We start from the raw sequence: 144,179 nt of genomic DNA, 5'->3' as shown, positions 1-144,179 counted from the left end.
AGGTTTCCATTTGGTTACAGTGGCTTGCCACACACTTTCATCTAGGAATTTTTTAAAAATCCTCATTCTGGCTTTCCACTATGCATAGTTAGAGCCATTAAAAAGTGGTGGCTTGGTAATAGACAAACTATCAAAATTTGACATGATAGAGCTCTAAATCTTTAAACTCAAGGAACTTAATTAAAAAAAAAAATGAGCAACTTAGCTCTGATACCACTTGAAAAGGAGAGCTTAACCAGTCCTAAAGGGGGGGTGAATAGGACTATGTCAAATAATAAAATAAAGTGCAGAAATAATAAATAAATCAGATGTCTCAATTGCACTAGTATTGAAATGTTGATTTAAACTGGTTCATAGGATAGCCTTCACCCAAATAAATTTAGGTAGGACAACCTTAGCCAACTATAAACATAAACACCCATTTAAACTATAGTTTGAAAGTACCTAAACCTAAGGTCTTTCTAGGGGTCATAATACCTTAAATGACTGAACTTTGAAGTAGATTAGATGCTTGAACTTTATGGAGGTTGATCTTCTACTAGATTCTTCATTAGAGCTTGAATTTCTTGATGGAGCTTGATCTTCTACTAGAACTTTAGCATAACTTGAACTTTCCATCTTGATCTAAGTAGAACTTGAGCTTTTCATCTTAATCTTCTACTTGACTTGAACTTTAGTAGAGCTTGAACTTTTCATCTTGATCTTCTACTTAACTTGAACTTTAATAGAGCTTGAACTTTCCATCTTAATCCATATTCGAAGGCCACTTCATAAGCTATTTTATCTAAACAAAATTTGACAAACAAGGTGTACACATTATAACACTTACACCATTATTGCAAATGTCGCCTCAAATTTTGAGCAAATTGAGGGGTGACAACTGTCAACCGAGTAGTCATGCATTTGCTTGGGCGAACCCCTTAATGCCACGTGGAGAGGTGTGACTGTTGAGGTGTCACCTCAGAATCCTGGATCGGGATGTGGCGTTGTACGGGGATAGCTGCAGTAGGCGAGGAGTCTATAAATACTTAGAGTCCACCTCTATTTTTGCTCATTTGCTCTCTGAGATGTCCAAGCTCTGTTGACCTATTACTGCTCTTCCTTCCATCGTCTTCCCAATCTCTAGCTTCTTCTTACCCTTGAATTCCTCATGTCGTAACACCACCAGTACTCCCCTTAGTTCTTCTCTCTTTTTCCTTCTACTCTCTTTCCTTTTGTCTCCTCCTCCTCAATGTCTTTTAAGGAGGATTCAGATATGGCCATTGTGTCCGACTGTGTCTCAGATGAGTCAGAAGGTACCACGTCTGATTTTAGGTCCTCACCATCTATTGAGTTTAGTCCTCGAGGGCCCCGTTTGAGATGGATCCGAGCGTTGAGGAGCCTGCCTCTATCTCTGGTGAACTGGTCCTTACTACTGACACGTTTGTGTCATGGTTGACTTTATCCAATCTGAAATCCCTTAAGTTGGTTTATGGTATTTGTTAATGCAGAGATCTGGTTAACCCTCCTTAGACCTTCGAATACCCGTGCATAGAGAAGATAAAGGAGACCCTGGCTGCAACAGGGGACCCTCTAATGCCTAAGTCAGGTAGGGAATCTAGGTCTGGTGGAGAGTAAGGTTTTTAGGCTTAGATTGTGCATACCTCTCACCATTAGGGATGCTCTATTTATAGTTGGGAGAGGACGATGGTGTAGATTATAATCTTCCTACTTAGTAGGAACGTATTATAGAAGGATTCGTGTCCCGAACATTTCGTGGATATCTTCTGAGATCTTCAGCTCAAATCACAAATAGATCTCTCTGATAATATTTGAGTGGTCAAAATTAGAAGAACATGTAGTAGAAGACCAAGGCTGAGTAGGACATCCAAGGTGGCCTGTGTAGCCATCTTGAGGAGTAGTTCACTGACCGGGACTCTCTGACGAGCTGTGGTCGGGCTTTCCCTTAACATTAAGTGAATTGCCAACCTACGAGCTAACGTCGTATTCAAGTATAGAGACCGAGCTCTCTTCTTTATTAAGACACAAGATGAAATATGAGATGACCATCCTCTTCATTTTGTCATTTAGTCCTAGGGCTCTTCCGCAAGCCTTTCGAACAGGGCGTGCTCGACCTCACACAGGATCTTGCCTCGGAGGCTCTTTCAAAAGATTTAAATGTCGACTTAGTCACGGACACGGTCTTGGTGGAGCTCGACATCATACAATCGAAACATAAGTGTCACTCTCTAGCTGTTTAGGATCTCCTTGGTAATGACTGGCACTGGTTGACCATACGACCCGTTATGGACATCTGAGCCGACTCCGTACATCTGTCCAGCTTATTTTCGCCCATAACAGTAGCCCCCTACTTCTGAGTTGACTGTAGTGAGCTCAGGAAGTAAGGCGGTGTAGTGAGGTCGGACGTGCAGGTAGTCGAGTTGGTTCACCATTAATGCGAAGATAGGTTGCAGGCATGGAGATCAAGGTAGATTTACAATGATGGTATGACACGCTTGAGAGGCGTGCGCTGGCAAGGCAACTTTTCGCTTCTCGACTGATGGGGCATGGACGTATGGCACCGCCTGAGAAGTTGGGTTGTTAGGCGAATGAGAATTCTCCATGTGGCTACGGGCATGTGTCGAGGAGCTCCTTCGGCTGCAACATTTAATGCACATAATCATCTCCTACAGCCGAGCTTCCTATATAAAGGGGAGGAACCCTAACATTCCAGCCATTTTCTATTGTTGCCTCTCTTCGAGCTCCCAGACTTAGCGATTTTCGATAAGTCAGAAATCTTCCCCTCCAGTGCTTTTTTGCTTCTTCTCTCTTTCCATTTCATGTCTTTCAACCTGGAATGTCCGATATTTCGGATGAAGGGCTCGAGCTCTACTCGTTCCAGGGAGACTCCAACCCAGAGAGTGTAGATTCCAAGTTAAGGGCTCCCTCTGACCCTCCGTCTCCGGTATCTTTGGGCCACGGCCAGGCAATGGAGTCTGTTTCGTCTGAGAAGGTGGCTGCTCAGACTCGGCTGAGAAGCCAGTCGATGATGGTCCTGTTGGGTCGATATTAACGGAGGCTGATTTGGCCCGAATAAATCTAAGTACCAGATTCTAGACTTAGTGGGACTTGGAGTTTTCGATCTTGGTGAGGTTCCTGGTGACCCACTCGAAGGTGAGGTGGACATCTACCAGGTTGCCTTGCAGTGTGGGCTCCACCTGCCTTTCCATCGAATCGTGTGAGAGGCCACTTCTCGCCTGAGGCTGGCCCCTAGCCAGATCATCCTGAATGCCTGGAGGGCGTTGCTGGGGACTTATATCCTTTGATTTTAGCTCAGGAACCAGAAGCTAATGGTCAACGAGTTCATGTACTTGTATCAGCACAAGGCCTATCCAAAGGAGCTGAGCTAGTACTACTTGTCAGCATGGGCGAAGAAGGGCAAGGCCCTCATTGCTGGCAACCCAACTTTTGACAAAAAAGGAAGATCAAGTGGTTCTGGGCGTCTGGAGAATGGGAGGCATTTGCTGCTAAGTTGGCATGGCTACGAGCTCGGGTCCCTACCAAATTTGGTACTCCAAGTCGAACATTGCCAAGGCATTGGACTTAGGATCTTTCTTTACGCATTTGTAGTTACATTCACTAACCACTTGATTTCTCTCACAGGCTTTCCCAAGGCCCCGCCTCTTCTTTCTGACCTGCAACTTAGGCAGGTGAACAAGGCGAAGGTGACAAAGGAGGCTCTTCTCCTCTGGAACGTGCTGATCACCCCGGACCTTCTTCGTCAGTCCAGACTTTACATGCCTACCTCTTCCGCTGCTCCTGGTAGGTAACGAATTGTAGAGATGCTTTGATGACGTAGATTTTTTACTAACTTTGGGTGTTTTTCTGTGCAAACATGGTCGAGCCATTGAGGTCCGGGAAAAGGGTTTGTCCTCCCCCTGTCACTGAAATGGTCAGACGGAAGTCGACCGTATGGAGGAAGGTGACAGTCCCTCCCTCCATATTGGCTGAAGCCTCTGCTGTCGAGGAGGTGAGGCCAGAGCTTGGCATTGGGGGGTCCTCGACGAAGCGGTTGCTTCCGACCGCATTAGGTGAAGGGGCTCAGGACGCTCCTGCCCTGACTATCCCTCTACGGTAGGCGATTGTGGAGGTGGTGGATCTGGAGGGGACCTCTCCAGTTCGAGAGGTTGAAGCGGTTGAAGAGTCTCGGCTCGTAGCTGCTCAGGCCCAGGTCGAAGAGGGTGATGTCTCGGGCTCGTAGGTGGCCAATGAGGGTGATGCCTCAGGCCCCTGAGCTGCCGAGGCCGAGGGACCGAGCTCCTTACCCCTCGGGTACCATATGAGTAGCCTGACCAATTGGACGACCAAGCATGCTTCGGAGGATCAGATCGCCGACCTGATCAACACTCATCCGGAGACCCTTTTGAGTGACGCCGCGTCATTTTGCTATAAGGTATACCCTTTCCTCATCGTTGTGCTTGTCTGTTTTCGATTGATTTCTAACCTGATTTTTTCATTTTAGCTTGTCCCTGCTCTTCTGTCTACTCGCCAAAAAATGAGATAAGTGGCGGATGAGTGTGAGCTTTGGAGTTGATTGCTGAAGTTAAGGCCCCACGACAGACTCTGGAGCTGACAGACCGCAATGCTCTGAAGATCCAGCTGAGTGAAGCCCGGCAGAAGGAGAGTGTATGTTTCATCTATGTCATCCATCCATTTTGCCAAATCATTTTAGGATTGGCGCCAAAAATGAGACCGATCCAGATCTCAGGTGACTCACACCACAAGAAAGAGTGGTGACAATGACTCCCACCTTAGAGTTTATCAGACATCCAACCTATTGATAAGGCCACACAGGCTTGGTATTGGGTCAGACCCAAATCTAAGATAGATTCAAAGCTTAAGTTTACCCCTACAGGAAACATGGATGATTGTTGGTCATCGTTGAAATCATCCCCAGGGCACCCTTGATATTTAATTACCATCCCACGTGTTGTTGAGGCCACACATACCCAAATAATGAGAAAACATAAATATTACTTTGACCCTACCCTCATGTGGCCCCCTTTGAGCTTAATATTTAAATCCAAGGATTTCAGCCTCAAATATGAGCTTAATTGAAATTTTGAGGATTTCAACCTCTTTTTCGAAAAGAAACAAGTATCGAGGATTGGGATATTTACATTCATCAATCAACAAATAAATGTTGAAGAACAAATATTATCAGCCATTTTATTAATTCTGAATTCTTATTACATCCCTCACGTTTCCCTTGATTCTGAAGCAAAGTACATTTCATCAATAAACAAAAATAGTTCGACAGTGATTTTGGCAGCATCTTAGATCATATGGCGTCCGTCGTAATGACAAAGGGATTACGTGGGTTTTAAACCTTTGTTCCGCATTGATGTATGTAGAATACACGCATAAGAGATCAACTTGCATAAGAGATCAAATCGCGGGGGATTTTGATCTCGCGGGAAGAATGATCTCCTAGGAAGATACAAAACTACAAATCAAATAGACTTAGAGATTGCTTATTGCATGGCCGTGCAAGCAGTCTATGTTGTGCAGCCGCGCAACATGCTCTTGCGATGCACTGCTCCCTACATCTTCTTCTTCTTCTTCACTCCTCACACATCACGCCGTGAGATACATGAATAATGCAGCTCTGAATCTTCAAAGATTCTCAAAGCTCTTTCTATGATCTCTTTGAAACTCCTTACTTGTGAATGAATGAAATAAGAGTGGGAGGGAGTATTTATAGGCCTTCGCACATGTGAACTGGAAAATTGTATAACACCATGCTATTGTGTGGTCGTGCAGCATACCCCTATTGTGCGGTTGCGCAACAGGATTCTCCACTTTTCTAAGCATTCGGCTCCTCATACTAACACTCTGGCCACTTTCCGTCTATTGCGTGGCCGCGCAACTCAATTATGTTGTACAGTCGCGCAATATGACCAAGTTTGCATTATGTTCACTTTTTGTGCTCAAACAAATGTCCCCTCAATCCTTCTATGATTTGTATGCACAATTACTCTCAGGATTGATCTTTAGATTTGTGTAAAAAGTTCTCTTTTAATCTGTTGCACGACTGTGCAATCTTTGTTGCGCGATCAGGTCCCATGCAATAGCTATTGAGTTCGGCTACTTATATAAGTTTAACTCCCCTTCATCCTATTCACTTTCATTCAATCCTCTCTTTAGACTTTCTGTTTCTCCATTGTGCACCCCCATAATAAAAACAACTTTTGCGCGACCGCGCAACCCTTTCTACCTTAGCAGAAAATTTCCCAAGCATCAGCACTCTATCAAATTTTCGTCCCATTTTCTCTCTTATACTTAGACCTTATGACAAGAAGCAAAAGACCGCCCGACTCTTCCCAATATCATATGACTTCCTCCCAAGGGTCCCAGCTTGAGAATTTCTCTCAAGCTGAGGGTCGTCCTAGCAAAAGGGTGAAAATTATAACAAAACACCCATCATTTTTCAAGGAACCCAACCTCCCAGTCATAGACTTTTCTAATCGTATAGCCCTCTTAGCTAGTCCCATCCGTCAAGCAATCATTATAGGCGACATAGAAAGACCTCCTCACGAGTGTCATGAGATTGACTAGGAGAATTGGATAAAGGCCACTTCCAACCTTCGAACGGATAGCAGTAGGCCTTTTGACAGAGAATAACTCTGCCCCCTCCTTTTCAAAGAAGAAATAATCAAAGAGAAAGGGGCAACAACTTGAAGAAAAAATCAAGGAGTTTAATAAGAAGCACCTCCAGAATACATGGGACTGCATGAAGGTGAATCAAGAGATGATCAAATTCACCAATCCCTTCAGAGACGAAATGATCACCATTCCGACGAATCTACACTAGCATCTCTCGATCCTTCATAGTGAGCCCATGGACCAGATGACTCACAAAGAATAATGTATACCACCAACTGGGCTATGAAAGATCAACATATCCTTGAGGGCTTCCTACTGGAAAAGGGTTCGAAGTAAAAGACAAGTGGAATCTCTGCCATGAGATTCCTACTGTCGTGCTACAACCTACATACTTTATATCCTACTCACTTTTTTGAGATGGTCCAATAGTGTCTCTACACTTGAGATTCTCTGTGGGGGCAATAAGGAGTTCAGAACATGCAGTTTCTTATCTTCACCCAATTATTATAGTGTATGAGCCCACGCTATACTCAAGAAGCACTCTAATGTTCTGATCAAAATTGATCTCTTGAATGCGATTGAGATTACATCCGACCACTTTTGTAAGGACACGACCATCTTCAGGGGCTTCCTAAAGTATTGGTGTCCCACTACCAATTCCTTCCATTTGCCCCTCAATGAAGTCAGCATTACTTTATGGGACCTTCACCACATGGCAGGCCTCCCCATAATGGGCTGATTTTTTGATGAATATGTGCCCGCCAAAGAAGAATTTGCCCACTTTTTTCCAGCCAATCGCTAGCCAAAGGTTTCACGGACGACCATTGAACTTTTTAGGGAGATGTCTAAATTTCCTGATATTCGAAAAGTTTCGCATCTCACCTAGCTTGCGCATTTTACCAAGGATCTACGAAATGTATACTGCCCCTTTCTACTCTTTTTATATTTCTATATATTTATTTATTTTTATCACTTCTTATTATGCTTACTATATCATTTTTGATATAGCTTTGTAGGAAATCATTCACAAGAAATCATGGGTCTTTAAAAAAAGATCAAAGGACTTGCTGAATATGGCGCTTCCGATGAGCTGGCCGCTTTCCTGGCCTACTGGCTATGTCTAGTTGTGCTCCCAAGCTCAAAGTGGGCTGATTTCATTCATTCAACCTTATTCGTGGTTGCAGGGGCAATAGAACAAGGAAAAAATATTCACTGGCTCCCCCAGTTCTCTGCTCAGTATATCGTGCCTTCGACGATATTGCCACATATTACAAGAGCCCAGCAATTGGGGCGTCTTCAGCCTACATGTCGTGGCACTAGTTTGTACGTTGGCTTGACGTGTATTTTCTATTGACATACGACGAGCCAGAGAAGGCCTATGTAAACCCGAACCGCCTCCTGTTATGGCACTACCAAGGGTGAAGGATGATCAAGAAGCTTTACAATTAGATTGTCAACAAGATCAAAAGGACTGACTCCATCGACTTCTTCCAGTTCATGCTCTCTAACATAGCAGAGGATAAGAACACCATGGACGACAATTCGTTATCTCCAAGAGAGCGGGTATTTTTCATTTACATCTGGTCAAACGGTCTCCCATTACGGAAAGAGAGTGAGTTCTGGTGCGAATCCTACTATCCCAGTAGGTTCGCACGCCAGTTCGACTATGACCAGAAAGTACTAGAAGACTGTGGAGCAGTAACCTGTATAATAAGAAATTATGGAGTGGGCCCGTATAATTGGGCATTCATATGGAAGCAGTTGTTGATCGTGCGTACTGGTTCTCATTTTGTTCTCCCTGGCTACAACCACTCTGTACGGGCATCTTGTTGTTAGATGTGATGGTGGATGCACCAATTCTTCCTTGTTTGTCATTGCCACTTGATAAATTACACAGTTTGGGTACCTCCTCCAAGATTGAGGAATTATAGGTTGGAGCAAGGAATTGGATGTATAGTGGAGAGGGATCACACCCCTGCCCCCAGCTAAGAATGTCTGAAGATTTCTTTGAAAGAGCCCATCCGTCAAGTAAAGCCAGCCATCACTTTAGAGGGCCGGATTGCCTATGGGACTCCCCTAGATTTTCTAAGGATGTTGAGAGGGCAACCTGCTGTGACCACAACTCCAAGCCCACAGGAGAGGGGCACTGAGCCAACTCCCCCAGTGCCAGCGACTGCCCTCTACACTCCCACCAGGGAAGTGGCAGAAATTGATAAAAATAGGGCCACCTCTTTAGCTGTATCGCCTCTATGAGGTCACCTCGGCAGAGCTTTTCATCTCTCACAACCCGATCTTAAACACGATCTCGCTCTCCTCAGGCACCACAAAGTCAGCAGGGCGTCTCTCTTACTCCTGTGGCTGTGGAGAGACGGGTACGAATATGTGAGGTTAATAAAGGTAAGCAAGTAGTCATGGAAGAACTTGTTGAAAAGTCCTCAACCGAAGGGGATGAGAGCAAAGAGTCATCCATCAGTAGTAGCTTGGCTAGGGGAAGTAGCTCTTCTGAGGATGATGATGAAAAAGAAGAGGCAGAAGTGGACATAGGTGAGGAGGGTTAAGCCAGAGATGAGGTCGCCTCAACAAGTCAAGAAGCACCACACAATATTTCTACTCCGATTGGCCAGGTGATCACTCCTTCCGAGGAAGAGCCTCTCGATAATGGAGAGTTTAGCTACTCGCCAATAGTCAACATCTTTATGTCCCACACTCCTTGGAGCTCCCTCCCACTCTACTCCCTCTCTACTCTCCCCTCTATCTCCCCACTTAGTAGAAAAATTCGTATGGGAGTGTGGGAGAGAGGTTTAAGGGCTTATATAGCCTAAAAATTGGTCCAGTTGGCCCTTGGGAAACTAGTTCTAATGTATATACCCATAGTGGGTGTATTTCTAGTCCCTGAGGTTGTCCTAGTGGCCCCCTGGACCATCCGTGTCATGGAGTAGGTGCCCCATGGTCAGATGAAGGGTCGTTCCAAGTTTGGTGGCAAACGAATGAGTCAATTGATCGCAGGGGCCCAATTTGCAATCAACAGTCACCGATGTTCGGTTAGGGCCCCTGTTATACGAATATGAGCAGGAAAATATCCTTAACTCATGCCTCGAGTTTGGTTGCAATCTAACGGTCAGAAAGTCATAACTTCGCGAAAGAGTGGAAGGTCTATTTCACTTAAGTTTTCAGATTTCAGCCTAAGAGATTCACGCATTTCAAGAACTTGGCTTCTAGCCCAAGTTGTGCAGTTCTGGGTATTATCTTAATTCGCCACCTACGATGGACATCAAGTCCAGTGAGACGGACGTTATTCTATAATTTCGGAGCTAGTGGGCCACTAACGAGCCGTCTAGAGTTTGTTCAGATAATCAGGGCATTTTTCGAATGAATTGGGTAGGGTGATTTCTTGGGTACAGTCGTTAGGGTTGGATTAACTAAGTTCTCAGTGTGGTCTATTCAAAATTAACGAAAATGATGATTCAGATATGATCACTCTACATCGTTGGTTCTTAGGCTAAATGAGTGACCAGGTTGATTTGGTTTATAAATCAAGATCCGACCCATAGTTGACTTGGCTTTAGGTATGTTTCTATTTGGTTATGGTTATCTCGATTAGTCAGTAATGAGTCGATTAGATTTGGGCCTCAGATGAACAATTCACAAGGCTGGACTTGAGGTTTAAGTGATCATGTGGATTAGTTGGCTTCATACGGTTGGTTAATTGAATTTGTGCAGTTCTTTATTGGTATCACCTACGTATAGGCTCACCTTGAGCATCAAGGGCCAGTAAGTGACGATGTGGGCTAGTTATAAAAAGAAAATAATTTAAGGACTTTTGACAATCCAAAATAGTAAAAATTCGGGATGTCACACCATCATTATGGACAAAAGCAGGTAGTTCAATAATGCTCGTTTTCGAGGACTATATGAAAAGTTTAGCATTCATAATGCCTACCCTTCACCTCGGCACCCCTAGGCTAATGGACAAGTGGAAGTCGTCAACAAAATTATAAAGAACCACTTGAAAACCAAACTCAAAAAATCTAAAGGGGCCTGGGCCGACGAGCTACCGCATGTCCTATGGGTGTACCGAACAACGACTGGAGAAACCCTATTCTCCCTAGCCTTCGGTGCAAAGGAGGTCATCCCAGTAGAGATCGAAGTACCTTCAGCATGCACCGAGCTGTTCGACTTAGGTGAAAACGACAAACAAATGACTTTAATTTTTGATCCGGTTGAAGAACTATGAGAAAAGGCATAGCTAAAGGTCGTCGTTTATCAACACAGGTTTGCTCGGCACTACAACTCAAGTATCAAAGTATGCAGATTCCAAGCAAGGGACCTAGTTCTTCAAGAAATCTTCCAAAATACTAATGAACCCAGCTCGAGAGGCCTAGGGTTGAACTGGGAAGGACCTTACAAGGTTGTCGGTATGGTCTGACTAGGAACCTATCGACTGGAAGATATGAATGGGCAGCTCTTACCTCACCCATGGAATGCCAAGCACCTAAAGATTTACTATCCATGAGGGATTTCTACAAGCATTACAACTGTACTCGACTGTCCACCTTGGAAGAAAAAAAAAGCTACTCAAACTCGACAAATCGCTACATGTTTGACTATAAGAAACCTCCCTTATTTAAAGGGAAAAAGGTTATTTTCTATGTTCTTACTGTTTGACTACTACGCGACTTAACAATCTGCATGCTCGACTAAAGATAGAAAATCTACACACTCGATTATCGAGTAAAAAGTTACACATGAAACTACCATATTGACTAATCACATACAGAGGCACAAAGTTGAATCAACAAAAAGTATATTTTTATTTTATAAAAAATGCATAAGGAAAGTACAAGAAAGGGAGATCTATCCCTAAGGAGGCTCCTCGGTCTTAAGGGCAGTAGCAATAATAGGGTCTTTGGGAGCATCGTCATCCAGGTAGCGTAAGTCTAGGTCAGGATATCTCTATCGAATGTCTTCCCAGCATCGCTGGAAGTTAAGGTTGAAAATCTCCTCCAGCGGCTGTGCACTTCTCAAAAGCCTTAAATGTTTTCACGTTTGCTACTTCCCTCAGAGGGATCGAGGCCTCGACCTCTGTCAGCCTAGCCTCCACATGGCCACTCGACCTTCCTCCTTAGTAAGGTAAAATTCACTTTCACCACCTGGGCCACCAACTCGGCCTTCTCTCACTGCTCTATGACCAGCAAAGCAGTGTCGGTGGCCTTATCCTCCTGGCAACTCTCAAGGCCCCATGCAAGGCCTCGACCTCGGCATGGGCCACCACCCTGGTCTGCACAAATGCTGCCAGCTCCACAGCTTTGCCTTGGAGCTTAACCCTAGTAAACTCAAGCCTCCTAGCAACCTCCTTGAAGCATCCTCTCAGCTCAAGGAAAGCATGGCGGGAGGTGAGAACCCGGTGGTGCCCTACGAATAAAAAAATCAACAAGAGTCAGCCAACAAAAGAAAAAGGGAAAAAAAGAGAGAACATATATACAAAAAAGATTGACGTTATTACCTTGATCAACATCAACACCAACTCGCCTAACAGGGGTTCATGCTGCAGGGAGAGCATTGAGCTGACCTCCTCTTAATCACATGGTGATGGTTCCAATGAGCCAACACTGCCATGTGATAAGGGAGGGATGTGGGAACTACTGACCCTGACACCTTAGCCCCATAGGAGCCTAGCATCCAGAAGTGCTCACTCCCTCTATCTCCAGCTCCACAGCTGCAGCGGCCTCTGCTCGTTCTTCCTCAGCGCGGGTTGGGGACGACTCGAGGTTGACAACCTCCCTCAAGGCCAAATTCGAAGGAGCACCCTAGGCTGAACCACCTGAGGCAACTTCCTGGAGCACCCCAGTTTTAGCTTTTGCGAGCACCCCAACTAATCTGTCTGCTCGATGGGAGAAGAACCTCGGGGGCTGGCTCCGACCTACCCACACCGATCTTTGAAGCCTCGACCCTAGGAGCCCGTTGGACTAAGGATAAGGGAGTATCCTTCATAGCAACCCTCCTCAGCTGCTCCAGCTATGCTGTGGAGCGAAGCTTCATCCTCTTCGGGCGAGGATGATCTGCCATCTCTATAAAAATGATAAGCAAAATGGTTAGAAAATAGAAAGAAACTGACAACATTTAAGAATCCATTTAAATAAATGTACCTGCTAACCCAACTGCTAACAAGCTGACCTGCTCAAGGGAGTCGGAGTGATCAGCTTCCTCCAATCCTATTGACCTAAGGTGCTGTAACACCCTGTACCATTGGTACACGGGTGTTACCCTTAAAACTACATCTATGAAAACCAAGATCGATTAACTAGACAACTTTAACTTGACATGCACAGGATGGGACTTCCAGTCAAAGTTGAAGCCATCCATCAGAGGCCTGGGAACCGATTGCACCCCACGACAAGCAGGAAGGTAACTTTGATTAATCACCTTGAATTAAAATAATCCTTGAGTCAATTAATAGTAAAAAAACGAAGCAACGCCCTAGTAATCGACCTCCAAGGGCTAGTGGATAGCGAACCAAGCAACTAATACGTCTCAAACCCGCATTTGATCATTGAAATCAAGTACAAGTCAATCCAGCCATTGGATTGACGGTATTGGCCGTAAAGTAACCTGAGAAGCGTGATATGGCCCACTTAGGCCTTGGCCCCGCCCCAAACTAGGTCGGGACCTCTACATGGGGATCCTAAGATAAATGGGGATTAGATTTGTCACAAACATCATGGTGGACCCCACATGGAGTGCATGTACACCCCATGCATTCGTGCCCGATGTGCACTGGAATGGCGGGCTCGGTCAAACAACCTTAGATCGAGCCAAAATCAAAAAGAGAAAACGGGTTTCTCCCGCTCGTTTGGAAATTCAAACTGCCGACCTTTAACCTCTAAAGTGGCCCACCCTAGCCACTATCTGGACGATCCAAACCATCCATTGTGTTCATAGGGCCCGCCTCATCATAACGGTATAGGCTTTTAGGCCCATACAAAAGGACGAGGAATTTCGGGTAGAACCATCCATGGGCTTGCACGTGGCGAATATCCGTGAGGTGGGACCCTTCTGGGAGTACATGGGTGGCCACGATCGGCCTGATCGTGCCATCCCAGCCATCCATCACCTAGCGAGAGCCACACTCTCTCTTTTTTAGAAATGGTCGAACAAGGCCTGCCCAAAGAAAAGCACAAAGAGACTTTCCTCTTTTGGAAGAAAGTGCTAGCACATTTCTAGCCATTCCTAGGGCCACGTGGAGCTATCCTAGCCGCTCATTCAGGATGAGATGAGAAGGAGATGAAAAATATATCATCTCACGAGAAAATAGCGAGAAATGGAGATTCTCGTGAGATGATTTGAAACTAACATTGGGGCCCAAAAAAGTGAACCCCACACTGGTCAGAGGTTTGATCTGTTCCGCTCAAACGGACCAGATCACGTTGAAATATATGGTAAAGCGATCTGCCATTAGAGGGCCAATCATCTTCCTCGATAACCCATCCAAATGAGATCACGAGATGGGACCCACTAGATCAAAAAAGTTACTTTTCTAGTGGGCCAGGGCATTAGCAATCCATCCCTAAGATTGGATTGGCCCCGTGCGTAGCCATTTTTCAATCAGAATCGTCGATAGGGAGGCCATTTTCCAACTGTTGGGACCTTCTCTCCCACTGCTATAAAAAGGGCCCTATAGCCTTGGGATCTGCGCTAGCAAGAGTGAAAGGAGAAAGGAGAGAGAGAAGGGAAAGAGAGAGAGAGAGAGAGAGGGAGAGACTGAGCGAGTGAGTCAGCTCGACTCGATCAAGAGTCGGGTTGCGAACCAAAAATCTAGAACCCGTCAGGTATGGGTCCCTAATCTAATTTAATCAGCCCCTCCTTTCTAAATGTCACACTAACCCAAAGTGCACCTTGCAAGTTTTCATCATCATCGCTACTACTGAGTCAAGTTGACTCGTTGGTAACAAACTAGACTAGGTAACCCGAAACCTCCCTCGTTTCCTTCTCACCCAACAGCACATTGTTGTTGGAGTTGCAGCCAGTATAAGTAGGGTTGAATCAGGCCAACCAGTGTTGGTGTCTTAGACCAAAGCCATGCCAAATAATGGCTATGCTTTGGGCTGAAACCAGGCCAGCCAGTAAGCCCAATGTCAGACCAAAACCATGCCAAATAATGGTCGTGGTTAGGCAAAAAAACTGACTATTTTCTGAGTGGTGGAAGGGTCTCTGATAGGCCATGAAACCAGGCTGTGTTGAGCTCTAACGGGCCAGGGAGTCAAGCCAGAACTAAGCCAATCAATGGTAGTGCTTTGGGCTGAATTCAGGATAAATAGAGGTGGTGTTTGGGGCTGAAACCAAAACCAGTTATGGCCCCATTTTGAGCCGAGATCAGGCCAAATAATGGTTGATTTCTGGGTCGGGGCTGTGGCAGAAATTAGGCTCTTAACCGAGCTTTGCGATGGGCTGAAACCAAGCCAGATGGACAGCTACCTTAGCTCGTTTCTCCTTCCAACAACACCTAGTTGTTTGACTCACATTCAGAGCTAGTCGGGGCCAGTCCTATCCCTTGCTATGGCAGTATAAACCAGGCTAAAACTCAGCTTTTTTGGCTGTGCGGACAGGCCCAAAGACCAGGCCTCAATGGGCCAAGCAATGGCCGATCAATTGGGCCTATCATGGGTCGTACATATGGCTGGAAATGGGCCATTGTACAGACTGGGAATCCAAATAGAGGCAGCCCTTTAGAGGGCCTAGGTCCAGGCTAAAGCCAAGTCCGGGGTCGTGCTAGAATCAAGCCTGAAATGGACCACGTTGTGCAAAAATCTCGGTGGGCCGCACCTGAGTTTCAAACTCAATGGGCTGCACCATCTTTGGTTGGGCAAGGCGTCTTAAATGTGGGTCGTGCCCTGAAGACCATCTAATCACCTTCAGTTATGTGGGCCGCAATTAGGGCCGAAGTCGAACCATGTAGGACCTGGGTTATGGGCCGAAACCATTCTACTTGCTGGGCTGGGATCAGTCCAGTAAAGGAGGCTGAAGGCAGGCTTTCACTGAGCCGTAATCCTGACCCAGGCCCAGCCGTTTGATGGAAACTAGGTGGGCCAGACCATTAGCCAGTTCGAGCCCTGCTCATCGCAGGTGGGCCTCATATAATAGTGGACCGCACTGTATTACAGTGGGCCACTCCACATATTACAGTGGGCCACGCCTTACATTTAGGTGGGCCGCACCATACAATGGGCCGCATTGCAGTGGGCCTCACCATATATATAAAGATGGGCCGCACCATATGAAGCCGGATGGGCCTCACCATATTCATAGGTAGGCCGCTGTCGTCATGGGGTTTGGCATGTAACAACTGGTGGGCCTAAATGAATATCAGCCCACACAGTTTCCTGGGCTCATTCACGCGACATAACCTAGGCCCAATTGGGGCCTTAGCTTGAAGCGGACACCAGGCCCAACCTAGGCCATCTATGAGACAGAAACCTGATGGGCCCAGTCACTTTAAAATAGGCCCAAAAAACCTAACCATAGGGACTCTTGTCTTATACAAATTGGTCTTGTTAGGAAACTACTTGCGTAACCTAGGCCCACTATCTACGCGTAAGGATTGGATCAAGGGTCGTACTACGACCTTTCTAGTGATGATTTTTCTACCCCTTGGGCTTTCCACCCCCAACTGGATTAAGAGTAGTCTTTTGTTTTTATATAACTATGACTGATAATCTAGAAATGTAGAGACATTTAATGGTTATTTAGTATTTATGATTTACAAGTGATTTGCTTTTGATTGGATTATCCAGACTCTGCCTCAAGGGGGGTGATTAATAGCCTAGAAATAGGTTGTACTGGGTTTGGTATATCTGCTTAGTTAATGATCCACATGTTTAGAAATAATTAACTCATTTGATGGGATTGTTTAGTGTTTAATAAAATATTTGAATGTTAGGTTTAAAAACATGCCTAGGTTCACATTTATACTTGATCAGTTCGCTTGGACATGTGTATTAAACTCATACAAGTCATTCAACTAGTCACTCACTATATGCGCAATGTGTTAGTCCATTGAGTGCATGTTTTTGGATTATAAACTTATGATCGTGTGACTCGTAGGAATACATGTATTACTACCTAATTTCTTATTCATGATTAGGTTCCATGCTATTGTTTATAAGACACACATCATTAAAATCTCTCCATGGAAATCTTTAACTAAGGAGAGTCTGTATTTAGGGTGTAACTAGACTGGTTGTGATGTAATAGATCCCCAACCTGGAGGTTATGGTTGGTGATATTTGATCGTGAGGATTACCACACATGGGGTGGTTTCACTTACTTGGCTATAGAATAAATGTTGTAGCTTCTACAATTACCGCCGTTTACTCGTTTTTGAATCATGCATGCCGTTACATTTTAATTGCCGCATTTAACAACTTCAACGTATCATTCCAAGTTAGCATATGGTGGTAGTCCCCTTGGCGTTGAGAATTGATTGACCACAAGTTGGTGGGTTCTATATACACCCTAAAGACGGTATCCTCATGAGCCGGGGATGGTGGTATGGGACCTATGGCCGAGCTGTCGGCCTACGCTGGTGACAAGCCCCTAGTGACCTTGAGCTTATTTAAATTGGCTGATTGTAATTGGACTAATAATGGTATGGCTAATCATGCATGCATGGCACAGACCAGTGTCTATCGCTACCATACCTGATGTACATATTTTGTCCAACTTGATGAGTTTTTTCCAGGTCGATGATTGCATGAGTGATGCCCAATGTCCGTAGGGATGAGCATTCCTGGGGCGATGATTGCATTCACGCATCCATGCATATAATAAGACTGCATTTACTATGTTTTAGGTTGTCTAGATGTTTTATGTTATTTCTTGTCTAGGGCGGCGATCTGTAATCTTGAGGGGAGATCACACCGAGTTAGCCACTCATTCATCAATGTTCAACCATACAGAGGATACAGGGGCAGATGGACTCACGACGAATCCGGAGGTGGCTGCAGTCGAGGAGGAGTGTTACGATGAGGAGCCGTATCAAGAGGTGGCTACATATTATGGCCTCAACCAATAGACTTCATTTATGATATTTGTTTTGAATTATTACATTTGAGGATTTTGTATTTGTCCCTCAGCTGAGTGGACCAGGATATTGTTTTCCGTTTTGATTATATCTACGCTATGGTTATTTTCCGCTACTTGCACTTTGATTTCCATTGATTACTATTATTATTCAGTTAACTCCTGGGTTTTTTTTGGCATACAAGTCGTGCACTCGAGTTCTGAAAACCAGGGTGTTATAGGTGCACTCCTAGGCAATCCTGACTTGGTGGATTTAGATCAGAGGAAGTTGGGGCTGACGTTGAGTCATAGCTGCAAGAAGGCATAACAAGGTCAATCAAAAAAGCTACAAAAAGGGTAAAACAAACTACAAATAACCAGAAGCTATAACTCAAGTTCCAACCTGGGGTGACAAATTTGGTAGAGACTTAAAATTGTAACCTGCCCAGATTTGTCGTTGAGGCCTCCCACTCTCCAAAAGCAAAGAACCAAATGTCCTTTCAGCTCTTATTAGAGGAGAGATTATTGGTAATAAGGGCCTGGCCTTTGCCTAACCACGGAGAAAAATAGTACCAGCCTAGAGACCCCGGACTACTTTGGCCTAATATAAGTATAGGAGCTCATCTACAGTCAGTTTGGAGTGACTGAGCTGGTACCATAAAACATAGCACCCGAAGACAACTCGCCACATGTTAGGGTTAAGTTGTCTTGGGGCAAGCCTTAGGTGGTGCACTACCTCCCTCACCATTGGGTGGAAATGCAGTCACAAGCCACAAGAAAAGAAAATAGGGTAAAGGGCTACCTCCCCCTCGGGAGGATGGCCCGAAAGTTCCTCGACTTGGGGTAGTTGTAGCCCCACCGAGTTAGGGATTTGGAACTCCGACTGAAGGGCAACCAGATCTCCTGACTGGAGCTTCGAACCGAATGGACCTAATGATGGGGTCAGTCCCTGAGAAGATGAAGAAACTGCCTCCGTCTGGGCTAGTAAAACTTTCTCATCCCGAGCTACCATCGCCTAAGAGGGTTCGCTCAACAATGCGACTAGTTGGGAATCCAAGCTATCGTGAATGGATTCCCCATGGAAGGCCCCCGACACAGATATCCCCCTAGAACCGTTTAAAGACATTGCAATAAGGAAAAAAAGACGAAGGAAGAAAAGAAAGAAGCACAGAAGAAAATGCACCGAGAAAAGCTAAAGTGACCAGATGATCTACTCAGTGAACGGAAAAGAAGAAAAAAGAGAAAAGAGGTTGGCACAGCTTGGACTTCGCAAAACTAGTGAGCGACAGAATGAGGGGAAAACCCCTATTTATAAGGACACTGGAAGGAGGGCATTTAATGCTTGCAGTACTTGTAAAGAAGTGAAAAGACGCCTCAATGCACAATCTCCTCCACATGGGAATACGAGGTTTGCTCAAGGCTCGCATTAACGAAGTAAGGACAGGTGTCCGCTTGCAAGTCACCTGAAAATGAAATGGCACTCGCCACTTTGTGCACGTCTCCTTATACAGAACCACTGTCATAATATCCTCCTTGATCATTGCAACATGTGTTGCCTCTTTTCAATTCTCGCATTAACTACCAGGTGACAAAATCAAGAAACACGAATGGAACGATCTGACCTCCTCCAGTTAAAAGCCCGAAATTTCCCGCCCATTCATCAGTTCAAATCTTCTTACTTCTTGAGTTCATGAAAATGGAACTCGAAAGTAAGGGGCAACTGTTGTAAGTAAAATTGAGATAACCTGACGTATGGGACACATGGCAAAAGAGCAGTCAGAATAGACTCTCCGAAAAGGCTAGAGAAGATGAGTTGAGCAAGAAGACTCAATGACCGAGCTGAAACAATTAAACTGGTTTAGAAATAAGACTCATCAATGGACCTGTAGACCTCGACTATGATTACCAACCTTGACCTTGGCTTCTGATGACAACCTTAACTTTGGACGACAACCTCGACCTTGAAGGCTAACCTCAAGGTCTGATGCTAACCTCGACTCAAATACTGACCTCAGGCTCAGAACGAAAACATCCAAAGAGAATTTACACCGTATATGGGCAGAATTATCCAGCGAGATCTTAGCTGAAGATCACGCCAATCGAGGCATAATCAGAGAAATACTCGAGAATAGATTCTGATTCCAATACGGACCCCCTCTAGCATATCTTATATATCTACTTGGATATGAAAGTTGCATAAGAGCACCTATAAACACATCACCCTCTTCAAAGAGAAGGTACACACAACTATTTTGATTCTACTAGGCCTACCATGAGTCTACAAACCTAATGCATAATCGGCAGCCCTAGTGTCTCCTCGTTCTCCACTGATTTGTAGGTACCCAGCAACTCACAAGAGGTGGAACAAGCTTGACTAGATTTGAGCAACAACAAAGCTTGTTAATTAAATTTTATGTTTAGAGAAAGCTTCGAAAGGTTATAGAAAAGGTGTACAAGAAAAAAAACATAAACATAAACATAAACAAAAAATTTAAAAAAAAAAAAAATAAAAAAAAATTCTAAATGTTAAGAGGCTCAAACCTTAATTACTCAACTTCTATGCCATGTTCTTTTTTATGTTAAAATTAGTGAATTCCAAACAAGCAAGGATGAAATGGGGTAGATAAGTGCATTCAAAAGCAAGGAAAAAATTGAAACTCTTAGATTTTCTATCCTATTGTGGTATGGTTTGAAGGTAGAGGTGAATATCAATGTTGAATTGAATATGTGGATCCCCCTATCCACTGTGGATCTCACCAAGGGGGCTGGATCCCCATTGTGCACTGTGGATCCCCCTACGTATTCTTACCTCTACTCGCCATATCAGTGATCAGAATAAACAAAAGCTTTAATATGTCACCGGAATGATACTCTTTGGGAGAAAAACTTCAAAATGTCGCCAGAATGAAAGCATGTTCACCATAAATATCGCGGAGGATCGTCGGGGTGGGTCCCATGGAGGCGTAAGCAACGGTTTTAACAGCCTTCTTCAATGGTGGTGGTCCTCTCCCTCTCTTTCTCTCTCTCTCTCTCTCTCTCTCTCTCTCTCTCTTGATTCGATGGTAGTGGTCCCCTCTTTCTCTCTCTCACAATTTGGTGGTGATGGTGGTCCCCCCTCTCTAAAAAAAAAGCTCCAAAAAATATGAAATGAGTTGGAACGTGGGTTAAGCTCCACATATATGCTTATGGAATGATATTGTGGAAACCATCGGGCATCTGCATTGAAATCTCATCCAACCATTATCTTGGGAAAATAATTTTAAAGCATGGGCCCAAGAATCGGGGAATAAGATACTACGGATGGACCACATCAGAGGAAACATACCAATAGAGAAAGGCCATTGTTCTCTCTATTGGGAGCCACAGAGTCTTATGATGAAGTTGAAATCGATGTCGTCCAATGTCCCAGCATGCCTCAAAGCAAATGAACAGATTAGATCTCCCAAGTAATGGGCCCATATATAGCTTCGTATGTCCCACAATTTCTTTTATCTCAAATTTTTGTTGCAAGCCAGGCCACACAACGCAATGGGTGAGCAGAAGAACAATTTTGTCGGAAAAAAAAGAGTAAAGTCTCATCTCAAGGTCCCAAGAGAAATAAGCCATTTTTAAGATTGCATTATTCGGGCTATTATAATTAAAATCCCAGTGCATCTCGCATCCATTACCAAAAGAGTTTTTTCCTACTGTACGACTCACTTTTAAGCCACCTACCTTATCACGCCCGTCCAAACTTACCTTACCAAACTAATCCTCTGCTATACGACGCACTTTTAGCGGACCAAAATACTTTTGCCATTTCTTTCAGAAGTAGATTGGCTAGTGTGCGAAGACGAGTGTTGACGCTCCTCGAGCTCTGAGTTGTACGAATGGGCCCCACAGTTATGTATTTATTATATCCACAACGTTCATCCATATTTCGAGATCATTTTAGAGCATTATCCAAAAAAAATCATATCCAAAGATCGACTGGACCACACCACAAATAGCAGCAGGGATATTGATTTTCACCGTTAAAAATTTCGTAGGGCCCACCATAACGTTTATTTTCCATCCAATCTATTCATAAGGTCACAAAGACTTGGATGAAGAGGAAAAACAAATTTCATATTGATCCAAAACTTTTGTGACCCCTAAAAGGGTTTTAATGATAGACGTTCAATCCCCCACTACTTTTTACAGTGTGTTCCACTTGATAGTTAGATCTGTTTTATTTTTCGTCTCAAGCCTTAATACGAGCTCGCCAAATGGATGGACGGTTTGGATATAACACTACCACATGACAAGACCCACAAAACTTGCTAATGTCAATACACCACCTATATAGCTGGTGTGTGGTACACCAGCCAATCCGCTTCCATTCCTTTCACAGCAGTACTACCACCGGTCCCGCGGTAGTGCTGCCCGGACTGTCCAGCAAGTGGCGATAGTACCGTCAATCGGCAGTAGTGTCGTGGCCCCCTTATACTTTTGCATTCCAATTTAGTTAGGATTGCACAATAAAAATGGTTCTTTAGGACCATATCCGACCTCAGACAGGGTCCAACAAATAGATGGATTTGATTGTTGATAGGGTCCAACAAATAAATGGTTCTTTAGGACCATATCCGACCCCATATCCATATTGATCATTGGAACTTTGATTCAAACCATCATTTTTATAAGATATCTTATGGAAATCTTACTCTAATAGGTGTGATTTTTTCATGTTGGCCCATAAAAAGTGGACCGTACTTAGGGATAGTCCAACTCAATGATTTGATCATCTGCGCATCTAGAAGGGCCCGCTGCATCAATGGTTCCAGTGTGGCCAAGTGGCACTTGCTGATTTGTGACCAAAATATTTCCAAAATGATTTTTTCATAGACTTACATTTGAAATTACCTAAATTACCTTTGCTTAAACATTGGTTTCAACCTTTATAACAGAGTTTTGTGTAATTTCCCAAAAGCAATAATTGGAAATCCTTTTGTGAGCTTTTCGGATGCCATTACCGTCCATTAGGTGGACCATAATAAGTTCATCTTACCTTCTAATGTGTTATATGAAATCCACCACCACAATTAGATGTGTTGTCACACCCCAAACCCGAAAATCGGATTCACAGGAATCCCAATCATCGAATCTGGTGCCGAGAGCCTCCGTAGTACCCCATTCTCGGCTCCCAGCGTCCATACGCCAAGTTCCGATTTTAGGATCTTACAAGGAGGATTTTCCAACGTACATTTGTCTCATAAGAAGTATAAACACAAGTATACCTAAATCATAAAAGCAACATCATCATTACATATCCACTAATATAAATAGTTGAATTCAATGCTGAAAGGGAAATACATATGTCGAAAATCAAAACTCCAGAAAACCGCTGCACACTCCAAGCTCAACGCTGCTGCAACCTAACGCCACATGCACGTGTCTATCGTGTATAAGCTTATAAAAAGCTTAGAGGGTGGTGAAAGTGTGTGTAAGGTAAGTGCCAAGTATACAATAAAGCCCATAAATCATGCATCATCGGAATAAGAGAAATACTGACAAGATCATGAATCATACGATATCAGAGTAAGCGGAAATATACTGGTAAGTCCATGAGTCATATAATATCAGAGTACGCAATACAGATCATATGAGCTAAATATTATATACTGCGGATGCAATGCAATATGCAGATCCTGCTAAGTCCGTCTAAGCCATATAAGTGCAAAAACGTATCAATCCAAAATGCCATATACCGTGGATGAATTGCAATATGCGTTGCGAATGAAATGACCAAGCTGGAGTGAAGTCGGGATGATAGTACGTAGTATCGCAGGCTATAGGGTCCATCACAAGGGAATTCTATCCAAACCAGTCCCATACCTAAATTTGGATAGTCAAACACAACGTGGTAAACTCCTAATCTTAAGTTAGTCGCACGCTCCAACCGAAATCGTGGCCATTGCGAAGGTACATATAACAAATAGTTATACACCACCAGCCCGAGTGAATAGTGAATGGATGAATGAATAAGTATGTAACTCCTACTCAGTAGCTTGCCAGTACAGTAGCCTGTCAACCACTAGTAGCTTGCCCAGCGTGGTAGCTCGCCCAAGCCTCAAACCCGCCCACGTGCACCCGCCCACATGTGCAGCAGTGACGGGGTATCATAATATCATGTCAGTTCTCATATCAAGTAAATCAGTACAGTTCCTCTATGAAAAATCACTAGGGTCAAATACACTACCTATTGACTACCGCTCTCCAAGCCGCACAGCCCAGCAAGCGTAAGAGACCTCACTACCCGCTTGTGGACAGCCAACACTAACAAGGCACGACGGTAGCGGACCCATTTATGAGCTGGTCAGACTCAGCATAGCTATTGCCCCCTCACTCAGGCGGGTAAGGCCATACCCCTTCCCAACCAACCACGATACAGTGGAAGATGAGCCTAATGGTAAAGGCACCGGCGCTCATGTTTTTCAATCGGTCTCAACGTTGGAGCATCTCCTGGTACCAAGGAGGTTCTGGGACTTTTACCCAAGGACATCCTACATGCCCACAGTGCTACAATCAAGCATTTTCGGTGTCCAAATTCGGTCATCCACGATGTGCCTGTGGAGGCTATGGCCCAGATGATGCTAAGGAGAATAATAACCATGCTATGAAAATGTGAGATGCATGAGTCACACCCTCCAGTCATGCGGCATTCTTGCGCGTACCACGCACTCATGTGGGTAACTCCTATCAATGAGTCTCATAAATAGTCTGCCCAATGGCATATGCTATGATCAGTCACTACTCATATCAAACATACATATGATATATATGGGCATGAGTCATGGAGTTATACTAAGCATGTTATATGGTGATGAACTATCCTTACAACAAAAATAAGCCTAGACGGTCTATACACAACAAGTATGGGCCTATCAATGGGCCCAAGGGAAAGTTATAAGGCGAACATTTAACCAATATGTACTCACAATGTGGGCGTCAAACCATCATTGCTCCCAAGGCATAGCCCGCCATAAACATCATTACATAAATCATGGTAGAATCACAGATTGTAATGGATTTGTGTACATCCCATTGGGCCTCGACCCATGGGCCTCAAATATATCTAATTGGGCCTTGCCCCTTGAATACATCACATTGGGCCTCGCCCACGGGCCTCAAATACATCACATTGGGCCTCACCCACAGGCCTCGAATACCTCACATTGGGCTGCTCAATGGGCCTAATATACATAACGGTGGGCCTCGCACCTGGGCCTAAAATACATTAAGTGGGCCACATCCATGGGCTGCACTAATGGGCTTCATATATATCAAGGTGAGCCTCAACAACAAGCCTCATATATCACATTAAGGTGGGCCTCAACAACGAGCCTCATTTATATCTAGGTGGGCCTTAATGGAAGGCCACAAATACATCAAGATGAGCCTCATCACATGGGCCTTATACATACCAAGGTGGGCCTCATACATCCTAAAAAGAATCATATTGAAGGATCATTTGGACCATACCACAATTAGCAATGGAGATAATAATTCTCACTGTTAAACAAATCACAGGGCCCACCATAAAGTTTATTTTCCACCCAATCTAATCATAAGGTCTTAAGGACCTGGATTAAGAGGGAAAACAAATCCCATGTTGATCCAAAACTTCAATGGCCCCAAAGGGTTTTAATGGTAGACTTCAAATCCCACTATTTCTTTTACGGTGTGGTCCACCTGATCAAAGGGTTGGACACATCACGGTGTGGCCCGCCGTGATGTATTTAAGATCCAACCTATTCATAAGTTAACATAGTGATAAATGATGTAAAGACAGATATCAGCTTAATTGGGAACTACTGTGGCCCTTAGAAGTTTTGAACGGTGGACGTCACTGTCCACATTGATGGTGGGATCCACTTGAACTTAGATCTGACTCAGTCTTTGCCTTATACCATAAAATGTTCTCTCCAAATGGTTGGACGGTATGGATACAACACCAGCATCAGAGTGGCCCCATATAGATGGACGGCATAGATATAGCACATACCACATGCATGGGGCGCATATGGTTTGGGACGTCGATACAGCAGTTATTATGCTGCTGTATGTGTACACCAGCCCATCCTCTTGCAGGTGGGTCTCACGTGGGGCCCACCATAATGTTTATCTTTCATCTAAACTGTTGATAAGGTCACACAAACCCTGATAAAGAGGAAAAACAAATTTCATAGTGATCCAAAACTTCTGTCCACCCAAAAAGGGTTTCAATGGTAGATGTTCAACCACACTGTTTCCTATGATGTGGGCCACCCGAGCACCACATATGGCTGACTTTAGGGGTTGGCCCACTGCCCTAAGGGGCCCACCCAAATGCACGATGTGGATGACGACACACATCATGGTGGGGCCCACGGCTGGGACCCGCCGTCCCTGCCCAAACGCAGCAGTGTCCTGCTGCAACGTCAGCAGCAGCAGGCGCTGCATGCCATATATTTTTTTTGTTTTTTTTTTTAAAGAGTATTTGTGTGGTTTTTTGTATGTGGGGCTCGCATTAGGTGAATCCTACCCACCCATTGCATTCCATGGCTCAAGACAAACCAAACAAGCCTAATATTCAACATATTTCGATGTATAGAAACATCAAGGTAGATTTCAACGGTAGAAAATACTGTTTTCTATGATATGGCCCTCCAGATAGTCGGATTGGCCTCATATTTTGGCTCACCACCTAAAATGAGCTTGGAAATGGAATGAACGGCATGGATTAAACTTATACATCAAGGTGGGGCCAGTATGAGTGGCCCACCCAAATACCTTATATAAACAAATATATATTAACATATTTTCTTTATTTGGTTGACCGGTCATCACCACACGGTCAGTGCACACTTCACTGACATCCAGCGTCCAGGGACACTGGACGATTTTAGATACAACACATATTAAGGTGGGCCCCACCTTCAGACGTGCTGTCCAGGTGGGCCACCATATGCATGGATGGTGTGGATAAGACATACACCAAGGTGGGGTCCAACCGAGTAGGCCACACAACCACTTCATCATACACAAATGAAAGAGAGAGAGAGAGAGAGAGAGAGAGAGAGAGAGAGAGAAAGAGAGGGACACGTGTGATGGAGGGACCCCGACACTATGGGCCCTCCGTTCCATGCATTTAATCATACATCAAGTGGGTCCCAATACATGTGGGCCTACCAAATCAAAATCAACGGTGGAGATCCTTCCTCCACCGAAATGCAAGGTCTAGATGACCCTACCCATGTAAGGAAAATAAACATCATGATGGGGTCCATGGAGAATGGCCCCATCATGGAATGATCATGAGAATCAAGGTGGGCCATCGGCCACACCTAGGGTCCAAAGTGAGATCCATACCATCAATCGGTAGGCCCCACTTGGCCCATCATCAAAACCATGCAATCTAGGCCTATAGAAACACCCACCGTTCAATCTTCTTGGTCCGATGGAATGTCGAGCTCCTTGTGCTTCACTTTGATGGAAGATGATGAGAAGGGAAGAGCTAGGATGATGGATCTTGAGATGAAAAATGGGCCATACAACTCACTTTTCTCTCTTGGAATGCTTGGACGTCCACCACTTCTTGCTTGGAATTTTTGTGAAGAGAAATAGAGAGAGAAGGGATAGTTGTAAGAGAGGTGATGGATGGGAGTGATGGATGTGAGGTGATAGTTGTACTTGACATGTATGGGTGTGTAAGAGAGAGGGTGAGAGAGAGTTGACTTTGGGGTTACTTGTACTTACATGAGGTGATTGATTGATTGATGATTGATGAGACATGTTGTAGAGATTCTCTTGGGATTGCAAATGCGTGGTGTTTTCTTCAAACTGAACGCAGGCCCACATCTCCTGGCCTGGGTATCGCCTCGGTGCGTAATACGCGGCGTCGGAACCGTGGCGACAGCGAGATCGCAAGGATACAAGTTTCGAGTCGAGCTAACTCTGATATATGGGATACGACTCAGGATCACGCGCAACTGCTGTCTACGCATCGCAGGTCACCAAAATTCGACCAGGAGGACCACGGAAACATATGGAACAGTACAGGCTACGATACGGGTCTTACATGCGTCACCCTATGTTAGGCACAGGGCCCTAAAAAACAGATCCAGTGGACCACAGCATTGAAAATAGTGTACACATCAACCTCACCCATAAAAAACCAAGGGTTGGTGATCCCTAAAGTGGTGTCAAAGGGATGCCACCTTTGACTCTCTTTTTTTTGGGCCTACCATGGTGTGTATATAAAATCCACTCCAACCATTAGATGTGTGATCCCACATCAAACCTAGGGCTAGAAAATCTGACTGAGGTGAGCCACACCAAAAGAAATATTTGGGAGAGACGTCCGCTCTGATTTTTTTTTTTTCAACACCTACGGTGATGATTATATAAAAATCACTCCAACAATTAGATGCCACATCAAAATTACGCTCGAAGCCCAAACATCAGGCCCATCCATGATTCAGATGGGGCACACAAAGGGTGAATTTCATTCACTTCATTCACGGTGATGATTTCATTCACTTCATAGGTCAATTTTATTCACTTCGCGGTCAATTTCAATCAGTTCGCAGTGAATTTCATTCACTTCGCAATCAATTTCAATCATTTCATGGTGAATTTCATTCACTTCGCAGTTAATTTCATTCACTTCGCAGTCAATTTCACTCACTTCGCGGTCAATTTCAATCACTTTGCGGCGAATTTCATTCACTTCGCAATCAATTTAAATCACTTCACGGTGAATTTCATTCACTTTGTGGTTAATTGCAATCACTTCGCGATGAATTTCATTCACTTCACGGTGAACTTCACTCTTTTCGCGGTGAATTTCATTCACTTCGCAGTCAATTTCACTTCGCCGTCGGTCAATTTCATGATGTTCATGGTCAATTTCAATCACTTAGTGATCATTTCAGAGCATTATATAAAAAAAAAAAGAATCATATCCAAAGATCAAATGGACCACACCACATAGCAGCGAGGAAATTGATTTTCACTGTTAAAAATTTCATAGGGCCCACCGTAACGTTTATTTTCCATCTAATCTATTCATAAGGTCACAAAGACTTGGATGAAGAGGAAAAACAAATTTCATATTGATCCAAAACTTCTGTGACCCCTAAAAGAGTTTCAATGGTTGACGTTCAATCCTTCACTGCTTTTTATAGTGTGGTCCACTTGATAGCTAAATCTGTCTTATTTTTCGTCTCAAGCCTTAATACAAGCTTGCCAAATGGATGGACGGTTTGGATATAACACATAACTCATGATAAGACCCACAGAACTTGTACCAGCCAATCCACTTCCTATTATATGCGGCGGTACTACCGCCAGTCCGACGGTAGTGCTGTGACAGTCTGTCCAATTTTATTTTATTTTTTATAATTTTTACAAGGAGAAAATTTTTCCCCCTACATTTTTATCTAATACATATTTATGTAAATATGTATATATAAGCATATAAAAATATTTTTCTCTCTTTTTATTCAATTCTTTCTTTATTCATTTAACAAGCATATCTCCCAAACAAAGATGAGTTACTTAATGTACCATATATGATTTTGGGGTAGGAGAAGCTACTTTAGCCAACCAACCAATTTATTTTCTAAGATTCTATTAGCTCAATGGTCAAAAATCTATTTCATTCACTTTGTGGTCAATTTCAATCAGTTCGCGGTGAATTTCATTCACTTCGCGGTCAGTTTCAATCAGTTCGCGGTGAATTTCATTCACTTCGCGGTCAATTTTATTCACTTCATTCACTTCGCGGTCAATTTTATTCACTTCATTCACTTCGTGGTCAATTTCAATCAGTTCGCGGTCAATTTCATTCACTTCGCGGTGATTTTCATTCACTTCGCGGTTAATTTCATTCACTTCATGGTCAATTTCATTCACTTCGTGGTCAATTTCAATCAGTTCGTGGTTAATTTCATTCACTTTGCGGTCAATTTCACTCACTTCAACATGAATTCACTCACTTTGTGGTCAATTTCATTCTCTTGGTTCACTTCGTAGTCAATTTCAATCAGTTCGCGGTCAATTTTATTCACCTTATTCAATTCGCAGTCAATTTTATTCACTTTGCGGTTAATTTTATTCACTTCATTCACTTCGCGGTTAATTTTATTCACTTCGTGGTGAATTTTATTCATTTCATAGTCAATTTCATTCACTTCGCGGTTAATTTCAATGGATACGGTTATAATCCATAGCCATAGGGAACCGCAACTTTCAGAAATTACATTTCTATTAAAGCGGGGGTATTTCGGTCCAGTAAATGTGCGTCCATATAGCCGGGGAGTAATCTAGGAAGGTAAGTTTAGAAGGGCTTAATAAGGTACGTGGCTTAAAAGTGAGGCGTACAATAGGAAAAAACTCTTACCAAAATCGGATTCGCAGTGACACCGAACTACCTCGGTACCGGTCAGTGTTAGAAAAGCTCTCCGGGCCCACAACGATGTATGTGTTTTATTCACGCTGTCCATCCATTTCCCATATCATTTTAGGGATGATTCAAAAAATGATGTGGATTCAAATCTCAAGTGGATCAAACTGTAGGAATCAATTGAGATTAAATGCCCACGGCTGCTATTGAATGCCAACGTGACTTTATGAACTGGTTAAATGTCATATAAACATTGTAGAGGGCCAGGAAGGTTTTAGTAGCGGTCCACTTGAATTTTTGTTCTACCGTATTTTTTGGATCATGTTGCTGGTGCCGTTCAGAAATACCGTTTAGGAATGTACGTACAGTCATCTGCTGCTGATTTGCACTGATCTGCAGATCTCAACGAAGCCGCCCCTTTACCAGCCGGTAGCGTTACTGGCTTAAAACACATACATCATGGTGGGCCCAAAGAGCTGTACTCGTGGCGAGCAGTACCGAGGGGAGGCGGATTGGACACTGACAGGTTAAGTACGGATACCACTACTAAAGTGACGTTAACAAGTTTTGTAGCCCCACTGTGATATAAGTGTTGTATTTACAACATTCTTCCACTTTGGAATGTCATCTTAGGCCATGAGCCAAAGAATAAGATAGATAAAAAGTTGTGGTAAACCCTACCTCAGAAAATATTAGAGAGAATGATTCCCACCGTTGAAACTATCCTAATGCCTGCCATAATGTTTATTTGAGATCTAACTAGTTCAAAAGTTAAAAAAGATAAAAAAGGAAACATAAATATCAGTTTTATCCACAACTTTTGTGGTCTTTAAAAGTATTTATCGGTGGGTGTTACTGTCCCCACTGTTTTCTGTGCCGGGGTTCACAGGAGCTTCGGATTCTAACTTATTCTCTGCATATTGTCCTAGAATGACCTCTTCAAACGGATACGAGGCCTAAGTACAAAACATACATCATGGTGGGGCTACGGAACTTGGTGACGAGTCTGGCTAGCCTAATCCGCGCCCATGCCGAGGTCAGTATTGATCGGTCCCACCGAATCCGAGTCCGTTTCCCGCGGAAGCGGATTGGTACCTCACACAGCTATACGAGGCCGAATTGGCGTAAGCAAGTTCTGTGGGGTCTTATCATGATATATGTGTTATATCCAAACCGTTCATCCATTTGGTGAGCTCGTCTTAAGGCTTGAGGCTAAAAATAAGGCAGATATAACTATCAAGTGGACCACACTGCAAAAAGCAGTGGGGGATTGAACGTCTACCATTGAAACCCTTTTTGGGGTCACAGAAGTTTTGGATCAATATGAAATTTGTTTTTCCTCTTCATTTATGTCTTTGTGACCTTATGAATAGATTGGATGGAAAATAAACGTTATGGTGGGCCCTACGAATTGTTTAATGGTGAAAATCATTATCTCCACTGCTATTTGTGGTGTGGTACAAATGATCTTTGGATATGATTCATTTTTTGGATAATACTCTAAAATGATCTCTAAAAATAGATGAACGGTTTAGATATAATAAATACATCACCGTGGGGCCCATGTAACTTTGATCTCCTTTGAACCGTTCGTACAACTCGGAGCTCCAGGAGCGTCCGTGCTCGTCTTCGCACGTGACGTACCTACAGCAGCTATATAGCTGGTGTGTGGTACATCAGCCAATCCGCTTCCGTTTCCCGCGAAGCAACTGCCACAAATCCAGAAGAAAAAATCGCCGGTTTTCACCGATTAAATCGGAACTACCGCGCCGAGGAAGCGAGCGATTCCCATTCACTCACCGTATATACACGTCGCCCGCGAAAGCCGAGCAGTCCTCCTCTCCTCACATTTCGTACTCTCTCTCTCTCTCTCTCTCTCTCTCTGCCCCAAAACCCTACTGACAGTCAGAAATCTTCTTCTCAATTTGCCCTTTTTATCCTTCAAATGCCCTTGGAATTCGTGGAACCTGTCCTCTTTCCTCCAAATGCAACCAAGCTCTCCCAACCATCATCTCCAATCCATGGCCTCAGATGGTTCTGTCAAGAAGGTGAGGAAGCCCTACACCATCACAAAATCCAGGGAGAGCTGGACTGAAGAGGAGCACGACAAGTTCCTCGAAGCCCTCCAGTTGTAAGTCCTTCCGATCGTCTTCTTCTGTCGGATTATTGTACTGCAACATCCACTGTCTTTTTGTTTACCTCTAATATGGAATCAAGGCTTGTTCCTTCTTCTCTCTTTGTTAATTGTTTTAGATTTCTTTGAAGTGAATCCTGGGCGATTTTAGTGTAGATGGAAATAATATTATGGGCGCCTCTCTATTGTAATATGATATGCCCATGACCGTACATGTGGCAAGTTGGATGGTGGATTGGGACTGTATGGTGGCTCCACTGTGGATGCCCCATGGTTAAAGTCTCCCAAATTGGGACGTGGATTGCCTGGACCCGGACCGTGGGAAGTTCCTATGGTCAGAAGCTAGGTGGGGCCCACCGTGAAGTTTTTGAGAAATCCACCCCTAGCCATCTGTTTTGCCAGCTCATGTTAGGACATGAGCCCAAAAACAAAGCACATCCAAAACTAAGTGGGCGGATTGAACGCCCACTGTTGAAACATTTGTGGGGCCATATATATATATATATATATAGCCATCTGTTTTGCTAGCTCATGTTAGGACATGAGCCCAAAAACAAAGCAAATCCAAAACTAAGTGGGCCGATTGAACGCCCACTGTTGAAACATTTGTGGGGCCACTAAAGTTTTGGATCAGGCTAACATGTGTGTGTGTGTGTGTGTGTGTGTGTGTGTGTGTGTGTGTTTTCAGCTCATCCCAGTGGGAATGACCTTATGAATGGTTTGGATGGCAATATAAACATCACGGTAGAGTGGACCCTAGGAGGTTCAATGGTGGGAGTTCAATCCCCACTGTCTCTTGTCGTGTGGCATACTTGAGTTTTAGATCTACCTTATTTTTGGATTCATGTCCTAACATGAGCTGGCAAAACCAATGGACGAGGTAGATTTCTCACAAACATCACAGTGGGCCCCACCTAACTTCCGACTGCAAGAACCTACGGTCGGGAGTGGCAAGCAATCTGCATCCCCACATTGGACGTTCCTAAGCATTTGAATCCGCAGCCTTCATATGGATGGCGAAAAGAAAAAAATAGTTAATGGTTGCAACTAAGGGGGAAAGGTGAGAGAAATGGTTGGTGAACCATGGGCCATCACAAGGATAGGCTACTGGGTGGACGGTCTGGATCCACCATCTGGCCTTCCATGTATCTGCTGGAAGAAAACGATACCGTATTATGATAGAGAAGAAACTACAGTATGATTTCACTTTATCCATTTTTGGTTTTTGGAATTCTGATTTTTCTAGTGGGGAATTCTGTATATGTGCTTCTTTTAGTTATTATTTTTGGAACTCAAATGCATAGTGCAAAATTCAGCCATTTCCTGATGAGATGTGAATCGTTCACCAATTTTTCAGAGAAAGTTTTCGTCCCGAAGGGTTCATGAATTACTGAATGATTCATGAATTATTTAGAAGTGAAGATAGTGGGAAAACTCAAAATGGATTTTTAACTTTAATTTTCTACTCTCTTTTTCTTTTTTTCTTTTTTTCTTTCTAAACTTTCGAAAATATCGTGAATTATTTCCTCTCAGAGTTTATTATTATTATTATTATTATTATTTATTTGAGTTTTATAATTATGTTGAATGGAGAAGATATGGAAATTGAACATGTCCTGTGCAAATCAAGTTCTATTTCATAAATGCTACCAAATCCTATAACTCGTAAGATTGGCATACGTTTAGATCAATCTACCATGACAAATTAGTTGGCGATCTTATGGATAGGCCATGCTAAAAACTTGCAATAATAAGGTGCCTCTGAGCATTCTGTCTACAGAAATTGTGTAACGTCGATTATGTCATGAACATTCTATCAGGATGATTTTTATGTTATGGCTCATCCATGAATGTCTATGTTCATTGCCACCAGCACCAATTGACAGTTTATAAGATTTATACCATTTACCAAGCAGTGCCTGATGTGCATCAACTCCTAAACACAGAAATGCTTTGGGTTAGATGCCCTGAATTTCCTATTGGTGAGCTTTATCACTTCCCAAGTCAAAGGTTTTGTGAAAATCCTCATGGGGCAAGGCTTAAAACGGTGCTATCTATGCAATATAGTGGCCAAGGGGTGTTAATATTGTCTATAGGTAAGAACTATTATAAGCTTATAACGGGTATTTAGAGAAAGGAAATATAAAAATGAAAAAATAAAAATAAAAATGCGTGCAATGCTTGTTCATCTGTTGTAATGTTTTATAATATATTCTATTTTAATGCACCATCATAACAATGTACTAGCTAGTCCTAAGCTTGGTAAAGAGGAACAAGTAATGTTAAGGGGGAGGTTGGTTTCCAGAATTCTCCCAAGAAATCATGAAAGCCATCCCGGAATAGCTAGGAGAAGGCTAGGATAGCGGTGATCATCATCATTGTTGTCATGGTCGTCCTCTTCATCATTGTCATTGTAATCATCATCACCTCGGTTTGCCAATAATTCCTGTTGGAGTTGGAACATTGTACTCTAGGTGGTCCTATAGACTATCATATTGTTTCTATTATTAATTTATTAATATAAATTAGAGAGGGGTGTGATTTTACCCTAATATCTCAAGTAACATCAATTACATGGTATCAGAGAGGGGTTAAAACCCTAGATTCCTTGCTCTTGTTTTCCAGCACCGTCCACCAGTGGTGAGCCCTTCTTTTCCATCACTCAAATCTAAGCCCAAAGGTTTCGAGTTCAAGCCTCTGTGTTGGCGCTCCACCTTCTTCTCTAATCGCCGCACCGCACGCCACCTTCTTCTTCTCCAGTTGCCGCCCTGTGGTGGCTATACAACCGCAACTGCTGACCGCCACGTGAACCCATCTCCACGACCCTGAACCCTTCAATCACCATCCCAAACCCCTGCCATGATCACTGCTCAACCCCTACCGCCACCCCCGCTCACTGAAACCCTTGTCGCGACCCCTTGCTCTTCATCTTCTTCATGCCTTGCCATGACTCCGCTCAAAACCCTACTACGACACCGTCCAGTCAAACCCCTACCACGACCCCACGTGCCCAAAACCTTGTTGTGACCCCTGTCGACCCACCTCACCTTGTCATCCGCCTAAACCCTCACCCACCCCACCTTGCCATCCGCTCAAACCCTCTATCCCACCCTAACCTCGTGTACCGCACCCTCTTTTGCCCCCACCCTAACCACATGTGCCACAACCAACCAGTGACGCAACCCTTCATTTTATCTTCCTATTTGTGCCAGAAACAAGACTTCCATTGGAGGCTGCGACGTTGTTGTCCACTCCGAAATCTGGCCATTAAAATACAAGGACCGTGTGCAAGATTGGTTGCAATTGTTGACGGGGTCTCGCACTGAGGTTGAGATACATAAGTTACTGGACGTCCATAAGCATTATTTTGTTCTTTCTCTACTTATGGCCCTTTAATAGCATTATCCGCCACTTGCGCCAAGGTTGGCTCTTTCCTTTTTATTTATTTTCTCTTTGTTTATTGGTGTGGCACACCAGAGTTGCTTGTCTGTATGTCATGGCTAGCGCAAGCACTAATGTGATTTCTAATGTGAAATATGAAGTTCAACAAATTACCTTGGTCAAACTTAAAGGGGTGTCCAATTTCCTCCCCTAGACATACTCTATCAAGCTTTTCTTAAAATAAAAAAGAAAAAGTAAACACTTAACTAATGATAGCCCTTCTAAGGACTCATTGTCCTATCTTTAGTGGAGTGAGGATGACACATAGGTCATGAATTGGTTGTATGGGAGTATAGATGAGACAATATATAATGATGTGCCATGAGACTGCTAAGGAAGTATTGGAGAATCTACACTATTTATACTCGACCGAGACACAGATACATTGCCTATATGACATTTTTCAAGAAATTTGTATGATGAGACTGGGAGATAATCTCCATGAGCATTGTGCTCGGTTTAAAGGATTGTTTGATGAGTGGATTGTTATGGCATAAAATTCAAAGTTGTTTTGAAGGTGTACCGCGGGTTATCGTGGGTTTTGAAGGTGTACTGCGGGTTCTAAAGATGTATCGCAGGTTATAACGGGTTTTGAAGGTGTATCACGGGTTACCATGGGTTCCGAAGGTGTACCCTGGGTTATCGCGGGTTCTAAAGGTGTATAGCGGGTTATCACGGGTTCTGAATGTGTACCACGGGTTATCGCGGGTTCTGAAGGTGTACCGCAGGGTTTCTGGGTTCTGAAGGCATACCGCGGGTTCTAAAGATGTGGTGTGGCTTTGCACAGGTTCTAAAGATGTATAGTATGTTATCGCAAGTTCTGAACCTGTTGTGCAGTTCTAAATCTGAAGCTGTTATGCAGTTCTGAAGCTGTTGTGCGGTTCTAAAGTTGTTTTGCAGTTCTGAAGCTATTGTGCGGTTCTAAAGTTGTTTTGTTGTTCTGAAGCTATTGTGCGGATCTGAATCTGAACCTATTGTGCAGTTTTGAAACTGTTGTGTGGATATGAATCCGAACCTGTTGTGCGGGTCTGAAACTGCTGTGCAGTTCTGAAGCTGTTGCGTGACCTCGCAACAGAGATGTGTTGCATGACCGCACAATACAAAGAAAGTTGCCAAAATTGGGGGCAAGTTGCCTAGACCAGACAGATAGCATGTTCCGCGACCATGCAACAGAGACGTGTTGCATGATCGCGCAACAGTGTTCCGTTGTGTGGATTTGCAACTCACACGTCCGAAGGCCTATAAATACCCCCCACCCCTTCTCATTTCATTGATCACAAGTGAGGAAGCTCTAGAGAAGCCAGAGAAAGTCCAGAGATTCTTCGAGAGCTTCTTCAGGTATCCCGCGGCGCGAGATGGAAGGAGCAAGGAAAAAGAAGGAGATGCAAGAAGCAGAGAGGGTACAGACATGCTCACATGTCAACTTCAAGTATTCAACATCATTTTACTTGGACATTCAGAATCTCCCACAAGTTGATCTTTTGCACTTGTATTCTAAGTGTATCATTGTAGAGTAAGGGGTTTCAAACCCGCGTAACTCCTTTGTCATTACAACGGATGCTCCGCAAGCCGGAATGTTGCTGGAATCACTATTGAACTACTTTCTTGTCTTTTATTACATTGACAAAATGTACTTTGTTTTAGAATCAAGGGAAACACGAGGGATGTAATACGAATCCAGAATTAATAAAATGACTGGTGATGATTGTTCTTCAATTTTCCTTTGTTATTATCAAATGTTGATATTCCAATCCGCGATACTTTGTTGCTTGTTGAAACATGGATTATGCGACATCCATACACTAATGATATTGCCTAGCACAGACAGTTTCGCCAGGAGCTTGCTGTGGTCCTGTTTCTTGCTACCTTACGCCCATATCTTGCGCCGGTCAAATCTCAACTACTTGGAGGTGATAGTTTACCTTAAGTCCGGATCGAGAAGTCATGCAACGAAGGTGCAATCCTACAGCGATTCACGTGGCTCATTAGAGAGGATGGGAGGATTCTCTCGTGTTCAAAAGTGGGTCTTCTACCTCCAGATCTTCATCCTATTCATCTGAGGATAGTCATCTCCCATTCTCTTGAAGGCATCGCCTTAGTGAGTCCGCAAGGTCGTGATCACCTCTTAGGTCCAGGGGAAGGTCCGTGGCTAATGTTCACCATCATTTCTCATCTCACCCCAGGGATAACCATAAAGGAATTCTTGGCGGAGCTCCTACCGCGCACCCGGTTAAGGGGTCTGACATGGGAAGATGAACTATCGTCCACCGGAGGCCACCCTTGGCTCCACCAAGGAAGGCATCCTAGCATTGCTTCCCGACCTACCTTACTCGTTTAGTCTTCGACTTCCCGGAGGAGTGGGACATTTATGCCTTGAACTTTGTCTTCCGCAAGGTCGGGGTTGTTAGGGAGGGGGTCATCCCAAAGAAGAAAGGCTCCTCGGCCAATGAAGGTTTTGCTTTCGTTCGAATGGAGACCTCCGACAAAGCGTCCAAGGCCATTTCACTTCTTAACCACATTGGCTATAATGACATCAAGATCTTGATGCAAATGGAAAAATATGGCCTAGATTCCACCCTAAAGAAAAAAGAAAGATCTCTGGAGCAGGAGGCCCTAGGCCACCTACGACTTTGGCATCCTGTCATGCTTGTATCATTGGGAACTCGTTGACCAATGGTCGTTCTTTCAAGTATATAGTTGTAGGGTTCTCTTCATTTGACCTTCCACTTCTCCAGTGCATGCTACGGTCATAGGGCCAAGCATCACTTGGATTCAACCTATTGGCTCCCCAACCGGTCAGATGGTGTCTGTTGCTCAGTCTAAGGTGGAAGAAGTTGCTCAGCTTAAAGATTATGGACATTTGAACTTGGTTGAAGCTTTAATGTGACCTCAATGGAAGAGATTGCGATCTAAAACCCCCAAGTGATGATGAGCTTCTCCTCGATCTCAAGTTGGGTGCACCGATCGACCGCATCAGTGGTCATGATGGAGTTCTGAAGCCCTTATACTCCGGCAGGACACTGCCTTCCCCTTAGTTGCTCGAACAATTGCTCGCGGGACGCCACGTACCCCCTCTGGCTCTCCCTTAGGCCCCTCGAACCACTTGGCTCATCCCACAACCCTCCTGGGCCTTCTGCAAGCCCATCTAGGTCCTTTCCTAACCCAACTTCAAGCACCTTAAGTGGGGTCCATGAACATCTCTCCACGGCCCATTTACGTGGAGTGCCTCCACTCATCCTCATCAAATGATTCTAGCTCAATGATCAGCCCTATCTAGGTGTAGGTGTCCATGTCATCCCTTCCCTCGAGCCTCACAACTCCATTGAGACCCCCTCCATCAAAGCACTAAGGCTCTCACTATGACACCCAACTTGCTTCGGCCAACCTCCATCTCGAATGATAACAATGCTCTTGATGACGATGAAAACAATGCTCTTGATGACGATGACAACAATGCTACCCTCGTCAACTTCGCCTAGACAAGTGGTCGATCCTTCCAGTCCCTCGAGCCATACTCTTTTAATGCCTTTGAAATAGGCAGCCCTGATGACGTCAGCGAGCGCTCACTATAGAGAATGCTAGTGTATTGTGTATGTGGTTAGTGGCTCTTTTAGTGTAAGTGCATGTGCACACTTTCCTCTTCTCCTGCGGTGTACTATATGCTCTATTATAAAAAAATGTTGAGTGTTAGGGTAAGCAAGCCTAACACAACATCTTTCCCAAACTCTCCTCCTCCTCTCTCAATCTTCTCCACTTTTCTTCACATTATTATCATTAAATCATTCTGTACTTGGTATCGGAGAATAAATCTAGGCATTCCGCATCCAACAGATTGAGAAGTGACACGTCACCTTGCTGACGTCAGCAGTCGTACGGCTGACGTCAGCGTTGTACGGACACATGGACTCCGTTTGAGCTAAAAGTTTAGGGGTTTGATAGATCTTGATTTTAGAAGATTTATCATGATTTGTTTAGAATTTTTTGGACCTCCTTTCATGGTATTTTGGGCGAAATAAAAATTCAAAAATCGGGCCCATCTTCCGTTTTTCTTCTATCTACCTCAAATCAGTAAGCTTTTCTTTGGTTTCTTTGCTTAAGATGGACCAAAATCTTCCTCCCAAGCTACCCATGGAAGATTTTTTACTTAAGACCAATGTTTGAGAGGGTTTTAACCTCAAACGGACGTGCGGCTGGGCCATTTTTTACTTGGTTGGGCCATTTTTGACTGAGTTTCATATTATTTTGGATGATTGCTATTTGTTTTAGGTTTTATCTCTTATTATCTTGAAGGATTGAGTGAGATAGAGTTATTTGAATCAACCCTTCTTGGCATATGGCCTCTCTTAGCATAGGTTTATCTCTCTTGGACTCTCCTATGACTGACAAAGGGCCCTCATCTCTTGGCATAGGGTCTCTTGAATCCAACCCCTTGCAGATTACTTCCTCTAAGTTGAATGGTGACAACTATCTTCAATGGGCATAATCTGTAAAAGTGTTCTTAGGAGCCAATGAGAAGTTGTCGTATATTTTGGATGATCCCCCAAGCTCTACAAATGTTACCTACAAGTCTTGGACAAAGGAGAATTATCAAGTTATTATATGATTGTTGAATAGTATGGATTTCTCGATTAGCCACTCAGTGATGTCTTTATCCTCGACTAAAGGCATTTGGGATACGCTTCATGATATGTTCTGGGAATCTCAGAATTTTTCACGAGTATTCCAGCTTATTCAAGAAATTGGTCGGTTCCAACAAAACTCAAGATCATTAAAAGATTAGCTTCGGGGTATGTGGGATGAGTTGGATATGTATCAGCCTCTTCCTTTTAAATGTAAAGAGGATCATGAACATGCCCATAAGTAGCGGGTTGATACTCCTATCATGCAGTTCCTAACTGAGTTGAATTCCAATCATCTTCATGTTCGAGATCAAGTAGTTATGCAGGATCCTCTTCCCCCATTGACGACAGTCTATGCTATGTGTCAGAGTACTGTTGTCTCTACTCTTCCTTCTCTTTCATTTGTGCAACCCGAGCGTTCGACACATCTTGTTGGTGATCAGTCCTCTCTTGGCCTTCGGGTATCATCCTTGAGTTCAGGGCGCATTTCTGGTTTTGGTGGTCGCGGTAGAGGCCGCGAGGGAGATCGTAGTCATGGCGGTCGTAGTATTCGTGGTCATGGTGGATGTGGACGAGGATGTGATGGTTCCCGCATTTGCTCACATTGCGGTGGAACTAATCACACCGTTGATTATTGCTGGCAGATACATGGTCATCCTACGTATGTCGCTGCTTCTGTTGTATCCACAGTTGCTCTTGAGACACAGTCTTCCACCCCAACAGCTGAGCAGTCTACTTCAAATGAGTCTCTTATCATTTCTCGGGCTGCATATGATGCCCTTATGTGGCTTCACATTCGTGATATTCCTGAGCCATCTCACGCAGCTTCGGCCCAGTTAGGTACTGCTCTTCTTGCGTCATCCTCCCCTACCTCCTGGGTCATAGTCTCTGGAGCTTCCTCCCATATGACTGGTAAGTTTCAATTCTTTTCCTCTTATTCTCCTCCTCACACTCAGTGTATCGCAGTCGCAGATGGAACTCAAACTCCTATCTCTGGGATTGGTTCCATCCCTCTTTCTTCTTCCATGTCTCTGTCCTCAGTCTTGCATGTGCCTTGTTTTCCATTAAACTTATTGTCTGTTAACTCTCTTATTAAATCATTAAATTGTTTCATTACCTTCTTCTCTTCTTATTGTTTGTTTCAGGACCTACAAATGAAGAGAGTGATTGATGGGGGGCATGAGTGAGGAGGCGTTTATCCTCTCGATGATACACTTTTTGCCGCTTCTAGTACCCTTTCTCTGGATCGAGAGTCCATGACTCGGTGGCACTGCCGCTTAAGCCACCCATCAATAGCTCTATTGAGAATTTTGTTTCCCTCCTTATCTGTTACTAAACCATTATGCTGTGATATTTGTAAATTATCTAAACATCATCGTGCTACGTTTCCTCTTAGCTCTTCTGGGAGGAAATCTCGACCTTTTGTTCTGGTTCACTCGAATGTCTGGGGACCAGCTCCGATTACCTCCACTTTTAGATTTAGATATTTTGTTACCTTTATTGATGATTATTCACGCATGACTTGGATTTATCTTTTGAAATCTAAAAGTGAATTGTTTGATGCGTTTAAAGTGTTTTATCATGAAGTGTGCACTCAATTGTAATGTTCCATCAAAACCCTCCATTCTGATAATGGGGGGAATACATGTCTACTGCCTTTCTATCCTTCTTGCAGGAACATGGTATTTTGTCTAGGACGTCGTGTGCTCACACACCTCAACAAAATGCTATTGCAGAACAAAAGAATCGTCATCTTCTTGAAGTTGCTTGCACCCTTCTGCTTGGTATGCATCTACCTAAACATTTTTGGGGTGATGCTCTTCTAACTGCTACTTTTCTTATTAATCGTATACCCTCACATATCCTGTCTTACAAATCTTCATTTGCTATATTGTATCTTCATGATAATCCATTTCCTCTACCACCTAAAGTTTTTTGTTGCACATGCTTTGTTCAAATTTTGGATGGAAGTAATGATAAACTTAACCCCAAGGCAATTAAATGTGTCTTTACAAGGTATACTCGGAGTCAGAAAGGGTATAAATGTTTTGACCCATTGATTCGCAAGAAATATGTCTCTGCTGATGTAACCTCCTTTGAAGATATTTCTTTTTTTCTCAGCTCCAGGCCGATTCCTCTGTGATCTTCTTGCGAGTCAGGGGGAGTATGACTCTTATCCTCTTCCTCTTTCCACTAGTGATCATGGGGAAACTCCTCTCCCCTCCATTCAACATCCTGTTGGTGATTTGGGTGAGCCTAAGCCTCTGCGGGTGTATCATCGTCGAGATAAATCTTCACACACTCAGCCATCCACCCTTCCGCTCACTTTGGATGTCGGCTCAGGTGACTCTCCAACCTCGAGTTTAAATCCTCTCATTGCCTTGCTCAAAGGGTCACGATCTTGTACTCAACCCCTTAGTAGTAATTTCGTTTCATATAATCATCTTTCACTGTCTTTTCAGTCGTTTGCAGCTTCCCTTTCATCATAGACTATTCCTCGATCTCTCTCACATGCTCTTCAAAGTCCTGACTGGACGAAGGCGATGATAGAAGAAATGTCTGCTCTTAAGAAGAATCATACTTGGGACCTTGTGCCACTTCTTTTAAGTCATAAACCTATTGGATGTCGATGGGTTTATACAATCAGGTTTCTTCCAGATGGCTCCATTGATCGCTATAAAGCCCGTCTTGTTGCTAAGGGTTACACATAGACTCATGGTGTGGATTACTTCGAGACATTCTCTCCGGTGGCTAAGCTTAATTCAATTCGCGTTGTGATCTCCTTGGCCGTTAATTTATCGTGGCCCTTGTTTTAACTTGATGTTAAGAATGCATTTCTCCATGGGGACCTTGCAGAGGAAGTTTACATGCATCAACCTCCTGGCTTTGTTGCTTCTTACAACCCTGTGCTTGTATGTTAGTTGAAGAAGGCTCTTTATGGACTCAAACAATCCCCATGTGCATGGTTCGAAAAATTCAGTCAGGCTCTCTTGGAGTTTGGCTTTGTTCGTAGTCATGCCGATCATTCTCTCTTTATATGTCGTCGATCAACGGGCATCATGGTTCTCATTGTCTATGTGGATGATATTGTTCTGTCCGGTAGTGATTCTATTGGAATCAGTGTTCCTAATATCGATACTATCGGTTGATATTATCATTATCGTTGCCCAGCGAGACGAAACCCATCCGATTCCTTTGGAAATAAAAATAAAAAACCAAAATTCTTTTTATCGTGCGATATATCGCATAATATCGCACGATTTTTTTGCGAAATCGCCAATATTAGCGATATTATCATGTTGTATATGCAGATTTACCGGAAAATCAGGAAAAAAAGAGGGAAAATCTTTCATGGAAGGGGATTTCAGTACCTGTGGAAAAAGATTGCGATTGGAAGCTGAATTTGGTGGGCCGCTCGATCGAGAGCTAGCAGTCTGCCAAAAATCGTAGGGATTTGGGGGATTTTTCAGAGAAATTTTAGGATTTTAGGGTTCCGGAATGACTGGAACCCTATCTTTGCTGCAAGATTGGCTTCAGAAACCTTTTTTTGAGGACGCGGATTGCATCCTACCCCCGCTGTCTCCATCTGGGAACAAGCAGCAGCTTTGAGTGGCCACGTGATGTATGGGTCTTATCCACACCGTCCATCCATTTTTTCGTATCATTTTAGGGTACAGACCCAAAAATGAGACCGATCCAAGGCTCAAGTGGACTACAAAATGGGGATTAAACTCTTACCGTTGAAAGCTTCTTGGGGGCCACAGAAGTTTTGGATGGAGCTGATATTTGTGTTTTCTCTTCATCCAGGTCTACGTAACTTTATGAATAGGTTGGATGGAAAATAAACATCACGGTGCGCCCTAGAAAAGTTTCAACCATGAGAATCATTATCACCATTGATTCATGTGGTGTGGTCCACTTGGGCTTTGGATCTTCCTCATTTTTGGGTTTATATCCTAAAATGATACGAAAAACTGGATGGACGGTGGATAAGACCCATACATCACGGTGGCCAATCAAAGCTACTGCTCGTTCCCAACTAGAGACGGGCAGTGGCAGGACGCAATTAGCTTACCTTTTTTAAGGGATGCGGTAGATACATAGGAGATGTATCACACACGGTATGTCATGGGATTTGTGGGATCCATATTGATACATATGTTTTATCCAGGACGTCCATCCGTTTTTTAATATCATTTAAGGATTTTATACAAAAAATTAAGAAGATCCAGATCTCAAGTGGACCACACTAGAAAAAGTGGTGAATGACCATTGAAAGTATTTTATAGGCCACAAAAATTTTGGTTTAAGCTAATATTTGTATATTCCCTTCATACAGTTCTGATTGACCTTATGAACAGGTTGGATGACAAATAAACATTAAGGATCTACTTAAAGTAGGCCTTGATATGTTTTTAATGGTGAACATTCAATAATCACTGTTTCATGTGGTGTGGTCCACCTGAGATTTTTATGTACTTAATGTTTGGGAAAACGTATTAAAATTATCTGTAAAAACGAATGGACGAAGTGGATATACAACATATCATCAAAGGTGGGCCCTACAGTTAGGTTAACACGGGCTCTGCAGTTACCCACGTAACACCTAATCCACGCCCGGAAAGTGGATTCGGTGCGACTTGACTGCACAAAATGGTGTGGCCCTTACGGTGGGGCCCACATAGATGTATGTATTGTATATCAATTTTGTCCATCCATTTGGAGAGATTATTTTAGGTCATAATACAAATAACGGGTCAAATCCAAAGCTCAAGTGGACCCCACCACACAAAACAGCGGGGATTGAACTCTTACCATTAAAAACTTTGTGAGGGTCACAAAAGTTTTCGATCAAGCCAATATTTGTGTTTTACCTTGGCCCATATTTGTATGAACTTATAAATAGGTTGGATCTCAAATAAACATGGTGGTGGACGCCATAGAAGTGGTTTCAAGTTTCAACGGTGGGTGTCATTGCCCCCATTGTTATCTTTGGTAGGGTACACTTGAGCTTTTAATCGGCCTAATTCTTTGGCTCAGGCCCTAAAATGATCTATCCAAATGAATGGACGGTGTCGATACAACACATACGTAATGGCAAGGGCCATAGTCAGGTCCCACGCACATGTTGGTTCCGTGGCATGGTTGGGCGTGAAAACGGTGGTCATTGAATCTCCACTCTTTCCTCTCGTGTGGCCCAATTGAGTTTTGTATCCACTTTATTTTTGGTATCTTGTCCTAAAATCATATGGAAAATGGGATGGACGGCGTGGATTTTTCAGAAACATCATGATGGCCCCACCTAGCATCTCGACGCACGAACTTCCCATTAAAGGCCTTCGCATGAAATCGAGTTCTACATGATTGCCTGCACTGTACCAGTAAGTAGCTACTGGTGATGTATGTGTTTTATCTATGCCATCCATCCATTTTTTCAAATCATTTTAGGGCATTAGCCCAAAAATGAGATAGATCAAAATCTCATGTGGACCACACTGAAGGAAATAGTGGTGATTGAAGGCTCACCATTAAAAACTTCACGAGGGCCACAAAAGTTTTGGATGAAGCTGATATTTGTGTTTTCCCTTCATCTAGGATTGTGTGACCTAATCAACAGGTTTGATGCAAAATAAACATTACAGTGGGCCCTACGAAGTTTTTAATGATGAATGTTTAATCACCACTATTTCCTTATGGTGTGGTCCACTTGAGATTCGGACCTGTTTCAATTTTGGCTACATGCCCTAAAATGACCTAAAAAAATAGATGGACCTTACGGATAAAACATATATCATGGTGTGGCTCACAGAGCATTATCCAGTAGTTAGAGTAACCTTATGAACAAGTTGGATCTCAAATAAACATCATGGTGGGCCCTAGCAAGGTTTCAACGGTGGGTGTCACTGTCCCCACTGTTTTTTGTGGTGGGGTCTACTTAGTTGTGTTTTCATACATGTTTGGATACATTTATAAATGTTATACATTATATTTGAATATAATTGACTAGGTTCAATTAAACAGCGAATGGCTTATGACCCTATACAAAGGAAACCTATTGTGTGCACTTTTTTTTATGAGATGTTATGATTTAAAAGTGTGTATTAAAGTCTTTTTTAATCATCTCTGAAGTTTCATTGAAAAATTCAACCATTTTCCCAATGCTTCCCCATGTTTCCCAAAAAGTGCGATAAATTATGCGATACAAACGATATATCCCGTGTGAAAACCGATACATATCTGTATCCCAAGGGTGCGATACATTGCGCGATACCTATATTTTGAACACTGATCTCACCTAGTATCCTACATACCTTATTGGTACCCACAACCTTCCTTTCTCCTTCTTGCCAGAGGTACCTTTACTTCCCTTAGTCGAACTTACACGATAATTCACATGCCTCCCTACCCCCTGGTGTCCAAGCCTCCAAGTTATATTCCTGTCTTCATTCAACAACCTCTAAAAGTAAGCCTTCCATCTCTACTTAATTCCATTGTCTTTCACCAAAGACCCTCTAAGCCATACTCGTAATGCATCCAATGTAGTCCGTCTCTACTTTTCACTCTTTAACGCATCCGATGTTACGTAAGAACTGTTTTAAGAAAAAGATGTTTCTTTTTAAAAGAAAATGGCCTATGCTTAAACCATTAGTGTAACATTTTTCTTATAGAATTATTAAAGCAAAGTTAGCATAACATTTTTATTTTTTTTTTAATATGGGTCTCTGCCTTGTTAGTGATAAGCATAATTGACATTACGTTGGTCACTGCGACTTGGTTAACATTTTATAGAACTTTTCCTTGTCATGAATTTTTAAATGGGCTGTAACCATATTGCTTGCAATTATAATGAACTATGGCATGTACATCAAGTTTGACAAGAACTGGGAACTCTAGATCCTCTAAATCCCAAATTATAGCGATATACTTACCTAACAAAATCACAAGTTGGCTTTATCCAATGTCTTATGAGTCACTCAGAATTCTGTACAACTTTCAAAACCCTCTATAGATTTGGAGCTCAAATCTGTGCAACTTGTTGCTTATGTTTGGAAAGCCTTTATAGACTTGCAGCTCAAATTTGTGCAACTTGTTGCTTATGTTTTGAAAGCCTTTATAGATTTGGAGCTCAAGTCTTAGAAGAATCCCTTACTCTATCCAAGTATGAGTATCTGAGTAGGGTGCTCCATTTTTGTAAAGATCCCATTATCATTTGCTTGCAATTTCTTTTACATTTTCTTTTCTGTCTTTTCTATCTCTGATGGTCTCCAATAATTTAGAGCACAAGTTTCACACAATTTTGTGATACCCACTCTCTTGGACCTATGAAACACTTTTTTTTTTCTCTCTTTTTGGCCAATTCAGGTTTGATCGTGACTGGAAGAAAATTGAGGATTTCGTTGGTTCTAAGACTGTAATCCAGGTATCTTTTATGCATATCATGTCTGCCTCTAACAGATTACTTACTTGCATATTCTGCATTGAGGAAGTTTGTGATTGTATTGGAGGCAAAATTTTGGGCATTGTGCACGAACAGATCTTGATTTGGAGGTTAATAGAAATGGTTTCACATGTATAAAGACTTAAGGTGTAATTATCAAGTAAAAAGAAAAAGAGAACTCTAAAGCGTGATATCCAAAATTATCCACACCATGTTTGTTTCGATATTCCTGTGCATTAGATATTTATGCACTGAATTGAGCAAGGTCTCGAGTGAAAATTCTAAAGAGCAGATTGAGACGGTTTGATAATGTGCAATGAAGATCTGAGACAACTCCAACAAGGATGGGAACATTTATTAAGCTTGAAGGGCCCAAAAAGATATGGGAGGAAGATCAAAAAGGGTTTAGGTGGTGAGAAGGAATATCAACTCCTTTTCAGGTACCGAGGATAGGGCCTTAGATAGGAATGGTTGGTGATACTGAATTCATAAAGCTGACCACAAATAGCTAGAACAAGGCTATGGTGCTAATGATTGGCATGTCTCTCATTTAAATTGGCATGCATAGTTTCCTGAGTTGTGCATGAACAAATGTCGATTTAGGGTCTAGTTATATGCATAGAACACCAATTTGTATTTGTCGAATAGCATCAACCCATTAGTGTTTGTTGTCAATGTGACATGCAATTATCGATGGAGGTTCATAAGCCATTTTTGGATACAGATGAAGTTGCTAAGCAGTTTTTAGAGAACTCTAAGGTGCAACATGGACATGTAATGTAATCAAGTTGTGGCATTGCTTATTATCCACAAATAGATGTAAATGAAATCCTGGGAATCTTCTATGAAACCTGGTGGAGATCAGCCTTTTCAGTGGGATTTAAGCCTTTGTCAAGCTCATTTTGTCTCCAATAGTAGTGTGAGTAGATTATTGTGAGTGATATAGATGAAAAAGAATGCAATAGCTAAAGATGCTAAAAAGAGTGCAAACTTATGTTCTTCCTTTTATTGTCAGGTGTAGTTAAAGGTGGAGCGCCCATGATAATTGCATCATTGTGCCTAGGCTGTCAGGGCTCTCAGCCACATGGATAGTTCAATGTGCTCATCAGTGCTTGACCCAGAGATGTGGATCATCCAAGGCACATTAGCATGGCATACTCAATCGAAATTCTTGGGGAGTTATTCATTTGTGTCTTAATAAGACCATTCACTATTTCTTGAAGCTCGATCTCTCCCCCCTGATGAACCATATAACCAAGAGAAACCATGAACCAAAATAGAAGAGCTTGCCCCACCCATGAGTAAATATTTTGTAGTAGCCTCATTAGATCATACATCTCTCTTGGTATATCCAGATAGTGGGTAGGAGCAGTGTTCGAAATACCAGTATCACGCAGTGTATCGCACCCTAGAGATACAGATACGTATCGGTTATCGCACAGGATATATCGTTTGTATCGCGTAATTTATCGCACTTTTTGGGAAACATTGGGAAATGGTTGAATTTTTTAATAAAACTTCAGGGATTATTAAAAAAAGACCTTAATACACGCTTTTAAATCATAAAATCTCAAAAAAGAAGTGCATGTAATAGGTTTTCCTTTGTATAGGGTCCTAAGCTATACGTTGTCCGATTGAACTAAAACAACTATATTCAAATATGATGCATAACATTTATAAATGTATCAAGACATGTCTGAAAACACAACCAATGCGTTTCAAAGAATAATATATATAGTAGAAATTATGGTGGGCCCCACAAATTTTCTATCAAGCTGATCTTTGTAATTACCTACATTCAGGTATATTTGACCTTATCAATGGGTTGGATGGAAAATAAACATGATTGATCTGCTTAAAGTGTGCCCACATTTGTTTTTAATGATGGGCGTTCAATCACACCCCTCGGATAACACCTTAATGAGTGTTACTCTAACTTGTGGGGCCCACCTCGATGTACTTTTTGTATATACATGCCATCTATTTGTTTTCCCATCTCATTTTATGGCATGATCGCAAACTTTAAGAAGATCCAAATCTCAAGTGGACCATACCACTAGAAACAATGATGAATGACCATTAAAAACTTTTTATGGGCCACAAAAGTTATGGATCAAGATGATCTTTGTATTTTCCCTTAATCCAGGCCGCAGAAGTTTTGGATCAAGATGTTCTTTGTATTTTCTCTTAATCCAAATCTTCTATGGTGTGGTCTACTTGAGCCTTAAAAAGGTCTCGTTTTTTGGACTGATGCTATAAAATGATCTTCCATAATGAATGGACAGATTCGATAAAACATATACATAAAGTGCCCCACAAAGCCCACGACAGGACCGTTTGTCTCGAGCTAACGCCACGCAACAGGAAGCGGATTGGGTGTGTACCACACACCACCAATATGGTTGGTGTGTTGACGACACTGAGTTTTGTGGGTCCCATCATGAGGTATGTGTTATATCCAAACTGTCCATCCATTTGGCAAGCTTGTTGTAAGGCTTGAGCTGAAAAATAAGACAAATCCAAAGATCAAGTGGACCACACTGTAAAAAGCAATGCAAGATTGAATGTCTACCATTGAAGCCTTTTTGGGGGGTCACAGAAGGTTTGGATCAATATAATATTTGTTTTTCCTCTTCATCTAGGTCTATGTGACCTTATTAACAGATGGGATGGAAAATAGACGGTATGCTAGGCCCTACGAATGTTTTAACGCTGAGAATCATTATCTCCACTTCTATTTGTGGTGTGGTCCACTTGATATTTGGATATGACTCATTTTTGGGTTGCTGCTCTAAAATGATCTTGGAAAATGGATGAAGGGTGTGGATATAATAAATACATTATTTTAGGGGACATTTTGATCTCATTTATATCGTTCGTACAACTTGGAGCTCTAGAACCGTTAGCGCTTTGCACGACATGTACCGACCCCACGTCGGAAACAGATCGACTACTCACCCTGCCAGTGGTCAATGGCTAGTGGTCAGTGATCTGTGGGCCCCACTATGATGTATGTGTTTCATCCATGCCCTCCACCCATTCTTCCAGATCATTTTATGGTTTGAGCCCAAAAATGAGGTTGATCCAAATCTCAAGTGGACCGCACAGTGTTGATTGAATGCCCACCATTAAAAACTTCTTAGGGGCTACAAAAGCTTTGGATCAAGTTGATATATATACTTTCCCTTCATCCAAGTCTGTATGACCTAATCAACAGTTTAGATGTCAAATAACCATTACAGTGGGCTCTAGGAGGTTTTTAATGGTGGGCATTCAATCACTATTGTTTTCCCATGGTGTGGTCCACCTGAGATTTAGATCTACCTAATTTTTGGGATCAAGCTCTAAACTTATCTTTCAAAAAGGATGGATGGTGTGGATAAAACACATACATCATGGTGCGGTCCACATAGCACCGACCACTAGCCACCAGGCTGATGGCAACGTCACTAGCCAAACCGCGTCCCCAGCATCCCGCGAAAGGCTTTAGCAGGAAATCCATCCCTAACAGTTGTGGGCCCCACCATAATGTATGTGTTGTATCCACACCGTCCATCATTTCGGAGAGATCATTTTAGGGCATGAGCCAAGGAAAGAGGCAGATCCAAAGCTCAAGTGGACCCCACCATAGAAAACATTGGGGATTAAATGCCCACCATTAAAAACTTCTTGGGGGCCACAGAAGTTTTCGATCAAGCTGATATTTATGTTTTCCCATCGTTCATGTCTATGTTAACTTATTAATAGGTTGAATCTCAAATAAACCTCGTGATGGGCCCTAGGAAGGTTTCAATGGTGGGCATCACTGTCTCCACTGTTTTCTATGGTGGGGTCCACTCGAGCTTTGGATCCGCCTCATTTTGTCTCATGCCCTAAAATGCTCTCTCCAAAATGATAGACGGTGTGGATACAACACAAACATCATGGTGGGGCCCACAAAACTTGGTGACATCACTTCAGCAAAGAATCTTGTTACTCAAGCCCATCGATAGCTAATCCGATCCCTTTTTTGAAAGAGGAAAGGGTTCCAGTCCCAGAACCCTAAAATCTCTCCAAAATTCCCAAATTCCTTCAATCAAACCCAAATCTATAGGGTTTTATGACAGATTTCTCGCCGAAATCTCGTGCGCAATTTGAATCTTACATTTATTCGAAGAAAAAAGGGTAAGGAAATTGAGATTGTTGAATTCAAAGCTTTTCCCTGTTTTTTTCTTTTTTCTTTTCGATTTTTTTAGTAATTATGCAAGCCAAAAAGGGATAAATCTACAAATAATATTTGTGATATTGCAAAAATAGTGCGATATTGTGCAATATATCGCATGATACATAAAAATCAGTTTTTTTTTTTTTCCTGAGTGGTTTCCGGCAGATATCGAGTCGCTGGCCAACGATAATGATAATATTGGCCAATATATCGGCCGATAGTATCGATATTGTGAACACTGGGTTGGAGCATAAACTGAAACATTCTGTAGCTACAAAGATAGTTATTGAATCGTTAGCACCACATAAAAACATTCCTCCTAAAGTAGTTGTTAGCAGTGTTCGAAATATCGGTATCATGCAATGTATCGCGCCCTTGGGATACAGATACATATCAGTTATCGCACGGGATATATCGTTTGTATCGCATAATTTATTGCACTTTTTGGGAAACATGGGGAAACATTGGGAAAATGGTTGAATTTTTCAATGAAACTTCAGGGATTGTTAAAAAAGACTTTAATACACACTTTTAAATCATAACATCTCAAAACAAAAGTGCACACAATAGGTTTCCTTTATATAGGGTCATAAGCCATGCGTTGTCTGATTGAACTAAGACAACTATATTCAAATATAATGCATAACATTTATAAATGTATCAAAACATGTATGAAAACATAACCAAGTGGACCCCACCACAGAAAACAGTGGGGACAATGACGCCCACCATTGAAATCTTCATAGGGCCCACCATGATGTTTATTTGAGATCCAACTTGTTCATAAGGTCACACATACCTGGATAAGCTTTCAAAATGGATGGACAGTGTGGATGTAAGGCACATACCCTACAGTGGCCCCCATAATTAGGGATCCACCGAGTGGGACGCGGGTTGCCTACTGATGTCAAGGGTTGCGTATTGACGCTACCAGTAGCGAGGTGGCTATTGGATAATACTCTGTGAGCCCCACTATGATATTTGTTTTATCTGCATGATCCACCTATTTTTTCATGTCATTTTAGGGCATGTGGCAAAAATTAAAACAGGTCCAAATTTCAAGTGGACTAACAAGAAAACAATGGTGATTAAACATTCACCATTAAAAACTTCATAGGGCCCACTGTAATGTTTATTTTGCATCAAACCTGTTGATTAGGTTACACAAACCTGGATGAAGGGAAAACACAAATATCAGCTTCTTCCAAAACTTTTGTGGCCCTCATGAAGTTTTTAATGGTGAGCCTTCAACCACCACTGTTTCCTTTAGTGTGGTCCACATGAGATTTTGATCTACCTCATTTTTGGGCTAATGCCCTAATACGATATGAAAAAAATGGATGGATGGCGTGGATAAAACACATACATTATGGTGGGGCCCACAGGGCACCATCCAGTAGCTACATTAGTAGGCAATCCACGTCCACGGAGTGGATCTCAGATTTCTTGTGAAGGCCTTTGGCAGGAAGTTCCTGCGGTGAGATGCTATGTGGGTCCACCATGATGTTTATGAAAAATCCACGCCATCGATCCATTTTTCAGATCATTTTAGGACAATAGACCAAAATCAGGTGGATACAAAACTCAAGTGGGCCGCACGAGAGGTAAGAGTGGAGATTCAGTGACCACTATTTAAAACTCTATCTAGTTTTCCTTCTCCTATGGCCATCTTGAATTTTGGATCCATTTGATTTTTGGTCTCATGTCCTAAAATAATTTGTACAAACGGATGGACGGTGTGGATTTTTTAGAAACATCATGGTGGGCCCCACCTAGCATCCCAGCATAGGAACTTCCTGCAAAAGGCAATCTGCGTCCCACCATTCTCGCGCCCAGCACTCTACGAACCAACATGTGCGTGGACCCTGACTGTGGCCATCGTCATTATGTATGTGTTATATCCACACCGTCCATCCATTTGGAGAGATCGTTTTAGGGCTTGAGCCAAAGAATAAGGCCGATCCAAAGCTCAAGTGGATCCTACCACAGATAATAGTGGGGCAATGATGCCCCCCGTTAAAACTTGAAACCGCTTCTATGGGGTCCACCATGATGTTTATTTGAGATCCAACCTGTTCATAAGTTCATAAAAATATAGGCCAAGGTAAAACACAAATATAAGCTTGATCGAAAACTTCTGTGGCCCTCACAAAGTTTTTAACGGTAGGAGTTCAATCCCAACTGTTTTGTGTGGTGGGGTCCACTTGAGCTTTGGATTTGACCCATTCTGTCTCATGACCTAAAATAATCTCTCCAAATGGATGGACAGAAAGGATATATAATACAAACATCTATGTAGGCCCTATCGTAAGGGCCACACCGTCTTTAGTTCATCCAAGTCACATTGAATCCACTTTAAGGGGCGAGGATTATGTGTTACGTGGGTAACTGCTTAGGGCTATTACCCTTACTGCAGGGCCCACCTTTGATGATATGTTGTATATCCACTCCGTCCATTTGTTTTTCCAAATCATTTTAGGACGTTGTACGAAACATTAAGTACGTCCAAATCTTAGGTGGACCACACCATATGAAATAGTGATGATTGAACGTTCACCGTTAAAAACATATCAATGCCTACTTTAAGTAGATCCGTAATGTTTATTTGTCATCCAACCTGTTGATAAGGTCAATCAGAACTGGATGAAGGGAATATGTAAAGATTAGCTTAAACCAAAACTTTCGTTGCTTGTAAAATGCTTTTAATGGTCATTCACCACTTTTTCTAGTGTGGTCCACCGGAGACTTGGATCTTCTTAATTTTTGGATTAACGTCTTTAAAGGATATGAAAAAATAGATGGACGGTCTGGATAAAACATATACATCCAAGTGGAGCCCACAAAGCCCATGACAGACCAACCAGTACACCTGTCTCCATCGCACTATCAAAAAGGGCTTCCGAAGACATTTTTGCAACAGAGAGAGAGACCGGAAATTGAGCTTCCGATCACGCAATCTTCTTCCACAGGTACCAAAATCCCCTCTTACATGGATTGAAAGATTTTCCCTCTTTTTTTCTTTTTTTCTTTTTCGATTTCCGGTGAATATGTAGATACAACATGATAGTATCCGCTAATATCGGTGATTTCGCAAAAAAATCATGTGATATTGCGCGATATATCCCACGATAAAAAGAATTATGTTTTTTTAAAAAATAAAATAAAATTTCAAGGGTATCGAATGGGTTTCGTCTCGCTGGCCAGCGATAACGATAATATCGACCGATTGTATCGATATTAGGAACACTGGTTGTTAGTATGAACAATAAAAACTCTATTATAGCTATTTATGTACATTCAATGTACTCTACAGATAGAGGAATAGATAGAGTTGAACATACGAAAATAAGAAATTGAAAGATTTTGTTGAAATTGTTCATTTGGAAATTTCTAGAAAAGCTAATCAAAGATTCTTCTATCCATTGAGGTTTCAATTGAGGTTTGGATTCATCTGTGCCTAGATTGCTTGCTCATAGTTGGAGCTATTCACAGAAATGGGCTTTTAAAGAGAAGTCCAAATAACTATCAAGTCTCGCTGTTCTCTGTTTTTATGTAAATTATATTGTAATTACCTGATATGATCAGAAAGCCTTTCAATAAAGGTCTTCAATCTCATTTACAAGTCTATTCGACTGATTTTCCACATCCGCAGATGGGAGGAATACTCTGTTTTCAGGAAGGAAGAGTGCTAGTTTTTCATTTGGGGGATCCTCTTGGAAATTTGGTCTACCAATTTCTTCGTTGCTATTGCGTCTTACCTGGGGGAGTTCGTTGAAGTCAATCCTGCCTGCAATAGAATCTGGGGAGGAGTTAGGAGTCACTAGGGTATGTGTTAAGAGGAAAAAATCGATGGGAGATCCTGCCATGATCACTTTAGTGATTGGGGAGACACGATTGGAGTTGAAGGTCCAGCAGGAGGAGATTAGGTGCAATTCCCTTTGTTGGGGGAGTTGTGGAAAAGAAGAGAAGTAGGAGCTTGTTTCGATATCCATGGTGGTTAAGTTTTTGTGGAAGAAGGTGCACGAATTGATTGCTCTGCGAACCACAAAACAACGAGGCTGAGCTGTGTCAATCACTGGTTGGCGAAAATCGAGTAGGTGGGAGAAAATTGAAGGATTTCTTGACGCGTGGCGGTGGTTATCAAGCAGGAGCATGGAGAGAGCCGTTCGGTGCCTCGAACCTAATTTCTTTCTAAGGCTCGGAAAGCTAAACTGAGCCGGGGTCGTTCTCCTGAGGTTGGATTTTCAAATGAGATTCAGATTTTGGCTCAGGACACGTCATAGAATCAACAACGGAGATGTGCCATTGACGGTTCTTAGCCAACATGTTGAATCCGTTGGTGATGATGGGTCGAATGAGGCATCAAATGTTGACACGTGGTAGAGTGACAACGTGTTGTCGAATGAAGATGGGTTTCCTCCGAAAACACGTGCATTCAATGGTGGAAATTTGCTGGCCGTGGTCTTATCTCCAACACATGTGGACCACTTAAATTCTCTGAAGCGTGTGCGCCATGGCCACACATGGGACGCTCGGACCCCTTTTATCCTTTAAAAACGGCTTATTTCTTCCCCTTTGTCTATTCGAGAGCTCAGTATAGCTCCGGGAGAAGATTCACAGCAGGATTTGGGGGATCGTAGCTTAGGCACAGAGTTTGTCTATGCTGAGGAGCACTACCACCAAGATATTTCGTCACTTTCCATAGATGGAGGCAGGTTACTTCCCTACGAAGTTCAGTAGAACGTCTCAACTGTAGGTGGAGATGTGCCTCTAATTGTGGCATTGTTGGACTCGGAAGACCTAGGGGAAGGGAAGATGACATTTAGTAAGGTCCTAGCTATGTTGGAAGAGGCTATGATGGTGACGCTTCTCCAGTGTTCGCAATATCGATAATATCAACCGATATTATCGGTATCGCAGCCTAGCGATACGAAACCTGCAATATTTCCATCGGAAGCCTAAAAAATTCCACAAATTCAGTTATCGCACAATATATCGGTCGATATCACACAATATATCGCATATTTCGTGCAATATCATCGATATCCTCAGCTTGACAGAGTCACGGGTTCATTACAAAGGACTCACGAGTCCACTGTAGCCAACAACCCGCAACGACGATAAAAAGGGGCTGCATGTTTACCAGAAATTTTTATTTTTTATTTTTTAAAAAAGAAATAGAAGAAAAAAGAGGAAAAATCAGAGAGTACCTGTGGCCATAGCGATCGGAGATTCGGAGGTGGGCCATTCCATTGATTGACAGACGTAAGTTCGATATCCCTCCTTTTGCCGATTTTCTTCTATTTTTTCTTCGAAATAGGATATCTCAGAGATTCCGGCAAGAAATCGGGTCGGATTGAATGCGATTGACGAACCCTCTTCCTTCCGAAACCCTTCACTTTCAGAACCCTCGCCAAAATCTCGTTGCGGTAACCCTCGCGGCCCTCTTTCATTTCGAAAGGGAGGGAGATGGACGCGAATTTGGTTTCAACTGTTGAAGAGAAATCGAATTAGGTACTGAGTTACTCAATACGCTCTTATCGTGCTGAGTAAACTCTACTGGGCCCACTGTAAATGTTTGTGGTTTATCCACACCATCCATCCGTTTTTCCTGATCAGTTTAGGGGTTGATAAAAAGTTTGAAGCTTATCCAGAGCTCTAGTGGACCATACCACAGGAAACAATGGAAATAATTATTTCCACCGTTGAAACCTTTCTAGGCCGATATATCAGGTTTATTTGTCATCCAAACGGTTCATAAGATCACGTTAACCGTGGATGAAGGGAAAAAAACAAATATAATGTTGATCCAAAACTTTTATGGGCCCCAAGAATTTTTCAACGGTAACATTCAATTCACACTGTTTCATGTGGTGTGGTCCATTTTAGCTCTATATACGCTTAGATTTCGATCTAAGGACCTAAAATTATCTAGTATAATGGTTGGACGGATTGGATAAAATACATAAATAACACTGGACCCCACATAGTTTACTCACTATGCTCATCGTACTTAGTTACTCAGTAAGCCATTTACTGACTAAACTCTGTTGGGCCCACATTGATTGTATGTGGTCTATCCACACCGTCCATCTGTTTTTAAGGATCATTTTAGTCGTTGATCCCAAAATTGAAGCACATCCAAACCTCAAGTGGACTATACCAAAGGAAAGAGTGGAAGTATTGATGTCCATCGTTGATGCCTTTCTAAGGCTTGTCATCCAAGATATTCATAAGATCACACAGACAGGGATCTTTTACTTGCGAAAGGAAATAAAAAAATATCAGCTTGATCTAAAGCTTTCGTGGCCCCCAAGAACTTTACAACGGTAGAATTTCAATTCACACTATTTTTGGTGGTGTGTTCCACTTGCGATTTGTATATGCTTCATTTTTGGGATAGAGCCCTAAAATTATCTGGTAAAATGGATGGACGAGGTGGATAAAATGTATATATATATATATGATGGTGGGCCCCATAGAGTTTCTAGGGAAACGGATTGGCTACTTCCCTTGCCACCAGCCAATGGCTGGTGGTCGGTGTTCTGTGGGCCCCACAATAATGTATGTCTTTAATCCATGTCGTCCATATATTTTAATAGATCATTTTATGGTATGGGACCAAAAATGAGGTAAATAAAAATCTCAAGTGGACCACATTACAGGAAACGGTGTTGAATGAACTTCGACCATTAAAAACTTTTTGGGGGACATAAGGGTTTTTGATTAAGCTGATCTTTGTTTTTTCTCTTCATCTGAGTCTGTATGACCTAATCAACAGGTTGGATGTCAAATAAACAGTTCAGTGGGCCTTAGGAGGATTTTAATGGTGGATATCCAATCACTATTGTTTTCCTGTGGTGTGGTCCACCTGAGATTTATATTCCTCTCATTTTTTAGATGAATCCCTAAAATGATCTGTAAAAAATGGATGAACGGAATGGATGAAACACATACATCATGGTGGGGCCCACAGAGCACCGACCACCAGCCCTGTGAAACGGGAGTAGCCAATCCGTTCTCGTACGCTAGGGAGAGAGTGACGCACACCGTTGAAACCTTCTTAAGGTTCACTATGATGTTTTTTTTTTTTTGAGATCCAACTCGTTGATAAGTTAAATAATGTTTTAAATAAGGAAAAAGACAAATATCATCTTAATCAAAAACTCTTGTGGCCCTTAGAAGTTTTAAATGATAGGTGTCACTCTTTCCACTGTTTTCTATGGTGGGGTCCAGTCGAGATCTGTATCTAACTCATTCTTTGGGTCATGTCCTAAAATGATCTCTTCAAATGGATGGACGGTGTGGATACAAAAAATACATCATGGTGGGATCCACCATGCAGATCATCCCGCCAGTGACTCAAGGTCTATCAGGTGGGCCATATGACATGGAGCTTCATATGTGCCCTTCCCAGACCCATATCAATTACAGACTGTGACGATTACGCAGTAACCACGGATGGGCATATTGATTCAGTTCGGTGAGGATGAGTACCAGCATTATGTTAGGGAGTATCTTAACTGGTACCACTCTACTATGACCTGGGCACAATATTGTCGATTTGTGGAGCAGCAGTACTATTCCCAGCCCCGTCGAGATAGAGACGATGATTACAAGCCACCGCGCAACTCTATCTGGGTCTAGGCCACAACCAGTCCCATCATTGATATGTATATTTTTCAATTTTTACTTCTTATTTTACTTTTCAATGAATTGATTGTGTTTTCATACTTTATAAATATCATGCATTCAATTTAAATATAGTTGCATTAGTTCAGTTAAACAACGCATAGCTTAAGACCCTATACAAAGGAAATTTATTATGTGCATCTTCTTTTTTTTTTTTTTTGAGATCTTATGATTTAAAAGTGTGTATTAAGGGCTTTTTTAACAATCCCCAAAGTTTCATTAAAAAATTCAACCATTTTCCCAATGTTTCCCCATGTTTCCCAAAAAGTGTGATAAATTATGTGATACAAACGATATATCCCGTACGATAACCAATACATATCTGTATCCCAAGGGTGCAATACATGGTGCGATACCGATATTTCGAACATTGCGCTTCTCCATGCAGAGAAGATGGCAGAGGTGTCGACTTTGAGGGTATTAGTTGACAACGATTCGATCGCTGAGTACCTATCGACGACAGAGCACACTGGAGGAATTTTAGAGTAGTTTATATGGGCCGCCAAGGACATTCTAGAAAGGATTGTGGGTTTGGTGCGTTTATCTTCAATAGGGACGAGGATGTCTACCATTTTTATCAAATTGTTCAGACCAAGGGAGCTTAGCAACAACAAAATATTGTGGCTTTGAAACTTAAGAAGTCTCCCAAAGTAATGCATGAGCTGCTGAGTCTTGAATGCTCAATCAATTACGACGTGGTGGCTAACACTAGTAGCGGTAAAAGGGCGAGATATGAGAAAGATGATTTTTAATGATTATTCTATCCTGAAATGTCAGAGGCCTGGGTTGTAAGTTCAAGAGGGTGCAAGTCAGGAAAGTTTGCAAGAAAGCAAAGGCAAACATCATCACTTTCCAGGAATCCAAATTGCGGGTTGTTGAGAAAGGTGTGGTCGATTCTCTTTGGGAGGTTAAATCAAAGGAGTGAGAGTCTATTGATGCAATAGGAGCTGTTGGAGGGATTTTACTTTACTGGAATGCTGAGAAATGGAGGAAAGTTGATTGTTTTGCTAGGTCTTTTTCCTTGTCTGTATTGTTGCATGATATTGCTACGAGGTTTTAGTGGATTGTCTCAGCTGTTTATGGTCCTTGTTCCCATCCTTGAGCAATCAGTTTTGGGTTGAATTAGACAGCATGAAACAAAGGTGGTTAGAGCCTTGGTGCATTGGTGGTGATTTTAATGTGGTGCAGTTTTCTTTCAAGAAATCTAGGGGTTGATAGGTGACTAAAAGTATGAAGAATTTTCTGATTAGGTTAATGGCCATGAGTTGGTTGATTTGCCTTTAGGGGGAGTGATGCAGGACAATTAACCATTTACTCTAAAAGCTCGAACTGATAGAGCATGGCGAATTAATCCATTTATCTCATAGCCCAGGCCCCAAATTCATGGGTTAGGTCCTCAGCCGAACCCTCCTCGTGGGCACTAAAATCCATGGGTTCCGCCCCCACGTGGGTCCCATAGCCATGGGTTCCACCTCACACGGGCCCCAAATCCATGTTTTCCATGGGCCGCCCACCCTGTGTGTGCCCCTGCATCCCACAGGCCACCCCACTGGAGCCCGGTGTGAAAATGCCCCTACATTAGGGAGCCAAATTTACATAGCCTAACGGGCAAGCCGCTCCCTCGTTATCCTGTCTATACATATTTCTCGTTTCAACAGATTGGTTGGACCGTTTCCTGCTGGTTAACTAATGGGTCCTTCTAAGGATTGCCTTGGATCATCACCCTATTGTTTTGGAAGTGGTTGAAGAAAACTGGGGCCCTAGACCCTTCATATTTGAAGCTGCTTGGCTGGAGTCTGGAGATTGACGATTTTGCAGATTAATTGTGGAATGGTGGTCAAGGTAGATCACTTGTCTTTTATCTTTTCTGATAAGAATAGGCAAATCAAGGGACAAATCTAATTATGGATCAAAATAAATGGGATAGCGAGTAGGAATACAATCAATATTTGGATTTAAAGAAGCCTACCCTTTGGTGGACTGTGGAAAGACTGATGTTCATATATTTCTTCTTTCATACACCTTCAAATCTTGTTTAGTTGCTTGAGAATCAGAAACCACTTTATTTGTAGCATCATCACATGAAGAACATGCCTTTGGAACAAAACGAATTGGATCATAATCAAGAATAGGTACAGGAAGAACCATTGACTGGTTCTCTCCATGATCCTTTGAAAAATATGGAACATTTTCAAGAAACTTGACATCCATAGAAATATAAAGTTTTTTAACCGATCAGATCAAGACACTTATACCCTTTTTGGGAAGCTGAAAATCCCAAGAAAACATATTTAATAGCCCAATCTGACAGTTTATTTCAATGAGGATTCATATTGTAAACATAACAAATGCACCAAAGACTTGCAATGGAATTTCAGGAATAGAGTAGAATGCTGAGAAATATTGAATGGGGGACTGACTCTCAAGAACCATAGTAGGGAAACAATGAATTAAATAATAGGCAGTAAGGACAGCATCCAACCAAAGATACTTGGGAACATACATACCAATAAGAAGAGCATGAGTAATTTCTAGAAGATGCTTATTTTTTCTTTCAACAGTATCGTTTTGTTGTGGGGTATATACACAAGTAGTTTGAGAATTTATACGATGCTCCTGAAGATAAGACAATATAGAATGAGAAATATATTTCTTTGAATTATCAGTACAAAGGATTCCAATATTTATACAAAACTAATTTTTAGCCCAAGCATGAAACACTTTGAAAATTGAACCAACCTCGTCTCTATTTTCCCTCAAATAAATTCATGTCATATGAGAAGCATCATCAGTGAAAGAGACAGTATATAAATCCATTACAATTAATTGGAATCAGCCTCCATGCATCAGAATGAACTCACGAAAAAAAAAATATATATATATATATATTTGACTTTCTCTCCACAAAGGGATAAATAGACTCATGATGTTTAGCCAAAACACGGGCCTCACACTGGAAATTCTTGATATCATTAGACTCAACTGATTGACGCTACAAAGACTATAGGACTGAATTAGAAGCATGTCCAAAACGACAGTGCTAAAGATAAAGATCCTCCTTTTTACTGTAAGATACTAATTTGGCTTGAAGAATTTGAATGAAGAATGTATAACCCATCCTTCTCTAGTCCACTACCAAAAAACTTCTTCATTGTCAGATCCTGAAAGAAATAATGATCAGAAAAAAAATGTTACACTAAAATATAGATCCTTCATACAGACAATAGATTAGAAGCAATATTAGGGACTAGTAAGATAGAAGACAAGGAGAACAATGGTAAAGCCGAAACAGTACCTTCCCCCTTAACAAGTGTCAAAGTACCATCTGCTAACTTCACACGACCTAAATGAGGATCTGAGGTAAACAAAGATAAAGAAACAAAGGTACTTGTCTGTCGTATGATCAGTAGCCCCTCAAACAATTATCCAAGGCTGGACTAAGTAGCATGAAGAGCAATGAAGATATTAGCTTTTTTAGCCAAAGATTTAGATGGAGAGGCCTTATTCTTAGTGGCATCCTTGAGTAAAGCATCTTAGTCACTTTTTGAGAGATAGACCACATCCCAGCTGGTTGAACCACAGATGACTTTGTCAATGAAGCCGCTTCACCAACAGTACCCAGAAAGTCTTTATCATCTGTAGTAACTGAGTTAACAGAACGGTCTTGAGGTGGTTTACCATAAAGTATCCAACAATAATCAACAGTATGGCTAGATTGACCACAATGATTACACAAATGGTCTGCACAACGATTACTACCAACACCACAGCTCTCAAACCAAGATGAAATATATGGGTTAAAGAAGAAAAGAGGGTGAAAGATCAAGAGAAGAAGAAACAAGGAGGAAAAGAAAAGAAAAAAACCCTAGGAACTATCCAGGTGCTCTGATATCATGTAAAGTAGAAGTGCTTTTGGAAAAAGAGAGACTGCTAGGGCTGGAAGTCCGGCTCTTAATCTATTTATAAGACTAACATAACCAAACTACAAAAAATACCGTCAAGTAAAAGGGTAAAACTAGAAATAGAAAAAACCTTTAAAAAAAGATAAATATGATAGACCCAAAAGCCAATGGAAAAAACCGGGGGCCCATGACAAGGTCCATATATACTATAACAGATTTCATGCATGCTAAGTTGTTTACCCCACATAAGTGAAAGTAATCCCGTTAGATACCTAGGCGTGGTACCCAAGTGTTTTCCGATTTACTATACCAGAGAGGTCCAACTAATGATTTGGGCCATCCGTCATGTGAAACCCACCATTGATAACAATCCCTTATTGGAAGTCTTTTTTATTGGATGCTCCTAAGCTTTCGATCAATGGCCAGAAAAAGGTAAGTGCATATTGATTAGAACAAAGTTCTAATTTCTGATCTAAACCATCCATCATATGGCCGCTACCTTAGATTGCTGTCCTCATTTGAAGCCACTTTGATTCAATTAATGCCTAGGAAAAAGATCAATGCCTACGAAAATGAATCGCATGCCTTGATTATTGTTGGACCATGATGATCTCACTAGTGGATTCTCATTATTGCTTGTCTGAATATGTGTTAGAATAGAGTAGGCCATGGGCTTTGCTTAATAACTCAAGTACGGAGGGGTATTTTTGTAATTTTTCTTTTATTACGAAAACCTTAATAATAAAATAGAGAGGCTAGGGGTATGAGAGGCTATTTCCAGCCCTTCTTTCTCTTGTTTACTCCCATATTCTCTCTCAATCCTACTCAAGAACATGTATCAAAAAGTGACTGATCTAGTACCTTGTGTCTTCCCTCACTTTCTCTCTCCTCTTTTTTCTTCTATTTCTACAAGGTGAAATCCTAAATTGTTTGGGCTGGTTTACACAAATCACCTTTTTCTCTTTATTCAATCAGCATATGGGTGGGTTGTGTAGTTGTCCCATAAGTGTACTTGAGGCCCACTTACGTATACAAGCAATCGTGATGGTTCAAAATGGGCCATCGTGTGTCTATGGCTAGATTTGAAGATCCAGTGTGTGTACGTAGAAGTCATCTATGGATAGATTTGAATATCAAATATGCGTATAGAAGTCGCGAATGAATGTAAACCATTTTTTTGTATTTATTATCAATTGGTTTGTACATGTATGGTGGTGATCATTGGTTTATGTTCTCTTGAAGCAAGTGTTGAGTAAGTTAAATTCAAGTTCTCCCCTGTGTATTTGATTTCTTCTCTCCCTGTGTTGAGACTGATGTCAAGGATAGTCTCCTGTCTCTGAGTCGATTAATCTTCATTACATTGGCCAAACTTAACAATGTGAATTATTTACAATGGGCCACATCCGTGGAAGTGTTTCTTACAAGAAAAAAGAAATTTGAAGTATCTAACGTCCCTTAACTTGCTGAAATTAAAAGTTGCAACAAATAGAAATTTAGATGCAAATAAATGAGCTAAGGCATGCATATGTAGAGATAATGATCTAAGAAAAAAAAAAAACCATTTTTGCTGAATTTTATCAACTAACACTATTCATTCCGGAAATTACCTAAAAATAAAAATTATAAAAAAAAAAAAGAAAAAAAAAAGAAAATGAGATGCAAAAATCTGATCTAAGGCATGTTATACTACATTTATTCCAACTATCCACACTCAAAAGAAAAGAAAAAAGAAAAAAAAAAATCCAATTTTTTTGAATTTTATGAACTAACATTATTCATTCCACAAATTAGCGAAAATAAAAATTTAGAAAAAGTAAAAAATGAGATGAAAAAATATGATCTATGGCATGCATGTGTAGATCTAAAAATTCTATATGTATTCAAGTTCCAACCATCCACACTTGAAAGAAAAGGGGGAAAATTGCTGAATTTTATGAATTGACACTATTCATTCCAGAAATTACCTGAAAATAAAAAATTAAAAAAATTAAAAAAAAAAAGAAAGAAAATGAAATGCAAAAATCTTATCTAAGGCATTCATGTAGATCTAATGATTCTACATGTATTCCAACCATCAATAATCAAAAGAAAGGAAAATGAATTGTATGAACTGAGACTATTCATTCTAGAAATTACCCGAAAATAAAAAATAGAAAATGAAGTGCAAAAATCTTATCTAAGGAATGCATGTGTAGATCTAATGATTCTACATGTATTCCAACCATCCACACTTAAAAGAAAAGGGGAAATTTTTCAGCTAAATTTTATGAACTGACACTTCATTTTAGAAATTACCCAAAAATAGAAAAAATTAGAAAAGATAGAAAATGAAATGAAAAAAATCTGATCTAAGCATGCACATGTAGATCTAATGATTTTACATGTATTCCAACCATCCCAACTTAAAAGAAAAGAAAAAAAAAAAAAAAAAAGGATGTTTGCTGAATCTTATGACTTGGCACATTTCATTCCAGAAATTACTTAAAAATAGAAAAAATACAAAAAAAAAAAAAAAAAACCATGGGATGCAAAAATATGATCGAAGGCATGCATGATTCAACTTGTATTCTAACCATCCACACTCAAAAAAAGAAAAAGAAAAAGAAAAAAAAAAGAATTTTGCTGAATTCATATAAATAACAACAAAATTACAAAAGGACAAAGAAAAAGAAAATTTCTAAACACGATCCCAAATCAACCAAAAATCTTCTAAGATGTGATCTTGAATATAATTATTTTCAACAAGAAAGAACCAAAAAAGAAGAAGAAGAAGATGGATTTTTACCTCTGTTTTCGATTTTCCCAAAATGTGGCCCCCAGACTACGATTTGTCCAAACTACTTTGATTTCGTATTTTAATCTCCAAAGAATGCACAAAAGTGGTTGAAATTGCCTTAGAATCACTCCCATAAACTAAAAACATGAAAAACAATCATAGAAAAGTTGAGGGACCGTTCATTCCACCCTTTGTAATGGCTTGTTACGGTATCGTTTTTCAAGGAGCGGCCGTTACACGCCCGTATCACATAACGAGTATCACCAATACCATTTCAGTATGGCCTTTACGTAACCATATTTGCAAGCCTTGACACACTCAAAGAAGGGTGTACATTTTTAATTTGTTCAGTAAACAAAAAGTAACAAGCACTAAGTATTTAAATAAGGTTGGAAATTTCTCTCTCTCTCTCTCTCTCTCTCTCTCTCTCTCTCTCTCTCACACACACACACACACACAAACACAAAAGCACATAATCAAAGGTGCAAATGTTTATTTTGTTGGACGGCCTGTTACGGTATTGTTTTTTAAGGGGGCCGTGACACCCCCATATCCTGTAACGGGTATCACTGATGTCGTTACATTACCGTTGTTACATAATCATTTTGCACACCTTGACACACAGAAGGGTGCACAGTTTTATTTTTTTCAATTAAGAAAAAAAAAAAAAAAACCAATAATGACCAGTGTTGTCAAATCCTACGATTTACGATATACGATTTGAGTCAAATCTTAAGGAAAGCGATTTGAATCCCTTTTTATATTAATCTTGCGATTTTATGATTTGAATCCTATGATTTACAATTCAAATTATACTTGTTTTCTTCTATTTTAGGTTTCACTTGGCTTTCATTTTATATTTTTAAAGTGGTTGGAGCATTAAGAATCATTTAGAAAAAACCTTTCAAAAAAAAAAAAAAACGAATCTTTTAGATAAGGCAAATTATTATTATTATTATTTTTTTTGTTCTTTATAAAAGATTAAATTATATATATTCTCTTCAACGTTAAATCATAGAGGTTTTTTTTATTATATATATAATGATTTCTTACTTCTAAACTGGTCGAAACACCAAATTGATGCATGACTTATGTGGAATGTTTTTATGGATGCTTACGATCATGTTGACGTATTTATTGTGAAATGATGGTTAGAAATCAAAATATCTTTTTTTGTCGGTCTACATAATCAAATGTCGCTTTTCCAATGTGATTTTACATTCAAGAAAGGTAATAAGAACATAAATATTAAAGGATCCTTGTATGTTATTTAAGGAAATTTTCTTGAAAGAGAAAAAAAGGGGAAAGATAAGAGTCCTTTAACACTATCACAACATGGTATTACATGGTGCATATTGATGGCAAAAGATTATTGCCAAGTTTTAATTTTTTCTGATTTATTTACATTTTTCATATTTTTAAGAAAAACATCAAAAAAATCTTACAATTTACGATATGATTTGCAATTCGATATGATCCAAGCCCTATTACAATATGCGATACAATAACGATTTTGACAACATTGGTAACAACCACTAAGTATTACCATTCAAAAAAGACGGGAAAAAAAACCCGCATCTAAGGATCATGGTGTGCTGTAAAGGCCGTTACGAGGCTGTAAAGGCCATCACGTAAAGGTAACGGTGGCAACCGTTACACGTTACGGGTTTGTAACAACCGTAACAACCGTTATGGAAAACAATGACCTGTAATTTCCATTAATGGCACGTTACGTCCCCTATAAAGGCCATAATAGCCCCGTAATGGTCTATTACGGAACATATACAGGTTTTTCATACTTTTTAATCAACATTGCGAGGCAGATACAAGTTTTCGAGGGTTTTTTCAATAACGGGGTCGTAATAGCCATTATGCCCCATATCATAGAGGTAACGGTGGTGGTCGTTACGGCCACCATTACCGTTACGGAACACCTTGCTAAGAATGGTATTTAGATAAGTTTATTATGTTTCGTAAAAACTAAGTATTACCACTTAAAAAAGAAAGAAAAATACTAAGTATACTATTTAAGGGCGTTTTAGTGATTGTATGATGCAAGTAATGGCGTCTAAGTATGATGGGGACATCATGCACACACCCCCTCTACTCACGTACTCGAGGAGGAGGCAGGCCCTACTTTCAATTTGGATCGACGACGACATCTTTAAAGGGCCTCATAATTAGAGGGCTGCATTATGGAGCTTTGGAGTGGACCTGATCATCACATAGATTCTACCATCGGATCTCACGATCGTGGCCCACTACTTTAAATGATTTAGGATTTTTGAGTTTTGAGTATTTTTGTTATTAGAAACTTCATGAATGACTTTAAGTGCTTAGATTAGTATTTATTTGCTTTAGCTTTGGTATTATTATGCGCACATGATGCAAAGGTAATTCTGTCTTTTTTGGGTTTAGGGTTTTCTTATAAATATAGAAATCCCATGTAGGTATGGCAATGAAGTTTATGAATAAAATTCCTGCGTTTTCTTCCTCTCTCTCTTTGGGTTGAAGAATCAAATTAGGTGTGAAACCCTCACTTCCTCGAAGGGCTAACTACCGTGGTGTGAAGCCACACTCGTTCCAAATCACACCCCACATCCATCATCTTCTACATCCTTTCCATCTTCAGAATCACCCTCTCTCGTAACCAAGTTCTCTTCTACAGCAAGGTACTAGCAGATTTCAGATTCTGGCCCATTTGAGGGGCTGAAACTTCGGTGGAATATTACGCACAAACCGTGCATTGAATCGACACGAAGTTTGGCATGGAAGTAGTCCAACCCTGGCCGATCCTAGCCTAGAAGTCAGTTTTTGACTTTGTGGGCCCCACACACGTGCGGACGATTGGACACGCACGTGCGCCTAGGGCCATCTGTTGTCCAACGCGTGTGGTTCATCCCAAGTTCTCTTTTTCCTCTATTTCCTTCTCTTTTGACTAAAAAAACACCTTAATCTAAATCCCTAACCCTAAAGAGTCTCAAATCCCAATTATCCCTAATTTTCAAACCCTAGATTTTTTCCCAAATTGAAACTTAGTGAATCTCTTGAGTTAGGAACAATTCTTTGCAAGAATGGATGATTCATACACTCCTTTGGGTTTATTTGGCTTATAATTTTATTTGATCCAGCCCTAAAGTTGTGTAGGCTTGGACCCCCATAGATTCCCCTTTTTAAATGATTGATAATATGTAGGATGTGGAATTTTGTGACTGTTTAAAATTGGTATAATCACAAGCTTAATTTCTTGCATCCCATATTTAATTTCGTGTCCTACATCAAAGTAGTTTCTCTTACCTCAGTTTTGCTTAGGCAGCTTTTTTTTATTTGAAAGTTGAATACACACACACCCCACATGGGTTCTTGAACCCATGACCTCGGTTTTGCTTAGGCTATTTATTCTTGGGTTTAAGTAGTTCTAACATCGAATATTGCCACAAGGAGAGTATAGACTGAAGGCTATTTTATTCCTTTAGTTATTCTATTGAAAGTTGTACCTATGCAAAGTTCAGTCATTTTCACCTGCTTTAGTATTTATCATGCATAGGAAGGACTTGTTACATGGATTAGTGTGGAATGTTCAGTGCTGTGCACATGGCAGCCCTTTTTGTTCTTTCTTTTTTCCTTTTAAAAAATAAAAATAAAATTAGAACAACCATCGAGTTGGTTCTGAGGCTGTTGTTGTGAAAGCCTTTCCTTTATATATTATATAGGCTACCATATAATTTGTTTCTCTACTGATTTCAATTTTCAGATTCGAAGCCATGCCCAGAAATATTTTTTGAAGGTTCAAAAGAATGGTATAATAGCACACGTGCCTCCTCCTCGTCCAAAGCGCAAAGCAACTCACCCTTACCCACAAAAAGACTCCAAAAATGGTATCTTAGTCTTATCATCAAGGTCTAGATTTTATTTTTTTTTATGGTAAATCTGAAATGAAATTAGTTTTATATATTGATATCCTGACTTGATACTTTTTCTTTACAATGAATCTGACTTGCTACATTTTTGAGTGTTTGGCAGCTTTAGTGCCATTGCAAGTATCTACAGCTTATCCTTCTGCATTGAGTTGTCTTTCCATGGGATGACACAACTACACTTATAAATACTGCCTCAAGCGTGCATGTTCCCTCCCAAGAAAATTACACTGCCCTTGAAGGAGTTGAAGGCATGCATAAGTTCTTAATATGTTCCTTAGACAATTTTTCATCTTAATGTGCCTTGGACTGAAAATCTACTACTTATTAATGGTTTACAACTTATGTAGAAGATGAGTCATGGGGATAGCAGGGAGAGATAATCGCAATTTTTGCATTGGAAGTTCAACTCAAATATTAGGAAACTGTGAAACGCCTGGGCAAGGGAGTCAAAGTTCATTATGTCATGGTATTCTTGACAATGACTATCGAATCTTATCCATTTTCCAGATTGACCGATCACTTGCTAAGGCAACTTTTTCCTCAGCTAAATGTTTACCTTAAAAAATATGCATTTAATCACCGTTCATTTACTTAGATTATCATGCCCAGGGCCTTTTTTTTTTTTCCTTCTTCCTTTTTTCTTTTTTGGCTTCATTTGCAGCCAATCTTTGGTTTATTATTTAGTGTTATATCTGTACATGTTGTATACTCATTTCCCTGTAAGTTGGGTGGCACTGCCAGAAAGCATGTTGCTGACCTGAAAACTTATTTGTCTTGCCACGATTTTTTATTATTATTTTTTTTTTTTTTGGTTTGTAAACTCTGTTGTTTCTTCTCATAGTTCATTGATCAGATGAGTCAATCAATTCTAAATGATTTTAATATTACTCAACGACAATAAAACAGTCAAGCTTCTTATGATTTATATCCAGGGTGGAAGGGGATTTTATTAAATATGAATTTAATTTTTTAGCATCTCTTATACTTGTATTCTCTTATACTTGTATTCTATTTGCATTCACTCTACATATTCATGATTGGCATTTAGGTTTTGTTGAAAGAGGATTGCCATTTGCAGCTGCCCATTTGCATGTGCTGGACGCTTGTTGGCATGGTACTAGTTGTGCGAGATCCATGAAATGCATCAGGTAGGCTCTCAATGAATGTGTCCTAGCATAAAATCAAGCTTATCCACACACCAGATGAGTCACATGTACACATTTAATGTGGTCCTATCCTTTTTCTCTAACAATCTATTTTTTGTACAGGTGTGGCCCACCACATGAGTGCATGGACCAGATTTTAGTCTAGGAAACTTTGGAGCCCACCTGTGGAACAAATTGAAACTCAAAATACATCTCATGTCAGCACATCTGTGGGCACATGTGTTCGGAAAATTCAGATGTGGTCGCAAATGGCATTCCTTGTATTAGAAAGAAAGAAGACTTTTAAAATTCCTTTGCATGGGAAAGGTTATCAACATTTAATACACTAAATCTAGATAAAATCTTATTTCCTGGGAAACTCAAATGAAGTACATGTACAACGCATAGCTCATGATCTTCCTATTTTCCTATTCATAATTGGCTTCATCTAATCATTATCCCAACTAATTGGGGTGCCTGTGTTCCCACTAATGTAGTAAATACTAAACTAAATAGGCTAATGAAATCCTCATTATATTGATATTCTGGGAATACTTGTTGCTAGAATACATGATCAAAGGAATTCTTGTTGCTCTCGTAGGTCAATATTGATGTCCTATTTCATTGTGTCTATATTTTGCAGGAATACCAGACTTTGCTGAAGTATACGACTTCATTGGCAGTATCTTTGATCCATCTACTAAGGGTCATATGCAGAAACTTAAGGAGATGACTCCCATCAATGTTGAAACCGTAAGTTTTCTAGAATAAATCTTCAATTTCATGATCCGTGTCACAATATTTCACTCGAGGGAAGATCTAATGGGGAATTGGATTAATGTGATGCAATTTTCTAAGGTAGGGAATCTATGGGATGGCCGCTGACCATCCTTTCACTGTTGTCCCCTTCGTTTCCTGCTTTCATTCTAATAAAGTTTAGTTTACTATCCCAAAAAAACAAAATAATATAAGTGTGTAATGACTAATGATGTCCTTTTTAACATCCCCTGAAGCTTCATTGAAAAATTCGACCACTTTCACAATGTTTCCCAAAAACAGCGAAACATTATGCGACACATCCGATATTTCCCATGCGATAACCGATATGCTTCCACATTCCAAGAGTGTGATATATTCGTTATGCAATAATCAATATGTTTCTGTATCCCAAGGGTGTGATACATCTGTCGATACCGATACTGAAAACATTGGCGATACTAATGTTTTCGTGTCCCAAGGGTGTGATAGATGCATTGATACCGATACAGAAAACACTGCAGTTACAAGTTACAACTGATATAAAACACAAACTGACTTTTAATAACAATCCTTATTCTAAATTATGATAGTCCTAGGGTACACTAATTAGCATTGCTTACAAGATACAGTTATGGTACATTAAAGGAAACAAAACTCCTTGGTACTCCTGCCACCAATATGCCCCCACTAGCTGGAGAACATGTGTCCATCATGCCCAGCTTGCCCGTGATATGAAGCAATTGAGAGTGCAAGAGAGGCTTTATTAACACATCAGCTAGTTGCTCTTTAAACTTGATGTATGGAGTGGCAATTTCTTGGGACTCATTTTTCTCGTAAATGAAGTGACAATCTACCTCTATATGTTTAGTTCTTTCATAGAACATGAGTTTTGAGATGTATGGATAGCAATTTGGTTTTCACGCCCCATTCTAATAGGTTCATGAACTCGAACCATAACCTATCCATCAGCTTCTTGAGCCAGAAGTACTCACAAGTGGATCAAGCAACCTCCAGTTGCTTTTTTAACTTTTCCAATTATCCAGATTCCCTACGACAAACATGCAATATCCAGAGATAGATCACCAATCGTTTGAATTGTCAATCCAATCAAAATTGCAATAAGCTTCAATTTTTATGGGAACCCATTTCCCAAAATTTTGACTTTTGAATGGGAACCGATTTCCTAAAATTTTGTGACCAATCTTAAAGATGGAAATCATAAATTGAACAAATTTTGGGAATTTGATTCCCATGGGAACTCATTTCCCACCCTTTGCCCAAACACAATTTCAGCCCCTCACTAAGGAATCCATTTCCCAGTGGCTAGATTCCCAAGAGCCAAACCATCCTTAAAGGAAAGTAAACATCCAATATGGCCTCATGCAACTGTTTTATTTTGGGACCCCATAGAGGTCCATGCAACTTTGCCTTGCTTCTGTATTTAACACATGCATGGTTTATCTGCTTCACTCTAGGTCAGTTAAGACTTTGAAATTTATATATAGAGGTATTCCAAGCCCTTTTATTTTTTGCAAGGCAAAGATGCTTGTACAATGTGGGGGCTTCTCGAGATTTGATTTGTATAAATCATTTAATGACACCAGTTGTTTGACATGGAGGTTTTTATTGACTGAATAATAACTGATTCTTTGCTGATACATATACTAAGATCTATTTGGCGACTTATGCAGGTTTTGTTATTGATGAGAAACCTCACTCTCAATTTGTCAAGCTCCAACTTTAAACAGTTTGTGAGTACCCCTTTCCATGTTGATATTGAACAGACAAGCTCTAGGCATGTGACTCTTTTTCCTTAATTCATAACCCATGAAATTTCGAGTCAATAGGTTCGATGCTTTATTCTTCTGATGTTTGCATAGGTTTTGGAGGTATCTTTATCTTTTACATTTTATTTCAATGTTTAGGCCATAAGATTCACACATTTTCTTGGCTGTCGACAATTTCCTTTTGGTAAATTGAGCAGTTGGTTAAGGCAACCAAAACTTAACACAATAAAATCCAATAGGGCTAGATCCTATGAAACGCCCTTTGGATGAGGATTAAAAATGTTTCTTTGCAAAATGCAGCATTGTTTGTGTTGTAAAAGACACTTAAGTTTTTTACGTGATTTCAAAGTGATGTTAGTTGTATCTTTAATCAAATTCTCTTTGGAAGGTCCATTTTGTTGATTTATGAAGTTGGGTTCAAAAGGGAAAGATGTGACATGGATGCATTATTTATGTATAGAGAGAATTGATTAATCTTGGATGTGAGCCTAGATGACCTTGTTGGTATGTCTAGAATTGTTCCGAGCACTATACGTTGCAGTGTTTTAAATAGAGTCACTACGTAGTTTGTAACGTATTCTATGTAACATGCAAAAAGGTGTGTTTCCCCCATAGAGTATACTACATGGGCTGTAGTGTACACTAGCTTCATAGCATGTATTGTATGTGGTGTATGCTACACTGTACTTTTTTTTAAAGCACATTTTTATATGTTGTTAGTTCCAGTTTCGATGTAAAATGGTGGTGACATATTCTTCTCACACGTGGAGCTATCCAAATCATCCAAACAGTGAATCACCGAATCCTATTGTAGATGGAGAATATTTGTACTTTTACCCATATCAAACAATCTTAACCATCTTTAAATGGACCTCCATGTGTATGGTTGTCATATCATAAATGGGATAGAACTCACACTTTACCAATAACTTGAAAACTAAAACAAACGGGTTTTCGCTTGAAACCCTAAGTCGATGCAAGTACCCCTCTACCCCAAATCCCTTTCTTCAATTCTCTCAATCTACAAAGCCATTTAAGGGGAATCGAACCTGCAAAAAGGTCCATCTGTTGTATTTTCAAGATCATTGGAGCTCAAACGAAGGAGAAAATCAAATTTCACCCTTTTCACATCTAAACAACTCTGAAGCTCAAAAATCCAATTTTTTTCATTTATTGAATCTCTTCATGCACGCACGCATGGGTGTGCAAGGCTGTCCATGTGGACAACCACTTCCCCTTTGTTTTTGCTTTGTTTCTCCCATAAAACCCTAACCCTAACGCCCTATTCCATCCCTCCTTGAGACCCTAACCCTAATCTCAATATCGGCCATGTTACAATAACAATAATATTGCAATTTGACGATATAATCGTTGGTGTGTGTGCGTGTGTAAAAATAAAATAAAATAAATGAATGAACAATTTGAACACCGCATATGACCATGCGCCCATAAAATATTTGAAATGGAAAGTTTTTTAATAAATAGATTTTTGGCAATATCGATACATTGGCAATATTATTGAAATATCACCGATACACCAGCGATACAAGCAACACCTGGAATTTACACAGTCGAAAATATTGGCGATACATTGGTGATACTTAGCGATACATCACTGATAGCTGGAATTTCTGAGACTACCAGTGTTATCGGTATCGCCAAGCTGGAGATAGAGATAATATCGGAGATATTTTGATAATATTGGGGATACTCTGAACAATGGTTTGAAGTGAATGCATACATTCATGAAGTGAAATCAAAGTATCAAGTAGGCTTGCGGCCAGCCCATGTTTCATACCTGCTCGGCTGCTGCATATGCAATCATCCCTACATGATTCTAATAGGTCTGCATTAGCCCAGCATGCTGTCTACCTACAGATCTTTAACTATGTATAATGCTTGGATATTATATATAAATGGGTATTATCATATCAATATTGATTAACAAATTTTGCAGTATTTGGCACGTTAATGTAATCTGTAATCTGTGCCCGTCAATATATACATCGTCATAAGAGATCCCTATTCAATGGTTGCAAGTCTAACAAAGTCAAAACCCCGCTTCCATCTGTGTTGGACCCCGATTTGCTCTGAGTGGAATTCTTTTTCAAAATAAACCACAACAAAAGTAGGTAGAAACAAAATTCAGATATGTTTTAAAATCACATTTCAAATCTGTTAAGATTCTATAGTCAAACTCGCTCAGCAGAATTGTTAAATCTTCAATGCCAGAATACGATCTGTCTAGTCATCCCTATGAATATTGGGAGCAATTAATGAATCTGAGAAATTATTTATATCACTTCCATTCCATTAAAAAAATTCTCCGATTTTCAAGGACAATGTATACAAAATCGAAGTGTGAATCTGTCACTAGAGCAGAAATTTTCAAGAACAGATTGTAGGTGTATTGTGAAAGGAATGTGCATATGCATCTATCTCACAGAAATGGATTTCGAGCACAGTGACAGCAATCTGTAAGTTAAAGAAGCCATCTTCCAACATTGGAAATAATTACTGCGCCAAATTCTGAGCAAATTGTACCCAACGAAGGCACATCAATGCCATCACAATTACATAGTCATTGCATTCCTCTCGAAACTACAGGAGGAAGCCACTTATTTGAAGGGGACATGAAAACTCAGCAAGCCCTTCCCATATAAAAGCAAAATCATTTGTTGACAAGTCTATTGAGCATGGGATGGGATCAATTACTGACATGAATACATGCCACACTATGTTTCTGTTACACTTCAAGCGGACTTAGTCATCTTGGGTAATTGGATAACTAGTATCATTTGGATACATTTTTGTCTTTTTATGAGATTTTCCCCCCACCCCTATGAATTTCCCAAGACTTCCAACCCCAGACCAGTTTGGGTTTTGATTTTTGGACCTACGGCTTATTTAGAGGTTCTCAACTTGTGATGATTTCTAAATCTACATTCAACACACAATATCATTTGATAAATATTTTTCAATGACTGCACTTTAAGTTGTTAACGATATAAATCCTTGCACTTTCTGTGCTTGTATCCTTAGAATGGTTGGTTTATTCACTTCAACTTTCCTTTCCTGATAACAAATACCTATCTACTTTGCGTAGGTAGAGCTACCATCCTTTGTACTTCTGATATTGCTTCTTGTAATACTCTAGTTGTTACCAATACAGCAAACCAATTCAAAACACTTAGCAAACACTAAAACTTAATCCTGTGAAGTCTGAATGAAGGTACCAGCCGGGTCTTTAGGAAGCATGAACTTAGGTGGATGTATACAGCTCTTGACAACTTATGCTATAGCTTAAGAAACTTATCCATGTACTGCTTCCCTGTATTTTTCGTGTGTAATTAAGTGAAGCTCTTGTCAACAAAAGAGAGAGAGGCCATGTTCATTTTATATTTCTGCATGTCACTACACATACGTGAGGCTTCTACCCATGTCCTCTGGGGGGAGTTACCCTTGTTTACCTAATGATTATTTATTTTTTTGGGACAGAGAAAGCTTGTATCATCAAATGATATCGATTCCAAATGGGTGGGAGGTGTAAAAGGAGTTGTTGCTGCTAACCCGATCAGTGATCATTTACCATGTCAAACACCTGCAACTGGCTGACTTGTATGCTATCTCATAACACCCTTTAATCTCCTTTCGCTCTAAATGAGATGTTAGGCTTAGCTGCAGAATATAGACTCTCTATAGTACTTCTTTAATTAGCATCAGAATTAACTATTTTCTTTGATTTTACTTTGAATTAAAGGGTGTAAAGTCTGATGTAGAGGGCATTGTGCTGTCGCATGTCTGGAATTGTAGTGGTGCGCTGTAGATACAACAAGGACGAGAATAAAGAATCATGGAGTGGAACACATTTACCTATTATATGTGGCCCTTATTAGGGTTAATAATGTGACAACGAGATGGCTATAATGAAGAATGCTATCTGGAGATGTAGTGGTGTAGCCTCAGCTGGAGGAAATATGCTATCATTGAGTTGCAGACACTTCCCAACATGTATCAACTTGTGTCTTTCATATGGATGATTCTTTGTAATTTTGTAGGAGTGTCTTTTCATTTTTTTTTTTCTTTAATTTCTTCTAGATGATAGCTCTCTCCCTGTGTTGACTCTTACGCATATTTTCATTTAAGCCAGCATCATTATTCTGTCTTCCAGCTTCTTCTTGTTTTTTCTTTTTTTTTTCAATACACACACACACACAGCCCCACACACTCACGCTAGTGGAATTTCACCACCTATGGGTACTCGAACCCTTGACCAGGTGTTGAAACTCCTGAGAGTCTACCACTGGAGCAAGAGTAAGGACCACTGTCTTCCAGCTTATAGGAACTCTTTAGCGCTTCAGATTGTAACTTCATTGCCCTCTCCTTTTATAACATAATCTTCTCATGGTAGGCAATTTGCAATTCCACAACCTTTTTGGTAAGCAGGCACCTGTCTCAACAAGAGTCCAAATATTATGGACTTGTCATAGGGTTCTGCACTTTGTTATTCTGAAATTGCCGTAGTAGTGGCCATGGAAAATTACCCAAAGAAAGTCAAATTTTAGAATTGTTGTGAGGTATCCCCATCAAAGATCATGTTTCTGTTATTTGCAGAGATATGGGGTGCTGTTGAATTTCTGACCTCGAGTGATCTTAAAAGATCATTGATACTGTTACATATTTTTTGGAAGCCAGATATACTAACATATCACATTCTATTTTGTTATTTATTTCTTTTTGTGTTCTTTTTTCTCGTTTACCCTCAAGAAAGGAAAAATCTTACAACAACTCCAGATCTCACAGTTCACTCAAATCTCTTGATCGATTGTTTTCTTTGTGCTCTTATGATTCTGATTCTTAAAGAATACTATTTTGGTTCTTTAACCTACTTCAAGGCAATTGTTTGGTGTCAACATCTACTTATACTGTGGGAAATATATTTTAATGTGCTGCCCACATCGATGCTCTTGCATCAAGTAAAAACATTTTCAAACATATGCTTCTTACTGAAGCACTGTTTCTGAAACTAAAGGTTGACAGGCCTAAGCTGGTCAATTCACATGCATTAACTGCAACAAATTGGCTGCCAAATTGTAGATGGAAATGCATGACTGCTTTATAGTTTGACATTGATCTGGGTTTTGTATTATTTGGTGCTGATTTTTAGTTATAAATAGCTACTGGAGCTCATATTACCACAAATGAGTGTAAGTTGTCAGTATGAAAGTCTCTAGAAAGGCCAAAGAAAGAAAAGGAAAAGAAAAACAATATGATGAAATTTCAACTGTAGAAACCCTAATAATAAGGTTGGAAGCAACTACTTTAATTTAAATATTTGATTTTATTTTATTTTCTTAACATTATTCTATGCAGTGTTTGAAATATCGGTATCACGTTACGTATCGCATCCTCAGGATACAGATACATATCAGTTATCGCACGGGATATATCGTTTGTATCGGATAATTTATCACACATTTTTGAAAACATGGGGAAACATTAGGAAAATAGTTGAGTTTTTTAATGAAACTTCAAGGATTGTTAAAAAAGACATTAATACACACTTTTAAATCATAGCATCTCAAAAAAGAGAAGCACATGATAGGTTTCCTTTATATAGGGTCCTAAGCTATGCAATGTCTGACTGAACTAGTGCAACTATATTCAAATTGAATGCATAACATTTAGAGTCTATGTGACGATCATTTCATCAAACACTTCTAAATACTTTGAAATTAGTCTCAATTGACAACTGGTTGAAGGGAAATTTAAAATAATAATAATAATAATTTATTGATTTTTAATTAAATAATATTTTTTATTTTCCACAAATTGACAAGGACTTCAAAAATTAGCGGATCAACTCTCATACATGCTTGATTTCATGTTTGGAATGCAACATTGCAAGCAATTTGGAAATTTTCGAATTTCCCCAAATTGGACCTCCTACACTCAAATTTCGAAATTAGAGTATATGTGATGATTATTTTATCAATTACTCCTAAATACTTTGAAATTAGTCTCAATTGACAGCTGGTTGAAGGAAATTTTTGAAAAAAAAAATAAAAATAGAGAACGTGAAGAACTAATAGATATCGAAATCAAAGCTCCAATTTCATGATTTTTCATACAAAACATGAAGAACCAATAGATTTGTAACCATTTGACACTGATTTAACGTAATTTTAACCAAAAAAAAAAAATGGATTGGAAATTGAAAATGCTCACTGGATCGAACATATGAGATATATTGGCACTACCTATGCGTTTCGTATCGCACAGGTGGGATACAAGATATATCGTGGGATATATCAGCCGATATCATCTATATTTAAGACATTGGTTCTATGTATGTTAGCTCATATTTAAATAGTTTGAACCAAATATAATTATGGGTTGATCTCTCCAAGGCTCCATCGAATCAAGGACTTTTTAGCTTCAGCAAGGAGACGATATGCATACAATTTTATTTTTTTTAGCTTACTATGTGATCCATCACTTTTCTAGGAGATGAAACCTCATTGTCGAGCATTTCTTACCATTTTGATAAACTATTCATAATTTCTTGGTTGTTTTTAATGTCTTGGTTATTTATTTGTATGTAAGTCACATTATGATATATTTGTAGTTTCTACATGTTGATGAACATTAAATCTAGGCAGGGATTTGTTGGTTTTCTAGTGTTTGTCTCACTCTTATTTTATTATGATGCCATGTGAAAAAGAAATTTTGATTGTTTCCATTGATCTATTGAAATACATATATGGCACTTATCTTCAGTTCACATGTACAAACATACATACAAAAAAAAAAAGAAGAAGAAGAAGAACAAGAAGAAGAAAGAAAACCTTCTCTTTATAGTGCGTTAGCAATTTGGGAGGCAGTAGCTAAGATGGGGGCTAAGTTCAAGGAGGGAATTGGGTTCTCCATGGGGGACGGTAAGAGGATCTGATTCTAGGAGGATATGTGAGTAGGGTAGAGGGCGCTTAGCGAGGATTTTCCAAGGCTATCTAGGCTAACTCTGGAGGAGAACATCTCCATTGCTCAATGCTACTCCTTGGTTGGTGATGCCGTGGTTTGGACGACTCCTTGCCAAAGAAACTTGTCAGATGAAGAAGCGGTAGATCTTATTCAGTTATTGGATCAGCTTCAAAGCTTCCGCTCTCTGTTGGAGTGAGCGATCATCTAGTTTGGAATAAGGACAGGCCAGGTCATTTTTCAGTTTAATCATTTGACAATATGATGTATGGGTTGACATACGGGAGCATGGAAGGTACACTTTGTTTGTGACAATGAGCATAGAGAGTACACTTTGTCTGTGTGGTATTATACCCCTCCCCCCGGCCAAAAAAAGAAAACACCACAAGATAAAAAATAAAAATAAATAAATAAAAGGTAGCGGCCTTCACATGGTTAGTGGGGAGAAATAAAGTGCTAACAGTTGATATTCTTCATTCATCTTTTCGTTTATTGTCCCATCTCTAAAGAAATGTGGGAGAGATTTCTTGTCTCCTTTAATGTGAAGTGTGTAACGCTGAGATCAATTTCCTTCTAGCATGCCATGGAGTAGGTAAAAAAGGGAATGTGATTTGGAGTCTAGCTTCTATAGGGAGAAAGGAATAACTGATACCTTCAGAACCGTAGTGGGTTGGTGTCATAGGTGTTTGGTAGGGCTAAGTTGGACGGCATGGGATGGGCCTCATGTTTAGCTTCCTTTGAAGATTGTAATCTTTCTTATTCAGCTTCTCCGTTGTAGTGTGCCTATGTTTCTGTTAGGCTTGCTTTTATAAAATTCTGTTATCTTTCAAAAGACACATACAACACCAAGGATCCAGGTACCATTTTGTCAACCTGCTAAAAAATTACAAGATAGAACCAATAACTGATCTTACTTTAATGAGTAGACCTCCCAAGAAATCTTCAAACTGAGCTAGAAGACTCCCTTGGTCTAGATTCATGTGCAATGTAAAAGTCATGTATTACTGCTCTCCCAATCATTCCTCAAGACTAGTAATTTTTGGCAGTATTGCATATTTTTGAAAACCACAGCATGACTTGTCAAAGATATTATAAGATGGTACTTGTGTTATTATTGGTTGGATACCTGCAGTTCCATTCCTTCAATTGTGCACTATTTTTCTTGCCTAGATATGTTTATAGTTATCTTGCACAAACACAAGTCATTTAAAATTTCTGAGTGATTTTACAGCCAACTTTCTGAAAAATAAATGGCATAGATCCATGAGTTGGGAGATGAACATCTAGACTAGAGTGGCTATTCTTGTTCTCAAAAATTGCAGCCTTGATTGATTGTACACATGAACCTTACTGCAAATATTCTGAGTTTTTCTTTTATTGCATCCTAATCTAGTCTTTTAGTTTCTTTTAACACTCAATCCAAAATCTTGAGTATATCTTAAAGCATGCAAGGAAATACCTTGAATGTCACTTACAACATCAAATAGGTCATTCCATTCAAGAGGTTCTTCCCTCAGATTATGAAGAAACTGCATGCTGAAACAGATGTTGGAGAAATGCGAATGCGAGCAGCTCTGGTGCCATCAAAAAGTCAAATAAATATCAAATATTCAATATCCATGCATGTGGTACATCATGTACAAGATCTAGAACTTTCCATCTGTTGGCCCTAACATCTGTGGGGCATGCCCTAAAATCAATGCCACTCAGGTGATCCTAGCCACTAATAGAAGGGGTGTTGAAGGCTAAAAATTGTCAGTTATGAAGAGGTCCAACCAATGGTTAGATGTGCAACAGGCAAACATCCTCTAATTAATGGCAGACTGGTGTGCTTTCTTGGCATATTGCCAGTCCACTGTTGATAGCATCAGACCTTTTCTCTTACTCTGTGCTTGGTGTTGATTTCTGACTGAATAATTGGTCTCTGTTGTTTCTTCTTCAGATTTCAGTCAGTGACATGTTTCCAACTTTCCAGACATGCACACTAATCTCTGGGCTGGTCTCCAAGCCCCAGTACATAATCAGTATCCCTAGAGCGGACTTGGGTTGTTGAAGGATCTTATGAAAAACCAAACGGATGAAATGTCGAAAGGATAATGATATTAAGAAGAATTTGGATTTCTATGAAGTGGTGAAAATTTGAGTAATGAAAAAAAAAAAAAAAATTCCTTTTTTTTGTTTTTCCCTTTGTGTAGATATGAGAATATTAAACTTGCGAGTTCTGTTTTGCATAATATTAGGCTTCATGCCTTCTTATGGAAGACCAAAATCAATTCAAGTGCAGCAGGATCGTGCCTTGCATATTTCTCAACCCAGCTGTGTAACAGCAGGACTTCGAGCTTGAAAGCAGGTGGTTGCAAAACACTGAAACAGAAATGAAAGAGCAATGTCTGCAAATGGGGAAAGAGATGTAGATTTAAATTGAAGGGCTTAGATGTTGAAGCTTGTGAGCAGGCTTAAGTGTTTAAAATGGAGGAAATGGAGAATGTGGGCATGGAAAATAAACAAGGATTCTTGTGGAAATGGCAAGTTGTGGATCACAGCGGTTCTGTTGTTGTTTTTTTCATGTGTGAATTTTCATGGAAAACTTTGGAAAAAGGAAATCAAAATGATATTCTGGTCACGCTCTTCCTTCTCCAGCCTTGAGGCTGGAGATTCAACCCCTCTTCCAAAAGGCATCAATTTCCACAAAATGTCAACAGTAACTTGGACAGTTCCATGTATATGCGTAAATGCGTAATGCCTCGGAGAGCAGGCCAGCTGCCCTATTCTAGCTAGAGCGCTAGGCATATGGCTCTTGCTTGCCAAACACCCTTGGTAAGACTCAATCTTGAGGTGCAAATTTCTGATTAATCTTAAAAATTGGATTGTTCATTTTTATAGCTGGTCAACACATTTGAGTTAACAGATCCATTTTAACTGTTGAATTTTTTCTTTACTGTGCTTCATGGGAGATTCAATGGTTATGCTCTATCAGTCCATCTCTTACGCTTGCATAGAATAAGGTTAAGGATGCTAGCTATTGAGACTGAAAGGATTCGGTCAATTTGAGAACATGGATGAGTGGATTTTTAGGCTTTTAATATAAGGCATTACCCCTAGACGGGGAGTGAGAGAGAGACATCCACAATCCTCCTGTACCCTATTTGGCCAAAAGGAAGGTAACATGTGGCACTGCATGAGAGAGGAGAGATGGATGAAAAGATCTTCAAGATATTTGGAACGTTTTTACCGAATTATATCCGACATGAATCTAGTGCTACACGTCATTGGATGGTCGACGAAGTAATGCAGCCTTGTTATCTAAGATTTAACGAGCGGAGAGAAAAATATGGTCGAGCAGTCCAAGATATGGTAGGCAACTGAGAGAAGAGCTTGGCCGACAAAAGATGAACAATTACAAAAGAGAAACGTAACAAGAGAAGGATCTAGAGAGAGAGGCCTTTTGATTACTGTAATCACTGGAGTAATGAAAGAAGCATATGGAAGAATAAGCTGCAACAGAACTCTATAAATAGCAGGGGAAATATATAGGAAAAAAAAAACTCAAAAAAATATCCAACTAATCTACAAATCCAATACAATACTAAACAAATCTATTAATTTACTTTATCTCAACTTATCCTAGGAGTAGCGATAATCCAGTAGCAGTAATTCTTAGTTATAGTATTTAGTTGTAATTCAAATTTATGCTCATACGCTAAATTTGTCTTTATCCAATATCACGTAGTTCTTTCAAGAGACGCATTCTTATAGCAACGCCTAGTGACCAATTATGAGATTTTCCTTTTGTTTGATTGCACTGGTATTCTGAAAAGTCCTTGTGGAAGGCAAAGTGCAACCCACCTTCGGAGGAAGAACCCAACCCTCTAATCATCATCTAATCATTACAAAATTTTACAAGTGGTTGAGTAAGTGATCGATCTTCTCAAAATCTAGTCATATACATTCACAGTGGACATATCTGCTTATTTCAGAGCTTGGGGTCAAAGTTGATTGGTTTGGATCGAGCTGCTTTATCAATTTTAGCACGCCCACACACACTACACGTGAGAGAAAATAAACCGAGCGCCAACAATTTTGAAATGCCCGATGAGACTAAAAACTACTTGGTTGTCATCAATATTCATTTTACACCAACTATGCATAAAGAACAATTTTGGCACTCCCAGTGGGGCTCGTTTACAAAGTATACTAATAAGTACAATAATTTCTCAGAATCATTAGTTGAAGGGGTGGTCGTAATGCTTCAATAGCCGCCACTAATGTTGTTGTAGCCAACGAGTCTCCTGCTCAAGAGGAAGAGTTACATGTTCAACGGGTACGTGATCAAGTAAATCAATTACCTAGTCTGGTGCTTGTTCCACCAAACCCGAATAGACTATCGACATCCCAGGTTGAACCTCTTGAGATTATGTCGGCTGGGATAGTTGATGTGCAAATGGGAATTCAGCACATCGCAGAATTGTCATGAGTTTAGGCTAAGTAATCGCGGGCTCAGACTGAAGGCTTTAATAGGTGGATTGATGCAGGACCGATGCATGAACCAATTAACTTGTGAGATCAAGTAGCCGAATTAAGATATTTAACCAAAAAAAAAAAAACAAACAAACATTGCTATAATCATCATAAATATCATGAAAATCAAAAGGGTATCACACATAATCCTAGCCTAAGCCACCAACATCGTAATACAAGATCATTAAATAAAAAGAAATTAGGATTAATGGATGTGAGATTATGTGTCATAGTGTCTTCCAAAAATAGCTCATAAAGCATACATCACGATCAGGCACTATGGTCTTAGGTAAACCATCTAAACACACCACCTCCCCAAAGAAAAGCTTAGCCACATTGGAGGCATCTGACGTTTTCGAGCACGAAATGAAATGGGCCATTTTGGAAAAACGGTCCACAACCACGAATACGAAATCATGTTTCTTGATAGTTTTCGGTAAGCCCAACACAAAATTCATACTAATTTACTGCTATGGAGCATGAGATACTGGTAAAGGCGTATATAATCATGTATTTTGCTTCATCTGCTTTGCCAGTTGACAAGTCCTGCATTGCCCAACAATCTTAGTTACATCTTGCTTTAGACTTGGCCAATAAAATCTATCCTTCACAAGAGCAATGTTCTTGTCCCTCCCCAAATAACCAGCTACCCCTCCTGCATGAAGTTCCCAAACTAAAAAATCATGGAAGGAGGTACGAGGAATGCAAAGTCTGTCACCTTTAAATAGGAACTCATCGATGATGACAAACCCGCGACTATCGGTCGACTGACCGTATCGCAGTGATGCATACAACTCACCAAAGTCTGAGCATGTAGGATACTCTTCTCTCAACCGATCAAACTCGGTCACTTCCACTCTCATGCGTCACACGACAACTAAGGGCATTAGCAGGTTTGTTCTTGACCCCAACCTTATGTTTAAGAATGAAAGAGTATTCCTGAAGAAATTAGACCCATTTAGCATGCCTAGGGTTTAGTTTCTTCTGGGAACTAAGGTAACGTAAGGCCTCATGGTCAGAGAATAAGAAAAATCTTGCGGTAATAAAAAATGCTGCCAATGGCATAAGGATTGGATGACCGAATAGAACTCTTTGTCATAGATGGAGTATCGTTGCTTTGCCTCATTCAACTTCTCACTAAAATAAGCAACGGGGTGCCCTTCCTAACTGAACACACCACCTATACCTAACCCAGATGCGTCACATGCAACCTCAAAGACTTTAGAAAAGTTTGGAAGGTGCATGACAGGGGTTTCGCTCATCTTGCCCTTAATTTCCTTAAAAGCTTTAGAGGCAGTTTTAGTCCATACAAACTCCCCTTTCTTGATGCAATCCGTGATGGGAGCCATAATAGAGCTAAATCCTCCAATGAACCGCCTATAAAAAGTTGCCAAGTCATGAAAGCTTCACACCTCATGAATATTGCGCGGTTTAAGCCATTCAGCTATGGCACGGATTTTCTCAGGGTCCGCTCTCATGCCCTCAGATGATACAATGAACCTTAAGAAGATAACGCTCTTTGACATAAATGTACACTTCTTAAGGTCAGCATATAGCTTTTCAGTTTTGAGGACCTCGCAAACTTGCCTCAAATGGTGGAGGTGTTGTTCCTTTGATGTGATATAGATAAGAATGTCATCAAAATACACCATAAGAAACTTACCCATAAAGGGTCTCAACACCTGGGTCATTACTCTCATAAATGTGCTTGGGGCGTTAGTCAAGCCAAAGGGCATGATTAGCCACTTGTATAATCCATCATTCGTCTTAAAGGCTGTCTTTCACTCATCTCCTGGGCGTATATATATTTGGTGATACTCGCTCTCGAGGTCAATCTTTGAAAAGATCATGACACCTACCATCATTTCTAACATATCATCAAGACGTGGTATGGGAAACTGGTACTTGACCGTGATTTTATTGATGGCTCGACTATCCACACACATGCGCCACGTGCCATCTTTCTTAAGCGTAAGAAGTGCTGGCACGACACACGAACTCATGCTCTCTTGAATGAAACCCTTTCTGAGGAGCTTATCTACTTGCCTCTTCAAGTCCGCATGATCGGTAGGATTCATTCGATAACGAGGAAGGTTTGGTAAAGTTGACCCAGGGACAAGATCAATGGCATGCTGAATGTCCCTCATGGGTTGAAGCTCATCTGGTAAGTCATTTGGAAATACATTGTGAAACTCATCCATAATTGGCTTCACCTTAAGGGGTCCCTCTACACTAACCTCGGGTGTAATTTCTCTCGCCACTAAGGCATACACCATAGAATCCATCGTAGTCTCTCTCAAACTCCTTGGTGTTGATTACATAGAGAGACTTAGGTTGGGATTTTCTCGTATCCCTTGGGTTACCTGACTTCCCCTCAGTTTTCTTCTCCGCATTTCTTTTTGGTGGGAGAGGAACTAGAGATAATTTTTAGCCTTGATGCATGAATGAACATACATTTGAGCGGCCGTATATCGTCATATCATGGTCAAATAGCCAAGGCCGTCCCAAAATGATGTGCCCAGCGTCCGTAAGTAAAACGTCACATCATAGCGAATCTGAATAAGATCCAAAATTAACAGGCACGAGACATCGCTGGGTAATGGGGATGGAAGATGCATCCACCCATGACACTCTATAGGGCTAAGGGTGCTGTTCAGGTTTCACCCCCAAACGAGACAAAGTGCTAGTAGAGACCACATTGGTACGACTGCCACTATCGACGATCACCTTTCAATTCTTCTCTCCACATTTTGCAGGGGTGTAAAATATCGTAGTCCAATGCCAATCATCATTCTCCTTAGCGTTGGTCAAGGCACACCTGACTATTGCAAGTGGTATGGTATCTTCTCTTTTTCCTTCTTCATCACTAGCACCATTGATGTTTGGCTGATAAAATTCTTCTTTAAAATCGCCATGTTCATCTCCTTCTTCTTCACCATCATCAAGTATAGGGTTTTGTTCCTCTCTTTCGATGGACATTATGCACAAAGTGACCAATCTCATGTCAATTGAAGCATTGCGTTTGCTCACCTCCCCTATAGCTAGCACTCGTTATCCCCTTTCCTTTGACATCTATAGGGTTGGGTTGGGACCCAATTTGGGGCCTATACTTACTCCCCATGTTAGACTTAGCCCCTTGAGAGTAAGTCTTGACACTTGGATCCCCGAGAGTCATAACGCTTACTAAATGGTGCCTTGAGGTAGTGTTCAATGTCTTGCACCACTTGGTACATGTGGTCCAATGTACCAACATCACAAGAATAAAATTCTCGTTGGATCTTAAATCAAAAGCCCATCCTAAATCTGGACAATGTAACCATCGGGTCCTCCTCAAACCTAGCGATGTAATCTGGAACGATCATGGATCCCTGTTGCAAAGTCTGCCACTGGTCTAGGAGCATCTGACGATTAGAAAGGGGGAGATATTTTTCTTTAAGGACCTCTTTCATTTTGACCCAATGCACAATTGTGGGCTCTCCTTTCCATTCAATTTTACGCTCTATGTTGGTCCAAAAAAGTTTGGCCTAGCCTGCCAACTTCATCTTGGTAAATCTCACTCAACGGGCATTAAACATATCATACCACTTAAATAGTGGTCCATGTTTGTCAACCAATCAAAGAATGCTTTAGGGTCCAAGCGACCATCAAAACTGGATGTGTCAACTTTCACACCTTTCATGACTTGTGCATCTGTATCATAATAGTCATAACACTCCTCACGTGGTGGTGGCACTTGTGCTAGACCACGGCCAACGCCTTGGCCACAATCATACTCCCGCCTATGAACTTGATTTCCAGCCTGAGATTGAACGTCCTCCCGAGTGTCGGGGTTTGCCTGTAAGGAGGCCTCAAGTTGATTGACGCGCGCATTGGTCGCGGTTAAGTGAGTGGCAGTGATTCTATTGTGCGCTTCAATGGTCGTCAGACGGTTATTGATAGCATTAAGGGCCTCAGCAATCTGCTCTAGATTCATAATGGGATGTAGATCAAAACCACGTCATGAACGAGTAGGCATACACAAGTAAACTCTAAAAGGAAACCCTAGATGTGACTCTAACCTATATGCGACACAAAAATCCTATATGACCTAGATCTATATGAGGACTAAATAAAACCTTAAAAAATGGTTGACTAAACAAAATATGTCCCCTTCGCAGAGCCGGTCACATGGGTAGAGCTTAAATTTGGGTAAAAGGGTTCTGTATAAAATTTTCATCACAAAGAGGAAATTTTGATAAACTGACCTACGTTCAAACTGCTCTCTGATACCAAATTTAATGTAGGACCAATGCATGAACCAATTAACTTGTGAGATCAAGTAGCCAAATTAAGATATTTAACAAAAAAATTAAAAAAAAAAAAAAAACAAACAAACAAACATTGTTATAATCATCACAAATATCATGAAAATCAAAAGGGCATCATGCATAATCCTAGCCTAAGCTACCAACATCGTAACACAAGATCATTAAATAAAACGAAACTAGGATCTAATGGATGTAGGGACACCCAATTAGTATAGGGTATAGTATATTTAAAAATAGGAAACATAATACAACTTAGGGTAAAAATTATGGTTTGGGTAATTTTAGGAAAGTAGAAAAATTAGAAATTTTAAGTTTATGGTTAGGATTTGGATTATGGATGGTATGAGAAAGTTGGGTTTGGGACAAGACGAAGATTTGGGATGGTAGAATTAAGAATCTAAAGAAAATACCTGGATGGGGAAGAAAAGAGAAGATGGTGTGGGGATAAATGGAGACATTGCACCTCCGTTTATGAATATTAGCCTCGCACCTATCTTCCTTCAAAATCGCATGGAAGTATTTTCAAATCGCATAAAGATGGGAGAAGAAAGCAAGAGCTTTTCTTCTTCTTTTTTTTCTTCTTTTTTCTTTAATCACAAAATTCAATGGGAGAGAGATCACATGCCCCCCTCTTTTTATATTTTTATAGATCCAAGAAGTTTCAAAAATGCTAAAAATCTTCGTCTTGTGAATTTTAACGAAAATAGCCCATCAAATAAAATCAATTTAAACACTCATAATGTGTCCAAATATAAAATAATCAAAAACTAAATCCTAAAATATAATAAAGTCTAAAACTGATGAGGACGATCAATGATCAATGACCCGATCATGTGATCCATGCGATCCGATGGCCCGATTGTCACATCTCTCCGATCCAACGGTCTAGATCATTCCATAAAGCAGCCCATGAGCATCTTTCCAGTGTGGGGTCTTCCATATGCTTGCACATGCACATGGGGTCTTCAGCACGAACACAAGTACTCGCCTAGCCATAGGAAAATCGGCGTGGCTCGCCTCCTCCTCTAATACGTACGAAAGGGTGTACATGAGATGATGTCCTCATCATAGATGATCAGCCATACTGAGAGCAAGAATCGGTTGGTGGCTTTGTTTGCCGAAAGAGCATTTGTTACACCTCAGCAACGGATCGATACTAGTTCTGTTAGGAATATGGTACCTGTAAGAACAGTCCAACCAATGCCACAGACATTTCCTTTACGACGAAATACACCATTTGTTCATGTCCTTGTTCCAGTCTAGGACATATGAAATTCACCACTACCTATAGATTTCAGACATCCTGAACGTGTTCCTGTCCAGGACGTGCGAAATTCACCATCGCCTGTTGATTTCAAGTGTCTTAAACGTGAGAATAGAAACTTAATCTCTGAAGTCGAGAATCAAGGGATACTTGGGGGGTAGGGGGGCAACGTTTGCCCATGAATCGACCTTATAATGAGGAGAAATATCAGGTTAGTCTTAAACCACCTCCAATTACCGCACAATAATATTGGGATCATAATCAAATTGTTCAAATGGTTCAAGAAGTAGTAAGCCAAGTTCTCGGGCGAACTATTAGTCCAGTTTATCACAAGCCTTATCTTGACTGGATCAACCGACAATCTCTATTGCTGAGGAATTATCGACCGGACTTTACCCTATTTATAGGTGATAGTGGTCAATCGACCATATAACGTATAAGTCATTTTACCATACAGTGTGGGGAATTGGCCAACAACGATCACTACAATTGCAATTATTCGGCCACTCTTTAACTAGGGTAGCCTTTAGTTGGTATTCTAATCTATTGCCAAATTCTATATAAACCTAGCAGGAGATGGAAGAAAAGTTTCATGCTCAGTTCTTCTATAAGGACAGAAAAATTCTATGGCCAATCTTGATCGTTTTCGGCAATTATCAGAAAAATCGTTTAAAAATTATATTGCTCGGTTTAATAGGGCAAAAGGCATATGCAAAGTAGTTACAACCGAAATAGAATTTGTCCAATTGGCCCAGGATGGTCTAGAGTTTAAGCTTCGAAAGAAGTTTATCAGGACATAATTCACATATCTCTATGATCTATTTAAAAAGATATCTTGATATGAAGCTTTGCTTCAATAGTCGATGCGACAAAAGAATGCATCAGCAGGGACATACTATTATGATCATAATTATGATGTTGCAGTGGTTGAAGTTGTGGCTAAACCCCATTTGTTTGCTCGACTTTAATTAAAATGGAGGCAATTATACCGTCCGATCAAAAAGTTCAACAGACATACACCTTTGATATTGCTCAAGTTGACAAAATCTTTAATACTATGCTAGTAGGGAAATTTATCAAAGTCCCTGAGTGATTTCGGGGTGGAAGGTTGGTTTAAGCGAAAGGAATGTTCTCTGATCAACAAGAACATTGAAGACAATATCTTCCATGATTTTTGGAGAGAGATTGCCAAGTTCCCTAATGAAATCTTTCTGATGGAATGTTGAAAGAGCAAAAGATGAAGAAGCAGACATGGCGGTGATAAGCATTTTCGAAGAAGAAGAGGGATAGGAGAGCAAGAGGCATAGAAAATCAAAACTGATTTGAAAATGCATATATATATATATATATATATATATATATATATATATCAGTAAAGAACATGCACATTAATGAAAGGATAATTATTACTCCTCGTAAGATTTGATTGTTTCCTATGTGTCACAATAATAGTCATGGGAAAAGCAAAACCATCATTCGGGTTTTTCGTCTTGGTTGAGCAAAATCAATAGGGAGTTGACACGTGGAAGCATTGAGCGACAAAATTATTGCGTTGAGCAACGGACCATTGCTTTTACCTTTTTTGCACAAAGGCGAAGCAACATTGAGGCAATGTTATACCCTATTTTTTACAATTCCAGGAAGAACTAATTAGGAAATGATACGTGTCATTACACGAGAAATATATAGCACACATAAGATCAACAAGGATATTTTCAGCGCATGATGAGAAGATAATAGCTAGCACTGGTTGGATAATACATATCAATGTGGTCAAGCAGTGAAAGACAGAACATGGTCAAGAGAAAAATGATGTTAAAGTAGTTGTTGTAACCAACTGAACGTAGGAAAAAGTATCTAGATGGCTATCTCATGGAAATCTATAAATAGCAAAGGAATTTAACAAAGCAAAGCGTCTCATATCATTTCAATCAAACAAATCGAATCTATCAATTATCCCTTATGTTCTTTAGCGTAATCAATCTTTTATCTCCTTAGTGTAACCAATAACTTAATCATGCATTAAGAGTACTAGTAATCCTTAGTAGTAATCTAAGTCTACACTCATACATTAGAGGCTTTTCATTGAAACACAAGTAATTCTTCTTTTCATAAAGGTGTTTTGCAGTTACTCATTGCAATAGACTATTGGTGTTCCCTTTTTATTTACTTTTGTAACAGAAAGTCCTTTTGCATGAAAGGTAAAGTGCAATCCATTTTTGGAAGATAAATCTTATATTATAATAATCATCAAATCATTTTAAACAGTATCTTGCGAGTGACTGAATAGGTGATGGGTCTTCTTAGATATTGGTCATTCTTAACATCTAGTAATTAGCATTTGCTTGTTGAGTTTGGACCATTGATTATTTCAATTTTAACTGCCCGTTTGATGGCCACCATCGGATTGTCAGGATCACTGTTTTGGATGTGGCTTTGTGGTTCTGTCCCATCTCCGGCGGGACCCATTAATTGAATGGTTTATGATAAGGATGCACGTGGACAGTAGCCTTGTGCACGCGTAATTGAGTAGTCATACTCTCCAACAGTACGGATGTTTGAAAGAAATCACCGAGTATTTTAAATTTTCACCACCATTATTTAAGTTGTTGTGTGGCCTTTACTTTTCACTTTTCATCCTTTTATGGAAATCCGCACCATCCAAGTGGTGGGACCTATTGTGGACACAGTATATTGATGGAGTGATGTTAACCATCTCATTCCATTCACTGAATTTAGACTGCTGATGATTTTATTTTCAGCCGCCCATTTGATGGTTACAACTGTTTGACCGGTGTGATTTTAAAGAGATGATCCATCCACAAGGTTCCAGTGATTTGGACGGTCTGGGTTGACGTGTATGTATGTCACAAATTCGAAATTGGTGGGGACCCTCACGCTGTAACCTTTTCCCCAAACGATCCGCGCCATTTTTATCCGGAGTTTCTTTTGCCTCTGTCGGTACCAAGCATCCCGCGTGTAGTGGCCCAGTGGGGCCAACATAACTGAGATGGTTCGATCATTTGAGCCGTCTATATTCTACTAACTACTGTGTAAGCAATTCTCTCGTAATCACGGCTAGGGCTGTACACGAGTCGTACCGAGTTGAGCTTTGCTGAGCCAGCATTTAACCCCAGCTTGAACTTGGCTTTGCTCGATCCTGGAGCCTGACTGGCCAGCTCAGCTTGGTCAGCAGCTCGGCTGGTTCGAGTCAAGTTTGAGATTGTGAAACATTTTCTCAAACACATATAATGCATCTTCCAACCCTCACGTAATGCAAAACAATAATAACATATTACAGTTATTTCATCAAACGCCAAACGAGCAACATAAAAACAAGATATAAGGGTAGTTCTATAGTATAAAGTTTTTTTTTTCTACAGTGATTTGTTTCGTATCCATTTCTTCCTTCCCACCAATTGATTTTGCAGAGAATGTAGATACCTAAAACAACATTTTGTTAAGTCATTTCATCAAACACCTAGCGAGCAACATCAATATAAAATATAACTGAGTCACCGAGCTGAGTCGAGCTCGGGAAGGCTCTTGGCTGGAAATTTTTTCGAATTTTAAAAACTAGCTTAACTCGGTCCAAATCCAATTTTGAGCCAAGGCGAGTCCAGCAAGGTGACCAAGCTAACTTGACTCATGTAAAGCTCTAATCACGACTTTGCGAGGATCCCCGACTTCGAGTTTTCAGAGTTGAATGCAAGCCGTTAAAAAAGCTGTTTTCATTTTTCTAAATTCATCTACGGCTAGCGATGTTTACAATCATCTCATCTCTTCAGCATGAATTTCTTAGTGTAATGTATAGAATACATTCCACATCAAGGGCGGTTCCGATCACCGGCCCACCCAACATGTTGACCCTAGTGGGCAGCAGCACATGCTGGATCCTGAGCAACAGAGGCGAAATGAATTCCTCGGTGAGAAATACTTCCATACTCTGGAAAAGCGTTTTGGATGATACGCAGGCATTTATAAATTATTGAGAAATTGCATTCCAGGATGTAGAATAAGCCATAGTCTTATTTTGATTATCTAAACATTACTTTGATTGGACAGTAAAAAATGAAAAAATAACCAATGATTTTCAAACCACAATTATCCACGAACTAGCGGTTAGGATTGTTCAATCAGATCGAGTTTTTTTTAGTATGTAATGGGTTTTTTGGCGACTTGGAATTTAGCTTGAATTCCTATTTAAGGCATTTATGATTCTTTATGAAAAGATGATTTGCTAAATTTTAAGAATTAGGTTTCAATCCTAGATGGTGGTTCGGAGGTGGTTTTCAACGATGAGTGTTTAATCACCACTATTTCTTATGGCATGGTCATTTCGAGAATTAGATCCATTGAATTTTTAGACTCATGCCCTAAAGGTGGTGAATTGGATGGATGAGGTAGATTTAAGACAGATACATCAAAGTGGGTCCACAATCCACCCTCCTTAGTAGATCCGAGATATGCGCCCAAGCGGTGCCCCTGAATGTGCGATGTGGATTGCGTCCTATCATCCAGGGGATATGTTGGGCCCACCTGATGTATGTGTTTTTATCTACGACCATCTGCTTTACCGTATCATTTTATATCATTTTATAGCATGATTCCAAAAATTAGGTAGATCTAAGGCTCAAGTGGACCGCACGGAGGATTGAATGCCCACCATTAAAAACTTCTTGGGCGGCACATAAGTTATGGATCAAGGTGATATTTGTGTTTTCCCTTCATCCAATATGGGGCCACACATTAGCATTAAATCTTTTCTTTTTTTTGAAAAATATGTATAAGGTGGGACTAACTCGATTGATGGATTAGATCTGGTGTCATCATATATGTGGTGCATATACGAGCTTCATTGCACACGTAGCTTAACAAAATTCTTTTAACTTTTTAGTTGTGTTACAGGTGTTCCAATTTCTCACGCCGTTACGATAGTAAGAGCAAACCAGTCCTTTTATTTTTATTATTCGGTTCCAAATCCCTTAAAAAAAAGTAAACAGGAGGATTTAAAATTTATTCATTTCGTAAATCCTTACTCTAAATCTCACTTTGTTCATCCCTATTATCGTTGTTCATCACAAGAGTCAATCAAAATAGATTATGTGTGATTTGTATAAATCCACATGGTGTATTTAAATATTTGAAAAGATTTTTTAATAAATAACAATTGTATCAAACCATGTCACGTCAACATCTAAGCGACTAATGAAGGATCAATTGTGAAGGAGCAGCTATAGGACATATGGCAAGATAAAAATAAAAATAGAGGAAATCAACTAGTGGTGAACGATTATGGCAACCGTCAGAACGTAAGAATGATCTAAATAATCAGATTGAAACTATAAATAGAAAATGAATGTAAGAAGAAAATTAGTCTCATACCAACAAAATCAAACCAAACATTATCTTTCAATTATCCTTTCAATTACTAGTCAAATTACATTAGATGGTGTAATTCTTTACTTTTCCTGCCAAGCAAATTACATTTTCTAGTGTAATACTTTACTTTTAACTTCTTGTTTATATTCGCAATAATCAAGTAGCTAGTAATTTTAGCTGTAATTTGAGTCTACTCTTGCATGTTGGATTCAATTCTTTATTAGGAATTGTATTTTGCAAATGTTCCTCGTGATCGACTATAAGAATCATTTTCTCATTCGAAAAGTCATTTCGTATGAAAGGCAAATGTGAAACCCATCATTAGATGACGAATCTCGCGCTCTTGATGTCACATGATCTTGTTTACACATTGAATGAGTGGCTGAATAGGCGACTGATATCATTAGATGTCAGTCATATACTACGTGTTTACCTATCTTGACACTTGGAGTCATAGTTGTTCGATTTGAGTTGAGTGGCAATTTCAATTCTGCCACGCCCCCACACGTACTATCAAAAACAAAACCACTCAACACACTTTACAATTTCAATTAGAGCTTGGATCCTCTGTTTCTCATAAATAGATAATTTCAATTTCTTACAATATCATTGGATAACATCATCAGTGCTACATTCAATGCAGATTAATGTCATAATGAGATGTACCAATCACATTACAAGGAACATATTTTTACACGCCATACCTTTCAAGTACCCTGGTAATATAGGCCCTCTGTGACAGGCTGAGCAGTTCAAGTAATCTGCCACGACAAATCTCAATGTCGATGATATAAGAGGCGTCACCAAGATCTTTCATTTCAAATCTTTGAGATAATAATTTCTTGGAGCCTCTCAACATCCTGATATCACTGCTAGCCAACAAAATGTCATCAACATACAAAATCATCATAACGAACTTACTCCCACTGATTTTAATATAGATACATTCATCTGCAGTGTTTTCTACAAAATTATACGAGAAAATTACTTCACGAAACTTTAGGTACCACTGTCGCACTGCCTGTTTCAACCCATAGATGGACTTCTTTAGTTTGCAAACCAAATGTTTTGAGCCATTAGTTACAAAATCTTTGGGTTGTAACATATATATATTCTCATTTAGATCTTTATTAAGAAATGCAGTCTTTATATCCATCTAATGTAACTCTAAGTCTATATGACCTATAAGATCTATTATAATCCTGAATGAGTATTTCTTAGATACTGGTGAGAAAGTCTCCTTAAAGTCAATGCCCTCACGTTGGTTAAAACCCTTGGCAACAAGTCTGACTTTATATCTTTCGACATTACTCTTCGAGTCTTGCTTAGTTTTAAATATCCATTTACAATCAATCGGCCTTATTCCAGTGGGTAACCTAACAAGATCTCATACTTTACTGTCCCTCATGGATTTTAACTCATCTTTCATAGCATCAAACCAACGAGAAGGATCAGCACTTTGTTTGACTTGTGTAAAGGATTCAGAATCTTTTTTCACCCCTATGTCAAAATCGTGCTCCTGTAAGTATATGATGTAATTATCTCAATTTACAGGCCTTCTCTCTCTTTCAGATCTTTTTAATGGTTCATCTTATTGGGTGTGATTTTGATTTTCCTCATTAGTGGTTTGTACATGAGGTTCTACATGGTGTTCTGTAGTGACCACAGGATCAACTGCATCATTAATATCCACATGATCTTGAGTGACTATGACTGGAGTCATAGTCATTTATTCCTTAAATACAAAATTTCTAATGTTCGTGCTCCCACTGTTTTCAGTGTTCTCAATGAATTTGGCATTCTTAGTCTCAACAATCCTGATAGAGTGAGAAGGACAATAGAATCGATAGACTTTTAATATTTCTGGATATCCAATGAAGAAAAAACTTACAGTTCTAAGATCGAGCTTCTTTTCATGCGGGTTATAAATTTTAGCCTCAGCAGGATAACCCCAAACATGTAGATATCGGAGACTTGGTTTTCTCTCATTCCATAACTCAAAAGGGGTTTTGTTTACTGCTTGGCTGGGGACCCTGTTAAGTATATGAACTGCGATTTTGATCACATCACCCCACAGAGACTGGTAATGTCGAATTGCTAACCTTCCTTTGCACCATATCTATAAGGGTGTGATTGTGTCTTTCAACCACACAATTCTGCTATGGAGTACTAGGCATAGTGTACTAGGCAACAATGTCATAATCCTATAGATATCTAGTAAATGACCCCAGATTACGACATGATTCGTCATATTTGTCATAGTACTCACCACCATGGTCGGATCTGACAACTTTAATCTGTGTATCTAGTTGATTTTCAACTTCGGCCTTATAGATTTTAAAAGCATCCAGGGCATCTGATTTCTCATTGATAAGGTAGAGGTACCCGAAACGAGAGTAGTCATCTATAAAGGTAATAAAATATTTGTGTCCACTTCATGAAGCCGTAAGGAATAGTCTACAAATGTCTGTATGTATCACCTCTAAGAGACATACACTCCTTGTTTTACATTTCTTTCTAGTTCTGGTTTGTTTCCCTTTTATGCAATCAATACATACTTTATAGTCGGAGAAGTCTAAAGAATGTAAAATTCCTTCTCGCACAAGTCTGACCAATCTCTCACGAGATATATGACATAGACACCTATGCCACAACATGGAAGAATTCTCATAATCTAGCCTTCGCTTGGATCCTACTTTATTTTCATGCAAGGCATTAACATTATAGACGTGAGAGGCAATCAAGTCTAACTGGTATAAGTTGTTCACTATAGAGTCGGTTCCAACTTTAATCGAAGCAAAGTAAATACTAAAGCTTTTATTTCCAAATTGAAATGAATATCCCAACTTATCCAAACAGGAAATTGAAACTAAATTGCATTTTATAAACGACACATAAAATGTATCTACTAATTCTAAAAAATAACTAGACTCTAACTTAAGCTTATAGACTCCAATTACCTCCACGTCTACCTTGACACCATTACCTACGTATACTGAGCACTCTATATCAGTTGGTGGCCTAACCTATAGTAATTCCTGCATAGAAGTACATATATGAATAGTTGTTCCCGAATCTATCCACCATGAATCCACCGACACATCGGTTAGATTAGATTCAAAACAGACAAGAATAGAATTATTACCTTTCTTTATGAGTCAGTTCTTATACTTTTCACATTCTTTCTTTTGATAGCCTGCCTTTTTGTAAAAGAAACAACCATTGCCTTTAGCCCGTTTGTGGTTCGATCCTTTTCCTGATTGATTCTCATGGTTTCTTGATGGAGGACCAGAGGATCCATTATTAGAACATTGGTTTCTTTTCCTTTTACCTTTATGCCCATGCCCATGCCCATGTCCTGAGGTCACCATATTAATATTTTGAACTTTGACTATCTGCCTGATCCTGTCTTCTTCTTAAATGCACTGAGTGATTAGTTCATCCAATGTCCACATGTCCTTCAGAGTGTTATAGTTTACCAGGAACATGTCGAATTGAGAAGGTAGGTTGGTCATGATCAAATGAATCAGTTGATCATCAGTGAGTACAAGGCCTAGAGAACGGATCTTAGAAACAACCTCGATCTGTTCTATAATATATTCACGGATATTTCATTTTCCCTCGTAGGATGAGCGAGTCAGTTTATTCAAAAGAATGCCCACTTCAGACTTATCAGATTTCTTGAATCGTTTTCTCATTTCGGTCAGGAAAGCTTTAGCCTTATCTGCTTTAGGCATGACACCTCTCATAGATTCAAAATTGAATATTTTATGACTTTAAGGCACGTATCATTTGATCTAAACCAAGCCTCGAATTGATTGATATCTGATTCAGTGGCATCATCAGATAGTTTTAGCAGTTTTGGTGTTATCAGGGCGAGATCTAATTGTAGGCAACCCAAGACAACTTCAATGGATTCCTTCCATTAATTGTAATTAGATCCATTTAGGGCAGGGACTTGGTGCATACTAGTTGGAATTGAGACTAAAATTAAAGAGAAATATATACTCACATCAGTTCATTATTTCATAAAGTAATTCATGAATGTAAACAAATATCAGGCAAAGATAATCAATTCAATTGCTAAGGGAAGCATCAACTGAATCATCCAAGATGAAAATGGGTTCAACCATCACATCCTGGTGAGAATTTGTTACATCATCATCATTCCTCCTTTGGGAGGTAATGATAACATGGCAGTGATCCTCCTGAACATGAAGCTAAGTGATGTCAATCATATAAATCTGAGACACTCAATACCTGTGGGTGAGATGAGTTTTTCAGCTTTATATTACCAGCACCATTTACTTCACCCGTTCATGTGACTGTCAAACGGTAATCGTCTGTGTTTTCGTTACCATACGTATGAAGACGTGAACGCAACTGTATGCAATCCTCCTGATCCCACTGTTACAAATCTGTACTTATAAAATTTTCATCGATTGAGGTCACTATAGTGGCTAACACAATCAAATTCAACATTACAAATATAAACTTAGGATTACGATTATAATCATGCCTCTCAATGGATTATATCTTAATTAGTCTAATGCGGCCCAATGAGACGGTTGGTATATACCAACTCCTGGAGGATGGGTAATGGGCCCATAATGTGGTTGGGTCAGGACTCTTTATGATCTAGTCTTCAATGATGGGCAATGTAAATCTAGTCCTTAGTATTCATATGATAGACAAGTGGTATGGATATATCATTAAGTTAGTGCCCTTAATATGGACAGATCATATCCAAACTAAATATTCACTGGATGAAAATCATTACCATTACCCTCTATTTAATCAGTCTTAAATGGACTAAGCTATTACACTATACACATGGCCCATAACTGTGGCTTGAATCATAGTTGAGGAATAAGTCTGAATGGCACCAAAGTTACCTACAATGGGCCCATGATTGGGTCAGGCCCAACTCAACTAAGAAGGTGGATCCGGTTTCCGATTGCGGGTAAGACCCGAAATCCAAAACAATCGAGTTCGCAGACCCGAATACTTATAAGGTCATAAACAACCTAACTTAGAAACGATTCCTCTATCGCCGCAAGCAGCAGAGGAGAGAGGGATCCTTTCTCTACCATCCTAATGAGAAGAGAAGAGAAGGCTGACCGCCTTCCACCATGGCTGTCTCACTCTCGATTATGTCATTAGGACGTCGACAATGGCTGCTGCCCCTGGAATCACACCGACCTAGCTGAATCCAAGGCTCAAGGACATGTATGATGGTGGAAGTCATGATGGGGTTGTCAACTACCATGCAATAATAATGGAGGAAAACTCCATCTCCTGACGAAGACAGACTCGAGGAATCGAGTCACATCCTTCACAATGGCCTGCGCATGAATGATTTTAGCCCTAGATGCCAGATCGATCACTAATATAGCAGAGGGGAATAATGATCGAAAGGGATCGTCTCCAAGATAATCGGAAAAGGTGCGTTACCCTGATAATGTTCTGATTTGGGTATCAAAACCCTATTTCCGATTCTGAGATTCCAAATCCCTAATCTAGATTTGGGGATTCGAAATCCCTAATTAAAACTGGATTTAGGGTTGTAGATCTGAAACCGTTAATCTGGATTTGGGGAATCAAAATCCCTAATTAAAACCGGATTTAGGGTTGTAGATCTAAAATCCCTAATCTGGATTTGGGGAATTCGAAATCCTTAACTGGATGTCTGGATTTGGGGTTCGAATCCAAAATCCCTAATTTTAACTGGATTTGGGGTTATAGAACTGAAATCCCCAATATGGGATTTGGGATTCGAAATCCCTAATATTGATATGGGTTTTGAATTCAAAAAACTCAATTGCTGATATAAATCTATAATATATGAATCTGATCATCCATCCTTTGCACAGTGTCTCTAATCTGAATGCGGAAATTCCAGAGATCTACTTGTGCAAAGAACATGGAGATCTAGGGTTCGGATGACTTACCTAGCTGAGACGCCATAGCTGAGAATAATAGAATAACAAATCTTCCAATAGAATACCATATCTTCCTCTCCTTACACCTGAATTCAGAAATTAGATGGGACTTACGTTTTTGACTTGTGTGTTGGATCGGGGACCTAGCACTTGTTATATAGTTGTGGTGAAGAGAGTTTGAAACCCATCACAACTCTCTTCACACGGCTCCACACTTTCAGAATCCTAGTAGAATATAAACTGCTGTGCGCGTAACCACAACTATAACATTCCAAACCCTTACACAGACTATTCTTAAATCACAACGCAGTGGGGTCCACTGGTATACCCGTTTGCATCATCCAGTCTATAGGACAATCTGGACCATTCATCGATGTAGACCCACCTTATAGAGATCTTACATTTTTTTTTCTTAGCACATAAGCTTACAAATATTTTGACTAATGTGTATGGTTTGTTTTCGTTCAACATTCTAGTAATTATATATTGAGTTGTTAATTATATTGCAGTTTGGAGGGCTACGGGTTCGATGTCAATGTTTGCTGCATTGCTGTTTGGAGGGCAGAATAGTTGTTTTGTGTTGTGAATGTATGGGGGATTTTTTGAATGCAGAATATGAGATATTGTACTATGGATGTGTGGGGTCTTTTTGTTGGATGCAAGTCTACCCACCTTTTGTGCATGTTGGATTTGTTGAATGCGAGGATAGCCCTTTTCCATCATTTGTTATTGTAAGATGTGGAGCTTACTATTAGTCCTGTGCTGGGGTTTGTAAGGCTGTTCCACTTCAGTTCAGAGGCTATATTTTTTTGGTGTGTTCAAGTTTGCCCATTGTTGGTTAGGTTGATAGTTTGTGTGACAGTTTTGTCGAGGCTGTTTGAGTGCTTAGACCTCTCACCTATTGTCTTATTTTGTTTGTTTATGTTATTTCTGTATACCTCTCTTCCATATAATAGGCATGGTTTCCTTTTATTTTTGTAGAGCCTACTTGAATAGAAGTATAGACTATTTTTTGTGTGTAAAGAATATTATGCAGGAAATGGAATATAGGAAAGGGAAAAAAACAAAGGAAAATTTAGTTGTCACTCACTTGGTAGGTTTATGTTATGGTTCTTTTGAGTGTGTTGTGGGCTTGGTTTCATGAAAGCCAGTTGTGTTTTTTTTTTTTTTTCATTCTTGTTAGTTGATGTGATTAATGGTATTTGAATCATTGGGATATGGAACTCTTTCAAATCCTATTTGAACTCTTGGGTTGTTGTGCTTTGCATTCTAATCTTGTATTAGAGGCTTGATCAGTTTCCATACAAAGATAACCCAGTGAAGAATTTGAGTGTGCTACCCTGATGAGTGACCCATTTAACACATGTTGTGAAAATAAGATGTGAAATAACACCATCAGATTGATGCAACTAGCACTTGTAACACTGACCCTCGTAATGAGCCCTTGCGCGCATGTAAATAAGGGGGCTCTTTTTGTCACGTGCACCAATGTGTGACAACATGTGTAGGATATGAGCCCATTTATGAAGTGTAGGCACAAATATCAGTGCTCATCCTCAAGCAAGCACACCCCTACATGCCTCATGTGTGTGAGATCCTGAGCTTTCAATTAGGTGGTTTACATGAGTTAGAAATTTGACCTAAAATTCAGATTGTTTAACTCTATAACTGTGTGACTATGTTGAAAAAAAATGGTGAACAACTATACGAATGAGAACATGTGAATAACACCACCAAATTGATGCAGCTAGCACGCGCAACACTGAGCCCTTGTAATAGGCCCTGCACACGTAAAAAAAAGGAGGTTCTTTTGTCATATGTGCCAACATGGGACCATGTGTGCAAGATATGAACTCATTCATCAACTGCGGATATTAACATGGGACTATGTGTGCAAGATATGAACTCATTCATCAAGTGCTAACATTAACATGGGACCATGTGTGCAAGATCTTGCCACAAATGAGCCACATTAACTTACTCAACGTAGTCGCGTACATTTCTTAAATTCAGGGCATCGTTAGGCCTCATCGTTTGGCCTCTTTTTTATTCAAAAGGGTTAGGTGGGATGAGATTAAAAAATAATAATTATTACATAGATTGTCCCTTATTACTGTGGAATATACCAACCATCATTTCAAACAACTGAGAATAACACGTGTTATATTCAAGCTGTTCATTAGTCTTATAACCTCATTTTATGGCATGAGCCTAAAAATGAGGCAGATCGGAAACTTATGTGGCCCCAAAGAAGTTTTCAACAGTAAGTATTTATTCCCTGCTGCTTTCTATGGTGGGGTCCACTTAAGCTTTAGATCTACCCGATTTTTTTGCCCATGCTCTAAAATGATCTCGAAAAATGGGTGGATGGTGTGGATATAGCCCACACATCATGGTGGGACCTACATGACTTGCTAACATTGAATGAAATTGGCACGGATCCAATGCAATTTCATCTCATCTAATTCCAAGCTTTTCCATTCTTCCCAAACATGGAGTGAAATTGGCACAAAACCGAATGCAATTCCATCCCACCTAATCCATGCGCCAAACGCCCCTTGGCAACATTTAAATCCTTCACATCACTCACGCGATGGCGTGTTTTCATTGAAACACTTCCTTTGCGTGGAAACGGATTGGCTACTTCCCCTTACACGAGCTCGTGGCTGGTGGTCAGTGCTCTGTGGGCCCCACCATCATGTATGTGTTTCATCCATTCCCATCATCTATTTTTGCAGATTATTTTATGGTTTGATTCCAAAAATGAGAGGTATATAAATCTCAGGTGGACCACACCACATGAAAACAATGATAATTGGATATCCATTATTAAAATCCTCCTAAGGCCCACTGTACTGTTTATTTGACATCTAATATGTTGATTAGGTCATACAGGCCCAGATGAAGGGAAAAAACAAAAATCAGCTTGATCGAAAACTTTTATGGCCCCAAAATGTTTTTTAATGGTCGACGCTTATTCAACACTTTTTCCTGTAATGTGGCCCACTTGAAATTGGGATATAACTCGTTTTTGGTCTCATACTGTAAAATGATCTGTAAAAATAGATGAACGGCATGGATGAAACACATACATCATGGTGAGGCCCACGGAGCACAACAACTAGCCATTGGCAGGTGTTGGGGGAGTAGCCAATCCATTTTCCCCGTGCGTGCCTTGGCAGGAAATCGGCGTCCAGCTGTATGTGGCAAACCAGCCAATCCGCTTTGGCCGAGTGTACCGTCCAAGTGCTCGCACATCACGAGATGGTTTGGCTACTCCACCGACACCTGCCGATGGCTGATGGTCAGTGATCTGTGGGCCCCAATATGATGTATATTGTTGATGCAAATATCTGGTTCGTCCTCCCCTTGGACCTTCGTGTACCTGCACAAAAAGGGGACAAAGGAGACCCTAGCTCGAGCAGGGGACCCTCCGATGCCAAAGTCAGGCCTGGATTCTGGGTCTAAGAGTATTGAGGAGTTTTTTTAGAGAGAATTTGTTTCGTACCTCTCAAGGTGACAGGGGTCCTTCTTTTATAGCTGCTGGGACATTTAATCGCACAAGGATTCTCTTCCTGATATTGAGCGCGGGATCTTCTCCTGGTATCACGGAGATAGGATCGTGCCCATCTTGAGCCTTCATCCGATCCCATGAGCTTCGGGGTCGGAGATCTTATCCCAAGATATCCGGGATGAGGCTCGACCTAGCGATGGTCGGTCTGGCAAGGTGGTCCGCCCGACGCATGCTGGAACGCTGATGAGTCGTCCGAACTGACTCAACCTTTGTCTCGGTTTAGCGAATCATGCCTCGGACTTGACTCATCCTTTTGTGACCCGAGGCATTAAGTCCGAGTCTGCGGACTTGTATTTTTCATCCCCAACAGTAAGCCCCCCCTACTCCGTGTGTTTCATATGACACTTAGGAGTAGCGAGTTTTGAGTCGGTTCACAACCCAGTCTGAGACAGTAGGTAGTCATTTAATGCGTTCTGTGTCGCCTTTGACGGGAGGTGGTTCGGTTCCTGACATCGCATGCGCCGTCAGCCGTCAAATCGCTCATCCCGCCAATGAGGGTTGGACACGTAGCAAGGGCATTATTGTCGTCAGTCGACGAGCGCCACGTGTTGAGTGGGGGAATCGATGCAGGCGTCGAATCATTTCCTCATTAATTACTCCCGCCGTATGGCAATCTTATAAATTGGTGGGGGTCCCGCATTTTGAACTTCTATTGCCATTCCTACTTTTCATTCCCTTTGGAGCCTTCTCAGTCTTTCATCTTCTTCCTTTCCTCTCTCTTAACCGTCAGCGCTTCCTTCCGCCATTTCCGTTTTCCTTTCTCCCTCCGGTGAGTTTCTCCTTCCTCTTTATTAGATAATAATGGCGGATAGGGGTTCTCGAAGTCCCCAGGGGGGAGCTTCCGGAGACGAAGGCGAAGCGCAACGTTTTTGGAATGTTGCGGAATCGCCCTCCTTACTGACGGAGATAGCAGTGGATGCCAACGCTGCTTTTCTATCTGAGAGAGTCACTGAAGCTCCGGCGGAGCGCCCTGCTTCTGTTGTTCCTTCTCGTGGTGGGTCGTCTTTATTAACCCGCCCGGGAAGGCCTAACTTCCCAAGGGGCATGGAGGAAGATGAGGAGGAAGAAGATGAAATGTTGATTGCCGAGGGAACCTCTGATCCAGTTCCTGTCGATGAATCGGCGCATGCCGAATCTGAAGGAGAAGGATCGGGGGAAGATTTAAGCGGTCCGGTTCCCTCAGTTTTAACTGAGGCGGACTTAGACAGAATCCGGATCGGGTATCACATCCCCGAGTCGGTCATCACCTATCTCCCCCGTCCGAATGACTTGCCGGATCACCCTCCTGCTGGGGCGGTCGCCATTTACCAAGTGTCAATGCAATGCGGCTTGCGTCTGCCCCTTCAGGCCATCGTCCGGGGAGTATTGTCTCGCATTCAGATTGCCCCGGGGCAGATAGTCCCGAATGGGTGGAGGAACTTATTCGGGTGTGCGGTGTTGTGGGCCGAGATGGAACAGCCACCGCTTACAGTTGACGAATTTCTCCACCTGTACCAAGTGCGAGTGAATCCGAACTACCCTGGCTTCTACGTCTTCGCTGCTTGGCGAGGCGGAGGCGATTCCCTGATCACTGACCCTCCCACTTCCAACAAACATTGGAGAGAGCGTTGGTTTTGGGCATGTGGTCGCTGGGAGACGGATGAATCCGGGTCCTGCGAGGCTCGTGTTCCTCGGACATTCCAGAGGGCAGGTGACTTGGGTCTTCTCTCTCTCGCCCTTTTTCGTTTTTTGTAATATTCTGAGTCTGAAGGACTTGTGTCTGGCAGATATCCCGAAGAAGCGGCCGAAGCTCGGCTCCAGTGCCTCGGCTCGGATCAAAGAGTTGAGGACGTTGGATCCGGCAGATAGATCTTGGAAGGTGCTTTTACAGCCGGAGCGCCTTCATCTTGCAGGTCTAGATTCGGAAGTTACAGGTAACTGAAAATGTATCTTCTGAATTTTCTGAATTTCCCCTGACTTACTTCGTTTTTTTTTTTTTTTTTTTAGATCTGCCCGAAGCCCGTCCTAACCTCAGGATTGTTCCCGAGCCGGCTCCCTCAGAAATGACTGGAGCTCGTCCTCCCCTTAGGGCAGTCACGAAGTTGAAGGCTCCTCCGCGGTCAGTTCTTCTGTCGGAGCCTCGGCCGCCTAAGAAGCAAAGGGTGGTGCGGAAGGAGAAAGAGTCAGCGAGTTCTTCTGCCCCTCCCGTCGTCGTAATTCCCGACCCAGAAGAAAGGGCTGAAGAGACGGCGGTTGCTGCCTCGGAACCTCAAGCGGCACCCGACTCGGCAAACGTTGAGACGGACGTTCCGAGACGGGAGGAAGAGACCAGGGCCGTGTCTTCCAGAGGGGAGGAGACGAACCAGGAAGGGCCGTCTGTCCTGCAGCAGGTGGTATCGGGGATGGTTCCCTGGGCCTTAGCCCACGGGGGCGAAAGAGAGTTCGTGAGGCTCTACAATGCTCCGTCCTCGCAAACCGTCAGCCATGCAGCAAGGGTGCTTTTCGAACTCTCTCCCTGCTTGATTAAGGCCAGCAAGGAGCTATCCTCGACTCATCGGCTGCAGACTCTTCTGTCGGAAGCCGAAGGGCGACGCGAGGAGGCCGAAATCCGGGTCGGCATCCTGACAGGCGAGGCGGCCCTTGCCCGGAAGGCTGCCGAAGATGCGGGAGCAGAGGCGGCTTCCTCCAGAAGAGCCTTGGATGAAGCGAAAGCGGAGGTTGCTCGGGTACTGGCTCTTCTCTCCGAAGCTGAAGAAGAGAACCGGCGAGTTCTCGCAGTTCATGCTTCGTGCGCAGATGACTTAGCTCAGGCTAAGCTTGAGGCGGCGGAGCATATTCAGCAGGCCGACGAGAAGATTCGGGAGGCCGAGAAGGCTAGGGACCAAGCCGTCCAAGCTTTCCTTGAGTCGGCGGAGTTCGAGGACGAGAGGGACCGCTTGTTCCAAAGCGGATATCTGGAATGCGTCAAGGATATAAAGAAATCTTTTCCTGATCTTGACCTTTCAGAAATCAAGGGTGAAGCAGCCTCTAAATCCGAGAACCCGGACGCCGCCGCTGAAGACACTGCTGCTGGTGATGAGGCCGGTGCATGAGGACAGTTACCAGGGCCCTTTGATTTTTTCTTTCTATTCGCTTTGATGTATTCACACATTGTATTTGCATGTGTTTTGATGAATGAAAGAAAAATGCTTAGCTTTATTCATTTGACTTAGCTTTAATCTTTCTTAGTTCAGAGTCTTTAAACATTGAGTACCGAGCTAAGGATAGTAGACCTTGAGGTGTTCAGCGTTCCAAGGGTGAGGCAATGGTTGTCCGTTTAGGTCTTCTAGCCGATACGTTCCTGGTCGGACGGTGCCCGAGACGATATAGGGTCCTTCCCAATTGGGTCCCAGCGTACCCGACCCAAATTCCTTGGTGTTGGAAAAAACTTTCCGGAGAACCATATCTCTCATTCGAAACCTTCTAATCTTAACTCGGGTATTGTAGAACCGAGCCACTTGTCGTTGCCGCGCCTCCGTGCGCAGCCGCGCCACTTCCCTTTGTTCGTCCAGAAGGTCGAGTCCGAGTGCAAGGAGTTCTTCATTCTCTTCTGCATTGAATGAGGTGATTCGAGCCGAAGGTAATCCGATTTCAACGGGAGTGACGGCTTCCGAGTCATAAGCTAGTGAAAACGGAGTCTCCCCTGTGGCTGTTCGAGCTGTAGTTCGGTAAGCCCAAAGAATTTTCGGGAGCTCTTCGGCCCATGCTCCTTTGGCCCGGCCAAGCTTGGTCCGAAGATGTTGCTTGATAATCTTGTTAACCGCCTCAACTTGTCCGTTGGTTTGAGGGTGATGAGGTGAAGAATAAACGTTTCTGATTCTGAGGTTGCCGCACATCTCGCGAAAGCTCCTATTATCAAATTGCCTTCCATTGTCTGTGACAATGGTACGGGGTACTCCGAATCGGCAGATAATATTTTTCCACACAAACTCGGTGATCTTCTGCTCGGTTATTTTAGCTAATGGCTCCGTCTCGGCCCATTTCGTGAAATAGTCCACTGCTACCACAGCAAACTTGGTCTGACCTTTTTCCATAGGGAGCGGGCCTATGATGTCGACACCCCACTGTGCGAAGGGCCAGGGACCAGTCATCGGCGTCAGTGCCTCGGGGGCTTGCCTCGGAATTGCCGCGAACCGTTGACATTTGTCGCATTTTTGGACGAGCTTGCGAGCGTCGTGTTGGATAGTGGGCCAGTAATATCCCTGTCGTAGGACCTTATGGGCGAGAGATCGCCCTCCAGAGTGGTTTCCGCAGATTCCTTCATGGATTTCCCGTAATACATAGTTTGCCTCGCTGGTTTTGAGGCACCGCAGCAACGGGGCGTAGTAACCTTTCTTATAGAGGGTTCCGTTGAGTATGGTGTAACGGGAGGCTCGGATCTTAATTCGTCGAGCCTCGGCGCGATCCTCAGGCAACTTTCCTTCGTCAAGGTATTGACGGATTGGATCGATCCAGGATGGTTTCGAGTTGATTGTATTGACGGCCTCGCTAATTGGTTCATCTATACTCGGCTTATCGACGTATTCGACAGGGACGGACCTGGGTATTTCATCTTCATCGGCTGAGGCGAGCTTTGCTAACAAATCGGCTTTGCTGTTTTTCGTACGAGGGATCCTAGTGACACGACAGAGTTGAAATCCGTTGATAAGTTCTTTCGCTTTCTGCATGTATGCCCTTAACTGGTCTTTCCGTGTCTGGTATACACCGGTAACTTGATTAACAACCAACTGAGAGTCGCTGAAAACTCTGAGGTACGTGACCTCCATGCTAGCGGCGAGACGGAGGCCGAGTAACAATGCTTCATATTCCGCCGTATTGTTCGACGCTTAGAATCCAAGTCGTAAGGCATACTGTATATAGGTATGATCGGGGGTTTCCAGCACAACCCCAGCCCCACTTGCCTTCGAGTTGGAAGAACCGTCGACAAACAGTTTCCAGGGAATAGAATTTATTACTGTTGGGGGAGCGGTTGTTACTGGAACTGCAACATCCTTTGGCATATCGTTGACCGGGAGCTCGGATGGTGGTGTTCCCTCGGCGATAAAATCAGCCACTGCTTGCCCTTTGATTGCTGCCTTCGGTCTGTATTGAATGTCAAATTCACTCAATTCGATGGCCCATTTCGTGAGTCGGCCGGAAGCTTCTGGTTTCTGCAATACCTGGCGAAGCGGAAGATCGGTCATTACGATGATGGTATGGGCATGGAAGTATGGCCTGAGTCGGCGAGAGGAAGTAATTAATGCCAAGGCCATTTTTTCCAGGCTTGGGTATCTTGTTTCTGCCGGCAATAATGCTTTGCTGACGTAGTAAACCGGCAGTTGCTTTCCTTCGGATTCTCGTATCAAAGCCGAGCTAACCGCTGCCTAGGACACCGCTAGGTAAAGGAGCAAAGACTCCCCCGATTCGGGCTTTGATAAGAGAGGTGCAGAACCGAGACATGATTTTAATTGTTGGAATGCCGCTTCACATTCTTCCGTCCAGCCCATTGTTTGTCTTCCTTTCAATTGTCTGAAGAAAGGGAGACATTTATCCGTGGCTCGGGACAGGAACCGATTAAGTGCTGTGCGACTCGTCCGGTCAACCTTTGGATGTCTTTTATGGTTTTAGGGGATTCCATATCAATCAAAACCTTTATCTTCTCGGGGTTTGCCTCTATTCCTCCTGACTAACCAAGAAACCGAGGAACTTTCCGAGCGCACCCCAAAAGCACATTTATTCGGATTCACTTCATCCGAAACTTTCGTAGGGTGAGAAACATTTCTTCCAAATCATTCACATGATGCGAAATGTATACTTTTGACGAGCATGTCATCAATATATACTTCCATGGTTCGGCCTATAAGCCGAGCAAAGATTTTATTAACTAATCTTTGATAGGTCGCGCCGGCATTCTTCAGACCAAATGGCATCACTCGGTAACAATAAAGGCCTTTGTCGGTGACAAAGGTAGTTTTTGATTTATCTGTCTTATGCATTGCAATTTGATTATATCCTGAATAAGCATCCATGAAGCTAAGGAGCTCATGTCCGGAGGTACTATCTACTAGCTGGTCTATCCTCGGAAGCGGAAAGCTATCCTTCGGGCAGACTTTATTTAAGTCAGTATAGTCAATACAGACCCGCCACTTCCCGTTGGATTTCTTTACGAGCACGACATTCGCGACCCACTCTGGATAGTATACTTCTTCTATGAAATTAGCCTGGAGGAGTTTGTTGACTTCTTCTTCAATGATAGCGTATCGTTCAGGGCCGAGCGGTCGCCGCTTCTGTCGGATCGGTCGATACGACGGATCGATGTTGAGTCGGTGAGTCACCACAGAGGGGTCGATCCCGGGCATATCTTCATGACTCCAGGCAAAGACGTCGGCGTACCTATGGAGCAGGGCTATCGACTTTTCTTTCAAGGGGGACTGCAGAGACGAGCCAATTCGCACTGTCTTGGATCCATCTGTCTCGACCAAGGGGACCGAGACAAGATCCTCGACCGGCTGTCCTCGTTCATAATTCTCGCCCCGAGGGTCCAATGATTCGATCGTTAATATGTTGGTCGGACTTTTGTCGGCGGCTCCTTTTACGGCTATCATGTAACATCGCCTCGCATCCTGCTGGTCTCCTTTGACAATTCCGACTCCCGACTCGGTCGGAAATTTCATTGAAAGATGGTATGTGGATACCACGGCCTGGAGGAGACTCAATGAAGGTCGGCCGAGTATTGCGTTGTATACTGAGGGTTGATCGACGACCAAGAAGTCAACCATCATCGTCGTCTGACATGGGGCACTACCAGCAGTGAGTGGTAACGAGACAATCCCTTCAGGCAGTACCTGTCCTCCGGAAAAACCGATCAACGGGGTCCGAACTGGGCGTAGTGTGGACCGTTCGATCCCCATTTTGTCGAACGCCTGGGTAAATAACACGTCTGCAGATGACCCCGTATCGACGAGTATCCGAAACACTTTTCGGTTAGCGATAGTCAGGGTGACAATCAATGCGTCATCGTGGGGGTGATAGATGCCTCGGGCATCTTCCTCTGTGAACGAGATGTAATATCTTTCTATTTTCTTCTCCTTTGGTGGCCGATCTATGATCATGAGCTCGGACTGAGGCTGACTAAGTTTTCTTGCATGATTCCTTCGTGCATTGTTTGAGTCGCCCCCACCTTGTGGACCGCCGATAATCGTCCGGATCTCTTCCATAGGCTGGCTCTCGGTCGGGCGTGCCTCAGCTGCCCCAGCTTTAACCATATGTTCTCTGAGTCGGCCCTCTTTTATGAGTCGTTCGATCTCTTCTTTTAGGTGACGGCAATCACTTGTGTTATGCCCGTGATCACGGTGATAATGGCAGTATTTATCCTTGTCCCGCCGATTAGGATTACTCCTGAGCTTACTGGGCCAGTTAACAAAGCCTTCGTTTTTTATTTCCATCAATACCTCTTCCCGAGTCTTGTTCAGGGGAGTATATGTGAAAAATCTTCGATCCGGCCGTTTGCCTGACCTTCGCTCATCACGCGCTTGATCATCCTTGCGCTTCCTTCCTCCGGCCGAGTCGGCTTCCTTTTTGGCCGACTCTTTGGTCAAAGTTTTAGTTTCACGCAGGATTCGCGCTTCCTCGGCATTCGCATACTTATCCGACCGTGCCATAAATTCTGCCAGAGTATCGGGCGGAGTTTTGTCTAGAGATGCCAGGAATGGCATATCTCTAACTCCTTGCATGAGCGCATTGAGAGCCGTTTCTTCTGAATGTTTTCGAACCTGAAGGGATTCGAAATTAAAACGCTTGATATAATCTTTCAGTAGCTCTCCCTGCTTTTGAACTACGTTGTTCAGATGTGCAGGGGGCTTCAATTTCTTCTTTCCGCCGATGAAGTTGGTGAGGAAGGCGTCGCTCAGCTCAGCGAATGAACTGACGGACTTTGGTTTCAACTGTTTGAACCACAGTCGAGCTACATCGGTCAATGTAAGAGAAAAGGCCCGGCACATTACTGCATCCGAGGCATCGTGGAGCTCCATATAGGTTCTGAAGCATTCAATTGCTCGGTTGGGTCGGTCTTGCCGGTGAAAGGAGTGATTTGAGGTAATCGAAACCTCTCGGGCAACCAGGCCTTCAGTACCGAGTCCACAAAGGGGGACGTCTTCGCTTCGGACCCGGTTGAATATACATTCCGGCCGTGCTTTATGTCCGCCATCTCTTTCCCCATTTCTTCCCGCACTTCTCTTTTAAAATTTTGAATATCGGCTTTCCAAGGTTCACTGCTCTCTGCCGTGCCTTCCATGGATGGGCGATTGCGCCTTCTTCGCTCTATCTCGTGCAAGATCGGTCGGGGTAGGGAAGCGTTGGCCGACTGCGCGATGGTTCCGATCCGCCTTGGGGTTGGCTCGGCCGGAAGGACCGCGGCGCGGAAGGTTGAGGATCAACCGCCGCCGTCGGCGTGCTGTCTCCCCTTGAGGATGCGGGAGTGGCCGCATTTGCTGCTGATACATTCGTTCAAGCATCTGCTTCATCATATTCATATCGGAACGGATTTCTTGAACCTCCTTGTCCAACCGCCCATCGTCGCGACCCGTCTGATTGTTGCTTGTTCCGGCCGCCCCTCGTCGGCGGTTGTTAGGTGGGTTCTGGGGTGCGGGGACCGCGACTGGACCGCTGGCCCTGTAATCGCATTCTCATTCAAATCTTCTTGGGACCGTCCTTCTAGTCATCACCATTGAAATCGATATAGAGATATGAGATGACTTTTTTGTACGCTTCCTTGATTCTAAAGTGTTGATGCAAATATCTGGTTCGTCCTCCCCTTGGACCTTCGTGTACCGCACAAAAAGGGGACAAAGGAGACCCAGCTCGAGCAGGGGACCCTCCGATGCTAAAGTCAGGCCTGGATTCTCGGTCTAAGAGTATTGAGGAGCTTTTTAGAGAGAATTTGTTTCGTACCTCTCAAGGTGACAGTGGTCCTTTTATAGCTGCTGAGGCATTTAATCGCACAAGGATTCTTTTCCTGATATTGAGCGCGGGATCTTCTCCTGGTATCACGGAGATAGGATCGTGCCTATCTTGAGCCTTCATCCGATCCAGTGAGCTTCGGGGTCGGAGATCTTATCCCAAGATATCCGGGATGAGGCTCGACCTAGCGATGGTCGGTCTGGCAAGGTGGTCCGCCCGACGCATGCCCGGAACGCTGATGAGTCGTCCGAACTGACTCAACCTTTGTCTCGGTTTAGCGAATCATGCCTCGAACTTGACTCATCCTTTTGTGACCCGAGGCATTAAGTCCGAGTCTACGGACTTGTATTTTTCATCCCCAACATATATGTTTCATCCATTCCGTCCACTTATTTTTATAGATTATTTTATGATATGATACCAAAAATGAGTTACATTCCAATCTCAATTGGACCACATTACAGGAAACAATGTTGAATGAATGTCCACAATTAAAAACATTTTGGGGCATAAAAGTTTTGGATCAAGCTGATAATTTTTTTTTCCTTCATCTGAGTCTGTATAACCTAATAAACAGATTGGATGTCAAATAAACAGTATAGTGGGCCCTAAGAGGATTTTAATGATGGATATCCGATCACTATTGTTTTACATTGGGGTGGTCCATCTTAGATTTATATCCCTCTTTCCCTCTCATTTTTGGGATCAAGCCCTAAAAATGATCCGTAAAAATGGATGAACGGAATGGATGAAACACATACATCATACTGGGGCCCACAGAGCACCGACCACTAGCCACGGACGAGTCCGGATCCTCTGTTATAGCCTAACAGGCATTCTCTGCTTGTGGCTTTCCCATTGGTCCACGTCATCTGTTATTTTAAAAAATAGATAAAGAAAAAAAGTTTCGGAAAATTTTAACAACAGAAAAAAAAAAAAAAAAAATTAACATAAGAAAAGAAAGAACCTCCGCCGGCTATAACAGAAAGAAACCCTTCATTTCCTCTCCGTTTCTCATTCCCTCTCTCCCCTTTTCCATATCTCGTTCCCAATGTCACCACCAAGATCCTCTCCAAGATCATCGAGTATTGCAAGAAGCACGTCAAGGTGGCTGCCGACAAGATCCCCAATGACCGCTTCAACGATGACGACCTTAAGGCCTGGGATGCTGATCTTCACCAGCAACCTCGTCCACCGTCGTACAACAGTCTCTCGATTTATCTCACCCTCTTGATCCCTCTCACACACTTTTAACTACCATCTCTCTCTCACGCCCTTATGAAAATCCCTATCGCAACCCTAATCCCCTGCCAAGACTTGCATTCCCCCATCTCATCCTCCATCGAAACCCAAAGGAGCAGACGCCCTTGATCTTGTCGGTCAGCTCGACAGCGTCCAAGGCATGGTCGATGCCCTCTCCTCCATCTGATGGAAACAAACGTCTCTCATTTTCAACATCTTGAGTTGATTTTTATTTTTTATTTTGTTTGTTTTTTGGAATGTTGTGTTATTTTTCCAAGTTCTTCATCTTTTTCTTTAATGGTGGAAACAAGGTAGTAATTTTTTTTAGGGTAATTCGTAGAGATTTTGGAATTTATTTTGTTGGAAGCCTTTGGGGATATTGAATTCGCACGGGAGCAGTTTGACCAAATGCCACACAAAGATTCCATCGCGTGGAACGCAATGATCACAGGGTATGCTCACTGCCCTATACATTTGTTCAATTTGATGCAATTGGAGGGGGTAAAGGCCAAATAGTAGCTTATTTTACGATGCAATTATGATGTTCAAATCATGGTAGGACAATCTCAAGATCAAATAATCTTAATCATTCAGTCCTTTATTGCCCTCATTTAATTGACTAGGAAAATATTCACCGACGGGATGGGGTGGTTGGATAGTAGACCATCCATGGGGGGGCCTATCTAATGGTCGGTACACATCATTACTAGATTGTTGTTGCTGCGACATTTATCCTATGCTTATCCAGCACACAGACTAGAAAATCTCTTAATTATTTTTCCTGGCACTACATTTTGATACTACCCACTATCAGGAAAACTTAGCCTATGATGTATAGACAGATCTGTTCAGTGATGGTAGAGCTTGCCTATTTATGCATGCATGTAATACATGTGAACTTTTCACTTGGTGGGTCACACTATTGAGCTCTTTTGGTCTAAAATGAGGCCATTTCACTCATTAGGCATGCCACACTATTTAGATCTTCTGGCCAAGAAGTCAGGTAGTTTCACTCCTTAGTTGGGCTAATTTTATTTATTTATTTATTTATTTACAGAACAAACAGTTGATAGAAAAAATTGTTTTATCTACCCACTTGTTTTACACAATGTGATCCACCTGAGTGGTAAAAGTTGAAACAAACTGATTTTTTTTATTATTAGAAAATCTAGGCAGTGTGACCCAGTCAATGAGGCTAATCATGTTGCTCTGAATTGTTGGAACCGGTTCAACCATTCCTATCAAGCAGAAGTGATTCCCCAAGCATCGGTACCAATGATAGTGACTGACCCACAAGACCTAGAGTGGATACTTGACACGAGAGCAAGCTCTTATATAACCAACATTGCAGGTCTTTCAAATACCATTCACCCTTATTTAGGAAAATAATAAAATTATTATTGGTGATGAAAAAAAGTTATACACATGTGGGCTCTTTGTTAGCTACTTCGAGGAACTTCCACATTCACTAGCAGGAAATCAAACATCAGCACTTCCAAAGACCATCCACAAATAGGACATCTCCCATCACATTCCTTTCCTCACATATCACATGAATTCCTTAAAACACTAGTAGGGTAAACAAGATAACACAGCTCCAAAGCCATCCAACCTAAATACAAAAACCTAATACCATGAACAATCATATACCTATCTAGGATTGGGTGAAGGCACGGAGAGCCCGATGGTTGAGACCTTTTATTCCAACTTTTTGTTGGTTCCCATTCACAAGATGACCACTTAACCTTTCACATGTTGCAACCAAGGAATCCATCCATGTAACCCATAAAATAATGAGTCGGGATCCTCTGTTATTCGGTAAACGGGGACTCCCTGATTGCCTAATCCTCATTGGTCCACGTCACCACTCCCTTAAAAAAAATTAAAACAAAAAATCGGACTCCAAACTATTATGGAAAAAACCAAAGGAATAATTTTTTTAAAAAAACAAAAACGAGAAGAAAAACCCAAGGAAATGAAAGAAAATCCTTAGAGAGAGAAATGAAATGGCGTCTGCTTCTCCCATTTCTCTACTTTTAGAGGTCCCGGAAAAAAAATCCCCAAATCCAAAACTCTAATTTCTAGCTCCAGATCTCATTCATATCTGTCGTTGGTCTCATCTCCCTTCACTCACCTTCGATCTCATCATCATCATCAGATCTCTAGAAGCTTATTTGCATCGGTCTCCATGTAACAGCAGATCCGCACGAGCTCGGACGATCTTGTTTCTTCGACTCTTTCCCAGGTTCGATTTCGATCTCAGATTTCTCGATTGTCTGCTTGCATTCGTTTCCTGTTCTTGAAAATTGCCGGATTTTTAAACAATTTATGATGAATTTAGATCAAGAAGTAGGAAATGTTGATGGTTTTGAAGCATATACCTGATATGACCATTTTAAGTCTGATCTCGGCTGTTTACTACCGGGCAATCAATTGTTATGATCGTTGTTGTGATATTAGGTAGTATCTCATCCACTCTGGGGCCCATGATTTCGACTACCAGGATTATCAGGAATGTATGTTAGGTGTATGGTTGATGAGTTTCTGCATCTGAGTTCACCATTTTAGGAATGACGGTGTCTCATTTACTGTAATGCGTGCGGCAATCCAGATCGTCCAAGTCACCAACCGACTTGGAGATGGCCCGTAATCGAAAAATTGCAATAATTCGATGATAGTTACTGTCCAATTTTTCCTTTTGAGTTGAGACAATGCACTATTTTACATTTCACCACTCATTGAATGAGTCTGGGTCCTCTGTTATTCGGTAAACAGGGACTTCCTGATTACCTAAGCCTCATTAGTCCACGTCACCACTCACTTAAAAAAAAAATAAATAAATAAATAAAGAAAATTTTGGACTCCAAACTATTAAAAAAACTAGAGGGAAAAAAAAAACAGAAAAAGAAAATGAGAAGAAAAAACCCAAGGATCCGGACTCCACTCGTTGCTTCTGCTAATCCTCTTAGCCGTGTTTCTTTCTCAGGTTTTCTTAGAGAAACTCAATTCCATTTACCTTTTTATTTGTTTTTAATGCTAGATGATGAGTTTATAGGCCTGAATCTTTCAAATCCTCTTGGGTTTTAATCCAAAACACCAGTTTCTTCACTGGAATCAATGTTAAATCTCAATGAAATTAAGTTTTGGATGTAAAACCAATAGCAATTCGAAATCTCTCTTATTGGTGATGGATTATATTGAAGTTTTCTTTTTGTCCAAGTTCCTAGAGCTTGTGGAGGCAAGCTGTGTGGCGAAGGAAGTCAAGCACCCATTCAGGAACCTCCTCAAGCGACGCAACCACCTGCAGCTGATTATTGTTGTGGTTATGCTGGTCAGCCTTCGTCACAAGTCTCTGCCTTAAGTATAAAACACACACAACAAATGACAAAACGGGTCATTTTCATAGCCATTGTGGGCATTTCGAAATAACCTGCATGACCATAGATAATCATACAATGATTAACAGGGTGGGCTGCGGGCTGCAGGCTGCTCTTGCTGGAAGCCTAATTTACAATTCCGACAAGTGGGTCTCACATTTCAACAATCTATTTTTTGGGCTGTTGAGTCTCACCATGTATTTCATTTATAGGTAGCTTATCTTACATGCATCCAAACGACCCCTTACATTAATCTTGTAATAATTGGGCAATTAATCTCTCTCCCGTGTAGTAGTATTAACAAAAGTACAAGTATTTACTATTTACAAATTACAACATAAGCATTCTACGACCTTGGTCAGCCAAGTTCAATACTTCTTGTACAGTAGAAGCTTTGCTCATGCCATGTATATTCTATTTACAAAATATAACAATATTTTTTTGGTCCTTATATTTCTATAGGTCAATTTACTTATGTCTTTGTTGAGAGCAGACATGTCAGAGGCAGGTCAATAAACCACCATATTGATTGTAACAACCACTATCGAAACTGTTTAAACAAACTCAGTGCATGCATTAATGAGTCAGGTGACTTGTCTGTTGATGTACATGCTTTCATAAATTTTTGCAGTAGTGTTGGCTATCGAAAGTTCAGATGAGAATGCAAACAAGGAGCGATCAGAGAGGGTTTTCCAGATGACTGAAATTGATGATATGCAAGCCCCTCGTGACCTTTCGCTTGCACAACTTTTATCAAGGTTTGATTCATCATCTTGAGTTGTTTGTAGTTTTGTTGACAACTTTTATATAGGATTGCAACTATTATCATGTTGATCATATAGTTGTCTTTAGTTGTCTACATAGTACATTGCATCTACACATGGGCATTGTGTTTTGATTTATCTATTGTACTGCATCTCATGGCATGGATGCCTCTTTTATGCATGCGCACATTTTACTAATTAATGTTCCAAATGGGGATCATCATCATTTATGACTCATCCAACTATGAACATGTTGTGGTCTGATAATTAAGCCAGTTGTCTCATTTACTTGGTCATACATGCCTCATTCAATGTCCTTCACAAAACAACCCAAAAACTATAAATAAATAAATTAATTAATTAAAAAAACAAGTGAAACAACCAAATCAGTGGCCAGCAAATGAAAGAATTATTGGGTTTTAATGTGTCAAATGTGCCTATTCCATACAAATGGACTATGATAAGGCAGTCCAATTTGTTGATATGATGGACCCACTGTAAATGGGAGATGCACCAAAAATCTGCCAAATTAAAGCATTCATGTGAGCTTTAACTTACCCACCAATCCACATGTTCCACAAGTTCAGGTGCATCTTTCAATCCATTTTCCCCTAATCATTGGGGTAGAATTGTTTTAATGATCTAATTTTAGAATTCTTAGTTACTTAATGGGCGTCTTTTGAATGTTTATAGGTTTGGAATGCTCCATAGCAAGAAAAGGAAATTCAGTTTCGAAAGACTTGTTCTTGTGTGTGTAGGAGCAAGCTGTATGATGTTTGCATGGCAGCCCATGAAATGTGTACTGGAACTAATAACTAGTTGAGATTGATGCCTTGGATTATTAGAAGGCGTCCCAATGCAGGTAAGATAAATAATTTTTTGTGTTTTTTTTATAGGGTTGGAAATTTTCTAAATATAAATGAAAGAAGTGGCAAACACCATGTAAGAGAGTACAATATATATCAGAATAGGTACATGCATCTGTGGAAGTGATACAGTTGATGGACTACGTGATGAGATTATACTTAAGGCGTTGATATAATATTACCCTGGTATGATGGGGTTACACTTGAGAATGTGATACAGTTGATGGACTAAGTGATGAGGTTACCCTTGAGGATATGATGTGATTGTGTGATAGTGTGAAGTGGTTCCACTTGAGAATATGATATGGTTGATAGACTATATGATGAGGTTGCGCTTGAAGATATGATATGGTTGTGTGATAGTGTGATATGGTTCTACTTGAGAATGTGATATGGTTATCGTACTATGTGATGAGGTTGCACAAGAGGATATGATATGGTTGTGTGATAGTATGATGTGGTTACATTCGAGAATATGATATGGTTGATAAACCATGTGATTAGGTTGTACATTCAGATATGATATGATTGTGTGACAGTGTGAAGTGGTTCCAAATTAAAGAATGTGATACGGTTGATGGACTATTTGCGCTTGAGAATATGATATGATTGTGTGAGAGTGTGATAAATGATCTCCACTTGGGAATGTGATACGGTTGATGGACTATGTCATGACATTGAATAATCCAAGGTTGTGTGACAGTGTAATCATGTTACACTTGAAGATATGATATAGTTGATGGAATATGTGATGAGGTTACACTTGAGGATATGATATTATAGTGCGACAATGTGATGAGATTACACTTGAGAATGAAAGAAATTGAAAGACCATGTAATGAGGTTACACTTGAGGATATGATATGTGGTTGTGTGAGTGTGATGTGTCCACTTGAGAATGTGATACGGTTGATGGACAACGTGATGAAGTTGCACTTGACGATATGGTATGGTAGTATGATAGTGTAATGAGGTATATATCCACTTGAGAATTTGATACAATTGATGGACAACGTGATGAGTTTGCACCTGAGGATATGATATAGTTGTATGATAATGTGATGTGGTTACACTTGAGGATATGATATGGTTGATGGACTATGTGATTAGGTTGCACTTCAGTGAATCTAATCATACCGTCAATGGTATTCTGCGTCGGATTCGATGTTTCTCTATTTCGAATGATATTAGTTACTGCCATTTTCTCAAATTTCTCAATTGTAGAAGTTCTACCAAATTTCCCTATTGTGCTTTTTCTTTTGTATTGATTTTGATGGTAGGATTGAGTATTCGGTTTATAGATCAGAACAAAAGTGTGTGTGTGTGTGTGTGTGTGTGTGTGTGTGTGAGAAAATGTAGTTTGTGCTGATATATAAATTGAAATGTATCTGTGAAAGTCGAGCTGAATAGATTGATGCATATGGTTAGATGCATGTATTATGAGTCCAAATTTCTGGTTCGAATTTATGGTGATAATGATACCTAATTCGTAGTTGGAATTTTATGAAATTTTTATGTCAACAATTAGGAGCAGAAATGTTTAGAAATTTTATGATTGACGGACTGAATTTGGAAAAGGGCTCCGATTGGGAGCAAACACAAGCATTTTGATTGGGGCCCATTGCTTAGTGATCAACTGTGTTGATCTGATGGGACCCACCATAGATTGGCCATACCTAGATTTCTTCCTGATCTGATCCTAGCCATTTGATAGCCATGAGTAGGGACCCCAAATCCAGCCTTATTTATCTAAACCATATATCTCATTCCATTCCAAACTATAACAATAACCTTTCCACACTAATAACAACCCAACAGCGGTGGGTTGACCAAGATCTCTAAGCTTTGTGGCAAGCTTTCTTCAATTTCTTTAATATGATTTAAATATGTTTGTCAACCTAATTCATCACTAATTACTTTTTTTTTCCAGATAAAATTATTGCCTTAGATGTGCTAGTCTTTCATTGAGTTTGGGTTGCCTAGCTTTAGTTCTAGGCCAGTCTTTCATTGAGTTTGGGTTGCCTAGCCTTAGTTCTTTAGTCATGAAACTAACGTATGTTTCCCTTTCTATTGCAAATCTGTTGTAGAAAACCAACATGCCACTACAAGAAAGCAGGGCAAAGCCGATGATCGGGTGAACCCTTTGCCAGCGCTAACTTAAACCAGGCGCTGGCAAAGGATCGCTACAAAAGCAAAAATAAAAAACTATCTCATATCATTCAGACTTTTCCTCTCCCTGCCGCCGACTCTCTCTCTCTTTGCGCCTCTCTCTCCCCTCTTTCTCTCTCATGGCTGCTTTGGGATCTCTCTATCCGCAACAACCTATTAACCCATCAGGTATCTCTGTTTTTCCTTTTCACCCCTCTTTTTTTTATTACCTTTTGTTTTACTTTGATTGTATTATTTTTTTTGTTTTGTTTTGTTTTTTTTTTTGTTTTGTTTTTTGTTTTTTTGTTTTTTTGCATAAAAGAGCAATACTTGTTATAGTGCTATAATATTGAAATAAATTTACAAGAAAGTTATGATAAATTGAAGCAGGTTCGCCTTCGCCTTTGATCAACCAAATCTGCCCACAATGCAAACAGGGCTCATTTGTACAAATCCTCTGCAAGATCTTTCGCATGCACTATTCAACCAATCCCACTTCCCACCATAATGGACTTTTCACAATTATTGCCATCAGCCTCAGCATAAAGATTGCATTCATAATGGACAATATTATAAATATTACTCAGAGAAATATTATTTAAACTTCCACAGGCCATACATTCTTCTCAATTTTCCAAGGAGCAAACCACCGGAGCCCTTTTGGCTTCAAGATCATCATCCATTGCCTTAGCCTTTTCCTTGAGAATAGAGGTATCCACATTGAATTTTATTGCATCTACCGCAGCCCATGTTCACAGATAATACATCCCACTTTGTTAATGGTCTCACTTAACATCAATAAGATTTGATAGTTATGGCCCACCCATTGTTCTATCATCATATAACCTTACATAGCGATGTGCATTTCCTACTATCACAACATTGTTTCAAGGAGATTAGATAATATGTATTTGGCTCATGGTTTGTTTAACCTGCATTCTTTTTTGTTCTTCACAATATGAAATAGCCTAAATGGGTTAATTAGTTTTGCAAATTAAGCGTTTCTTGGAAGATGTACAAATAGATGGTTAAGATTAAAAAAATGCAAAAACAGTCCATTGACACTGAAAAGGGTCCAAATTTTAAAGTATTGTGATCTTCCACACTTGTAAGCATTTTAAGCATCTCCTTTCCATTCTGGGTCCCACTATATGAGCTTTCATTGGTACATTTTGCGTAGTCTTTGCTATTTTTTCCATGTGAAATATTGGTTCATCTCTGTTTAATCCTATTGCATCAGTACATAATTGTTTTCCATGTGTGTGTGTGTGTGTGTGGCTTTGTTTTCGTCCAAAGAAAGTAACCTGTCATGATAATTTCAAGTTTATTTGGCTTTCATGTTGTTTTGGTTGTAAGATGGATAAATTTGCAAATGTCCCAGGAGTGCTTAAATTCTGTTAGTTAAGGCTGCATTTGGATACACCATTGAATTAATTGCAATAATTAGCCAAATTAAGGAGGCATGATCAGATTGCAGTTGCTTCCCTCACTACTCAAACAAAGTAACCATTGAGTATTAAATATCAATTGATGAGCTCTTCTCAAAAAAGTACTAGTTTATGAGTCTCAACAAATCTACAGTTTGCTGAGGCTCCCAACTTTATACATGTGGTGCCTGTGGTTTGGTGATCCAGACTGTTGATCTGATGTGGCCCTTGTGGATTGGATTTGTCCAGAAACCCCATATGATTGGGTGCATAAAAATATGCGGTTAAGATAAAATAGTGTCAGCAGTCCAAATCCAACTGAAAGAAAACCAAATTAAATGGCGAGGATCTTCCAATCTAAGAGAATTGGGGGTGTCATAAACGATGAGACCTGTCAAATCAACAACTCGATCACCAAGCAATGGCTTCTGCTGCTGCTACTTCTGAAGACGCGAGCGACATTGATAAGCTCTACGAGTATGGACAACGCCTCAGCTATGATTTGAAATTACACCAAATATTGTGAAGTTTCATTATATTTTGTGCAACCAAACACCCTTATGGGCATGCCTTTGTCAATATAATGTGCCGTTGTCTCCATATTCTTGAATGAGAAATTGGAAGGTCTATGCGATGCATTATGTGGACTCCTAGTGTGAGTTTGGATGCCCAAGTGAATTGAATAGTGGATCGGTTCAATCGACAGGAAATGATATTTAGGTACTGGTTAGTTGTGAAACTTGTGATGACCCATAAACTTCGATGTGGATGCTTATTTTGGTTCAAATGTCAAACTAGTTTGAGCAGTTGTTGATTTATTAATAGATAGCTTATTTTGGTTCAAATGTCAAACTCCAATTTTGTTGATTTCTCCTTTTTTTTCTTCTATTCTCAGGTTTGTTGATTTGCTGCATTGGGGATTGTGGCTCATCGGATACAGTGGTGACAATTGACAGTAATGGAAACACTTGATGGTAAGCATATACTCTGCATGCTATTAACTTTTCACGGGCATGGTCATGCAACTCTACATGTGATCGAAATGCCAACTTGCACTTTTTTTGTGGCATCCAAGCTGTGCAAGAGGTGGGCACCACCGTGTACATATCTTTGCCTAAAATTCAGGCTGGTCAATTCATTGGGTGGGCAACACATACAAAAGCAATGGACAACGAAGAGATTGTTGTAATCAAGTCAATGGCTAAGTACCTCCATACTCATATCCATATCATGGATATCCTGAAGTTGTTTTATATCCTCCAATCATTGTGATGTTTGGTCTTTGCCCCATTTACTACCACAATAGCTGAGCGAACAGTTCAGATCTCATCCACAATTTTCCACATGTATACAGTACAGTGGTCCTTGTGGCATGAGATTTGCCACATGTTCCATTTCATGCCATAAATGACTAAGTGTCAGTAAGTTAAAACTCTAGTAAGATCAGTCTTTTCATTGTGTGCATTTGTGATCAAATAGTAATCATGTAATAGTCTTAACTTTTTTATTTTTTATTTTCTTAACCTATTATTCTGTTTGTTCTTTGTGATTGATTTTGTCTTGAACATTTACTAGTTTCTACTGATTGTATTAGGGCCTGTTTTGTTAACAGTGAAATTTTTTACTTAATGCGGAATCCGGAAAGCGCTCAATGTTAAGTGTTGTTTGTTAAACAATGAGATTGGTGAGTTTGACAGATTGAGATGATAAACAATGAGATTGTTTCAAGGAAGCGCTGAAATCAGCCTCCTGTTGGAAGAAAGATTCGGGGAAGTGGGTTTCTATGTTTTTTATTTAGAATGGATTATTTAAATTTGACTTTTACGAGTCGGGCTGCTGCTGCTCTCTCTCTCTCTCTCTCTCTCTCTTCTTGTCAAAGGGAAGGTTTAGCTAAAGAAGAGGACAGTGGAAATTGCTGAATTTTTTTAGCGACGCCCCATTTTTCAGCGTTTGTCTAACCACCACAATAACTTTCACCAGTGGCACAGAACAAACATCTGCATCCGGCATTGATTTCTACGATGACTCAGAAATTTTGGGACCTTCATCATTGTACACCAGCTCCCAACATCAATGGACAGTAAGCAACATAGGTTTTAACATCTCCAACCCCAATGGCCCTCAATACATAGCAACGACAGATTCTCAAATCCTGGGGACTTTAGAGTTAGAACTATATAAAACAGCAAGGATTTCACCAAACTCATTAAGGTACTATGGCCTTGGTTTAAAGAATGGGAAATACATCATCGAACTTCACTTTGTAGAGAGAGAGTCATGGATGATTCAGTCTTGGAAAGGACTTGGGAGGCGCATATTCGATGTCTACATCCAGGTATCACTTTCCTTAACATATGAAGGTGTGTTCTTTCAAACCATATTATGTTCAATATCTTTGAATTGTTTTGGATGATGGACAAAAAACAAAATGTCAGGGGGAGAAAGTATTGCAAGATTTTAAAATCCAAGATGAAGCCAAGGGCTCCAAAAGAGCTGTCATAAAAATGTTCATGGAAAATGTGACAGACACAGCCATGGAGATCCACTTCTTTTGGGCTGGAAAAGGGACCTGCTGCATTCCATTTCAAGCAACTTTCAGGCCACTAGTGTCAGCCATACATGTTTCTCTAGGTTCCCAACCATCCTATTTCTATGTTTTCCTTGCATTTAGTTTTCATCATTCTTTAATTGATTGATTCTTTGTTTTTATGTTGCAGAGTCCTCTAGTGGTGGTTCGCCCTCGAATAATTATAGAAGACGCACAGGAGAAGTTATCGGTATAGCTGTCGGATGTGGAGGTGGACTACTGATACTCGCATCCATTTTCTATATATGGTGGATGAAGGATGCACCTAGCCATATGCGAGTGCGCACAGACTCACCAAGAAAAGGATGATGACCTTTTCTTTACATTTTCAGCACTATTGTAGTTGTATTTGTACTTGATTGAATGAAGGATTGTAATTGATTGAATGAAGGATTGTAATTGATTCATTATTGAATGAATGAATGATTAGACTCACCAAGAAAAGGATGATGACCTTTTCTTTACATTTTCAGCTTTATTGTAGTTGTAATTGATTGAATGAAGGATTGTAACTGATTCATTATTGAATGAATGAATGAATGATTAAAAAAAATTAAATCTGGAAAATAGCTACGGATTTTGACCGTAGCTGGAAATCTGAAAACCGTAGCTATTATCAAAGTCGGCATATTGCTACGGATATAGCATTACTTTTAGCTACAAATAATGTCCGTAGCTAAAGTTTTATAGCTACGGTTTCTATCCGTAGCTAATTACTTCATGAATTAGCATGTTGTCCCTACTGGGAACTCCAACTAAAGTTCAGAAATGAAGCTTAACAATATATTAACAAAGTTGGCTTTAAAAGATGTCATAAGAAAGAACTTCGATAGAAAATGCTGGACAAATTGAAGGGAATGATTGGAAGTACCACATCCAGAGAAATTAAGCAATTGAGAATTATTGTCAACATTGAGCATGTAATAAACCTGTAAATAGATTAGTATGAAAGGGATCACGATTGGCAACGAGAAAATTATGCAGTAGTTAAATATTAAGCAAATGGATTATGCACATATGTTTAGTTGAATTCTATAGCATTTAAGAGCTAGAGCATATGTTAAGAAGAAATAACATAAGCAAGCAGCCCAGTGCGAGATTCATCAATAGATTAATGGCTTATTTAATGGTAATGGGCTAATGTAGTTTCACACCCTCGTATATCCACTTGGCCAGCATAAGTATGTAGTGAATGAATTCAACTAAAAATTAGTACATGGAAATGGGTTCTATATTTACCCTAGTTCAACTGATGGATGTATTGAAGAGGCTGATGAACTGTATGAAGGGGTTACACTTGAGGATATGATATGGTTGGGTGATAGTGTGATGTGATTACACTTGAGAATATGATATGGCTGATGTATTATGTGATGAGGTTGTACTTAAGGATATGATATGGTTATGTGAGAGTGATGTGGCTCCACTTGAGAACGTGATACAGTTGATGAACTATATAAAGAGGTTACACTTGAGGATATGATATGGTTGATGGATTATGTGATAAGGTTGTACTTAAGGATATGATATGGTTGTATGAGAGTGATGATGGCTCCACTTGAGAACGTGATATGGTTGATAAACTATATGAAGAGGTTACACTTGAAGATATTATATGGTTGGGTGATAGTGTGATGTGGTTACACTTGAGAATATGATATGGTTGATAGATTATGTGATGAGGTTGTGTGATAGTATAAGTATATTCACTTAAAAATGTAATACGGTTTATGAATTATGTGATGAGGTTGCACTTGAGGATATGATATAGTTGTGTGATAGTGTAATAAGGTATATCCACTTAAGAATGTGATACGGTTGATGAACTATGTGATGGTGTTGCATTTGAGGATATTATATAGTTGTGTGATGGTGTGATGCAATTCTACTTGAGAATGTGATACGGTTGATGGACTACGTGGTAATGTTGCACTTGAGGATGTGATATGGTAGTGTGATAGTGCGATGAGGTTACACTTGAGAATGTGAAATAGTTGATGGACTATGTGAAGATGTTGCACTTGAGGATGTGATATAATTGTGTGACATTGTGATGTGGTTGTTCCACTTGAGAATGTGATTGTAACGCCCTGAAAATCGGGGGTCGAGTAGAAGTCCAACTCCTGAGTTCCAATACATCACTTATGCAACATATTTAATGATGATTAAATGTTGTCTGTATTAGTGCATAAAACATGAATAAGATTAAGCTAAAGCAGCAAAACATAATCCAAGGACAGTTGTAATACGCAAGCGGAAGATTGAAACGAATATGTATAACTTGATAAACTAGTTTAGGTCCCCAAAGTATGTATGCATTGCCAGGTCAATAATTACATGTATTGTTTGAAAATACAAAATGTCAAAAATGTAATAGTTCAATACAAATATAACCCTAAAGCCCCGCCGATCAGAGCGGTCTATGTAAACCCGCCTGAATACTGCATATATGAGAATACCTCCTCATCGTCCTCAAAATCCGGCTCCGCCTCGCAAGCTACGCCATCATCTGAACCTACAACAGGGACTGGTTGGTGTTTAAGACACCATCCCGTAACGTGGGAGTGAGTGATCAACTCAATGGAACAATAAAGCAAAGGTTAACATGTTATCAATTCAGTCAAGCAGTAATGATAAAGCAATACGATCAAACATCCCTGAGTACTCTGATTAATGCAGAAATGGTATGACTAAATGATGCATGCTCTCGCCTGCACTCCCTCAACAATCTTCATCTAACGGTCACGCATGTCAGTCACTTCCTCGTGCTCTCTACACATCGCCAAACGGCACATGCAATGTGGTGCATGAATATGATTACCAAGTTCTTATTAGTCCTTTTCATACAGCATGATTGGGAAGCTAAGGTACCTCCCTTATATCAATTCCCAAACGAAGATCCATTCTAGGGTCGTCAATCCTAGTATATCTCATACGATGTTACGGTTCTAGGTCACTGCAAAGGGCTCGTCACCTTATTAGTGCAGGCCTAGTGTACTCTTGTTGCTACGTAAGGGCTCGTCGCCTCTACGCGGTCTTAGAGTACGCTTGAGGTCACTACAAGGGGCTCGTCACCTTATCAGTGTAGGCCGACAGCTTGAATACAGTGTCTCATACCACCGTATTCGGCTCACAAGACTGTATTGCTCATTGGACACTACTTGGGCCTAACAATTCTTCAATTTACTACTTTTTCTATGTGTAATGCCCCGAAAATCGGGGGTCGAGCACAAACTCGACTCCCGAGTTCCAATGCATCACTTATGCAACATAGATAATGATGATTAAATGTTGTTCATATTAGTGCATTAAACATGAATGGGATTATACCAAAACAACATATCATACCCCAGAGACAAGTGAATTTTGCAAGCGGAAGACTGTATTAAATGTATAAGATATATGAACTGTAGTAAGTCTCTGAAGTATGATCAGGTTACTAGGTTAAACATGTACATGTATACTCCCAAAATGTACAAAAAGAATATACATGTGTGCTCCAAAATGCAATCATAACGAGTGTAATGATATCTAGTCAGCATCCTTGTAAGCCCCGTCGATCAGAACACAGTCTACATAGACACGCCTGATAGTTGCATATAGGAGAAACCCTCCTCATCATCCTCAAAGTCTGACTCCGTCTCGCAGGCTACGCCATCATCTGAACCTACAACAGGGTCCGGTTGGTATGTACAACACCGTCCCGTAACGTGGGAGTGAGTGATCAACTCAGTGGAACAATAAAGCAAAGGTTAACATGTTATCAATTCAGTCAAGCAGTAATGATAAAGCAATACGATTGAACATCCCTAAGAAATCTGATTAATGCAGAAATGGTATGAATAAATGATGCATGCTCTCGCCTGCACTCCCTCAGCGATCTTCATCTAACGGTCACGCATGTCAGTCACTTCCTCGTGCTCTCTACACATCGCCAAACGGCACATGCAATGTGGTGCATGAATATGATTACCAAGTTCTTATTAGTCCTTTTCATACAGCAGGATTGGGAAGCTAAGGTACCTCCCTTATATCAATTCCCAAACGAAGATCCATTTTAGGGTTGTCAGTCCTAGCAATTCTCACACGATGTTGCGGTTCTAGGTCACTACAAAGGGCTCGTCACCTTATCAGTGTAGGCCTAGTTTGTACTCTGGTTACTACGGAAAGACTCGTCGCCTCAGTGCAGTCCCAAAGTACACTCGGGGTCACTACCACCCACACCCTACCAACTGGCAGTCTATTTTCGAAGGCTCGTCAGCAACTCGACTGGGGACCACAGCCAAGCTGCGCAAGGGTAGGCCGACAGCTCGAATATAGTGTCACATACCACCGTATTTGGCTCAAGAGTTTGGGTTGTTCACTGGTCACTACGGGGAGGCTCGTCACCCCAGCGTAGGCCGACAGCTCAACCACGGTATCCCAGACCACCATGCCTGGCTCATGAGTCTTAGCGGATCGAGGTACCAAGATTAAAGGGATTTCCACTGGTAAGTTTGGTACCTTAGGTTCAAGCAGTAGCGTCCATACATGGTGAACATACATCGGGTCAATCGGGTTACTTGACGAGCTCGACTAGCACGAGCGCACATCGAATTAATCGACATGAATGCACGAGCACTCCGTGTGGCCTAACCACCGTCGACAATCGAAGTACGGCTCAGGCTCATCGAACACGTCCTGTGGGCGAAAACAACCTCAGTCACCAAATCAGAACCTGTTACCGATTGCTTGGACTATTTCATAGTCCCAACCACACTCAGTACCAACAAGAGTTCATGTGAGATAATCAACCAATAAGTAATTCAAATCCTACAACCATTTAAGCATTTTATGAAATACAATATAAACATGAATTCACACATATGTATTTCATAAGTAATCAAACAATATAATATAAGGTACATAGAGGGATTTATACGCATAGTTAAGGTAGTTGAGAACCTTATCTCAACACCCATATACAATACAATTCACCAATTACTTACTCATATAGACAATTTATCAAATACTTATACTACACCTATCGACATACATGACATATGTTGATTTTTAACATATATTTGGACAAATCCTTCTGACAAGGAGTTGTCACATACACCATCATCATGCACTTACATCCCATAGCCACGGTAGGCACAAATCATGATTTCATATTCATTCAGTCATTTCAACAAACACTTAAACTACACCCTTCAACATACATGACGTACATCGGTCATAACATGTATTTGGGCAGATCCTTTCGCCAAGGAGTTGTTACAAATGCAACTATCCCCTATCCACGACAGATAATTATGGCAAACACGAATCCCAATTCTACACGCATTCAATCATTTCAACAAATACCTAGAATACACTATAGTCAATATAGTTCATATATATCTAAAAAGTGAAACAAATGACACATTTGGCATGTGAAATAGTACCCACGTCAGTAATAAATCATTAACCGACATTGAAAGGCTTGAAAACCATAACCTATACGTTTATAGTCCGCACCTTTCACCGGTAAACGTGTAACGAACTCATTTTAGACACTTAGCCTTTGTCAGCGGCGGATTGGCAACCTATAGCATGAATTAGGTTAGCTATTTCATAACTTACACTATCTGAAACCCTAATACAGATTAAGGTTAGGTTTTCTTACTTAAGAACAGAATCGGAATCACCTGTATAGCGATACAGGAAAGGTGGTTGAGTGCGTGGAATAGCGAGATCGAATCCCAGGAAGAATCTCCAACTCTCACTCTCACTTTCTCTCTTTTCCCTTCTCTTTTCTCTCCTCTCTCCCCTAGGGTTTCTCAAATTCGTATGGGATGAGAGAGAGAGGATTTAAGGTCCTTATATAGGCCCAGGATTGATAGAAATGGCCCCAGGGCCAAGGTATACTTAGGTTATATCCAAATACGGACTGTTCTGGTCTAACGGAGCACTTCTGGTGGCCCCTTTTCCATGTGCGATCGGATTTAAGCTCCCCGACCATGGATCTAGGTCAGGCTGAGTTTTTGTTCCGATCAGATTTACAGATCAACCGTGGCGGACTAGTTTCAGTTTAACGGTCACGGGCACTTGATCAGGGCCACAAGTACACCGACATGTGTGGGACATTTCTCCTGATCCGAGGGTGTATTTGGGTCAGATTTTGACGGTCTGATTCCTTATATTTAGACCGCAAGCGACACGACTCAGATTACTTAAATTCAGATTTTATTTCCAAAGATATCCACGTTCCTCACACACTTTGCTCCGGGCTCAAGTTGTGCATTTCTAGATACAATTAAGACTTGATTTCTGAGGGGGTGGTCAAGTCCAGTAATGCTGTCATATCCGTATAGTTTCGGGGTAATCGGACTTTCGACGTGCGGTCCAGGTCCGATATGGAGTTTCGGTGTGCTCCCAAGAGCAACCGGGTTTGGGGATAGATTCTAGGTTTCAGGGTAATGTAGCATCAGTGATCCCACTAATTTTGGGTCTTGCAGTTCATATTAAAAGTTGTCCAAGCTAATTCGACAGGTGATTTAGTTAAGCACTTAATTAATCTTCGTCTAATTTCTAAAGGATTTGGTCTTTAGTGATTTCTGCCTAAGGTGGTACTCGGGTCTTTGTACGGATTTTTCTGGGACGTTACAACCACAGTGTCCCATACCACCATACCCGGCTCATGAGTCTTAGCGGATCGAGGTACCAAGGTTTAAAGGGGTTTTTCACTGGTGAGTTTGGTACCTTAGATTCAAACAGTAACGTCCATACATGGTGAACGTACATCGGGTCAATCGGGTTACTTGATGAGCTCGACTGGTACGAGCAAACATTGAATTGATCGACATGAAGTGCACGAGCACTCCGTGTGGCCTAACCACTGTCGACAATCGAAGTACGGCTTGGACTCATCGAACACATCTTATGGGGCAAAAACAACCTCAGCCACCAAATCAGGGCCTGTTACCGATTGCCTGGACTATATCGCAGTCCCAAACACATTCAATTTTAACAGATAATCATACAAGCTAATCAAAATAGTAATGGATCAACAATTCCAATCATACAACCATGTGAGCATTTGATGGATTTCAACTTAAACATGAATTCACACATATGCAGTGTCTAAGTAAAACAGACAAAGAATATAAGTTACATGGAGGAAATCATACACATCGTTAAGGTAGTTGAGAATCTCTTCTCAACGCCCATATAAAGTACAATTTATTACACATTTGTTCATTTAGACATTTCTACAAACACTTAGGCTACATATTCCAACATACATGATGTATGTTGGTGATAGCACATCTTAGGGCAAATCCTTTCGCCAAGGAGTTGTTACACATACAACTAGCATAGACACACGACAATTAATCATGGCAAACACAATTTCAAATTCCAAACATATACGATCATTTCTACAAACACACAGATTACAATATACCCAACATAGTTCATATATATACGTAAAGCGAAACAGACATTGCATTTGGCATGTGAAATAGCACCCACATTAGTAATAAACCATTAACCGACATTGAAAGCCTTGAAAACCATAACCTATACATTTATAGTCCGCACCTTATGCCGGTAAATGCGTAATGGATTCGTTTTAGAAACTTAGCCTTTGTCAACGGCGGATTGACAACCTATAACATAAATTAGGTTAGCTATTTCATAACTTACACTATCTGAAACCCTAAAACAGATTAGGGTTAGGTTTTCTTACCTAAGAACGGAATCGGAATCGCCTGTATAGCGATACAGGAATGGTGGTTGAGTGCGTGGAATAGCGGGATCGAATCCCAGGAAGAATCTCCAACTCTCACTCTCACTTTCTCTCTTTTCCCTTCTCTTTTCTCTCCTCTCTCCCCTAAGGTTTTTCAAATTCGTATGGGGTGAGAGAGAGAGGGTTTAAGGTCCTTATATAGGCCCATGATTGATGGAAATGGCCCTAGGGCCAAGGTATACTTAGGTTATATCCAAATACGGACTGTTCCGGTCCAACGGAGCACTTCTAGTGGCCCCTTTTCCACGTGCGGTTGGACTTAAGCTCCCTGACCATGGATCTAGGTCAGGCTGAGTTTTCGTTCCAATCGGATTTACAGATCAATCGTGGCGGATTAGTTTTAGTTCGACGGTCACGGTCACTCGATCAGGGTCACAAGTACACCGACATGTGTGGAACATTTCTCCTGATCCGAGGGTGTAGTTGGGTCAGATTCTGACGGTCTAAATCCTTATATTTGATTTGCAAGCGACACGACTCAGATTACTTAAATTCGGATTTTATTTCTAAATATTTTCACGTTTCTCACACACTTTGCTCCAGGCTCAAGTTGTGCATTTCTAGACACAATTAGGACTTGATTTCCAAGGGGGTGGTCAAGTCCAGTAATGCAGTCATAACTGTATAGTTTTGCGGTCATCGGACTTTCGACGTGCGGTCCAGGTCCGATACGGAGTTTCGGTGTGCTCCCGAGAGCAACCGGGTTTAGGGTTGGATTCTAGATTTCAGGGTAACGTAGCATCAATGATTCTGCATGGTTTAGGTCTTGCAGATCATCTTTAAAGTGATTAGTGCTAATTTCATAAGCACTCTAGTTTAGCACTTGCTAACATTAACCTAATTTCTAAAGGTTTTGGTCCTGGGTGATTTCTGCCTGAGGTGGTACTCGGGTCCTTGTACGGATTTTTCCGAGACGTTATAGTGATACGATTGATGGACTATGTAATGGGGTTGCACTTGAGGATGTGATATGCTTGCGTGATACTATGATGTGGTTTCGGTTGAGAATGTAACAAAGTTGTTTATTTTGGCAAAGAATATAGTTTATTTTTATATATCCAATTTTCAATATTCATTCATTTAAATTTCTCAAAATAAATAATTGAAAAGAAAATAAAAATAAAAATTCTAAGTCCTAAAGAAAAAGTAACAGCTACCTAAATAGATTTAAGTGACAATTTTTAATTAAATGTAGGGTCATATCACTTGGTGAATAAAAGGCTATATTTAGATGTTCAATTGAATTTTAACAATACAATGCAATAAAGTCAATAATGAAAGTGGCACAATTGAGTTTTAACACCATGTTGAAATATTGACCTGAACATCTGACCAATGTTGAACTGAGACTCGGCATGGTGTGTGTGGCACTTGTTTACACGCATTTACATAGGTAAATTCCAATTGGCATATATGATTCTAGAATCTATGAGAGTAAGCATCTTTTCTTATTAATTCATGGTTTCAATTACTCGAACATAGATATATACTCTAACCGCATCACGTTCTTAAGTGCAACCAACTCACACACACATTCATTTTCATTACACTCTTAAATGTAACTGCATCACACTTTCTTAAAATGCATATCATATCTTCAAGTGCAATCTAATCGTATTATCTTTAAACCCTGTCATCTCTTAGTCTTCGAACCTCTTCACATTCTCATGTATAATGTAAATATATACACCTCCAAGTGTATAACCAAAATATACAAAATGTAGATTAAATGTGTAATTAAATTTAAATATGGGTTGCTTTCTTTCATTTTTAAAAAATTTTTATTTTAAATTTTTTTATAGGGATTGCTTTAAGTTAGGATTGATTTGTTGTTATAAACGGGATCTTTATGAAGGTGAACTTCATTTTGAATTATATGTTATAGGGTGATGTTTGTTAAGATGTTAATATGGAATGGTTCTCAATAAAATGGTAAGCTAAATAGTCTAGTCCATTTCGATAGTTGAACATGCAAGTAACCATAGTAAGGTGTAAGCCCTTGAATGTGAATGGAATGGAGCTAACTATTAGCTCCAACTTTGTTGTTTAGTAACCACAATAACATCGACTGTGAATGGAATGGAACCCACTTTCGTTACTTACTTTATTGCATTGTATTGTTATAATTCAATTGAACATCCAAATATGGCATTTTATTCACCAAGTGATATGACCCTACATTTAACTAAAATTTGTCACTTGAATCTACTTAGGTAGCTGCAACTTTTTCTTTAGGACTTAAGAATTTCTATTTTCTTTCCTTTTCATTATTTCTTTTGAAGGATTTAAATGAATGAAGATTGAAAACTGGATACATAAAAATAAACTATAATCTTTGCCAAAATAAACAACCCTATTACATTCTCAACCAGAACCACATCACAGTATCACACAAGCATATCACATCCTCAAGTGCAACTTCATCACAAAGTCCATCAACCGTATCACATTCTCAAGTGGAACAACCACATCACACTGTCACACAATCATATCACATCCTCAAGTGCAACATCATCACATAGTCCATCAACTATTTCACATTCTCAAGTGTAACCTTATCGCACTATCACACTACCATATCACATTCTTAAGTGGAACTACTTCACACTATCATACAACCAATCATATCCTCAAGTGTAACTTTATCATATGGTCCATTAGCTGTATCACATTCTCAAGTATAACATCATCACACTGTCATGCTCATATCATATTCTCAAATGTAATCTCATCACATATTCTATCAACTGTTTTACATTCTCAAGTGTAACCTCATCACACTGTCACACTACCATATCACATGCTTAAGTATAATCTCATCACATAGCACTACAGGAAAAATGACCTTCACCGGTGGTCAAAAATGCCGGTAACAGTAAAAAAAACCACCGGTGAAAGTTATTGTGGTGGTTAGACAGACGCCGAAAAATGGGGCATCGCTAAATCTTTTGCTGGCAGCCAGTGGCCTTTTCTAGTGCTTCTACTGGTCCCCGGTAAATCTTAAAAAAGCGTCAACAAATCCTTAAAAAGCACATATAAATTTAAAAAAAGAGCCGGTAAATCCCTGAAAAAAGCGATCTGTTGTGCACTCAAGAAAGTCATTAGGCCAAGTCTTAAATTTATATAAGTATCAGGCAATTGCACATGCACACTGCCTCCGTGGCGAGCACAACCTAGGCACCTCTTTTAATTCCTAAGGCAAAATGCTGAAAGCTGTTTCCATGCCCCAAACCAGTTGGAGCATGGACCATGGAAGCCCAAGAGGTAGCGTTGACCAACTATCAACGGGATGGTAGTGCACCAACGCTTGGCATATTCACCCAGGGCCATTTTTTGATCATGGACAGCCGTGTGCAGAATAGGGTCTGGAGGTTTATAAGTATCCCCGGCCCCTTTTTATCTAGGAGGACTTCCATTCCTTTAAGACACCAAAATCGGCCTCTTCTCCAGGAGACTGACATTAAACCCTTGGCCTCACATTAAATGGAGTCTTGCTCCTGTGTTGCGATCTGTGCATTGAACAGAGCCTTGCTCGATAGTGGACTTGTGTACCCCCTCTATGGACTCGGGGCGACGAGCCTAATAAAAACCATGCCTGAAACCATTTCCCAGACTGACAAAATTCTCCAAAGAAAAAGGAGTGGAGAAATATGAATCCATGTGCTGAGTAGAAGGGGAAGAAGTGAACAACCCTTTCTAGCCCTTCTGATGACCTTTAAGTTTTTTTTTGATAAGGTAGAGAGAGAGTTTAAAATGGTTGACATGTAAATGAACTATGTTTTGTTTGGAGTTGTAACATCTAAAATAGCCTGGCCAAGTATTGGAACCAATATAAAAATTAGTTTCATAGATTAAAAAAAAAAAAGAATAAAAAAAGAATAGGACAGTCCTTTTAGCAGCCGTGATACAGAAGTTTCAAAACTCACAGACCGAAGATGCTTCTGAGTTATTGCCTACCATCTATAAGGAAGTTTTGTAGAAGTGTTTCTACATTTTCACAATGTTTATGGTTGTGAATGCGATCAAGAACCAGTTTTGAAAAGGGTGAAAATGCAATTCACAGCTCATTTAAACAGCATCACATTGCATTTGAAATTGGCTTTTTTAGGGAAGCGTAGAGACCACATTTTGCATTGAATAGAATGGAGAAAGCACATCGAACCAGCTCCAAATGGTAAGTTAGCTAAGTGTAGCAAGCCGCCGTATTGAGCAAAATGCCATTCTGCTCAATATAAATGTGGAAACTTCCAAACATACCCAAAACTAGAACTTCCAAACATACCCAAGTAAATCCCTTGTTTAAAAAAAAAATAAAAAAAAATTGTTCTTCAAATTTTTTTTTTAATATTTTTTTATACAGTTTTATGCTCAGCTTTTTCATGATCCAATCAGTCAACTTGGACCACACTTCAAAAACACACAAATCAAATATTCTAACCATCCAACAAATTGCCTATAAATTGGATGGTTAGCTACTATTTAAGTCATAGCTGCACAAACAAAGGAAACCTGTCAAACTGATGAACAACCAACCCATTAACACCAGCCAATAATGGAAATCATACATCACTAATGCACAACATTTTCATAACAAAGTGGAAAATCTTATATCCCAAATTGTTTAGGCTTTGCTCAGAAGACTTCTTCAGTAGTACAACCACATGCAATCCAGATTTTTGTCATAACTTGCGGGTGCAAGAACGCATGAACTCATGCATTCTAAATAATGTAATTCTGTTAGGGAACTGTTCTATTTGTTTTTACACTCAGCCGCATGACAACATTTTCCTTCTTTGAATTCTACTCTCATGAATGATCTCTCTCCAATCTGCAATTATAGTCCTACAACCATGCTTTGATGACATCTTTACTTGCAATCAAAGCCTCTATAATCTTTCGATTGGACAAGACTATTTTTTCTTATATTAGAACTATCCAACAAAATATAATAGTTAAAATTCTAGCCTTTTCTCTTTATCCCAAACTGGTTTCTTAGAATAGAGCATCTGCATATACAATCTGATTGCAAAGGCATTAAACCATTGAGTGGTTCCATGTGAATCTCCAAAGTGAAAAGTTTACCAACAACATAATTAAAAATCTTACTCTTGACATACAATAAAAGCTATGGCAGATAATTCGAAATGATAGTAGAAAATTATAAGCTACATAGCACCACCGGAAACCAACTAATTGAAAACAGACATGCAGTAAAAGTCTAAAGGCTGAAAAATCTGACACTCTTAAGTAGGAAAGGCCAAACCTCCACCTTGATTCTTGGGTCAACACCCCGCACCAGAAATGGTAAGAATGAGGAAAAAATAGAATTATAGCAAATCAGGGAACAAGAGAAACCTGAGAAAACATAACATGATCGAGAATGCAGCTGTATAGATTGATTTATAGACATTACAAAGTTAAGAATAAACTAACAAACTCATCCGAATGGCCAAGTATTGGAACCAACTACCTGCAAACACAAGCATGCAATAAGCTGAAAAACATTCATATAATAGTGAGTATTATAAAAGGAAGCAGTGGACATGTAGAAAGTCCCTAAACACATTCAATTGTTCTTACGAAAGTAAATGTAGGAATGATCACTCTTAATCAGTCCATTTATTTGGTGAGACCCAAAGAGCCAGTGAGAAAACTGCATGGATTGGACAATACCTTGAAACATTACTAAGAATTTATTTTTATTTTTAAAAAAAAAAAAAACTTGCATGATGCACCTGACCTGCACCAACAAGGAAAAAAGAAGAAAGTTTTTGCAGTGTCCATATGCTTACACTATATAAGGTTGCTGTTAAACAAGAAAAGGCCAATATAGAAATAAATATGCTAGCTCTACATACACCCTCTGCACATGCAATTTCTATGGCACACGTATCAACCATGGGATAATTGATGATTTATTCAAACTGTGTTGTTTGTAGTCAAACAAGGGCCAGTTTGAATGTTCTTCAAAATCAGTACAGCAGAATTTAAATGAAATTATCTGGCAGAAGCTAATATCCTGATTAAATTAATAACGAGTTCCACATGTAGCAGAATTTATAGTGTCACTGTTTCTGAAAATAAGTTATCTCAAGAAAGAAACTAAACCAAATTTTATGCAGGGCAAACACACCTTATCAAGGTGAATGTGGCCAACAAGGCCTGCATCTGCTTCTGAACTTTCGGGTATTTGTCGATGCCTTTGGTATCTAAAAATGGCCATAGTCCATGTGTAAGATGTAAAGAGTATTTAAGTCATTACGCAAAATACAAAGGAGACCCAAACACGCCTTTTAGATGAATAGAAAGGAGGGCACCACAACCTCTAGTTTCTGCACCAACTCTTTGGCGTTTGGTGCGGACATGATTATGTGGCGCTGATTGGGCTTGATGAATCCATCGTCCACAACTTTTTGATGAAAGTAAGAAGGAAGTTGTAGTAACCGTCCACATTAAGAAGACCCACCTACACATACATCCAAATATCCCATCTTTATGACACAAGAACTTCTATGTTGTGTGTATGTGATTTTCTGTTAGTAGAGATTGCTTACAGTTTGAATCTAAATACATTGAGCATGACAAAAGGAAAAACAAATCTCAGCCAGATAAATGGTGCTAATTCAAGGTAATTACGAACCATCAACTAAAAGATGACTTTTTTAGAAATTGAAACGGGAACTGAAAAAATGACAAAATGACAAAGAAAGTAAGAAAAGAATTCACATTTAGATACAAATGGAAAAATAGAATACCTTTGACAAAAAACATTATAACATGGATTAATTGATGACAAATTAAACCACATATATGTTATTCCTCAAAAAGAAAGTGACAGTATAAACGGGCTTCTTCCAAGTTCAACCTTGCAGCAGATGATGAAATCTTAGCCCTGTCAAGATAGGATTAGGTGCAGTAACTGACCTTGAAATGTGGAGGGAAACAACGCATCAGCTTAACTTGCAGACACAGTCTAATAACTGTTGCCATGCTATAATGCTGGATGGTTGAAATGAAGGTAATCCTAACCATTCAAGTAGGGAATTAGCGTGAGTGGTAGACTCTCAGGAGTTTCAACACCCGATCAAGGGTTCGAGTATCCATAGGTGGTGAAATTCCACTAGTGTGAGTGTTGTGGGGGTGTGTGTGCGTGAGTAAAAAAAAATAAAAAATTAGGGAATTAGTACCATAGTTTTGAAAAATACAATAATCCTTACTGGAAACTGTCAATAAATCCATATCAAGTAAATATAAAACATGGAGCAAAAACAATTCAATGACAAAGAGAACTGCAAAGCAGCACATATCTAAATTTTTTGGTGGCACATATTAGAAAACAATGTTACTGATCTTGTGAAGGCATGCACGCTGCATTTGGATGCCCAAGTGAGCTGAATTGTGAACAATCAGTTTAATCAAGAGGTTATGACTGATGGGATTTGTTGTTTTTTTGAATCTGTTGCACCTGGTAGTCATCTTATCCAAATTCAAAAAAAAAAATAATAATAATAATAAATAAATAATCTTTCAATGCCATATATAACCATCAGATTGTAAAAAACATAGAATTCATGTTCATGACACCAGTTTGATGCCTAGTACTTATGTGTATATGTCCATATAAAAAATTCTAATTAAAAAGTAGCCTTGCTTCAGTCTTTTGAAAAACACAAAATGGCACTGATATTGCTAGACACAACAACAACAACAACAACAACAATAAAAGCCTAATTCTGTGCATATGAAAGAAAATGCCATAAATCTTGCCTGATTGTGAAGTCAGCTCAGTTCCTCATTTAGTTCAGAAATCTCTACCTGTCAATTAATATAATTATCAATAAACAATTTAGCACCTTCAATCTCCACAACTAAATATGCACAAGTCACTGGTGAATGCGGAACATCATTTCCTCTCTGCAAAATCAGAATGTGGTACAAATTGTGTAAGAGAGTGAAGGATTTAAAAGGATACAGACAAGAAAAGACCATCAAAATATCGACTATTTAAAATTATCCACTAAAAGCTACATACAAGGAAACCTTAATATTCAAATCGTTTCATGAGCAATAGATTCATGTTTCAATACAACAATTTGAAAAAAGGTAAAAGCAGAGAAAGCAAAAGATCTTTATCTTTTTTCTTTCTTGCCTTTTGGTACTATGGGTTTTGGTCAACACATGCATGTACAAGGCAGCTCATGTACATGCCAGACATCTGCCAGTGTGGCAAATTGGTTGCTTATGGAGAGCAGCACATGCCTTCTCCACACCTCTAAATCTAGATGTAGGTTGACTAACAAATACTTTGAGCCAGTTGTGTAATCAAAAGGATTCAACAAGTATCTTTGCTACCAAAAAGAACAAAATAAATAAATAAACGTATATTGGAGTAGTAGGAACATTGTATCAAAGAAATTGAATGGTCACGAGAAAAAAACGATACAATGAATTGGGACATGAAATCTGTTTCCATTGGTTCGGGTGTCTCTGCAACATTCATAAACCTCGGTCAGAAGAAATTGGTACAGAAAGAGAAAACAAATTACAAGTGTAACCATGAAGGGGACCTTGCAATTACAAGCCTGCAGAAACCAATAATACAAGCCAAAAGATCACCAATTTCAATGGGGTTTTGCTTGTGTTAGAGGCAGTAAAGGAGTTAACCGAATCAACAAAAAGATGATACCAAACAAAATGCTGGCAATTCTCAGAAGAAACTGAAAGTTTCACTTCAGTTTCAACAATCCAGAAACTTGTTGGGTTGAAACTACTAATACTCCAAGTAAATCATCAACTTGGAATGTTTTGCCAGCTTTTTAAATAGGTCAACTCAGCCAAGCTCAGGCCACAAGTTTTTTGAACAATGTACAAAAGAAAATCTACACAGCAATATGCCAGACACTGTGAGTAAAGACCCTCAATCACACCTTTCTTTCAGTGGACCTTAGACCATAATGGCCCATAACTCTTACATTGTGATGAACGGATGTCCAGGAAAGACCTTGCATTTTCGAAGCTGAAAATGTAGTGTAAAAGAAAATATGAATGCTAGAAGTTAGCTCGGTTGCTGCTGAAGATTGACTGGGAATTGATTCTATTGAGTAGTACAAGTCGCATTCGTATAAGTATGTGACCTATTGTCTCCATT

General features: G+C 40.6%; 1 protein-coding gene, 1 long non-coding RNA gene and 1 pseudogene across 13 annotated transcripts; 2 read left to right on the top strand and 1 right to left on the bottom strand.

Annotated features, from left to right (window-relative positions):
- Nucleotides 1–31,798: 31,798 nt before the first annotated feature.
- Nucleotides 31,799–83,032, top strand: LOC131253198 (protein REVEILLE 8-like; annotated as a pseudogene).
- A 33,351-nt stretch (nucleotides 83,033–116,383) lies between these two features.
- LOC131253197 (probable LRR receptor-like serine/threonine-protein kinase At1g56130) lies at nucleotides 116,384–127,646 on the top strand. Of its 12 annotated transcripts, XM_058254092.1 has the most exons (7): nucleotides 116,384–116,540; nucleotides 118,247–118,333; nucleotides 120,097–120,223; nucleotides 125,566–125,644; nucleotides 126,659–127,005; nucleotides 127,106–127,301; nucleotides 127,388–127,646. In XM_058254092.1, the coding sequence occupies exons 4-7, from the start codon at nucleotides 125,629–125,631 to the stop codon at nucleotides 127,564–127,566; spliced, it is 738 nt and encodes a 245-aa protein (XP_058110075.1). In that variant the 5' UTR covers nucleotides 116,384–116,540; nucleotides 118,247–118,333; nucleotides 120,097–120,223; nucleotides 125,566–125,628; the 3' UTR covers nucleotides 127,567–127,646. The 12 variants fall into 12 exon arrangements, 4 of the variants coding, with proteins under 4 accessions (XP_058110075.1, XP_058110073.1, XP_058110076.1 ...); XR_009175008.1 differs by lacking the exon at nucleotides 118,247–118,333 and having other exon boundaries at nucleotides 126,283–127,005; XM_058254090.1 differs by lacking the exon at nucleotides 118,247–118,333.
- Nucleotides 127,647–140,624: 12,978 nt separating this feature from the next.
- On the bottom strand, nucleotides 140,625–143,923 carry LOC131253947 (uncharacterized). Its single transcript, XR_009175377.1, has 3 exons — nucleotides 142,847–143,923; nucleotides 141,355–141,497; nucleotides 140,625–141,240 (listed from the first exon to the last, which is right to left on the bottom strand). It is a non-coding gene; the product is annotated as an uncharacterized LOC131253947 (long non-coding RNA).
- Nucleotides 143,924–144,179: the final 256 nt, after the last annotated feature.

Source organism: Magnolia sinica, chromosome 8, assembly GCF_029962835.1.
Source record: "Magnolia sinica isolate HGM2019 chromosome 8, MsV1, whole genome shotgun sequence".
Taxonomy (NCBI): Eukaryota; Viridiplantae; Streptophyta; class Magnoliopsida; order Magnoliales; family Magnoliaceae; genus Magnolia; species Magnolia sinica.
Note: the sequence above shows the minus strand (reverse complement) of the source record. Positions and strands in the feature narration are given on the sequence as shown.

Bases quoted from the DNA above. Each gene is read 5' to 3' on its own strand.
- LOC131253197 (XM_058254090.1), top strand. The intron at 127,006-127,105 runs GTATCACTTTCC...ACAAAATGTCAG, and splicing joins TATTCGATGTCTACATCCAG to GGGGAGAAAGTATTGCAAGA. The intron at 127,302-127,387 runs GTTCCCAACCAT...TTTATGTTGCAG, and splicing joins AGCCATACATGTTTCTCTAG to AGTCCTCTAGTGGTGGTTCG.